Source organism: Psammomys obesus, unplaced genomic scaffold (genome assembly GCF_907164565.1).
Source record: "Psammomys obesus unplaced genomic scaffold, mPsaObe1.curated_primary_1811, whole genome shotgun sequence".
In the NCBI taxonomy this organism is placed as follows: Eukaryota; Metazoa; Chordata; class Mammalia; order Rodentia; family Muridae; genus Psammomys; species Psammomys obesus.
The window spans coordinates 1761577-1896258 of NW_026591560.1; the positions used below are offsets into that span (position 1 = coordinate 1761577).

General features: G+C 54.3%; 9 protein-coding genes across 35 annotated transcripts in view; 6 read left to right on the forward strand and 3 right to left on the reverse strand.

Annotated features, from left to right (window-relative positions):
- Positions 1-20150: 20150 nt before the first annotated feature.
- Scyl1 (SCY1 like pseudokinase 1) lies at positions 20151-34087 on the forward strand. 3 transcript variants are annotated; one of them, XM_055610392.1, is made up of 17 exons: positions 20151-20319; positions 20671-20811; positions 20982-21331; positions 21682-21772; positions 21870-22025; positions 25598-25756; positions 26461-26568; positions 27095-27208; positions 30780-30935; positions 31784-31972; positions 32090-32165; positions 32406-32570; positions 32755-32891; positions 33216-33287; positions 33382-33588; positions 33669-33729; positions 33816-34087. In XM_055610392.1, the coding sequence occupies exons 1-17, from the start codon at positions 20209-20211 to the stop codon at positions 33938-33940; spliced, it is 2418 nt and encodes an 805-aa protein (XP_055466367.1). In that variant the 5' UTR covers positions 20151-20208; the 3' UTR covers positions 33941-34087. The 3 variants fall into 3 exon arrangements, with proteins under 3 accessions (XP_055466367.1, XP_055466368.1, XP_055466371.1); XM_055610393.1 differs by having other exon boundaries at positions 33219-33287; XM_055610396.1 differs by lacking the exons at positions 20151-20319; positions 20671-20811 and having other exon boundaries at positions 21073-21331; positions 21857-22025.
- Positions 33989-48108, reverse strand: Ltbp3 (latent transforming growth factor beta binding protein 3). The gene is made up of 27 exons (XM_055610391.1): positions 47787-48108; positions 44958-45287; positions 44606-44808; positions 44318-44423; positions 44083-44175; positions 43792-43914; positions 43255-43413; positions 42974-43159; positions 42625-42641; positions 42477-42549; positions 42220-42318; positions 40376-40501; positions 40113-40244; positions 39889-40017; positions 39540-39662; positions 39314-39436; positions 38239-38361; positions 37983-38102; positions 36666-36794; positions 36332-36499; positions 36090-36173; positions 35717-35845; positions 35493-35630; positions 35054-35215; positions 34896-34976; positions 34682-34813; positions 33989-34577 (listed from the first exon to the last, which is right to left on the reverse strand). Exons 1-27 carry the CDS (start codon positions 48106-48108, stop codon positions 34426-34428), a joined length of 3762 nt encoding a protein of 1253 aa, XP_055466366.1. The 3' UTR covers positions 33989-34425.
- An 8743-nt stretch (positions 48109-56851) lies between these two features.
- Znrd2 (zinc ribbon domain containing 2) lies at positions 56852-58226 on the forward strand. The gene is made up of 4 exons (XM_055610612.1): positions 56852-56889; positions 56984-57135; positions 57236-57320; positions 57822-58226. The coding sequence occupies exons 1-4, from the start codon at positions 56871-56873 to the stop codon at positions 58163-58165; spliced, it is 600 nt and encodes a 199-aa protein (XP_055466587.1). The 5' UTR covers positions 56852-56870; the 3' UTR covers positions 58166-58226.
- Positions 58227-58902: 676 nt separating this feature from the next.
- Positions 58903-60445, forward strand: Fam89b (family with sequence similarity 89 member B). Its single transcript, XM_055610613.1, has 2 exons — positions 58903-59302; positions 59668-60445. The coding sequence occupies exons 1-2, from the start codon at positions 59012-59014 to the stop codon at positions 59944-59946; spliced, it is 570 nt and encodes a 189-aa protein (XP_055466588.1). The 5' UTR covers positions 58903-59011; the 3' UTR covers positions 59947-60445.
- A 1604-nt stretch (positions 60446-62049) lies between these two features.
- Ehbp1l1 (EH domain binding protein 1 like 1) lies at positions 62050-79784 on the forward strand. Of its 14 annotated transcripts, none has more exons than XM_055610443.1 (20): positions 62050-62396; positions 65119-65176; positions 65388-65483; positions 66132-66185; positions 66274-66452; positions 66549-66679; positions 67263-67331; positions 67414-67576; positions 67723-68707; positions 70280-70462; positions 70919-71076; positions 71153-71201; positions 71658-72356; positions 77515-77584; positions 77697-77752; positions 77965-78088; positions 78269-78368; positions 78957-79030; positions 79110-79224; positions 79368-79784. In XM_055610443.1, exons 1-20 carry the CDS (start codon positions 62293-62295, stop codon positions 79465-79467), a joined length of 3567 nt encoding a protein of 1188 aa, XP_055466418.1. In that variant the 5' UTR covers positions 62050-62292; the 3' UTR covers positions 79468-79784. The 14 variants fall into 14 exon arrangements, with proteins under 14 accessions (XP_055466418.1, XP_055466419.1, XP_055466421.1 ...); XM_055610444.1 differs by having other exon boundaries at positions 70286-70462; XM_055610446.1 differs by having other exon boundaries at positions 67723-68437.
- An 8274-nt stretch (positions 79785-88058) lies between these two features.
- Positions 88059-90568, reverse strand: Kcnk7 (potassium two pore domain channel subfamily K member 7). Its single transcript, XM_055610647.1, has 3 exons — positions 90250-90568; positions 88513-88911; positions 88059-88291 (listed from the first exon to the last, which is right to left on the reverse strand). Exons 1-3 carry the CDS (start codon positions 90566-90568, stop codon positions 88059-88061), a joined length of 951 nt encoding a protein of 316 aa, XP_055466622.1.
- Positions 90569-92393: 1825 nt separating this feature from the next.
- Positions 92394-105598, reverse strand: Map3k11 (mitogen-activated protein kinase kinase kinase 11). The gene is made up of 10 exons (XM_055610609.1): positions 103683-105598; positions 99701-99881; positions 99390-99538; positions 99127-99302; positions 98776-99019; positions 98204-98317; positions 97487-97622; positions 97304-97395; positions 94463-94840; positions 92394-93255 (listed from the first exon to the last, which is right to left on the reverse strand). The coding sequence occupies exons 1-10, from the start codon at positions 104422-104424 to the stop codon at positions 92918-92920; spliced, it is 2550 nt and encodes an 849-aa protein (XP_055466584.1). The 5' UTR covers positions 104425-105598; the 3' UTR covers positions 92394-92917.
- A 103-nt stretch (positions 105599-105701) lies between these two features.
- Positions 105702-128389, forward strand: Pcnx3 (pecanex 3). 9 transcript variants are annotated; one of them, XM_055610599.1, is made up of 35 exons: positions 105702-106726; positions 106992-107179; positions 107401-107500; positions 107617-107656; positions 107740-107855; positions 108057-109184; positions 109594-109717; positions 109795-109973; positions 110406-110496; positions 110878-111013; positions 112670-112830; positions 113912-114065; positions 114331-114363; positions 114591-114762; positions 114859-114969; positions 115297-115388; positions 115545-115654; positions 115810-115915; positions 116032-116124; positions 116247-116397; positions 118104-118248; positions 118565-118742; positions 120247-120355; positions 120480-120609; positions 120995-121053; positions 121150-121365; positions 122053-122306; positions 125156-125386; positions 125526-125629; positions 125851-125998; positions 126094-126324; positions 126410-126684; positions 127185-127318; positions 127399-127697; positions 127775-128389. In XM_055610599.1, the coding sequence occupies exons 1-35, from the start codon at positions 106531-106533 to the stop codon at positions 127967-127969; spliced, it is 6189 nt and encodes a 2062-aa protein (XP_055466574.1). In that variant the 5' UTR covers positions 105702-106530; the 3' UTR covers positions 127970-128389. The 9 variants fall into 9 exon arrangements, with proteins under 9 accessions (XP_055466574.1, XP_055466576.1, XP_055466579.1 ...); XM_055610601.1 differs by having other exon boundaries at positions 112688-112830; XM_055610604.1 differs by having other exon boundaries at positions 112709-112830.
- Positions 128390-129095: 706 nt separating this feature from the next.
- Sipa1 (signal-induced proliferation-associated 1) overlaps positions 129096-134682 on the forward strand; it is a 12136-nt gene continuing 6549 nt past the window's right edge. Inside the window, exons 1-5 of one of the 4 annotated variants that reach the window (XM_055610591.1) lie at positions 129096-129242; positions 131086-131148; positions 131612-132415; positions 132977-133104; positions 133190-133366. In XM_055610591.1, coding sequence (XP_055466566.1) covers positions 131743-132415; positions 132977-133104; positions 133190-133366 — 978 coding nt within the window. In that variant the 5' untranslated portion in view covers positions 129096-129242; positions 131086-131148; positions 131612-131742. The remainder of the gene's footprint in view (positions 129243-131085; positions 131149-131611; positions 132416-132976; positions 133105-133189; positions 133367-134682) is intronic. The other 3 variants (XM_055610594.1, XM_055610593.1, XM_055610592.1) reach the window with 3 other exon arrangements.

Sequence of the window (134682 nt, forward strand, 5' to 3'; positions counted from 1 at the left end):
ACCAGCTGCAGTCTCCTGCAAGTCAGCTCTGCTGCGTAGGGGAGGTAACTGGGCAAAGTGCTTCTGGGGGGGGCAAAATGTTTTGAGTTTCTTTTTCCTTAGGTCTGTCTAGAATCCTAAAAGCAGATGACTCAGGAAAGAAAATCCAGTATCAGGATAATCAGAACTCAACAGGTTTACAGTTCTGGCAACTAGAGGATGAATAATAGCTTAATTCCTAATCTTTTAAGCATTTCTACTTGAAATACTTGGGAATGGTCTTAACAGGGTGGGGGAAATGTTTTTTTTTTTTCCCTAAGATTTTCCACAGATGCTATAGTTCTATTGGCACACTGGGGTAGAGAAGGCGTGTACTGCTATGCTGTTGGCACGACACCTTCAGGGACTGGAGCTGCCTTTTATCCTTGGAAGAGTTTCCCCAGTTGCAGCTGAAGTGCAGCACAGTGCACCTTTGTTTCACAGTCCTTCAGGAGAACCTCAGCAGCTTGACTAGGCCAGATGTTGAAGTTAAGTTTTCAAGCACCATGACTTAAACTATTTCATTAAAAGGGGAGGGGCAAGACTTAGTTGGCCATGGCCTCTTGTGTGGGTGGGTGGGGGGGTAGGTAATTGTTTAGTTTATGATTTCAGATAATCATACCAGAGAACTTAAATATTTGGAAAAACTGAGGAAATCTCAGCTTTCAAGTTGGCAAGTAACTCCCAATCCTCCAGTTTTTGTTTCCAATTTTTGATTTGGAGAGCCGAGGAAGATTGCCCTGGGTTTACACCACCAGCCCATTAACTTGGGCAAGGAAAGTAAACAGTTGTCTGTTCCCTGGAAAAGTGTGTAGGGCTGGGGGTTGGTCTGGTCCACTGAAATGATAAGAAAGCTACAGTTTTGGGATTTTTTTAAGCTACTGGATGTAGATTGTAGTGTGGTTCTCTCTTGAAATTTTTTTCAGGTGACTTAATGTATCTTAATAACTACTGTAGGAACTTCAGAGCAAAGGAAGTGGCTTAATGACCCTGAAGGGATTTCTTCTGGTGATAGCTTTTATATTATCAAGTAAGAGACCTCATCTCAGTTGTGCATAAGCAAGTCTTTTTCCTAGCGTAGGAGAAATGCTTTTCCTTTGTGTGACTATCTAAACAAGCTGTAAAGGTAGGATTTTTTTTTGTGTGCATTGTATGCTTTGTATTTGTAATTCATAATCTAAGAATTGTGATAGTTAGCCTGAATGTCTTTAGAGGGTGGGCTTCTGTTGATGAGGGAGGGGAAACCTTTTTTTTCTGTAGACTTTTTTCAGATAACACCACTGAGTCATAACCAGCCTGGCAGTATGATGACCTAGATGCAGAGGGAACAGCTCCTTGGTGAATGATAAGTAAAGGCAGAAAAGATAATGTCATGTCTCCATTGGGGAATGAGCATGAGCCCGAGATTCTTACTGCTGATGAAAAGTGTCTGCACTATGCAAAAAATTAAGCAAATGAAATCAACCAGGATAAAGTTATGGAAATCTACCATTTAAAAAAAGTTAATGGTTTATCAAGCTTTATCCACAAAAGTAAAGAATTGATGAAAACAATGAAGATGAAATGTCCATCTCAACTGCTTTTACAAAAGCAGAATAAAAAATGAAATGAAAATACTACATTAATCCTGGAGTAAAAAGAAGCTGAAAATTTTGAAATGAGTGGGATCAAGTGGATTCAGAGGAGGCTGTGCAGTGTGCCAATCTTTCGTTTGCCTCAGACAGGTTTCTCTTCATAAGCAGAAGAGTTGCTTCATTCCATCTCGGAGCAGGAACAGCAGACTGCTGTTAACAGATAAGTTTTAACTTGATCTGCAGTGTTGCATGTTAGGGATAAATGGTTATTTTGTAAGGGTTGTTGGAGGTATTGGCTATGTCACCTACCTGGCCCCTTCCTTAGGGGATTTCAGGGTTGTAAGCAGGTTTCCCGTCTAGCCTTTAAAAATTCTAGGCCTTGTGCCAGTGCACTTTTATGACGGGATAGTAGGTGACAGGCTTTTGCATTGTAAATAATTTCATCACAAGCCTCATGATTAAGTGCCTGCTCTGATCACATTGCTAAGGAATCTATCATTTACATCTCTGAAAACCCTGTGAAAGGGACATAGCATTTCATCATACCATGTGCTGAAAGTTAGGTATGTTCATCTTGCAAAAATTTAAATGTGTTCACTGTACTTGTGCTTAAACCATTAAATCATACAAATTAATAATAAAGTACTTCAGTAGAGAATGTATGTATTTAGAAGGCTTGTCTCCTTATTTAAATAAAGTATTGTTTGTCTGTAGTTAGTGTTGGGCAATCTTGGGGGGGATGTTCTTCTCTAATCTTTCAGAAACTTTGTCTTCGAACACTATTAAATGGACAAGATCAGAACTTGAGCAGAAGACCGAATTTAACTTTAAGGCAGGAAAGACAAATTTTATTCTCCATACAGTGATGAGCATTTAATAATTCAAGGCGTGGCATAGAGGCCCTCTAAATAAGGAATAAGTACCTTAGACAGGTGGGAGATAATGGTCAGAGTAAAAGGTAACTACATATTTTGTTTCCAGAAAGTCAGGGGTCTTATTTGACAATGGCTAAACATCTAGGGTAAGATACCTTCCCACATTTCCAAATTTGCATGTTAAGTTTAAATGCTTATGACCATCTCATCCACTGTTAGCCTTTTCTCACCTCACTTGAGTTAGGCATTGGGGCGGGCATGTGGGTTTTTAAAGAATTTTCCTTTGCAGAGGCTTCATTTCATCCTTCATGAAGCTGCTCAGGATTTTGACTTGCATTTGAGTGCTTGGCTCTCTTCTGTTCTGCTATTGAGTGTGTGAGACACTGCAGTGAGTTTGTTTTTCCTGGTTTTGGAGGGAAGGGGGGAGGGGATGGGGCTTACTTGTTTTAGCTTTTTTTTACAGACTACACAGAATGCAGGTGTCTTTGACTTCAGGTCTTGTCTGTTCTTTGGCAAGTAATATGCAGTACTGTTCCGATCTGCTGCTATTAGAATGCATTGTGACGCGACTGGAGTATGATTAAAAGTTGTGTTTCCCCAAATGTTTGGAGTAGTGATTGTTGAAGGAAAACCCATGAGTGATACAGGCTGAGTGTTGAGGAAATGGCTCTGCAGCTTTAAGTAACACGTGTTTGTGATTGAAGCCAAATCCCTTTTGCTGTGCTGCTTTAGGTAAATGTTTTTTGTTCATTTCTGGTGAGGGGGGGGTTGGGGCACTGAAGCCTTTAGTCTTTTCCAGATTCAACCTAAAAGTCTGACAAGAAATAAATTCAGACAAGCAACATTCTTGAAGAAATTTTAACTGGCAAGTGGAAAAAAGTATTTTAACAGTTGAGTGGTCTTTAGTGTATTGTCTTGTGTAGGTGTCTCTCTCCCCTCCCTTGGTCTTAATTCTTACATGCAGGAACATTGAACAGCAGACACCTATTCGAGGGGCCAGAGAAGCCAGACCCAGTAAGGAAAAATAGCCCATTTACTTTAAATCAATTAAGAGAATCAAAAGTCCATTTTCAATGTGGGGATTGGGAAGCACTAGTTCTTTCAGATGTACTCTTCAGACTGTAGAAGGAGCTTCCAGTTGAATTCACCAGTGGACAAAATGAGGACAACAGGTGAACGAGTCTTTTCTTGTTTAAGATTAGTTATTGGTAATAAATAGTGTTAAATTTCTTCAGCTTCATGCTGGAGTAGCTAGCATGTGATACAAAGCGGTTTTGTTGGCCTTGGGGTGGAGGGGCGAGGTGGGCGCTAAGCCTTTTTTTAAGATTTTTCAGGTACCCCTCGCAAAAGGCACCGAAGGCTTACTGTAGGACAGCGGAGCCTTCCTGTGGCAAGAGACAAGCAAGCACTATTGTACCGAGGTCAAAAGTGGTGTCATGGTCCGGTTTTGGTTAGCAGTGAGGACTGCCTCGACATGTTGCTGGAGTGAAGCATCCAGAGAATGCTTGAGTGTCCCTGGGCTTGCTTTAACATCCAGAGAACGCTGTTTTTATAGCAGCTGTTTCCAGCCCAAACCTCAAGTTGTGCTCAAGGGGAGGGAAAGGGGGAAAGCGGGCAACCAGTTTTCCCTAGCTTTTCCAGAGCCTGTTACAAGGTCTCCCCACAAGTGACTTCTCTGCCACATCGTCACCCTGTGCCTTTGGCCTAATCACAGACCCTTCACCCCTCACCTTGATGCAGCCAGTAGCTGAAGCCTTGAGGGCATGATGCATAATCGGTTTCAAGGTAACCACGGTGCCAAGGTCCGGTGGGTTGCACTAGAAAAGGCCATTTTTTTTCTCTGCCTGTAAACAAAACATTAAAAGCACAGCTAAGTAGCTAAGATGTGTTATACATAGCACCTATTCAGTGACTAAATAAATTTAAAACTAGTCAAGGGTGTAGTAATGTCTTGAATGCTGGGTGGGACTGCAGGAAGTCAGGTGAACGAGGCAAGCCATTTTTAGGGAGCTGCTGGGTGGGATTGCAAAATTTCTCTGCTAAGACTTTTTCAGGTGGACATTACAGATTTGGCCAAGCTAGCATCTTAGCTGAAGCAGATTCTTCAGTAGGGCTATAAAGGTTTTTCTTTTCCTGGGAAAACAAACTTTTGTTTTCTCAGGTTTTGCTTTTTAGCCTTTCCCTAGCTTAAAAAAAAAAAAGCAAAAGATGCTGGTGGTTGGCACTCCTGGTTTCCAGGATGGGGTTCAAATCCCTACAGTGTCTTTGCTTGCTTGACTCTTAATATCATAAGGCCTTCACATTTTTCTTGGCGGGTTCAAGGATCAGGAGATAAGAGCTGACATCACAAACTGCCCAGCTTCAGTGTTGAACTTACGAGAATCACTGTCAACTGCTTTGTCTTTTTCAGGTTGTGCCCAGTTCTAGTATTAATAAGGCTCCATTATTGAATACTTTGATCTTGCAAAATAAAAAGTGAAAATCTCTCATTGGTGTGGTTCTTTGTGTGTGAGACACAGGCCTACTCTAAGCCTGGCTAGACTCATTTCTCATCTGCTTCAGCTTCCCATACTGAGTTACAAGGTCACCCTGCTTCCTTAGCCTGCATGGTTCTTTGATAGAGATTAATACTACCTGGCTGCTAAAAGGATGACGAGTCCTAGGTGGCCCATTATGAATGTAGTCATTCTTGGCCTTGTATCCCTGAGGTTTTCTTCCTGCTGTTCAGGCCCTATTTCCATAGAGTAAAACATCCTGGGTTGCCCCTGAGTAAATTAGGAAAAGATGAATTTTATAGAGTACTCTTTGTATACTCTGGAATAACAAAGGAGTGAATGTTGTAAGTGCTCGAAGATACAAAGAGTGTAAATCTTGGCTAAAGGCCTAGTAGCATTCCTAGAACTGTGAAGCTAAGCACAGTTACATGTGTTTGGAGATGGTTCCAAACACCAAATTAACCCTCAAGCCCTGGCTCAAGAATGGGAACATGTGCCCTATTTTGCTACTTTAAAGCTGTGGGAAGACTTCGATCCCTGGGTTCCTGGCCAGCCTAGTCTACAGAGTTCAGAACAGCTAGAAAACCTGACTCCAAAGCAAAACCAGCTTTGGTTTCTCAGGCTTTAAGGGCTGTGAGTAATGGCTGGTATAAGGACAGGCCTGAGTCCTAGGTGTTCTGTCCTGCATGTGCCCGGCCTGCTGCTCAGGCCTTACTCCCTGGGCGAAAACATCCTGAGTTTGAAGGTTATGGGCCCAGGGCTGGGAATCTGTGGTGACAGATGTATCTAGCCTAAAGGGCCTCGGATAACTAAGCCAAGTCCTCAGGTTAGCAAAACTTGTATACTCTTGGGAAAACGGTGGATGACTAATTTTCAAGTAGTTTAGGAAAATGCAGGGAATATAAATGGTCGTATTTAAAGGCCCAGTAGCCCCGGTCTCTGCCAAGGCAACCCTGCCTAGTCAGTCTCCCAGTGCTCCAGTTCTTCAGTGCAGGGCAGCTTCACAGCTGGAGTGACCCAGACAAATCTGCAGACCAAGCTAACTTGTGCTACCCTCTGGGTACGAGCTCTCCCTGCTAGGGGAAAAGCTAAACTTAGACTGCCACACACCTCAGTAAGGGCCCATTCTGAATTACCCACAGGTCTGTGTCTCAGGGACAAATTTGTTTGCAGAGGTGAGGCATGAAGATTTCCGTTGGAGAGCGCGTGATGTGAGCAGACATCAGTCCTCACGCTTCCTGATTTGGGGCCAGGATTGGGAGCAAAAAGAACAGAAAGCAGGCTTAGAAATTCCCCGTAAAGTTAGGTTCAAATCTAGAAGCTTCAGCATAGGTTTCACCGTGCAGCCCAGTGTGACTCTGAATTTGGGTCCTTGGGCCTCAACTTTTGGAGCACTAGGGTTCCAGGAATGAGTCACTGTGCTCTGTTCCCAGGAGTGCGTCCACATGCTCATATTTCATTGTCCTGATAATCCTGATTTTCATTCCCAAACCAATGCCCTTGACGTCTAGCCTCAGCCACAGGCCCAAAAGCTGGTTGATGCAGACCGAGTGTCGAAGTTAGGAAGGGAAGGGCTTGGGGAGGGAACTGGGAAGATGGGATTTTTATTTTTAGGTTAGGGTCATAACCAGGCAGGTTCTCCAGGTGGCCCAGGGCGACACATTGAAGTTGTGCCCCCGCCTCCTGAGTGGGGTTAAAGGATTACACAGTGCACCAGTATGCCTGGGCACCTGGATTGTTGACTCTGAAGCCCAGGTCTAGTTGACAAACGTGAGAATGGCTCTCAGCCTCTGCAATGCTGCTCCTATAAGCGGACGCCATGCTTCGTTGGCCACAAGGGCAGATAGGCAATTGAGTAGAAGTGACAGGATTTTGCTGCTACCTACTGTACAAGTGTGGCATTGCAGGTAATGTCCTTGAACTGCTTTGGAGTACTATATATATATATATAATTTTTATTAATTTTTAAATAGAGTCTCTCTGTAATTCTGGCTGTCTTGGAATTTGCTTTGTTGACTGTGCTGGCCTTGAACCCACAGAGATTCTCCTGCCTTCGCCTCTTTAGCAAATCTGGTCAGCCTACATCTCCATGGGAGGCTAAACATTTTTTAAAGGTTTATTTTTAGCTGAGTGTGGCAGCACATGCCTTTAAATCCCAGAATTTAGGAGACAGGCAGGTGGATCTCTGCCAGAGCTACATATTGAGACCCTGTCTCAGACCAACAATGTGTTGTTGTTTTTTTTTCCTGAGACAAACCAACAATGTTTTATTTTTTAGTTCTTTTTCGAGACAAGGTTTCTTTGTGTAGCTGTTGGCTGTCCTAGACTCACTTTGTAGACCAGGCTGGACTCAAACTCACAGAGCTCCACCTGCCTAAGCCTCCCCAAGTGTTGGGATCACAGGCATGTGTCACCGAGCCAGTTAAGCCAACAAATTTTTAAACAGGCTTATTTTATGTGTAGGAATGTTTGCCTTGCATGTATGTATGTATGTATGTATGTACAACACACACAGTGCCTGTGGAGGTCAGAAGAGGGCCTTGGATCCCCTAGAGCTGAAATTACAGACAGTTGTGAGTTGCCATGTGGGTGCTGGGACGCAAACCCTGGACCTCTGGAAGAGCAGCCAGTGCTCTTAACTTTTGAGCCATCTCTCCAGCCCCAACTTCTACTTTTTAAACACAGGATCTCACTGTGTGGACCAGGCTGGCCCTGAACTCACAGAGATCTGCTTGCCTCTGTGTAGTGAGATTTTTGGTTTCTTTAAAAAACAAAGAAAAAAAAAACTGTTTGTAGTCGTGGTGGCGATGACGATGACTTTTGGGGCTGCCCCGGCTTGCCCCAAACTCTCCATCCTCTTGCTTCCTCCATGTCAGACTCGGGATTACAGGCACATGCTGCCGTGCTTTGTTTATGCAAATGTTTGAGGCTCACTCTGCACGTGCTGGACAAACACCCTACCAAATGAGCCACGTCCCAGGCCTCTTGGTGTGTGTGTGTGTGTGTGTGTGTGTGTGTGTGTGTGTGTGTATGTGTGTGTCGTGCTGAAGTGTATGCATTCATGGAGGATGACCTTATTGTCCCTCAGCTATTTTCTGAGATGGGCCTGGACTGGTCTGGAGCTTACGGAGTATGCTTGGCTGGCTGGCTAGGGAGCCCCAAGGCTCTGCCTGTCTGGCCTAACCCCAACCCCAGCGTGGCGGCCGCACATGTGTGGACTCCAGGTCCTTCAGCTTGCAAGGCAAGCCATTTATCCACTGAGCCCCTCCTCTAAGGTCTGTCCTATTTATTTTTTAAGACTTGGGATCAATATGTTGCTTGGATTGGTCTGCAGTTCTTGGGCTCAAGGGAGCCTTGGGCCTCAGCTTCCTGAGTAGCTGGGTGCCACTATGCCTGGCTTAGAATGAATTGATTTGTTTCTTGTTTGTTTTGGGGCATGAGGCTGGTAGAACTCGCTCACTCAATGAATAGCTTAGTGTACTGGTTAGTTTGGTTGGTTTGTTTGCCCACTGGGCTCATGTTAGGGTCATCTGGGAAGAGGGAATGCCAATGGAGAAGATGCCCCCATCAGACTGGCTTGTAGGCCACTCTGTGAGGGCAGTTAGTTGATTTAATGATTGATGTGGGAAGTGTCTGCATGGTATATTAAAACAAACAAACAAACAAGCTGAGGGCTGGAGAGATGGCTCAGTGGTTAAGAGCACTGGCTGCTCTTCCAGAGGTCCTGAGTTCAATTCCCAGTAACTACATGGTGGCTCACAACCATCTGTAATAAGATCTGGTGCCCTCTTCTGGCGTGCAGGTGTACATGCAGACAGAACCTTGTGTATATATTAAATAAATCTAAAAAAACAAAACAAAACCAAAACAAAACAAAAACCAAGCTGAGCAAGACTTTGAACAAACCAGTGAGCATTCTCCATCTTCTCTGCTTCAGCTCCTGCCTCCAGGTTCCTGCCAGGTGTTCCTGGCCTAGACTTCTGTCCTCGAGGGACAGAGATGTGGAAATGTAGATAACACCCTCCTTCCCCAGATTGCTTTTGGTCCTTATGTTCATCACAGAGAAAGTAAACCAGAACACCAAGGCTAGCTGGGAATCATGGTCCTGCTGCTTTGAGCTCTCGGATTACAAACATGCCTGGCCAGGTAGTTGGGGTGCAGCTGGAGAAATAGCTCAGGGGTTAACAGCGCTTGTTGCCCTTGCCAGGGACTCACGTCTCCAGAGCCCAGCACGAGTTCGCTCAGAAGAATCCATAACTGGGCATCTGACACCCTCTTTTGGCCTTCCCAGGCACGGCTTGCTTGTGGCACACAGACAGGAAGGTAGGCCACACTCCCATACACATTAAAAAACAAAATAGCCAGGCGCTCGCCTGTAAATCCGGCACTCGGAAAGGCAGAGGCAGGCAGCTCTCCGTGAGTTCGAGGCCAACCTGGTCTACAAAGCGAGTCCAGGCCAGCCCAAGCTACACAGAGAAACCCTGTCTGAAGAACAAACAAGAACAAATAAACCAAGAACAAACATAAATGAAACAGTACAGGGGTGGCAGCTGCTGCGGCACTGAAGCGCTGGGGGTTGATCAAAAACTGCCGGCGTCCTCTGCGGGATCCTGTCAGGACTGACAAGGCTTCCAGAACCAAACCAGATCCTGGAGGAGCCACAGCTCGCCTGAGGGCACACAGGAGCCTGAGCCCCTCGCCCCTGAGTTGGGATACATTCTCAGAAAGAGGGTCATGAACCCCGTGAAAGCTGTGGGATTGGAGCCGGGCCACCAGCTTCCTCTGCGGTAACCATCCTGGTCCTCACCAAGCAGGAAGTGGACAAGGACCGTTTGAAACAGATGAAGGCTCAGCAGAACATGGGAGCGTCCAACACGGGCAAGTGTGAGAGTCAGGGGTTCAGGGCCTTCTCTCAACAAGCCGGGTTCCCTGAACTTGGGTCTGGAGGACAGACCTGAGGAGCATTGCAGCCTTGGGGAGGCTGGGACCCAAGTCCGGTGCGGCCAGCTGTGGTCATTGCCACTGAGGTCCACCAGAGGGCGCATGATGCCCAAGCTGCTGCCGTAAGCAGCCTCTTCACACAGTGGAACAAGCCAAACCAAAAAAGTTACTAAGTAGCGGGGGTGTGGCAGAAACCAAGCATAAATAAATAAATTTTCTTTTTCTTTTCTTTTGTTTTGAGACAGAGTTTCTCTGTGTAGCCTTAGCTGTGTCCTGAACGCTTTCGTAGACCAGGCTGGCCTCGAACTCACGGAGATCCTCCTGCCTCTGCTTCCCAGAGCGCTGGCATTACAAAATCTTTACAAACATTTTATTGATAAGCCAGGTGTGGTGGTGCACGCCTGTAATCTCAGCACTCTGAGAGGCAGAGGCAGGAGGATCTCCGTGAGTTCGAGGCCAGCCTGGTCTATAAAGCGAGTCCAGGACAGCCAGGGCTGCACGGAGAAACCCTGTCTTGAAAAAATAAAATAAAACTAATTAATTATGTATATAAGTCAGATCCCATGATAGATGGCTGTGAACCGTATGTGGTTGCTGGGACTTGAACTCAGGACCTCTGGAAGAGCAGCTAGTGCTCTTATCTGCTTAGCCATCTCTCTAGTGTCCCCCCCAAAAGAAATAGTTCGGCGTGCTATGTGCCTTTTTAGAAAACCAAGCAGCACACAGGGTGAATTTGCTGCTACAGATGATGTTTTGACATTGTTTTTAAGCAAAAGCACGTTGCTTATCGGGCACAACACAGTCTGGAACAAAGGGAACCGCAGGGCACGCCGAGCCGAAGCTAAGCTGCGCAGGCGGCCCTGCCAGGAAGGAGGTGTGGGGAAGGGGAGTCCCGGTGGGCTCCGGAGGAGGGACAAGGACTAGCTCTCCCCGATCCTGTCCCCATGGGTAGAGACGTGGGTAGAGACGGAGGCAGGGGGCTAGGCAAGGGCTCGGAGCGCGGGGTGGATGGGGTCGGGGATCTGGAGTGGTCATGTTGGTGACCCGGTGGAGCCCGTGAGGAAGTGCTGCTGAGCCGGGCATGTGGCTCTGACTGCTGCTGACTGACGGGACAGCAACCTGGCAGCCAACCCCCGCCCCCCCATTACCCGCCTTTGTTCTCCGGACCCCACTTTTTGCTCCTCAGACCCTGCAGTTTTCTTTCACCAGGAAAGAAAACCCCCCAGCACTCCCCGAAGATGGCATCAGAAAGGAATGGAGTGGGCACCCTGAGACCCAGTCTCCCTCCTGAGCCCGAGGGACAGCGGGGTTCTATGACTTTTCCCGCAGATCCATCCAACCCCGGAAAGAAAGAACAGCGACCAGAGCATCGATTCCACCCGAGTTGGAGACTGTGTTGTTGTTGTTTGGTGTATTTTCGTCTTTGGGGTTTTTGTTTTGCTTTGTTATCTTGTTTTTGTTTATTTCTGAGAGAAATAATGTGAAGCTGGATGGGTCGGGAGATAGAGAGGATGTGAGGGCTTGAAGAGAAGAAACATAATTAAAATACTGTATATGAAAAACTAAGCCAGACAGTGGTGGCGCACACCTTTGATCCCAGCACTCAGGAGGCAGAGGCAGGTGGATCTGAGCTTGAGGCCAGCCTGGTCTACAGAGTGAGTTTCAGGATAGCCATGGCTACACAGAGAAATGTTGTCTTGAAAAAAACAAAACAAAAAAACAAAAAACAAAAAAACCAAACAAACCAAAAACCCCAAAACCAACAACAAAAATTAAGACGCATTTAAATATAACTACATCATTTCCTGTTCACTGTCCTCCCTCAAATATTTCCCACACGTCAGCTTTACTCAAATTCATGGCCTCTATTTCTTCAATCATTGTTACATGTATATATGTTATGTAAGTGTGTGTGTGTATTCGTAGGTATTTACCAAGTAGGAACTGAATTGGGGTTCTCTACAGGAGTGCAGGATCTTACAGCGACCCCACCTTCCCTGGGCAGCTGTTAAGTGACCATTGGACCCTGGAGAGGGGCGGCCCCTTTGTGCTTACAGCCTTGTAGGCTGTCTCTCTGCACCCCTTCCCCCAGGGACTGTTGGCGGACCCAAGCTTGTGAGGGTCTTTCTCAGATACCCACAGGTTAGTGATGTATCCTGTGGGGCACAGGGAGCATGTAGCCAGGGTTCAAGTGTGGAGGTCAGGAGACATCCTGTGGGAACCGGCTTTCTCCTTCCATCGCCGGAGTCTGGGGATTAAACTCATGCTGGATGACAAGTGCGTTTACTGAGCCAGCATACTGGCCTAATCAGAGTTCTCTGATGCCCAGGAGACGAGAACCTCATGTTACCTGAGAAGAAAACACGGAGAGCCTGCTAGATGGCTCAGTGGATAAAAGGTGCTCGCTGCTAATCCTGATGACCTGAGGACCTGAGTTCAATCCCTGGGCCCCCGATGAGAGGAGGGACCAACTTCTGAAGAATTTCGTTGACCTACACACACAGTGGCACATGTGTCTACACACATACAAACACAGACACACAATTTAATGTGTGTATATGAAAATAGTTAGTGTGTATATAAAAATGTTTAATAAATATTATATAAAAAAGTAAATAAATTTAAAGGATGTGGAGACAGGGAACATGGGATAAGGGTGCCTCCTTTATCCATCCTGGCTGGATTAATCTCCCTCAGAAGAGATGCTGGAAGGTTTGGGAATCATTGGGTTTCCAGGCTAGCCCACCTTGAAGCTGAGGCAGGGAGTCTGACTCCCCGGTGTCCCGGGGTCGGGGAAATGAGAGGTGAACACACAGGGCTGGACCTGTTTCCGCCCGTGTGGATCCAGGCCGGAGAGAGACGGTTGTGGCCTCTGTCCGCACAAGGCCGGGCCCATTCTGCATGCTTACAGTTCTCAGCAGCTCTCTCTGAGCTACAGCAGGAGCCCAGATGCCCAGCACATTCCCCTCACCCTGGGCGCTATGTAGCTGGTAGCTGAGCCGTGACTGTCGGCAGTTAGATGTCAGCTAAGTGAGCTCATAAGACTTCCCAGAGAGGGGGGAGGGAGCCTCAGACACCTCAAGACCAAGTTCTCAGCAGAGGGACAAAGAAAGGGAAGGGAATAAAAGACAAAGAGACAGAGAAGGGGAAGAGGCAGTCCCTCTCCCTGGGGAGGGGTAAGGGGGGGGAGACAAATGTGGCCCATAGGAAAATGCAGTTTATAAGGGTAAAATGGAAAACACCATGTTAGGATGAGGTGTTTAATTTTTTTTCTTTTTTTCTTTTTTTTTTTTTTTCTTGAGACAGGGTTTCTCTGTGTAGCCTGAATGTCCTGGACTCACTTTGTAGACCAGGCTGACCTCAAAGTCACCTGCCTCTGCCTCCCTGAGTGCTGGGATTACAGACATGCACCACCTTGCCTGGCACCAAGGTGGTTAATTTTAACTGGGCATGTTAAGTAGGTGAGAAAAAAAATGGGGCTTTTGATTGCTGGACTTCAATATTTTGATAGCTGGACCTTGGTGGTCAGCCTCAGGAGGAGGAAGTGGCCAAATAGGGACTAGACCTTGGGGGCTAGCTTTAGGGACGTAATCTAATAGTTTTTAGAAAGGCAGAAAGAATGAGGAGAAGGGCAAGGCCAGCCAGAGCTGTGTTTGCTAGCTGGCTAGTGTCCCTTCAGAAGGCACCTCAGACAGACTCACACATGAGAAGATGGGCAAAATCGCCACAGTGAGAGGACAGGAGACACTCAGACAGGATCCTTAGGACCAGCTGTCCACCCAGCCTCACTTCCAAGTCCCTGCCTCCTTCTATTTTTTATTTGTTGAGACAGGGTCTCACTGTGTAGTTCTGGATAGCCAGAACGTGGTATGTAGACCAGGCTGGCCCTGAAAGCACAGATCTGTTTACCACCATCTTCCGAGCGTTGGGATCAGAGTTATGAGTATTTACCTACACCCGACTCACCATTGCTTGCTCGACTCTATTTACTTCATGTTTAATCAGTGTACCGGTTATATAAGGCTATATTATTCAGCAATGATCAAATGAAGGTAATTAACAGGCTCAGCAGTTCCAACGGTCATTTCCTTGTGATAACATTCAGATAGGCCCATTATAACTAGCCTTCTCTTCTCCTCTTTTTTTAATTTAAAATTTAAAAATGTATTTGTTTTGAGACAGAGCCTGACCCTATATGCCAGGCTGGCCTATGCAGATCAGGCAGGCCTTGAACTCACAGAGATCCAGCTGCTTCTGCCTCTGCCTCTTGACATACATCAACATACCTGCCTCTTTCTTCTTTTAAATTACAGATTTATGATTTATGTTCCTGTGTCTGTAAGTTTACGCCCTGTGTGAATGTAGTGCCAGGGGAGGCCAGAAGAGGGCGTTGGAACCCTGGGAGCAGGAGTTTCAGTGGTTTGTGAACCGTTTGCTGAACAACACGCCCCTATGTCAACTAGCACATACATACGTGCAATGGTTTTGTGGCCGTTATACATGAGGTAAATAAAGTCAAGCAAGCAATGATGAGGAATCACACTCTGTTCCTCTGGAAGAGCAGACAATGCCCCGAACTACGGCGCCATCTCTCCAGGCCCACCTCACACCTTTGCTGGCCTTGGCTCTGGAAGCCTGTCACCTCTGCCCAGGCCTAGCCACAGGCCACGTAGCCATTCCCGACTGCTCTCCGGACTCCAGTGTTCCCGTTTCTGCCCCTTCCCAGGCCGCAGCTGACAGATGTTTAGAACTTTCCGGTCTCCTCACAGCACAGGATTTGATGGCTCTTCATCTTCTCAATGATCAGCCGGATCCTGAGGTGACACAACACTGTCCTTCCCCGCCTCCAGCTGAAGCGTCCTTCCACCTCTCCTCACAAAAACCACCGCCAGGAAAGACTTTCTATGTGCAAACAAGTACCATTGGCTAGTCCCCTCCAAAAGAGACGTTGGCATACCATCTGCTGTGGGTAGGTATAAGACTCTTCGGGGACCCGTGGGGCACGCTGAAAATGAGTGCCTTGGAAAAATTCTGCTTTGGGCTTTCTCCCTTTGCATTAAAAGGAGTGTGCCGTTTTGTTTTAGTTTGAGAAGTCCTGGGAGGCCTAGAACTTGACGTATGGACCCTGGCAGGTCTGTGCGGTGTGTGTGCAGGTGAGCACCGCTGCCCACAGAGGCCAGAGGTGTCCAGTGTCCTAGTGCGGGAGTGGATGAAGTCCTGAGTGAATGTGCATTGTTGGCATTGACATGAGCGTGGCCATGTCAAGGACTCCGGTGCCTCAGCCCCATGGAATTGCAAGACCTTTCCTGGGTCAGGCTCAGAGGAATGGCAAGGCCTTCCCCTGGTCTGAGGGTGAATACTGGTGAATGGTGCGCCTTCGGCGAGCGCATGGCAGAGGGTATCACCTGCTGCTTCCTCAGTCCAGATGTTGACACTGAATGCAAAATTGTCCACCATGGCTCTCTCCTTCTAGACGAGTGCAGCCTGAGCCCCTGCAGAGACTTCCTGGAGAGGCTGGAGAGAGACCGCCCCCCCCCACCCCATTCGTGCCCTGTACAGCAGGCACACTGAGTTTCTCAGCTGCCCTCTGTGCGTCTCTATCAGAGAATTTGGCCTGGGCTACATCCAGGCACTAAATAGCGGCTGAGGGAAAGTTGCCCCTAACGATAAGAGATGAAGAAACGCCAACTTCTTTCTGTTATTGATTTGTGTGTTTGTGGTGTGCGCATGCATATGGAGGCCAGAGGTCATCGGATATCTTCTTAAATGGCTGTCTAGCTTTTTGTTTGGCTGGAGCTGGCTTGCTGGTAAGTCCCAGGGATCCTCCTGTCTCTGCCTCTCTAGAGTTGGGATTCCATGTGAGTCCCTAGGCCCCTATGATTGATTTCTTATTTTTAATGATTTATTTTTTTAAGGTTTATTTATTTTATGTATATGGGTGCTCTATCTGTATGCTCACCTGCACACCAGAAGAGGGCACCAGATCTCATTAGAGATGGTTGTGATCCACCATGTGGTTGCTGGGAATTGAACTCGGGACCTCTGGAAGAGCAGCCAGTGCTATTATTAATTTCAACTCTCCTGCATTTGGAGATTTCACCCAGCATTAGTTCTACAATAGTTCCTTCCTTCCTTCTTCCTTCCTTCCTTCCTTCCTTCCTTCCTTCCTTCCTTCCTTCCTTCCTTCCTTCCTTATTTGGTGTTTTGAGACCAGGTCTCCCACAGCTCAGCCCAAGTGAACTCACTCTGTAGCCGGGAAAGACCTTGAATTTCCGACCCTTCTGCCTCCACCTCCTACCATACCCAGCTCTCTTATTTCTGTGCTTGGTTTACAAATTATTCTCAGGATTGTTCCATATGCATATGAAAAGGATATTTTCCCATGTTGATCTTTTTTTTTTTTAAGGCTTTTTGTTTGTTTTCTTTTTCAAGTCAGCAACCCTGGCTGTCCTGGAACTCGCTCTGTAGACCAGGCTGTCCTCAAACTCAGTTCCCTTTGCCTCTGCCTCCCAAGTGCTGGGACTAAAGGGTGTTCAGCACCACCGATGGCCTGGCACTCATCTTTTAGTTGTTAGACGTCTGTGGGCTGGGGATGTGCCACAGACGGTAGAGGACTTACAAGAAGACCCGGGCTTACGCCCCAGGGTCAAATAAGGTCATGGTGGTGCATGCCTGTAACCCCAGCATCTCAAGACTCCTAATAGGACCAGAAGATTGGGCAGGCAAGATGGCTCAGCCAAAAAGGGCACTTGCTGCCAGCTCTGATGACCATACTTTGATCCCCGGGACCCTCCTGTGGAAGGAGAGAACCCGCTCCTGCAAGTTGTTCTGATCTCTACAGAAATGCTGTGGAGTACATGAACCCACACACATGCCTAAAACACACATGTGCAGAACTAAATTAATAAAAAATCTTAAAGAAGTTCAAAGCCATCCTCAGGTATGTGTTGAGTTTGAGGTCAGCTTGAGCTACCTGAGACTGTCTCAAAAGCCACGTTTTTCCTTCATCACAGGATGGAATGTTAAGTTTTGCCACCAGAGGGTCATGAGAAACATTTCTAGAAGAAGTGGTTGGGTCTCTGGCTTTGCCGTGTTCCTCCTGCTTAGTTCAGTGACCGGGTCATCTTCCAGCTCCAATTCTCCTGCAGGAGGGCACTGTGGCCAGCACCCATGCTCAGCTTGGGGATTTGGGGGGCTTCTAGAGATGCTTCCTGTCTTAGGGTTACTATTGTGGTTAAACACCATGACCAAAAGCATCTGGAGGAGCAAAGATTTATTTGGCTCACACATCCTGAGTCACAGTCATTGAGTGAAGCCAAGGCAGGAGCTCAAACCAGGTAGGAACTGGAGTGGAAGGTTTGGTGTCTTTGAAAACTCAGTTACGTTGTGTAAACATGTTTTTGTTTTAATCCCAGGTGTGGGATATGAGGCTGCTTTAACTTGTCCACAGCAGCAGACTATTTGCCTTGTGCAGACTCTGAGAAGGGCGAGATCTTTGCCAGCTGCAGAGAGTTTAATTCCGAGAACTCTGGAGAGGGAAAAAAAAATGCCAGATTCAGGAGAGGGGAGGGGGTGTGGGATGGGGGCAGAAGGCTCTGAGAAAGAAGGCGGCTGCGGATGTTTCCCCCTGCTGCTCCTGGTTGCTGTTGATGCCGTTTGATGAGAAGCTGGAGATATCCTGAAACAAAGATTTGCCCCAAGGAACCCAAAGACCCTAATCAGTAGGAAACAGCTAAAGAGAACTACACCCCCTCTCCCTACTAACCTTCTTTCTTTCCTACCTAGTTTGGGGTGTTGGAAGAGATTGGGGTAAAGAAGGGAGGTAGAGGCATAAGGAAACCAAATAAAATAACAACAACAACAACAACAAAAAAAATACAGTCCAGGTAAGCTGATGCAGAGGGCTGTGGAGGGGTGCTGCTCACTGGCATTCTCCTCAGGCCTTGCTCAGGCTTGCTCAGCCTGTTTCCTTATAGAACCCAGAACCACCAGCCCCGGGATGGCAGTACCCACAGTGGGCTGGGCCTCCTCCATCAATCACTAATTAAGAAAATGCCTTATGGGCTCATTTGCAGCCTTTTCTTTTTAAGATTTATTTATTTATTATTTTTTAGGCTTTTTTTTTTTTTTTTTTTTTGAGAGGTTTCTTTGTGTAATAGCCCTTCTAAACTCACTTTTTAGAGTGGGCTGGTCTCGAACTCACAAAGATCCAACTACCTCTGCCTCCTGAGTGCTGGAATTAAAAGCATGCACCACCATGCCCAGCAGATTTATTTCTTTTTTTGTGCATTGATGTTTTGCCTGCGTGAGGACCGGATCATCTGGAACTGAAGTTACAGACAGCTGTGAGCTGCTGTGTGGGTGGTGGGAATTGAACCTGGGTCCTCTGGAAGAGCAGCCAGTGCTCTTAACCCCTGAGTCATCTCTCCAGCTCCTACGGGATTTTTCTTATGAAGGCAATTTCTCAATTGAGGCTCTCTCCTCTCGGATAATTCTAACTTGTGTTAAGCTGACATAAAACTAGCCAGCATGCTTCCCTCACAGTTTCCCAAGAAACAAAGATCATTTTCCAGCATGTTCTCCTGGGGCCAGCACAGCACACAACCAGCCATTTTGTCTCTACCAGGATCTGAATTTCTGACTTGAGGGTTGGGAGAGGTTTTATGTCTGTTTCAACCTAGAGGCTACTCCCTCTGCTCTTCAGGTATTTATTATTTATCTGAAGAGAGGTATTGTCTAACACAGGCTGGCCTCAGTGAGAGTGTTCAGGTGAGAGCTTGACACACGGGCACTTGGAAAGTATCACCACCATCGTCACTAACACCAGTACCAACCATAGCTACCTTTACCACTGTCATTGTCATTATCCTCATCATCACGACAGTGTGATTAAAGCAGGCCTATGGGTGCTCCAGAAGAATCTGTGTATCTTGCATATGTTTAATCCCATTGACACAGGTGCCCTATTCATAGGTTACAGGTGTTAGGATGAGAATATCCTATCCTAAAAAATGAGGCATTTTTTAGCCTATTAATCTTATGGGATAGGTAGTACTCTTCTACCCATTTTAAAGCAGAGAAAACACACATAGAATAAATTACATCAAGTTTTATTTGCTTATTTTTAAAGATTCATTTTATTATGAATGTAGTGTTCTGCCTGCAGGCCAGAAGAGGGCAGCAGATCTCATCATAGGTGGTTATGAGCCACCATGTGGTTGCTGGGAATTGAACTCAGGACTTCTGGAAAAGCAGCCAGTGCTCTTAACCTCTGAGCCATCTCTCCAGTCCCCTGGTGTCAAGTTTTAACAACGAGACAACCTGGTAATAACCCTCCACCCCATGCTCTATTTTATGTGCTTTGAAGAAGAATATTTGACATGGTATAAGTGCAAATATTTGACTGTGTGAAAGAAGAGCTGAGGCTTCTGGCTGTCTGTATGTCTGCCTTGGGTGTGCAGATGCCCACAGAGGCCAGACGGGGGTGTTGGATCCCTAAAACTGGAGTGACAGGCAGCTGTGAGCCCGCAGAGGGAGATGAGAGACATTTCTGGAAGAAGAGGTTTTGTCCCTGGCGTTGCCATGTTCCCTCTGCCAACTCATTTCCAGCTCCAAGCTCCCGCAGGGCACTGTGGCCGGCACCCATGCCCACCTCGGAGATACGGAGTGCCTCTAGGCATACTGCCCTAACAACAGCTTCCCAGGGGTCCCAGGCCTGTCAGGACGTTTGCAGCATCCCTTGCCTACCTCAGCCTCAACCCCACACTCAAGGTCACCTTGTACCTTTGCTGTAGTAACTGCTCAAGTCACACTCGTCACCCTGAGCCCGGAATCTGCCTGCTGGCTGGCGGAGGAGCTTCTGGCTTAGACACAATCATTCCCCTCGCAGCTTCTACTTTCCCATCTTACTGTTACTTTCTTTCCTATCTCTCTATCTCTCGACCCCCTGCCCCACCCCGTGCTTAGATAGGCTCCGCTGCCACCCTCCCGTTGTGATTCAGCCCCTTCCAACTGTTTCACTCCATTTTTCTATCTCTACAAGGCCACAAGCTTGGAGAGTTCAGGCGACCAGCCACAGGGTTGAGCCCACGGCGGGTCAAGGCTCTGACGCCCGTTCCCCGACGCCCATCCCACTACGCCCCGCCCACTACGCCCCGCCCGGGAAGACCTGCCTTCAGCCCCGCCTTCATCCCGCGAGGCCCCCGCCCACAGGCCAGAGTGGCTCCGCCCTCGCCCCGCCCCGCCCCGGCTCGGGCGGCCGGAGGACCCGGAGTGGAGGCTCCCGAGCCCGTGGCGGCGGCGACGATGTGGTTCTTTGCCCGGGACCCTGTCCGGGACTTCCCGTTCGAGCTGATCCCTGAGCCTCCCGAAGGCAGCCCGCCTGGACTCTGGGCTCTGCACCGAGGCCGCAAAAAGGTGAGGTACGGTGCTGCTCCGCAGGCCGCGGCCGACCTCGGTCTTTCCTAGTCTGTGTGCCGGCCCCGCTGCGTCGCGCCGGGCCTGACGTGGCGACGACTAAGGCTCCCGGCAACGGGCTGGGGAGCGGGGCGACCAGTGACGACGTGGCGGGCGGAAGGACCGAGGGACGGACAAGCAAACTGGACGGGGTCACGTGGGCCTAGCCCGATCCATAAGGGCTGTCCTGGGGCGAGACCGGCTGGAGTCCCTTCCCTTCTGCTCTGGAGACGGACTCGGAGCTGGTGAAGCCCAGGAAGGCTGGAGTGGTCACCTGGTCCGTGCCTCTCAGGTTGCTGTGTTCTCCATCAGGCCACAGGCAGCGCCGTGTCCATCTTCGTGTATGATGTGAAACCCGGAGCTGAAGAGCAGACCCAGGTGGCCAGAGCTGCCTTTAAACGCCTCAAAACTCTCCGGCACCCCAACATCCTGGCCTATATCGATGGGTTGGAGGTACCTGTTGCCTGATCTGCCCATCTTACTCTCCTCTGGCCCTCACTTTGTACCCAAGTGCTTCAGCACCCTCAGATTTGGTATCTTCTCCACTACCTCTTTCTCTATCATGCCCCTCATCTTCCCTCCCTTGTCTGGAGCTGTACCCTGATACCTTTTTCCTTACCCAGACAGAAAAGTGCCTCTACATCGTGACCGAGGCTGTGACCCCACTGGGAACATACCTCAAGGCAAGAGCAGAAGCAGGTGGCCTGAAGGAGCAGGAGCTGTCGTGGGGGTTGCACCAGATCGTGAAAGCCCTCAGCTTCCTAGTCAACGACTGCAACCTCATCCACAATAATGTCTGCATGGCCGCCGTGTTTGTGGACAGGGCTGGCGAGTGGAAACTTGGGGGTCTGGACTACATGTACTCTGCACAGGGCAACGGCGGGGGACCACCCAGCAAGGGGATCCCTGAGCTCGAGCAGTACGATCCCCCGGAGCTGGCTGATAACAGTAGCAGAGCTGTCAAAGAGAAGTGGTGGGTGCCTGAGGTTATGTGCCTTGATCTTCCCTGCGCTGGAGGCCCCCTGCAGCCCTAGGACCCCTAGACTAGACGGGAAACCCTTGGCCTTTGCTGCCTGCCTGGGAAGGGAACCAGGGTCTCAGGAGGACATAGTCTAGGGGTTCTGTGCCTCTGAATTTGTGTGTTGGAAGCAGATGTCCGTTCTTCTCTGAGCTTTGCCTTTTGTTGTTGTTGTTCAGTGGGGCCGAGGGGTCGGTGGGGGGCACAGCCAGGGCCTGTGACTCAGTGGGTACCAGGCAGCTCAAGCAGTTTGGAGGTGGCACTAATGTCGGGGATCCCTGAACAGCTCTGGGTTACCGCCACAGGTCAGCAGACATGTGGCGGTTGGGCTGCCTCATCTGGGAGGTCTTCAACGGGCCCCTTCCTCGGGCGGCCGCCCTGCGCAACCCTGGCAAGGTAAGTGTCCAGCCCCTGCCTGCCTCTTCTGTGCCAGGCCCTTCTTCCTTGCCACATGCCCACCACCCTTTCTTTGACATGGAGCTGTCTCCCACAGATCCCCAAATCCCTGGTGACCCATTACTGCGAGCTGGTGGGAGCTAACCCCAAAGTACGTCCCAACCCGGCCCGCTTCCTGCAGAACTGCCGGGCACCCGGTGGCTTCATGAGCCACCGCTTTGTGGAGACCAACCTCTTTCTGGAAGAGATTCAGGTGAGCTCCCAGCTGCCGTGGCCTCTCACCTGTGTTCTGGCATCTCCCACGCCTGGATCGTGTGGAGTCAAGCAAGGACAGCAGAGTTACGCCCTTTGGGTGCAAACGCTGGCTGTGGCCTCTTGTCACCTTGTGACTTTTCGTGCCTGAAGTGATCATAATGCCTCCTTCACAGGAGCCTGGCCAGGCAGAGTCTGTGCGTTCAAAGCACACAGCACAGTCAGTCCTCCTTGGCATCTGTGGGTGTTCTAGTTTGCTTTCTGTTGCTGTGCTAAAACCCCCTGGCCAAAAGCAATTTGGTGAGGGCTTACACAGTCACAGTCCATAATGAAGGGCAGTCAGGGCAGGGACTCGAGCCAGAGAGGCCAAGGAAGGATGCTGTTGACTGGCTTGCTTCAGTTTGCTGTCTTATCCAACCCCAGGGCCACTGGCCCAAGAGTGGCACTGCCCACAGGGGACCGGGCCCTCCCACATCAGTCGTGAATCATGAAAATGTCCCCTACAGGCATTTTCTGATGGAGGCATTTTCTCAGTTGAGGTTCCCTCTTCCCAGAGGTCAAAAATCTAACCAGCACAGTGGGGAATTGGCTCTCGGACTCCTGAGAATTGGCAGGTGTTCCAGTCCTCGATAAGAAATGGCACAGTATTTGCATATAATTTATATCCTTTCATAGTCTTATGTGTGTGTGTGTGTATGCATGTGTGTGTGTTGTGTATACACGTGTGTAAGGAGGTGGACATGCCTGTGTGCAAATGTTCCGAGGCCAGAGGATGATATCAGGTGTCCTGCTCTGTCCTTGTTGCCTGGGCCCCATTACTCAGGGTCTCGCTCAGGCTGGAGCCAGGATTTTCCAGTGATCCTTCTGTTTCCACCTCCGTAGCACTGGAGTTAAAGGTGTATGTGGCTTTTTACATGGGTGCTAGGGTTTTGAAACCAGGTCCTCAACGTTTGCACAGCAAGTACTTTTACCCACTGAACCATTACCCTCCCCGCCCCCCCGTATTCTTTAAATTATCTGTAGCACCTTATATGCTTCTTGTGCTGTGTAAATAGTTACTGTACTATGATGTTTGGCATATTGTGGAGAAAAGTGTCGTGTAGTGTGTGGCACAGACAGTGCTTTCTTTCCTGATGTTTTTGATCTCTGGTTGTTGAATCAGCTCATGGCGGAGGCAGATAGGGAGGGCTGCTGCATAGAGTTGGGCACACAGCAGGTGCTTAATGACTACCCAGTCACCTCAGCGGCTCCCCGCCTACCAGGAACTCCATACCTGCACTGTTGCTCTGTTCCTCTGTTCCTCCTGGGTGCCCCACAAAGTGCTGGAGAGGAAGGAGAGTCAGACCTCCCCTCAAGGACCCAGCAGGGAGTAAACAAACAGGTCCCCATCTCTCTCTATATATAGGAAACGTAACGAAACGTTAATCCATGCTCCCCGAGTAAGTGCTGAGGGTAGTGACCAGGTGCTCGGAGCGTCCCCTCAGAGAAGTGTGCTAGGACCTGAGAGACTTGGCTAGGAGCCATGTGGGGAAGATGGTCCTGGGAGAGAAGACCACATGGGAAAGGGGGCGCCCTCTGCTTCACCTCTGAATCTCTGTTCATGCAAGGGAGAGAGAGCATCCAGCAGCTCTTATGGCACCATAGTGACAAAGGACTGAGGCTGTCCTCTGAGTCAGGAGCTGGGCAGGGGGGTGGCAGACCTGCCCAGGAGCAGGAGCAGAGTGCAGAGTTGGGGGTGCAGCAACAAAGGAGGCTGGTACCTTTTCTTGTTTTCAGGCAGGGTGTCACTGTGTAGCCCTGACTGTCCTGGAGCTTACTGTGTAGACCAGCCTGGCCTCAAACTCACAGAGATCCTCCTGCTTCTGTATCCCTGAGTGTTGGGATTTAAGACCTGGTTCACCATGTCTGGTACCAAAAGTTTTGTATCTCGAAGAAGCAGCTGCGCTTGCTGTGCCCTGCTGTCCCCTGGCCAGCGTGGGGGCAGCGGAAATGTTACACGTAGTCCTCCTCACATGGCTGGCTCTGCCAGGCCACCTGTCCCCTGAAAACGTGCCACAGAGAAAACGGGCTGTTTCTGGCCAACCCCCAGGAGAGTGTGGGAATTTGGTGCCAGGGTAGACTATGAAGAGAACCCTCTGTGACTCTCTGGAAGCGTGGCCTTGGCTGTGATTCGGTCTCTTCAAACCATACTTGTTACCTCCCCTGGGAGTATGCTGGGTGGGAAGAGCTTGCCTCCCACACTGGACTAAGCAGCTCTAAGCTGCCATGGCATTCCTCACCTCAGGGTCATGCCTCTGGGCCAGGCTGTTCCTGAGGGTGGTAGTAAAACAGAGGGCACAGGGGGTTTGGGATAATGGCCACCCACCCACACACTTGTTTTCCTTCTCCCTGAGGCAGGGCCTCATTGTGTATCCCCGGGTGTCCTTGAAGCCTTAAGCCTGCCTTGGTCTCCCCAGTGCAGGGAAGACACGTGCTCTACGCCCAGCTTCTGGCTATGGTACCCTCAACCCTCATCATCTTCTTTTGTAAATGGGGGATGATAGCGTCTTTCTGAAGGATGCAAGGTTACAGAGGTGTGCTGGTCATTCTAAGCTGTGTGTCTTTAAACAAGCTTCCTTTCTGTCTGTGCTGCAGTGTGCTTGTTGGTAAAATGTTTACCGACATTTTCCTTTCCTTCCTCATAAAGCTGTGGGGAGAGTTATTTGAGATACTGTGTATGAAGATTTTAGTTTTCAATCTGTGCTAGGAAATTTGCATGGTAGGTATTACAGCCTCAGGGTGAGGGTACCCGAGAGTAACGGGCTGTTGAGCCTGGCTTGGCCCAGGTCTGGTGGTGGGCTGAGCCTGTTCCCTGGCTTTTTCTATGGCTCTCCAGAAACTCCACCCCCTGCGCACAGCCAGGCCAGGGAGCCAAGTAAGACCCTTCCCGACTTGAGCTTCAGTTTCCTCGCATGGGTTGCTGTGAACAGCAGAGGACAAGCAGATGAAGGGTTTAATTTCCCTAGTGATGGATTACCTTACAGGTTACCCGACAGGGACAGCAGAGATGCTCACTAGAAGACTGGCTGTGCGTCAGGCCCTGGGTTTAACGCTATAGCCCAGGCTGCCGTGAACTCACTGTGTTGCCTGTGGTGGCCTCCAGCTCTAAATACCCCTCCTCCCCTTTTGGTGTTTTGAGACCTATTTCTCTATGTATACTTGGCCGTCCTGGACTGCTCTGTGGACCAGGCTGGCCTTGAACTCACAGCGATCGACCTGCCCCTGCATCTCTGAGTGCTGGGATCAAAGGCGTGTGCCCCCATACCCTGTTCTAGATACTCCTTAGCACTGGCGTCGTGGTGTGGTTGGTCAGACCTGGCTTGCTGGCAGCTCTTATGAACATTTTCAGAGTGGTAGTAGAGCTGTTAGGCCATTTTACAGCTGAGGAGGCCGCCCATGATCACCCCCTATGAGGAGAGCTGGGCTCCGTAGCGTTGCTCCCGTCCCTTCAGGCTGGGGTGAGCCCTGCCCTCACCCAAATGTGGAGTGTGCGTGGTGTGGCTGTCCCCGTCAGCCCTGCCCGTGCTCCCCCAGATTAAAGAGCCCACTGAGAAGCAGAGGTTCTTCCAAGAGCTGAGCAAGAGTCTGGACTCATTTCCCGAGGATTTCTGTCGGCACAAGGTGCTGCCGCAGCTGCTGACCGCCTTCGAGTTTGGCAATGCTGGGGCCGTGGTCCTCACACCTCTCTTCAAGGTAAAGGGGGCCAGGCGCTGTGGGATCCAAAGACCTGGGGGGGTACAGCCCCGGGTGAGAAGCATACTCAGGGTAGACTCAAACCCAGTGCCCTCAGGACAAGCCCAGGGCACCTGGCCAGCGGCAGGGAGGCTAGCGGACTTCTTGCCTTAGGAAAGGACAGCCCCTGGGCTTCCAGATTCGTTTGCTTACAGACCCTTTTCTTCAGAGCTGTCGCTCCATGTCTGCAAGCCCCAGTAAACTCTTTGCACTCCACCCTACTCTCCTCACGGCACTCAGCTCTGACTTTAGGGGCTAGATTGTCTCTTCTGCCTCAAGCTCCAGCTAGCCAGTGCACATAGCTCCTCCCCATCCCAGGAGACTCTTTACCCTCGACAGGACTTGCTGGAAGAGTCTAAAAGGCAGCCATCAAATTCTGTTTAATTGGAACCCTCAAAAATTGTGGGCAGAATTCTGTGTGCATATGGCGAATAGGCGGCACTTTATGGGGGGGGGCACCGAGTTTCCAACAGCTGCCTAAAACATGGAAGACGGTTAAAATGAGAGTTGCCCGACGCAGAGTGTGGGCCAAGGGCCTGCTGAGGAAATGCTTCCTCTACCATCAACTCATCCCTATCCTGGGAAGCCAGCAGTGAGGCCAAGCAAGTTGAGGGAAGTTGCCCTAGCCCAGTGGGTGTGAAGCCCCTTTTCTGCTCCTTCCTCAGGTGGGAAAATTCCTCAGTGCTGAAGAGTACCAACAGAAGATCATCCCCGTGGTGGTGAAGATGTTCTCCTCCACTGACCGTGCCATGCGCATCCGCCTCCTCCAGCAGGTACACGCCTCAGCCAGCTTCTCTGCAGAGGTCCCCTTCCCAGACCCCATCCTGGCTCCCATCACCCCAGCCTTAGGCAGGTGGTCGGAGCCTGTGCTTTGGCTGCACAGGGACATTAGAAACCCCTACCATGAGCATCACACAGGTGAAGGGCCAGGAAAGCTCCCAGGAGATGGAGCTGGGCCCAGGGTTTCTTGCAGCCTTGGGACAGTCCAGACGCAGTCACTTAGGTCCTCTAGAGTAGGACACAGTTTCTTTTGTCAGTCCCAAGACAGCTGGAGCAACAGATTGTTGGCCTCTAGGTTAGAGAGTCCTTATGAACCAGAAAGAACTGGTGACTCCCAGGGGCCAGGGACCAGTTCCTGTCCAACTGTCAAATGCACTTCCCTTCTGAGGACACATACATGAGCTGGGCTCAGGAAGCTGCCTGGTGGCCAGTGTCTGTACTGGAACACCCAAAGCCAGAGTGGCCCTGAGACTTTGGTGAGGGTACAGCTATCTTCTCCTGCCCCACTCGGGGCCACAGATGGAACAGTTCATCCAATACCTCGACGAGCCAACAGTCAACACCCAGATCTTCCCCCATGTCATTCATGGCTTCCTGGACACCAACCCCGCCATCCGGGAGCAGACAGTCAAGGTGGGTGTAATTAAGCCCAGAGTGGCTACCCCTTGTCTCCCAAGACAGGAGAGTGGTTCTCTCTGGAACACACACAGGCCTTGGTTTGAACCTAAGGGTGTGGTGGGTGGGTCCATATGTATGCATGCTGCCAATCTAGTCCCTGGGGACAGCCCTGAAAGCAGGAAGGATTCGGGGTACTCAGTCTGCAGTCCTCTCAGCCGACACCCAGCAGCTCCCAGGACCTGGCTGGCCCCATACTGGGACACAGAGCACACTGGCAGTTAGTTCTGTCCTTGAAGGGGACAGACAAGGGGCCTGGCAGACAATATACAGATGTGTGTTTCATTAGAAAGTGAAAGGGATGAAAGACTACCCATCAGGGCATCGAAGGAGATACTGAGACCCATAGCCAAACTTTGGACAGAGTGCAGAAAACCTTATGGAAGAAGAGGGAGACAGAAGGACCTGGAGGGGACAGGAGACCAACAGAGCCAAAAAACCTGGGCCTAGGGAACCTGCAGAGACTGATACTCCAACCAAGGACCATGTATGGATAGGACCTAGAGCCCCTGCTCAGAGGAAGTCCATAGGCTGCTCATTTTCCAAATGGGTTCCCTAGTAAGGGGAGCAGAGGCTGTCTCTGACATGGACTCAGTGGCTGGCTCTTTGATCACCTCCCCCTGTGTGTGTGTGGGGTCCGTACAGTCTTGCCAGGTCACAGAGGAAGAAGGTGATGCAGCCAGCCTTGATGAGACCTGATAGGCTAGGGTCAGATAGAAGGAGAGGAGGTCCTCCCCTATCAGCGAACTAGGGTGGGAGCAGAGGGGGAGAAGAGGGAGGGTAGGTGGGACCAGGAGGAGAGGAGGGAGGGGGCTGCAGCAGGGATGCAAAGTGAGTACATTGCAATAAATAAATAAGTAAATAAACTTTTAAAAAAAGAAAGTGAAGAGTGTAAAAGGAGAATTTGTAACTTTAAATATGGGAGTAACTGCAACATGGAGGCACATACCTGTAATGTCAGCACTCAGGAGGCAGAGGCAGGAGGATGGCTGTGAGTTCTAGGCCAGCCTGATCTACATAGGGTGTTTAAGGCCAGCCGCACACACACTTATGTATATCAAGACCTTGTCTCAGAAAGACTTTTTTAACCCAGTGTTGAAGCTCATGTTTGTAATCCAGTGGTAGGGAGTCAGTCAGGAGAATCATAAGCTCAAGGCCAGCCTGGGCTACATGAAGAGACTACCTCAACAAAGGGGAGAGGGGGGCTGGAGAGACGGCTCAGAGGTTAAGAGCACTGGCTATTCTTCCAAAGGTCCTGAGTTCAATTCCTGGCAACCACATGGTGGCTCACAACCATCTAGAGTGAGATCTGGTGCCCTCATGCAGACACACATGCAGACAGAATATGTATAAATAATAAATAAATCTTTAAATAAGGGGGGGGAGAGAGGATGTAGTGGAGAAACTGCTTTGATCCAGTCTGCCAGGTGACATGGAAGAAGCACGCTCCTTGTGGAAGGCTCAGCACTTCTGGCTCCGAGGCTGGAAGTTTCTAGCAGTGTAGCAAAGGGGGCTTCAACATGCAGAAGGGGCGTGGCCATGAAAGGGGGAGCCGGTCAGACAATAGTCGTTGGAGCTGGGCCTTGTTGGCACGCGGGGCACCTGGCACACTCACCGGAAGTGAGGCTGGGCATTGGCAGGTTCTTTGTAGTCTTTGTGGAGCCCTGACTGCCAGGCAGGGTGGGAGCTGGGGTGACGGTGGCAAACGTGGGGAATAAGCCATTCTGAAGCTGGGCTGACAGTAGTTTCTGAGAGTTAAGGGCGACTTTGAGGCTTCTAATGGAAGTTCCTGGAAGGGTCTGAAGGTGAAGCGTTCTGAGAAGACTGAGGCGCGGGTCTGTGGGAGGAGCTGGGCTGCAGCTGGTTTGCTCTCGGGAGGAGGCGTTGAGCTGGCTGGAGTTTGTGCTTGGGTAAGGTACAGGGAAGGAGTCTAGGTCAGGATGGATACCAGGGGGCTGTGCTCAGGTTCTCCTGCTGCTGTGACAGAGGACCTGAAAGGACCCAGGGAGGAAAGGTGTAGCATTTTGGTCAGTGTCAGGTCTTCCAGTCCATGGCCACATAGCTGTTCCATCTGGGCTCATGGGGATAGGACATTCTGGCAGGGGCCATGAAGGGAAGCCTCATCACAGACGGACAGAAAGACAGAGGGGAGGGGGCTGGGGCAAGTGATACCTTCCCAGGCTATGGCCCCAAGGATCAGCTGCCGTGAGCTAGGTTCACTTCCGTAGCTCCCATCACCTCCCAGCATAACCGTGGGCGAGGCCAGAGCGCTCTGGGTCAGTCCTGAAGCCTCTCCTGAGCACTGCTGCTCTGGGGCACGGACCTAGCCTTCCCTGTGTGAGAGAGCCCTGCGGAGCCAACTGTCATTGGGTGTGTAAGCCGTGCAGGGGGAACACTGAGAAGGGCAGGGCTGTTAGATCCAAAAGGAGCCGAAGAACGAACTTTGAGGTTTCTGACCGCGCATAGCTTGGTGAAAAGAGTAGTCAGCCAGGCTTGGGCAGAACCAGACAAGCGTAAAAGTGGCGGAAGAACTTGGGGGTGTCAAAACTCCTTAGGGTCAGGGGTAGTGGCAAGAGAAAACCTTGTTCTGGTTCATTTTATTGTCACAGTCTAGAGTAACCTAGGAAGAGGGAAGCTCACGATGAGGAATTCCCTAGGTCAGATTGGCTGTAGGCATGTCTCTGGGTCTTTTTTCTAATTTATGTAAGAGGCCCCAGTCATCCCTGAGTGGGTGGTCCTGGTCTGTACAAGAAAGCATGATCTGGTGAAAAAAGAGCAGCTTTCTCCTGCTTCCTGCCTCTGTGTTGTCGCCGTCACACCCTGCTCCCCCCCATACACATCTGCCACTGTGGCTGCCCTGGCACTCATTGTGTAGACCAGGTTGGACTTGAACTCAGAAAAGTAAACCTGCCTCTGTTTCCTGAGTGCTGGGAATACAGACATAACTACCGTGCCTGGCTCTCCCTTAGGTTCTTGCCTTGTGTCCCTGCCCTGACTTGTGTTAGTTAGTGGTGGACCGTGACCCGGGAGCTGTGGCATGAGACATACCCTTTCCTTCCCAAGTTGCTTTTGGTTAAAGGGTTTGTCACAGCAACAGAAAGGAAACCAGAAAAGCCATTACATTTAGCAATTTGAAAAACAAGTAAATAAATTTTACTGCTAAGTCCTGGCGTGATGTACGCCTCTGCTCCTAGCACTGAGAATGTCAAAGCAGAAGGGTGCCAAGTTCAAGGACAGCTTAAGCTACAAAACATAGTTAAGGTGAAAATCAAATTAAGCAAATTGGAGGTCATCGGTTATCAGTTTGGTAGAGTGGGTGTCAGAGTGTACTGATATGTAAGTCTGAATGGAGCAGAATCAAGCTAACCTCTGGGGTCTTGCTGTGAAGGGTAGCAGAAATAGGGGACTTCCTTTCTTAATATGCTAGTTGGGACAGGATGGGGCTGGATGGGCCTGACAGCCTGTGTACGCTCCCAGGAGTCCTTTGTTGCCCCTGCTCACAGTACCCTCTGTCCCCTCTACTCTACAGTCTATGCTGCTTTTGGCCCCAAAGCTGAATGAGGCCAACCTCAATGTGGAGCTGATGAAGCACTTTGCAAGGCTGCAAGCCAAGGATGACCAGGGTCCCATTCGCTGCAACACCACAGTCTGCTTGGGCAAAATCGGCTCCTACCTCAGTGCTAATGTGAGTATGCGCAGAGCTGCAGAAGGATGGCAGCCTCCGTTTGGGCTACAAAGGCTATGTGGTTGGGTCCTTGTGCCATAGACTCTGCCCCTGCATCATTAGGCCTAATGCCTGGGCTGTCTGGTAGATTCAGCTGTAGATCATGCAACTAGGAAGGGAGTAGATCTGGGTTCTGAACCCGGGCCTGCTTGACTCCAAGTCTTCACACATCAGACTCCTGCCAGGCCTAGACCATTAACAAGAATGAGTGAAAGTTGGGCATGGTGGTGCACACTTTTAGTCCCAGCACTCAGGAGACAGAGGCAGGTGGATCTCTGTGAGTTCGAGGCCAGCCTGGTCTACATAGCAAGTTCCAGACAGTCAGGGCTACACAGGAAGACCCTGTCTCGAAAACAAAAAAAATCCATAGGTTTTTTGTTGCATAGGATCAGCAGATAGGGAAGAAGAGAGGTACACACCCCGCTTCAGGGTGACTGCTCCGGCCCTACACCTCGAGGCAGTGTGGAACCCAGTTGTCCAGGAGAAGCCTTGGTCCATGTTTGTGAACTCTCTTCCTTTTTTGTCTTCCAAGGCAAGGTTTCTCTGTGTAGAAGCCCTGGCTGTCCTGGAATTCAAGGCTGGCCTTGAACTCACAGACATCTGCCTGCCTCTGCCTTTGAACGCTGGGATTAAAGGCATGTGCCACCACTGCTCAGTATAGTCTCTTTAACTTGTGAATGATAGGTTGACATTTTTAGACTAGAGTCCAGTGCTGGCCCCTGTCCCTGGGAAGCGAGTTCTGGTAGTTTGGGGCCCCTTGTTGGTTCTGTACATTCAAGCATCCTTCCCCTATCCATCTGGGCTCCCAGACTAGACACAGGGTCCTCACCTCCGCCTTCAGCCGGGCCACTAAGGACCCATTTGCACCATCCCGGGTTGCTGGTGTCCTGGGCTTTGCTGCCACACACAATCTCTACTCGATGGATGACTGTGCCCACAAGATCTTGCCTGTGCTCTGCGGCCTTACTGTGGACCCTGAGAAATCTGTGCGAGACCAGGTAAGGCACACCCAGGGCAGACCCGGGAGCTGGGCTCAGGGGTATTCATTCTCTCAGAGGCCTGGCAATCCCTCGGGAACGCTGGAGCACCCAGCTTGGCCTCTTGCTGCTCCACAGGCCTTTAAGACCATTCGAAGCTTCCTATCCAAATTGGAGTCTGTGTCAGAGGACCCTACCCAGTTGGCAGAAGTAGGTGAGTGGCCACACTTGTGTTCGCTTCCCCTTTGCTATGTCCTTTACTGTCCCTTGATATGTCCCATCCCATGGAAGCATCTGAAAGCTGGAAAAACCTTAGCCAGTAGCCATAGATGTTCTACAGAGGAGAGGACTGGATTTGGGGAAGGGAGGCTTGGCTGTGGATCAGTGTGTTGCAGAGCTGGCCCTTCTGTCATCTCTCCACGAAGCCTCTCTCTGCCTGTCTCTCACTGTCCAGAGAAGGATGTCCACGCAGCATCCAGCCCTGGCACGGGAGGAGCCGCAGCCAGCTGGGCAGGCTGGGCTGTGACTGGGGTGTCCTCACTCACCTCCAAGCTGATCCGTGCACACCCCACACCTATGCCGTCCGAGACTTCTGTGCCCCAGAGAGCAGTGCCAGAGGGTGAGTACCCCAGGCCCACTGCATCAGGACTGAGGGCTGTTCTGTCAGGTTCCCCTGATGTAGCAACAGGGGCATGAGGCATAGGCCCAGGTCACTCTTGGGGCCTCGCTGGTACTCCTTCTCCGTTCACCCTTTTCCTCTTTAGCCACATCTACCCTGAGAACCCAGACTCTATGTTCCCTAGGAAATCCTGCTCCAGTCCCTGCCCCTCCCCCCCTGGCAACCTCAGGCCACTGGGAGACCCAGGAAGAAGACAAGGACACAGCAGAAGACAGCACTGCTGCTGACAGATGGGATGATGAGGACTGGGGCAGCTTGGAGGTGAGCAGGGCTGGGAGGCCTCACCAGGGAACCCCAGATCAAGGTCACAGGCCATTCTTCAGAGGAGTACAGACTAGAGTTGGGCCTGCCCTCATCTGCATGGCATCTTAGGAGGTGAGCTTCATGGATTAGTCATGATTGGTCAGCAACAGCCACTAAGCTGTTCAACTCCAGGATCCCCGAGAGCTGGATCAGAAAGGAGAGGGCTGGTAGGCCTCAAAACAACAACAACAAAAAAACCCAACGGCTAGGAGGACACACTGTACTTGCCCGCTTGGGGGTGAGAATATTGCTGGTTATGTCTTTCTCCTTCTTACCCGGCAGCAGGAAGCTGAATCTGTGTTGGCACAGCAGGATGACTGGAGTGCCAAGAGCCAAGGGAGCCGCGCTGGCCAGGTGGGCCGGGTCAAACAGCAGGTATATATGGAGCATCTTGTGGCACATCTGTCTTTCTACTAGCCTACCCCTCTCTCCCATTGCTCACTCACAGGTCAGCCACCCAGACCGCAAGTCTCTGGAGTCAGACTGGAGCAGCTGGGAAGCTGAGGGCTCCTGGGACCAGGGCTGGCAGGAGCCCAGCTCTGTGGAGCCACCCCCAGAAGGCACCCGGCTAGCCAGCGAGTATAACTGGGGTGGCACAGAGCCCAGCGACAAGGGTGACCCCTTTGCTGCCCTGTCTGCTCGGCCCAGCACTCAGGTAGTAGCCTGTGGAGAGCATGGCTCTGGGTGGACTGCAGCTGGGGGTTGACCCACTCTAGCTTGCATTTCCCTTTTCAGCCCAGGCCAGACCCAGATTCCTGGAGTGAAGACAACTGGGAAGGCCTGGAGGCTGAGAGCAGTGAGTATTTCTACTGACAGAGGGGCCTGGGTAGGGCAGAGAGCTGAGACCGGGCAACTCAGTCACCCTTTCCTTCATGATCCCAGGACAGGTGAAAGCAGAGCTGGCACGGAAAAAGCGTGAGGAACGGAGAAGAGAAATGGAAGCCAAGCGGGCGGAGAAAAAGGCCACCAAGGGGCCCATGAAGTTGGGGGCCCGGAAGCTGGACTGACAGCCCCACCCCCAAACCTCTGGGCATTTCCATGCGATGGAGAACAGCCCCAGTGGATGTATTTATTGTACAAACCATGTGAGCCTGGTCAGCAGGCCAAGCACATCTAGTGTACATAATCAGAGCCACAATAAATTCTATTTCACATCCTGGGTTCCAGCTCGGCCTAGCCCACCCAGGCAGTAGGTCTTGCTGCTGCCGTCCCAACCAGCTTTGGATGTTAATATCTGTTTGCTTTGAAAGCCAAGAGTAAATTAAAGGGGCAGATCTGACTTGCATTTTCTAGGAGTCCTCCTCAGGGAGGAAAGCAGACAGGACTCTGCAGACAGCAGCACCCTTGGGTATTGGGGTGCAAGAAGGAGATCTGTGGGCCCCAGAAGATCCTTGGGTCCATGCTCTCATTTGGACAGGAGCAAGGATGTACTTGTCTCCGTTATCAGTGGAAAACTCCCTCGATGATCACCGATGTGCGGGCCGAGGCGGCATCAGCGGCGGCGCTGAGGCACGCAAGCCCCGTGGGGGCGGCTGCGCGTGAAGCCAGCTTTGCAGACGCAGCGGAAGGAGCCGCTGGTGTTCACGCACCTCTCGCTCTTGCACAGCAGGCCGCGCTGGTTCAGCTCCCGGCACTCATCGATGTCTGCGGGGAGGGGCGACAGATGCGGCCTTTGGGTCAAGTGCCACTGCGGCGCCACCCACTTCCTGCCGACTCGGCCGCCCCTGTGCTCCTAAGGTCTTGCTCACCCACGCAGCGGGCACGGGAGGCATCCAGCTGAAAGCCACCAGGACATTCGCACACCGCCCCGCCCGGCCTTGGCACACAGCGGCCGCTCACACAGCGGCACTCATCTGAGTCCTCCTCGGAGCTGTCCTCGTCTACACAGCCGGGAGAATACAGACGTGAGCGCGCGCCCCCGCCGCTGGGCTCCGACCCGCACCACCGCCCCCTCGGCCTCACCTCGCGGAGACTTCCCCAGCAGCAGGGGGCTCGTGTCCCAGAAGGAATTGCTCTCGCTCTGCGAGGTAGGGCACTGGGACCCTGGAAGTGGGCGCAGGCTCAGTAACACTGCGGTGGTCCAGTGCCCGCCCTCAGCCCCCCCACCCCCGGTGGCTCACCAGCGCCGCGTGGCGGGCACGGTCGGCACTGGGTGCCCCAGCCGCGGCCCTGGCGGCAGCAGCAGTCCTCGAAGGTGAGGGCCGGCCCGGTCAGGGGCGTCACACACATGCCGTCCTCCCCTCGCTGGCTCCAGCACACCTCCCGTCGCTCCGGGGAGTGCTCTGGGGGACAGGCCCGCGGCCGCGGGAGGGAGTCAGGGACCGCCCCTCCCACCTGCCGCCCGGGGCCCAGGGGCTCCACCCCGACAGCACCCAGGGTAGGCGACACTCGCGGCGGTAGGAGCCCTGGAGGTCGACACGGAGGCCGGGGCGGCGCCCAGCCGGATCCTGGCCCTCACCCACGTCTACGGGGCACCGCGGGGGTGGGCAGGGGCGCTAATCACGGCTCAGTCGAGGCTCCGCCCACCCCCCCGCCGCCCTCCCCCTCCCCGGGCCTCACCCATCTCCTCGGGGCTCAGACACTGGCGCTGCGCGGGGCTGTACTCGGCCGGCGGCGTGCAGGCGCAGCGGTAGCCTCCCCGGGTGTTCTCGCACACCCCGTTCCTGCAGTTGGACTCGTCCAAGCACTCGTCCACGTCTATGGAGAGAGAGCACGGCCGCTGCCGGGCGCGGGCCTGGACGGGGCGGCCGCCTCCCCGGGCCACCTCCGGCGGCGGCGCTCACCCACGCACTCCAGCAGGTTGCCGTCGTAGTAGAAGCCCTGCTTGCAGTAGCACTCGTAGCCGGGCTGCGTGTTCACGCACTTGCCCTCCTTGCAGATCTCCGCCCCGAACAATATGCATTCGTCGATGTCTGCGAGACCGAGGGGGATGTGACTCCCCGACGGCCTCTTCCTCCCCGAGGCCCGGGCCCCTGAGACTCGTGGGCGGGGCTTACTGGGAAAGTTGAACCCAAGGCAGATGATTGGCAGGGGTTATGGGGGGGGGGGGGCGAGCTGGCGTAAGGGGTGGGGCTTACGCAAGGAGTAGCAGATCCCACCTTAAACTGAGCCGAACCGTGACGGGGAGGGGCAGGGAGGTGCCAGATCAGAGCTTACCCCGGTGGGCGGGAATGCCGTAGTTCAGGACGGTGTTGTCCTGCGTGTAGCCCTTTCCGTCAGGACAGAGGCTGTGGAACTCGGCTGCAGGTTGAGAGGAGCCGCGGGGGAGAAAGGCAGGATTGAGCGCGAGCCTGCCAGACGTCCGCTCTCCCCTCCCTTCCCGCCCGCCCAGAGGGGAGGCCCTTTGGTTTCCCCGGGAACGGGCGGGAGCGCCGGGAAAGGGTGGGGTTCCCTCCGACCTGAGCTGTAGACCGGGCAGGGGTAGATTTCACAGTGGTCTCCCCAGCCAGCCCCCAGCGAGCAGCAGCACTCCTGCTGCGTGACGTTGGTGGCCAACACGCTGTCGCAGAACACTGTGTCGTCGAAGTTAAGGTAGCACTCCTTCTTGTGGTGGGGCTGCTCCACCTCTGGGGGGGGGGATTAAGCAGCGTTGGCCCTGGCTGCGGTACCCCAAACGGCGTCCACTCTCTCCACCACTTGCCCTGGCTCTCCTTGTCACGTGGTGAGAGGCCTAGCTCCGCCCACTGTTCCAGGAATTCAGAATCCCAGTGTGAGATAAACCAAGGTGCTCACCCTCGCACCCATGCTGGTCCTGGGTGGGTGCGAAGCCCTCATCGCAGACGCAGACATAGGAGCCCTGGAGGTTCTCGCAGGCCCCGTGGGGCAGGCACACGCCTGGGTCCTGGCTGCACTCATCTATGTCTAGGAGGTGCAGGGAGAGCAGGAAGCAAGAGCAAGCTCAGCTCTGGAGAGACCTGGCCCCTCTCTCCCTGGGGTGTGCCCAAAGGCCTCACACGAGCCCAGAACCTGGATTTCTGCTTTGGTTTCAAAGTGCACACAACAGAAGTCCCCTTGGATCTGTCTGTGCGGGAAGGTTTGTGGCACTGTTGTCAGCCCTTACAAACCCTCGGTCCTCCCGGCAACGGAATGAGCTCCTGACCCTCGGCTGACATTTGGAGACCTCCCTTCTGATCTCATCAGTTTTGCTATTCCTGGAAGCAACCTCTGTTTCCTAAGCTAGTCTTGAACTTGATACCCTGCCTCAGGCTCCTGTGTACCTGGGATGACAGATACGTGTCAATAAACTCAACTCATCACTCTTCCACCTTTCCCAACATTTTGCTCAGGGTAGAGCTGTCCCCTCTCCTCCAAAAGACACAATGAGAACTTTGCTACGGCTGTTTTTAGGGTAGAATCCTACCCAGAGAGACCCCTTCCCACCCAAAACCCCTGCTGAGAGACCCCCTTAGGCTTAAGTCCCAGTTCCACAGTCATCTCCTTTTAATTAACTTCCAGGCACCTTCACCCTGAACCTCAGACTCATTTTAATGCCCCCCCCCCAAATCTAGGAGCCCCAGATCATTGCTGAAATACCTAAAACAGCACTTGGCAAATAGGGGTGTCAGGTATGGTACATACGTACATAGTTGAGGGGTTAGACTACTGTATCTGTAAGGAGCCGAGCAGAGGGGCTGGAGAGGTGGCTCCGCCCTGCCCTTAGGAGTGCCAGCTGCTCTCCGGATGACCCAGGACCCACATGTCCACTCACAACCATCCGCAGCTCCGCCCCCCTCTTCTGGCCTCCACAGCCACGCGTGTCTATGGCGCAGGGACCTAACTCCGGCAAAGCCGCATACACAAAGTAAAAATAACTAAAATCTCAAAAAAATCTTTACAAAGCTGACAGAGCTCCAAGGTAGCAAGCAACGCAAAAACACCGCCACCAGCTCGGTGATCCTCGCTGGAGAACAGATGCAAGCGTGAATGAGAGTTAGATGGAGCTGATGAAGGAGCGGATGAACAGAAGGGCTACAGAGAGGCTGCGGCCTGTCAGACAGATTACTCTGCCCTGCCACTCCCGTCCGGGAGCCCTCAGCCAACTCCTCCTACCTTGGCACTTCCTGCCGCCCACGAGCCGATGGCCCTGGGGACAAAGACATCTGTAGGAACCATTGACATTGACACAGTCGCCCCCGATGCAGGCCGCCGGGAAGTCACACTCATCGATGTCTGTAGGAGATCGGGGTTTGGAGACTTGTGGGCTGACCCCCCCCCACAGCCTGGGGTTATCAGGGTTCTCTACTCCCACACCCCCAGACAAACCGCAGCTGCGGTCTAGCTGGGGACAGGCTCTGGGAGCTCTCACCCTCACAGTGGCTCCGGTCCCTTGACAGATGGTAGCCGGACAGGCACTGGCACTGGAAGGAGCCCGCTGTGTTGGTGCAGATGCCATTGCTGCACATGTCCCCGGCTGCGCACTCATCCACGTCTGCAGGCATGGGGGAGGGGGTGTCAGGGCCTGGCTGGGGGCGGCCTCAGGCCTACTGTTACTGTTTTCCCACTGCCCCCATTTGTCTGGAGCACGGAGCTGGGGCCTAGGGGCCTTGTCCATAAAAACCGTACATGGGCGTGTCCAACCCAGTGCTCCCAGGAGACCTTAGCCGTGTCTGGTGTTAAACACCCCTTTTCTTCACCCATACTCACCAAACAGGAGGTACCGTCTCTTCTTCTTCTGTTTGTTTGTTTTTTCAAGATAGGGTTTCTCTGTGTAGCCCTGGCTGTCCTGGACTCTCTTTGTAGACCAGGCTGGCCTCGAACTCAGAGAGATCTGCCTGCCTCTGCCTCCCCTAGTGCTGGGGTCCACGATGCTCTGCTAGACGCTCTAGCCAACTCTCCTTGCATGGGTGAGCAGGCTCACCTCAACTTTCCATGACCCCCATAGTCCGCAACTGACAGCTCCACCTGGACGTGTCTGGTCCAAGCCTCCCAACCTACACTGTTCTACTGGCACCTCTGACAGAGAGACCCAAAGAGACCACCCTGCTGAGCTTACCTAACACGGATAGGCTTAGCATCTTCCCCTTTAAAGGGGCACAATCCCAGGAACCCTATGTACAGCCCCTGGAGTCATAAGGGCTCATACACATGACTGGGGTTCCATTTTCGGCACCCACTCTGGAGTTCACAGAGGCCAGTAACTCCAGTTCCCCCGTAACTCCTGTCCCGGTTTTTGGCTTCTGAGGGCACCAGGTATGTTTGTGGATACATACATGCATACAGGCGAAACACCCACACACACAAAAAATCCACCCTCCAAGGTCCAGCTGCCTCACTGAAAACATGAGCCTCGGTGAGCCAACAACCCTCCCAAGCTCCGGTTTCACAGGTCTCACAAGAGAACAAGAGCCCCTGGCCCGCCGAGCGAGCGCGCTGGAGCTCACCCACGCAACTGCGGCCATCCGGTGCGGGCTCGTACCCCTGGGCGCAAGTGCAGCGGAAGGAACCAGGAAGGTTCTCGCACCATCCAGGAGAGCAGGGGCTGCCCTCGGAGCACTCGTTGATATCTGCAGGGAGGAACCGTGCCCTGCTCGCGAACTGCCCGGGGCTGGAGGCGGGGCGCTACTCCCAGGAAACCCGCCCCCCACGTGGCGCCAGATCCGCCCTCACCACGGCAGGCTCCGCCCCCCTGGCTACGGTAGCCAGGCTGGCAGGCGATGCACTTGAAACTGCCAGGTTTGTTTTCACACTTGCCGTCCGGGCAGGTGCTGGGGTCGCGGCACTCGTCAATGTCTGCACGGAAGGAAAAAGGAAGGGGACAGTTGTGGGGACAACAGGGCTGGTCCCGGCCCACAGCCCGGGACAGGGCCTCCCTCCGTCACAAATCAAGCCGAAGGAGACCGGTTTGGGCTCCCCCGACCCCAGCCTGAGAGGGTCAGTGATGGGTGCTGGCCTCTCGCTCCCACCCTACGTCGGGAAACGGCAGGGAGGCTCGCTTGGGTCTGGAGGGGTGACCCACCTTCGCACACGGGCGGTCGGGACGCTTTGAGCCGGTAGCCAGGGTAGCAGTTGCATTTGTAGTGACCGGGGAAGTTGATGCAGAAGCCACCGTCGCCGCACAGGTGAGGCTTGGCACACTCGTTGAGGTCTACGCGAAGCGGGGGCGTGTGACGGGCCTGGGCGGGGCCCTGGGAGCCGGTCCCGCCCAGGATACCCACGGCACCCCTGGATGGCGGCGCTCACCCACGCAAGAGCGTCCCCCTGCACCCACGTGAAGGCGGTAGCCCCTGTTGCAGTGACAGTTATAGGAGCCTCCGGTGTTCATGCAAATGCCTCTCCCGGGGCCGCAGGGCTCCGCCTCGCACTCGTTCACGTCTGGAGGGCAAGGCAGGCCAGCAGACGTCAAAGGCAAGTCCTAAGCCCCGGGCCTGCTCGCGGGCTCTCCCCACCCCCTTCGCCCAGCGCTCCTCCCCTACCCCACCCCTGACCCCGCCTGCTCAGCCTACCGACGCAGTAGCGGTGCTGCGGATGTGACCGGTAGCCAGGGTTGCAGTGACAGGAGTAATCCGAGGGGCCGGGCACACACTGTCCGTGGCCGCAGATATTCTGGTTCAGTCGGCACTCATCCGTCTCTGGGGCATGGGGGGGGGGGGTTGGGGTCAAGGGGAACGATCAGGGAATACCTGCTTCCTGCCACAACCAAGGGGCAGATGTTGACAATCCAGCCCCACTGATTGGGAGAGCTTGGTCACACAGTGACCTCTTGCTTCCGCACATGAGCATCTGAGTCCTAAGACATTATCTCAAGTAATGCTAATGTCCTTGTTCCAGAAGGTCTCCTGGGTCCCTGCCACCTTTGTTACTTCCATCCCTACCCAGCATTCCAAGAGCCTGACCCCTGTCACCTCACATCAAACCTCATCAGCTAAGTGCCCTAATGTTTTTAATACCCCTTTCCCAAGAGTTTCTGAGACAACATTCTCCTCAGGTTTGTTCATGTCGTCTAGCCAGTGACTTTAACACCCCTTGCTCCAAAGACCTGGCTCCTCCATTTTCCAGTGGTTGATTATCTCCCTTCTGACTGACAGATACCAGTCAGTTCCTAGGAACCCAAACTTGTGCCAGAATTGTGTCCACATGGTCAGATGGACGGCTCCTCTCATTCTCTTGTTCACTAAGCTCCAATTCCTCCTTTCCCCTTTTGTTCCTCATCTTTTCCATGAAGGCCCAAGGTGATCCTAAACTCAGCTCTGCCAAAATACACCCGAGCAGTGCGTGGGCTTTTGTAGGCTGCTCTCTGCCTGGTGTAGCTCTCCACAGGCTTCCTTGCCTCGCTCCCTGGCATCTTGACCAACTCCACATTCCCACAATCCCCAGGGAAGTCACCCTTCACCTGACCCCTCGTCTAGACTCAGTCAAGTTCAATGACTGTGGCTTTGGAGGCCCCTCGACTTAGGCTTGATCTGGTGCCACTGGGACCAATTGTTAAACCTCTCTGAACCTGAGCTTTTTTTTTTTTTTTCATCTGGAAAATGAGGCAAGCATTTTTCCCCATGGAGTATGAGAAAGCGAAACAATATTCAGTTTGAGACACTCTTGACATATAGCCTGGCAGAGAGAGGCTTGGTCTGCATTGGCAGTTATTCCGATGCCCGAGTCCTTGCAGACGCTTCTCATAGCTTTTGGCATCAAACTCAAGCCTGTTATGGCGGCTTCATGAACTGGCTTTCCCCTGGTTCTCTGTGGTTTCTCCCTCCTCCACCAATGATTCATACTTCTCTGCACCTTCGCCCAGACTTAGCTTCCCTGGAATGTTCTCTTTCTGAATCTGCGTGCCCCTCCCTCCCTTCCCCACTTCTCCTGAACGTCTAGCAATCTTCAAAATGCTACACACACACACCCACACACCCTCTCATGGTGTGTACCTACTATCACAACCTGCAGACCTCCTGTCTTTTCTGACTTTTCTCAGCATTTATGAGACACTCAGGACTTTCATTACTTATCTACTTTGTGAGTGTCATACCATAGCCCAGGATGACCTTGAACTCTAGACAATCCTTCTGCCTTCACTTCCAGAGTATTGAGATTACAGGTGTGAGCCACGACACCTGGCTTGATCTGTTTGCTTTGGTTGGGTTTATGTGGGAGGCACATAGTAGGTGCTCAGTAAATCTAAACTGAACAATGAATGCTCTCAGATGGAGCCGATCATACCAGCAGGCCCACTGGAAGGCAAAGCAAGCGAGGCCTCTGCTGCTTCCCAGCTCTGGGCAAGCGCTAGCCTGTTATCCTAGTGAGTGATGGATGTGTAGCTGACCCAGGAAGAGGCCCTGCTGGCAGGCCTTACCTGTGACCTGAGTGGGGGCGATCTCCACCGCGCTCCGGGATGGGGGCAAGTCCGGCAGGAACCGGTGAAAGGTGGGTGGGGAGGGGCGAGAGATCAACTCTGCGGGCAGAAGCGGGGGTATTCTCAGAGAGCCTCCTACCCCTGTAGGCCACACCCAAGCTTCCACACTTAGTGCTCACTGTAGCGAGCCCCCCTCCCCCCACCTCTGGGACGTAGCCCCTGAGGGCTGCTCCCCCTCCCAGAAGTGCTTAGCTCACCTGGGTAAGGTTGGGCAGGGGCGGTGGTGGCCGTGGGTTGACTCTGCTGCAGGGACCGCTCCTCGCTCACTGGCTGCGGTTGATAGAAACATAAGCCCTCCTGAGCTTCCTCGGCTCCCTACCCCTCCACCCGGGCTCCCGTACTCACTGGGTCCATGGTGGCTCCTAAAGGAAAGATGAAGGGTTAAATGTCAGGGTGGGAGGTCAAGGTCAAGGATCCACAGCTAGGGCTGCGTGGCTGGGGCTGGTCACACAGCGGTCAAAAGTCATGCCTTTGGGTCAAGGGTCAAAGCTTCGATAATGGGGTTAGGGTATGTTTGCTATTTTGTAGCTGTGATTTTGCTACAGCCTCGAATCCTAATATAAATATCTGCTCTACAGGACATCTGACATGTGACCCCAGAGGGGTCACGGCCCACAGGTTGAGAACCACTGCCCAAGAGAAACTCCGCCTACGAGTCTGATCTGTGGCTCTGGAGTCATTCATTAAGCCAGACCTCTCTCTTCCTCTGTGTCCTCGGGTGGTGGTGCCCGGCTGGGGCTCTCAGGAGGCTGCTGGGGTTTGGGCGGCCCGTCAGGGTGCAGGAAGAGGGAGAAGTCGCTTTCTCCCTGGATGGTGAGCGTCTGGTGGGAGGTGAGGATATGATACCCCTTCCCAGCCGGGCAGATCTCCTTGAAGGCCGCTGTGGTCGAGATGTGGACATGGCAAGTGAATTCCTGGACAGATCCTGGGCTTGTCTCCCCGCCCCCGCCTCACCCCTACCCACCTCTGGCTCACCTGTACCATCTGCCGGGCAGCGCTGGCACCGGGCGCCCCAGGCTTTACCCACGCTGCAGCAGCAGAGCTGGCGGGTGAGGCGGGTGGTCAGAGGGTGCTGGCACTGGTGTTCGGTGCTCACCATGCGGAAACACAGGCTCTTCTCCTCCGGCTTGTCAGCTGCAGGGGTGGTAGCGCAGGACAGTACCTCAACCCTGCCCGGGTCCCTCTGTCCGGTTGCCCCAGCCCCTTCTTCTCTGGTTCTGTCAACTCTAGATTCAGATGTGGCCCTGTGCTCATGTGACCCCACTGGCTCCTGATTCCAGGTGCTCTGAACTTCATTTGTCCTTCTCACCAAACCAGTGATGTACAGGGCCCTGATTTCATCTGACCTCGGGTGATCTCTAACCTCGGCTTCCGCTGATCGCATCTGCTCCGAGTCTTTCTGCTATCAACCCTTAACCGGCCCTGACTTCTGTGACCTCTGACTCTGCTTGGAGCTCTGCCCCTCCCATCCACGCCTCGGGAATACCGGGACCAGGACTCTCCAAGTCTCACCAATGCACTGTGTGCGTGAGGGGCCCAGGCTATGACCCGGTGGGCAGACACAGCGATAGGAGCCAGGGTTGTTGAGGCAGTCACCATGGCGACACATGCCGGGCATCGCACACTCGTTGATGTCTGTGATGAGCGATTTGATCCTTGTAGCTGCGGCCCGTGAGGTCCCAGCAAACTGCTCCACACACTTCAGGGTTCTGTCTTCGTCAGATTCCTTTCTCTCCCACCTTGGGGCGCCGACCCCACCCCCATGACCACCGGCCCACCCTACAGTCCACAGGCCGGCCATACCCTGACAGTGGGTGCTGTTGAGTCTTTTGTAGCCCTGGGGGCAGTCAGCACCCACTTCCCCACGCACGGGTCCCGGTTTCTGCACCCCTGTATCTGTAGAGAAAGGACAGGCACAGCGCAGGGGTGGGGGGGTGCTCTGGGGAGAAGAGGGAGGGTTTGCTGGGCACCCCGTTTGGAGGCTCCTATGGCAGAGAAGCTGGGTGACCCTTCACCCCACACCGAGCCAGGCACTCACACTGGAGCTGTGGGCACTTGTGGCACTTGCTTTGTCCCCAGGCGGTACCGATGCTCCCGCAGCAATCTTCCTGCTTGGTGAGGCCAGGCAAGGGGTTGCTACCGCACTAGAGAGAAGGATGTGGAGAGGAATCAGAGGGCCCCGCCCCCTCCCGGGGCCTCTCTCCTGAGGCTCCTTCCCCCCCCCCCCCAGCCCCAGCCTGTGCCCCTCAGCCGCGCGCAGTCCGGATGAGTTAGCAGGGGTGACCCTGAGGTAAGAGGGTTCTTTCCGAGTTGTGGTTTCACTCACGGGCTGCTTGGGCAGCGTGTCCTGGAAGCAGCGGCCTAGTGGCTTCTGGGTGGGTGGCCTCGGGTGCGGGGGCTTGGGGTGCGGCAGCAGGTGCTGGGAGGAGGCGGGGCCCTCTGCGTTCGGGCCCTCGATGCGGTGCACCTGAACGGAAGCTTCAGGAGGGTGATGGACGCGCACGTTCACCACGGGGGGCGGAGCCTGCACTGGGGGGCGGGGCGCGGTGGCCTCAGGGCTGTCCCGCTCCCGGAGGGTCGCGGCCGCTGAGCTCCTCCAGGGCCCGGCCCGTGCCCGGATCCGGCCACCCTTACTGCCCGCCCGTTTCAGCACCCCTGGGTGGCCCGTCTCCTAGTACCTTCCGCTGAGATTTGTCCTGGCCCCAGGGGCACCAGGAAGGCCGCGTGCTGTGCAGGGGGTCCTTCCCCAGGCCCGGGAGGATCCGCGATCACCTGAACCGCGTAAATGGCGTGTTTGCTCGCCACAGACTCGCTTTCCGGAGCGAGGGGCGGCAGCGGGCCTGTGGACATGGCCCCGGTCCGGGCCAGTCCGGGGCCTGAGCTGCCGGTACCGGCTCCAGCTCCTGCGGCAGGCACCTGGCAGAAGCGCCCCGTGAAATCCGGGGGGCACAGGCACTGGTTTCGGGACGAGCACTGGCCACCGTTCATGCAGGGTAGAGGGCACACCACTGCGGAGGAGACAGAGGTCAGGGCCTGGTTACTCTTCGGGACATCATCACCCACATCCTGGCTTGCTGTTCCGACTTCCTAGCCATCCACTGCCTCTGCCCTAGCTGGGAAGCTGACTTTGATAACGGGTCACGCACATGGTAACGGCCTTCTGTCGGTCCCCAACACCTTTCTTTCCATGACGGATGGGTTGTGGAATCTTAAATTCCAGGCTTAAATTCTGGCCACATGCCCTTGGGTCTCTGAGCAACTTGCTTTCCCTGCCCATGCTTCTGGGCTTCATCCATGGCGGTAAGGTTCCCTTGAAAGAGCAGTGTCTACACAGATTCACGGCCCAGTGTGGTAAAAGTGTGGAGAGGTGACCGCTAAAGCCCTCCCCTCAGGTCGGCTCTCAAGTTTCTCCTCTAGCTCACCCTTGCCCCACTCCCTCCATCTTGCTACCTACCCCGGCTCCTACAGCTGTCCGTGACACGCCATGTCTAAGCTCACCAGGATTTAGCCCAGGGACCTGATGGAACCTCAGGACCCCTATCCACCCGGCCTCACCCCTGGGAATTCTTGTCTGATGAGCCACATGAAAGACTCCAGCACCCCCGTTACAGCCTCCCTGAAGCCATCTTTTTTTTATCTTCCCAGGACGCTCGCCTCTCTCCCACCCTTCCACAATCCAAGCCTGACTGGAGAAACCCACCTTGGGCAAAGTTCTAGCAAAAGGAACCCCACCCTTTCGCTCAGCATGCTGTTCTACTCCCCGCCTGAACGTGTGAGGCCGCGCTCCGGAACCTTCTTTCAGTCCACTTCCCTCTGTTCTGACCCTGTGCGTCCCTGGCCCAGGACCCACCTCCTTCTTACTGGTGTCCCAGCATTCTTATGGCTTTATCTCTACTCTTTCCTATATCCCAGGGTCCTTGTCGGTGGTTGCCCATCCAGATCTGATCCTTCTGGGCCCAGCTTCTCTTCCAGAAAGGGGTTTCCCTGTCTGACCTCCTCCCCCCTCCCCAGGCTTGGCTGGCACCTCCCCTCAGTTGTGGTCCTGTCTGCGTCTCCCACTATAAAAAGGCATGTTTGGAGGTCCTCAGCCCTGTGTCCCAGAGCAGGCACAGGGGAACAACGACAGGACACATACATCCAGCTCTTCTGCCTGTTCCAAGGCTGCTGTACTTTCTGGGGAGGGAAGGTGGCCGTGTGCTGTTTTCCTGGACACTCACAGGGGGCAGCCCTAGCTCATCTCTCACCATGGTGCGGGAGGGGGGATGCTAAGACCACCCCAGACTAGCCCTTCTCCTCCTGCCTAGTCTCTGGAGACCAGGCCTCAAGGGCACTAGAGGTGTGTCCTGGGCCAGGGGAGGCAGAATCCTCTCCTTCCTGCCTCCCAGTGAGTCACCCATAGTGGTGAGAATGACCTCTCAGTGACACCCTCCCACTGTGGCCCGGGCACCGAGCCTGGGGGATGTGGGCAGCGTGGATAGCGAGAGCAGGTCATCCCAAGCAGGGGGCCTGGGAGGCTAGGCACATACACACTCACATGCACAGTCCCCCCGTCACACACACAGACTCACTCTCACACAAACACGGCCTCACTGTGTAAACAGTCCCAGACGGTGACTGGAGACACACACCCGAGATACACAGAACTCGAACTAATCACAGCGTGCCATGCACACACACACACACACACACACACGAGAACTAGTGAGTGGGACTCCTTTGGTCTGCAGCCCTGAGTGAACATAAGGATGTGTGAGAGGGGCTGTTTTCCTGGCACCATCCTGGGCACGGCCTAATTACCCTGTCCAGGAGGGTAATTACCACTGGGACACCTCCCCCTGCCTGGCCCACAGGGCCCCACGGGAGGAGTCTTGAGCCCCCGGCCTTCTCTTTAAAGGGGTGGGCTCTAGGCTGACCAGGAGGCCCTCAGAGGCCTGGCGTGGGGAAGGCTCTGAGGGCCTTTCGGATGTTTGGAACTTATGAGTTATATAGAAAACAGACGAGCTAATTGAGGACCCAAAATGCCCCCCCCCAGCAGGCCCGTACCACTACTTCTTAGGCCTCAAAGCCTCAGATTTTGCTGAGAACTAACTCCCCCACTTCAGTCCCAAGCTTGCCTCCTGCTTGGGAACACAGGTGTCTCCTTCCACCAGACCAAGCTTCAGACAGCTTAAAAAGACTTCTGTTTCTTGGGGAAACATTTACCCCCTTCTCCACATCTTCCTACCCTGCCCTCATCTCTCCAAGCCCCTGTCTGCTCCCTGCCTTGTAGCTGAGCATCTCCCAGGAAGCCTGTGTCTTTTCCGGGACCCTAGCCCAAGCCTCAACCCTTATCCAGTGCTTAAAAGTCCAGGCTTCCACGCAGCCCGTCAACTCTGGCTTCCCAGGACCACAAGCCCCTGGTCCCCAGCTGTACCCCATCTCTTATGCCCGAGGCTCCACTCTGTTTCCCGCCTGGTGCTGCCGCCCGCCCTTCCCTATGCCCGCAGCCGGAGCCCCCCGGCCCTCACCCACGCGGAAGCCAGAGCCGGTGAGCGTGTCCGTGCTGTGGCCGTTCTCTCCGATGAGCGTCATGTTGGAGCCCTGCTGACAGCTGTCCCGACACTGGCCCTTCAAGCAGGTCCGCTTGCAGATCACCGGCGCAAAGACCACCTTGAAGCGCTCGCGGGCCAGCGCCCCGCCCCCGCCCGCGCCCCGCTCGCCGGCCGGCCCCCCCTCGGCCCCGCCGCCCGGGCCCAGCAGCGCCAGCAGCAGCAGCGCCAGCAGCCCCGACGCCCCGGCCCGGCGCATCGCAGGGGCCAGGCCGCGGGCAGCCCCTCGGGGCCCGGGCATCCGGGGCCGCACGACCCTCGGAGGTCGGGGGGGGGGGGAGCCCGGGCGGGGGGGGGTCGGGGGGCGGGAGCCCCGGGAGAGGGCTGCAGAGGGCAGAGTGGGGGCGAGAAGCCGAGGCCGAGGGCAGGGAGGGGGCGGCGGGAGCGGCGGGGGAGGGAGGGCGCCGAAAGCTGCTCTGCGGGGGAGAGCGAAGAAACTTCCCTGGCCGGGAGAAACCCAGCCAGGCCCCGCACTGAGGCCGGAGCGAGGAGGCCGGAGCAAGTGGAGGCGGAGAGGAGGAGCGAGGGGAGAGGAAGGCCGGGCGGCCAGCCCGCTCCGCGCCTCCCCCTGGCCGGGCTCCTCTCCTCCCGCGGCCGCCGGGAAGCAGGGAGCGCGCGGGGAGGACGCAGGGAGAAGTGAGCAGTTGTTTTCCCTGGCTGGAGCGCGCCGGCGGCGAGGGGGGCTGGGGCGCTGGCCCCGGGCCAGGGAGGCAGTTTTTTTTTTTTCCCCTCCCCTCTATCTTTCCCCCCTGGCTCAAGCGCTGTCGTTCCTGCCCGGAGGAGCGAAGGTGTGCAGCAGGGAGGGCACCCCGCTGGAGTGGGGGTTGTCCCCCAGGTGCCCGCCCCGCGCAGGAACCGAGCTGGTTGCTTTCCAGAGAGTCCTCACCTGGGACTCCCCGGCCCGTCCCGCCAGATTCCTCCGGGCGGGGTGCAGAGGCCTGCGCGTGCCTCCCTGCCTAGCTATGGGGAAACCGAGGCAGGTGGACCTTACTTTAGAGGACCAGAGGCCTGTTAACGTTTGCCCATTGGCCTTTGTACATGTAGGGGTTCTTTAAGCCCCCGAAGCCCCTTAATCCTGACCCTGTCTTCTCTCGAAGGATTTAAGCAGGAGCACCTTCCAGCCAGGGTTCACCGAGGTCCCAGGAAGAAGCCTGTAGAGTCCGGAAGAACAGCAGAAAGAACAAAGCTAGAGACCTAGCTTCCCTCCCAACCCCCCTTTTAGAGGGCTTCCTGGTGCCCACCCTGCCACCTCCCCCCTTCCCCTCGTCTGGCCTGGCTGGCGGCGCTGGCTCTGGGCCTCAGACACTCTGGAATCGCCAAGGTCTGAGCTCAGGGCCTGGCCCCCTTCCCAGGCTAACAGCCGGAGAAGGGGAGTGCTCAGGGGCTGGGGAGGAGCACCGCAGGGCCCCGGGGCAGGGGTTGGCAGGGGCTGGGGAAGGGTCTCGGATTTGCTCAAGTCTGGAGAGGAGCTAGGCTTCCTCACTAGTCTGAAAGGGAGGCTGTGGTGTCCTGGATCTGGACTGGAGGGGCGAGGGCATGCAGGAGGCCTCAAGATCCAGGGTCGGACTCAAAGAACTTTGGTCTAGGGGTGACCAGGGTCAGGACCGTGCCATGTTGGGTTCATGCCTAACCCTCTCCTGGGGAGACCCCGGGATGGTAATCTGATGGGAAGAAGGGCTTGGGTTTAGCTTTGGGCACACCTCTGCAAAGAGCTAACGGTTTTCACTTTAAGACTGGGTTTATTTGGGTAGGTTCAGAGGGGCCCAGGAAGGCCATTTGATGAGCTCTGCTTGAATCGCTCAGTAGCTCAGGCCCTGTTCAGTACAGCCTACTGCTGCAAGGCTGGGAGGGGGTGGCCTCCTGTCCGCAGGAGGGTTCCTTGACGCTGGAATCCAGGAGGACTTGGGAGGGGAACCTCCTGGACCTACTCCAGTCAAAGTCTTTGGCAGCAGGAATGCTGAATACCCCCCACCTGGAAGGAGTGGGGCTGAGCATTTTACATTCATTTTTTCCTTCACACTCATGTAAGCCTGGCCCTCCCCTGCCCAGAGCAGGCGGAGGCTCACCTTGGAAAACAGCGCAGTCAAACAGTTCAGGCTTGGAATCTTGATCTCTCCAAGCCTAGGATTTCTTGCCCACGAAATAAGACTTAGTCACCCAACTGAGAAATGGAGCAAAAAGCGGTGATGGGTGAGGGGGCCCAGGGTTTTTCCACCAGACACTGAAGGATGGTACTGAAGGAAGCCTTGGGGAGCTGCTGGGAAGCTGAGGAGGGTGAAAAGGAGACTGCAAAGAGTCATGCAGAGGGAAGAGTGGAGAAAAAGTCTTCTTTATCCTTCCCGGAAAGGTCAGGGGAACAACAGGGTGGGAGGGGGAGAAGGCAACGCAGCTGGGAGTCCAGGTCACAGTGGGAAAGCTGGGATCATGGGGCACTGTATATGGGCATATGAGGGGCTGCCCCCTTCACCTCTGAGAGGGATGTGGCTGCTTGGATTCCGGCTGTGTAATGTAGCAACATTGTGAAATGGACAAAGCTGGAGAGGCAGGTGATAGAAATGGGTCTCCAGATTTGGCCTCATCCACTGGCTGGGTGGGAGAAAAGGGAGTCACTGGGGAGGTTCACTTCAAGTCTCCCAAGCAGAGCCACCAGGACCCACGACAGTCTGGGGACATAGGCTCAGTTCTCAACACACAGGGAACAGTCACAGTGTGGGAAAGGGTGACTCGGTGCCAGGGGGGCTGGAGGTTGGGGAGAAGAGCCCAGAGAGATATAGGGGAGTCGCCATTCCTATGCACCAGGGAGGACAGGGAGGGTCATCAGAAGACCCGGAAGGGGCAGCAGAAGGACATAACAGGAGTTTGGTGAGGAAACGCCAAAATGAATGTTCGAGAAGGAGTGTATAATGTTTCCCTGCAGGCTGACAACAGAGGGAGACTTCCCAGGCACTGAGGATGCCACGAGAAGTCTGACAACCCCAGGCTACCTGAGAAGAACCCTGGAGCTGAAGCTCTGTGGCAGACAACCCTCAGACAACTGTGGGTCCTCAACAGACACCTAAGGCCCTGAGCCCCTGTGGTTTGCCATAGAGGAGACCAAGAAATGAATGCTGTCTCCAGGCTCCTTCCAGCTAACCAACCAACCAAACACATTCTTCTATCAGCCAAAGGAGAGCATGGCCATTCCAGACCGTTAAGGCTGCTAGCACATCTTCCCAAAGCTACTACGCCTCGCCTGTTTTTTTCTCCCCAAGTGGCGTCAGAGCCATCTTTTATTTATTATGTGTGTGTACTTCTGCATTTGGGAGGGGGATTGTGGGGGTGGCGGTTATATGTGTGTTCCCTTGCCAGTGGAGACCAGAGGTCAGCTTTGGCTGTCATTCCTTAGGATGGCTGTCCACTTGCGTTGTCTTTTTGGTTTTGTTTTTTTGTTTTTAAGAAATGCTTCAGGGACTGGAGACATGGCTCAGAAGTTAAGAGCATTTGTTACACTTTTGAAGACTTGGCTTTGATTCTCAGCACCCACATGGCAGCTCACAACCGTCAGTAACTCCAGTTCCGGGGAATCAGATGCCCTCTTTTGACCTTTTCAGGCATCGGGCACAAATATGGTATACACATATATGTGTAGGCAAAGCACCCATATGCATAAAGTAAAACAAACATGAAAAATTTTAAAACAGCTGGAGAGATCCAATTCAGCAGCTAAGATCAATGGCTGCTTTTCCAGAGAACTCAAGTTCAATTCCCAGCACCCACGCTGCAGCACACAACTGTCTTTAATTAATCCCAGGGAATGATACCCTCTTTTGGCCTCTGTGGGAACTGCGCGCATGTGGTGCACAGAGAGACTTGAAAATAAAACAATAACACATGTAATTTTTGTTGTTGTTGTTGTTTGAGGCAGGGTTTCTCTGTGTGTGGCTTTGGCTGTCCTAGAACTCACTCTGTAGACCAGGCTGGCCTCGAACTTGCAGAGATCAGCCTGACTCTGCCTCCTGAGTGCTGGAACTAAAGGCGTGCGCCACGACTGCTCTGCTAAAATATTTTTTAATTAAATAATTTATAAAATATGTTTCGAGAGCTGGATATGATAGTGCATGTTTTTAGTCCCAGCATTCAGGAGGCAGAGGCAGGGGAGGGCAGCCTGGTCTACAGAGCCAGTTCCAGCACTGCCAAGGCAAGTACACCAGGAACCCTGTCTTGAAATAAACGAACAAAAGTATATTTATGAGCTGGACACTCAAAAAACAAACAAAAACAAAAAAACAAAAAAAAAGTGTTTTGTTTTGTCTTGTTGTTTTTGAGACAGATGTCCTTATGTAGTCCTGGCTGGTCTTGAACTCAGAGAAATCCACCTGCTTCTGCCTCCCAAGTGCTGGAGTTAAAGGCGTGTACCACCACACTTTGCTATATTTGCTTATTTTAATTTTATGTGTGTTCATGTTGTGTGTGTCTGTATTTTTGTGTACTGTCTTTAATTCCATACCTGGTGCTTTCAGAGGCCAAAAAAGGACATTGGATCTCCTGAACCCCTGCTACCGCAGACGGCTGTAGGTTGCTACATGGGTGCTGGAAATCGAACCTGGGTCCTCGGCAACAGAAGCAGGGTGGTTTCTGTTATTGATGTTTGTGTTTCTTTCTTCTTTCTATTTTTCTCATCATCTTTTTTTTTAAAGATATTTATTTTTTATAGTGTTCTGCCTGCATGTGTGCTCACAGGCCAGAAGAGGGCACCAGATCACATTATAGACGGTTGCGAGCCACCATGTGGTTCCCGGGAATTGAACCCAGGACCTTTGGAAGAACCAGGCAGTGCTCTTAACCTCTGAGCCATCTCTCCAGCTGCTCTCATCATCTTAGGAGTAAGTATATGTCTGAGCTGACCCTGTTTGCATGCATGTGTAACCACAGCAGTCAGAACACTAAGGCAGGAGGATTGCTTTGAGTTCAAAGCCGGTCGGATACACTGTGAAACTCTGGCTCAGAATATAAAAATTGGCTGGGAATATGGCTCAGTGGTAGCTTGTTTGACGATTATTTTCAAGGTCCTGGGTTAGACCCCTAGTACTACCAAAACTCATCACCAACAGAGTGGCAGGCCCCTTCAGTGCAGTATCTTTTGAGAGAAGAACTCAGGAGATAGTTTTCTCCCCCCAGGCCTCGTAATGCCATCCCTTCTCTTTATACTTGATAAGCAGACAGGAGCGAAGTCACATGCCCTTAATCCCAGCATTTGGAAGGCAGAGGTAGAGAGATCAGCCTGGTCCACACAGTGAGTTCCGGGAAACAGTGAGCTCCTGTCTCAGTTTTTTTTTTTTTTTTTGACCCAGTGAGTAGTCCCCTTTTCTGTCACCCCCATACCATCTCAAGAACCATGTCTTTCCTCAGAGTCTAGAAGCTTCCCAGAGACAGGCATAAGTCAGTCCTATTGAATGAAGGGTCCATGTAGCACCCAGCTCACTGTAGCTCCTGACTCAGATAAAAATGCAAAGAGTTAGCACATGCCCAGCTCTAGCCATAAATATTAACAGAGGACTTTGCAAATGTTCACTCTTTGATCCCAGTTGAAAACAGAGGAAAAGCCAAGTCCTGGTGACACAGGCCTTTAGTCCCACCACTCAGGAGGCAGAAACAGGCAGATCTTTGAGTTCAAGGCCAGCCTGGTCTACAGAGTGAGTTCCAGGACATCCAGGGCTGCACAGAGAAACCTTGTCTAAAAAAAAAAAAAACTGAGGGGCTGAAGAGATAGCTCAGAGGTTAAGAGCACTGTCTGCTCTTCCTGAGTTCAATTCCCAGCAACCACATGGTGGCTCAGAACCATCTACGAGATCTGGGTGCCCTCAGATGTACATACAAACAGAACATTGTATACATAATAAAAATGTTTAAAAAAATACAACTGAGGAAGCAGAGGCATACAAAAGCTGAAGGATTTCTCTGATTTACATACCTGGACCACGGTGCAGCCAGGAATGCAGCAACCGCTGTGCGTTGCTTTCTCCCTTCACTTACCTGCCATCACCCCTCTCCAGCCAGTTCCTTATCAGGAGCTTACACGCCAAGGGTTTCAGTGACTACTCAGTCTCTACCATTGGTGGGCTGTGCGACCTTAGCCAAGACCCTGGCCTTCGCTGAGCCTCAGGAAGTTCTCTGAACTCGGATCCTGTGGTTCTTTCCTGTCCTGTTGACCTATCTTCAGAATGTTTGTGGGGTTTCCAACCTCCTTCCTCATCCTAGGAGCACGGGTAGCCTTAAAATCAGGCCAGCTTCTTTTTAGTCACTGCAGCTAACTAACTGGTGACCTGAGTCAGGTTGTTTCACCTGTCAGAGCTGCGATGTTCCTCCCACTCTTCACATACAGGAAAAGTCGTACTCAGGCCCGGAAGAACATCCGTTATCCACATGGAGTGACCACCTTAGCTGGATAACCATGAAAATGTCTCTTCCCTGTCCCAAGCCTCGCTTTCCTTATTTAAAATTGGAATGGTGGGCTGGAGGGATGGCTCAGAGGTTAAGAGCACTGACTGCTCTTCCAGTGGACCCAGGTTCAATTCCCAGCACCCGTGTAGCAGCTCACAACTGTCTGTAACTCCTGTCCCTGAGGGTGTGAGGACACCCTCACACAGACATACATGCTGTCAAACACCAGTACACACAAAATAAAAATAAATAAATCTTAAAAAATGTTGGAGTGATATGACCTTAGTGTGAATTAACCAAGATAAACCAGGTGTGGTGGAGCACACCTGTAATCTCAGCACTTGAGAGGTAGAGGCAGGAGAGCCCTGAGTTTAAAGTCATCCTTCATGCCACAGTGAGTTCCAGCTGAGCCTGGGAAATACAAGACCCTATTTTTTTTAATATTTATTTTTATTTTATGTACATTGGTGTTTTGTCTGCATGTGTGAGGGGGTTGGATCTCCTGGAACAGGAATTATAGACAGTTGTAGTGCTATGTGGGTGTTGGGAATTGAACTCAGGTCCTTTAGGAAAAGCAGACAGTGCTCTTAACCGCTGAGCCATCTCTCCAGCCCAAGATTTAAAAAAAAAATTAACTGGGCTGGAGAGATGACTTGGCAGTTAGGAACACTGGTTTCTTTTCCAGAGGTCCTGAGTTCAATTCCCAGCAACCACATGGTGGCTTGCAACCATCTGAAGCCCACTTCTGGTATGCAGGCACATATGCAGATAGAGCACTCATAGACAAAGATTTATGATGTATACAGTGTTCTGCCTGCATGTACACCTGATCACCAGAAGAGGGCACCAGATCTCATTTTAGATGGTTGTGAGCCATCTTTCCAGCCCCAAATAAATAAATCTTAAAAAAAAAAAAAAATTTTTTTTTTTTTTTTTTTAACTGAGATACTTTCCTGAGATGCTCTTAGCTCAGTGACTGCTCTAAACAAAACAAAAAACTGTGATGTAGCTTAGTGGTAGAATCCTTCGCACATTCGAGGTTTTGGGTTCCAGCCAAAATACTTCAACACACACACACACACATACTCCAAAAGCTGATGATTCTTTTTATTTCACTCTCATCCAGTCCTGTCCTGTTTGGCACAATTGTCAGGAGAATTCATGTTGCAGGGAACAAGAAGAAGTAGGGCGGGTGTGGTGGTACACATCTTTAATCCAAGCACTCAGGAGGTAGAGGCAGGGGATCTCTGAGTTTGAGGCCAGCCTGGTCTACATATCAAGCTCTACACGAGCCAGAGTTACGTAGTAAGTCCCTGACAATAAATAAGGAGCTGAAGAGATGGCTCATCAGTTAAGAGCATGTGCTGTTTTGCCAGAGGACCTTTGTTCTGTTTCCAGAACCCACATGATGGCTCTTAAACATCTGTAGCTCCAGTGCCAGGGGATCTGATACCCTCTTCTGGCCTGCATGGGGCACTCATGCACTCAAAACCGGACTGACCAGGGGCCACTGTGAGGTGAAAGAACTGTCACGTCCAGGAATGGTGAATGTGAAATCTGGAATTTTCTAAATTATTCCAGAAAAAAAAAAATCTACATTTTTCTCATGATCATTACAAAGTGTGTGGCACTTTTCACTATGACAAAACACTCCAGGGAGGCCAAGTGTGTTGACTAGATTTGCAACAACTCGACACAAACTAGTCATCTGCGAGGAAGAAACTTGGAGAAAATGCCTCTGTAAGATCCGGTGGATCAGTCTGTAAAACAATTTCTGAATCAGTGGTTCATGGGAGATAGCCCAGTCTACTTTGGATGGGGTCATCCTTGGGCTGGTGGTCTTGGGTTCTGTAAACAAACAAACAAACAAACAAAACAGGCTGGGCGAGCCAGTAAGCAGCACTCCTCCATGGCCTCTGCGTCAGCTCCTGCCTGCAGGTTCCTGCCCAGCTTGAGTTCCTGCCCTCACTGCTTTTGCTGATGACCTGTTATACGGAACTGTGAGTGAAATAAACACTTTCCTTCCCAAGTTGTTTCTGGTCACGGTGCTTAATCCCAGCAATAGCAGCCCTAACTAAGACATCAGTTCTAGGCATTGGTAGGTGGGCTGACAAAGGACAGAAACAGGCCGAAAACGGGTAGCCAGTCTCCCGGGTAGCCAGCCTATTCCAAGAGTCCTAAGGGGGCTCTGCGCCGTCGCAGAGGACCTTTTATTGCGGCGATTTGTAGAGCCAAGGTCCCGCCTGCCTCCTGCTCCAGCTGTGCGGAAAGACAACTCCGAGGGAATCGGGATCTTCTCAGACCACACTGTCCGCGGCGGCAAGAGAAAGCCACATCCGAGTCCTAAAGCGTTCCCGGGGAGACGGCGAGGCCTAGCGACAGTTCCGGCTGAGAGCCGAGCCTCCCGGTCAGGGTCCGACGTGCAGCCACGCGCCCCTCGGTGAGCAGAGACGAGCCCCAAGCCCTCTACGGGAGCGTCACTTCCGCCCTCGGCCTGCCACACGGGAGCCGCAAAGCCGCGGGGAGGGGGGGGCGCGTCTTATTTGCGTCACTTCCTGTGAGCCCAGCGGCGACCGCGGCAACATGGCCTTGAACGGCGCGGGTGAGGACTTGGGTTGCCCGGGCTGTGGCCGTTGGGTGCGGGAGGGAGTGCTCTCGGCCCTGACTCCATCTCCTCGTGCCGCTTTCCCCCCCAGAGGCCGAGGATTTCTCCTGGGAGCCTCCGACCGAAGCTGAGACGAAGGTGCTGCAGGCGCGACGGGAGCGGCAGGATCGCATCTCCCGGCTCATGGGCGACTACCTGCTCCGTGGTTACCGCATGCTGGGCGACACGTGCGCGGACTGCGGGGTGAGGCCTCGGACCCGGCCGGACGCCCTTTCCTCAGCTCTGGCTTCTGTGGGTCCTGTCGCTCAGGCTCACCAGTGTCCGTGTACTTTCTGGTTCCCAGACGATCCTCCTCCAAGATAAACAGCGGAAAATCTACTGCGTGGCTTGTCAGGAGCTCGACTCAGACGTGGATAAAGACAACCCGGGTGAGGGGATGAGTGGGCGCGGTGGGGCTGGTTGACGGGAACAGTAAGCCCGAAAGGTGACGGCCGAAGTTGGTGCGCGCGCGCGCGGCGGGATTACGGCGTCTTCTCCTTTCAGCCCCAGAGAGGAGGAGATTCATTGCAGAAAAACACTAAACCTTGGCTCCCGACCCTGTGGGAAGAATCCGAGCCAACTTAGCCATCCCCACGTGTAGAGTAGAGGTGCGACGCTGGGCCTGGAGCATGCCGGGCAAGCGCCTTACCACCGAGGTACACAGCCCAGCCTCCAGGCGCAGACTTGATGGCTAAGTGAGGCCGGGACAACCGTCAGGCCACTTGGTACTCAAGTGTAAACTCGGCGCTGCAGCCCCTGCCCAGCGTGTGTAAGGAGAAAGATAGGGCCTCGATGGTGTTCCTTACCCAGAAAGCACCAGGAGCACAGGACGGGCACAGACTAGAGGTGGATGTGGCACCCTGACCGCCCCACCTCTTCTTTTATTTTAGCTCTGAACGCGCAGGCGGCCCTCTCTCAAGCTCGGGAACACCAGCTGGCCACGGCTACAGAGGCTGCCACGGCCTCTCGGCCCACGTCCCAGCCCCCAGTACCCCGCCCAGAGCACTGTGAGGGGGCTGCAGCGGGCCTCAAGGCATCCCAGGGGCCTCCCCTTCCTGCTGCACCTCCAAATGCAGATGTAGTGGCGTCCACACAGTCAGCCCTCCTGCAGAAGCTAACCTGGGCTTCCGTTGAGCTGGGCTCTAGCAGCTCCTTGGAGACTAGTATCCAGCTGTGTGGCCTCATCCGGGCTTGTGCGGATGCGCTAGGCAGCCTGAAGCAGCTGGAGCACTGAGACCTATCCCCCCCACCCCCACCCCGTTCCCCTGAGAAGAACCCTCTAGAAAAACAGCCGATCTCTGTGTGGTTTGTTCCTTTCTTGGTTCTGAGTGTGCATGCAAGCCCCCGGTCTGCTCGTCTTTTTTTCTTTTGACATCTCACCCCTCCGTGGTCTTTCCTACCTGAGGTTTTGCATTCCGGACAAGGGTAAACAGTAGAGGGCTCGGTCAGCAACACCTTATTCCCAGGAGTGGCATCAGCCTCCTCGAAGACCGGTCCACCAGCATTGTCTGTGACCCAACCCCCCCCCCCCCCACACACACACACCTCCTGGACTTGAGTGCCTCCAAAGTTCCAGTCCCCTTGGTGGCTTCCCTTTCCTCCTTTGAGCATCTTGGTTCCATCATTCCATCTTATACCCCCTGGGGTGTTGACACATGTGGGGTCCCAGCGATGCCCTTTAAGAGCCGGGCACAGTCTTACCCCAGACTCCAGCACCCACATCCCCAGGCTTTTAGCATCCTTCCCTTGGGAGAGGAATCATGTAGAACCTGTGGTGTGGGAATAAGGCATTAAAAAGCTGCCCAAGAATCCTTCCTGACCTTTTGTGCCTCGCCTCTCCCAGTGCTTTGGTGGGTTGCCGGGTCCCACAGTCGTCGCCCCCTTAAGGGAAGCCCCGCCTAATGCAGCGGGGTGGAGCATAGGCGGAGTCGGAGGAGCCTAGGAAGGAACAAAGCGCGGCCTGCGGGCGGCGGCTGGCTCCCTCCGGAGGCTGGGCCACCGGGAGCGGGGCCTGTGGGCCGCGGCCGCAGCGAAGCATTGGAGGGCTTCGGGTGGCATCGCGGGCCGCGCGGACCCGGGTATGAACGGGCTCCCCTCAGCCGAGGCGCCGGGCGGCGCGGGCTGCGCTCTAGCCGGCCTCCCGCCGCTGCCGCGCGGCCTCAGCGGCCTCCTCAACGCCAGCGGGGGCTCGTGGAGGGAGCTGGAGCGCGTCTACAGTCAGCGGAGCCGCATCCACGACGAGCTGAGCCGTGCCGCCCGCGCCCCGGACGGCCCCCGCCAAGCCGTGGGGGGCAGCAGCTCGGGCCCTGCAGCTGGCCCCCGCCGCCCGGTCAACCTGGACTCCGCGCTAGCGGCTCTGCGCAAGGAGATGGTGAGTAGGTGGGCGCCCTGCCAGGGGTTCCGAGGAGAGGGCAGAGACATCTGGAATCAGTGTCCCCATCGCAGGTCCAGCGGGAGGCGTCTGGTCACGGGGCGCTAGGACAGCTGTAATAGTAACAATGTGTAACATTAAAAAAAACAAACTTGCCCGATTTTGCGGGACAATGTTATCCCATTGTATAAATAAGGGCAAAGGACTGGCTTAAAGGCTTCACAGTTGACAAGTGCCATCTGTTCTCAGAACTTTCCCTCAGGAAGGTGCGGGAGGATCGGACGGGGTTGTTGACCGCGGTGGGGGATCTGGGGCCCGGGGGCGGCCTGGACCCCCAACTCCAGCCCACTGTCAGTTGTCTGCAGGTGGGGCTGCGACAGCTGGACATGTCCCTGCTGTGCCAGCTGTGGGGCCTGTATGAGTCGATCCAGGACTACAAGCATCTGTGTCAAGACCTGAGCTTGTGCCAGGACCTGTCGTCCTCCCTGCACTCGGACAGCTCCTACCCACCCGACGCCGGCCTGTCCGACGACGACGAGCCTCCCGACGCCAGCCTTCCCCCAGACCCTCCGCCGCTCACCGTGCCCCAGACCCACAACGCCCGTGACCAGTGGCTGCAGGACGCCTTCCAGATCAGCCTCTGAGAAGCCGAGGTGGCTAGCAATGCGCCCGCACAAAAGGCTCAAAACTTGCCCCTCCGCAGGTCCTTAGTGCCTGCTCCTCACCGGACCGCCTCACCTCACTCCAGGAGGGCAAGGCATCTTACCCATCAGGCAAAGCGGCCGAGACACAGCCTCGGCCCGGTGCCCTGGGCTTCCGCCTCTCCAACATGTGTGCACCCTAGCTTGGCCAGCCCTTAGTCTGACCGTGGAGCTCAAAGTATCTTGCACTCCCGCTGGCATCTCTGGGACCGGGATGAGTGCTTAGCTTCCATCTCTTTTTACGTCTTTTGCTGCTACTTGCAGCTGCTGGCTCAGGGGCGTCCCTACCTACGGCCCCAGGGTTTCACTACCTGGGACAAGGGCTCCAGGACCCATCTCTGCAGCCATTCAGGGCCAGAGAGGCTGAGGTCTCTATGCTGGATATGTAAGTTTAGAGGCCAGTTCCTGGATGGGAAAATAAATAAATACTTTGAACATTGTATTCGAAACGTGTGGCTAATTGTTACTGGGTTGGATGGTGTTTTCTGGCAAGTGTGGTTGCGTTCCGCCGGCAGGTGGCGCCCAAGTCCCTCCCTCGTGAAAGGCTTAGCGGGCGCGGGATGCGAATCTTCCCGGGGTGTTGGGGGCCGAGGGTGGAAGTGTTCCAGGCTGCCGGAGCCTGGCCCTGCAGCAGAGTGACGGCGACGAAGACCCTTCTCTTTACGATCTAAGTGTTAGAGCCCAGCTTTGCCCTTCCTCCCGGCTCTGAGCCTTCCAGGAAGGAAGGAGCCGCCCATCTTGAGGAGAGAAACTTTCCACCTCCAGTGCTGGGCGGAGTTGTGGCACAGGAAATGGGTGGGCCGGAGCTGGCTGACCCAGGGGCCCGTGTGTGGGGAAAGCTCCGTGTGCCCGGGGGCTGTAGGGCCGGTGGGAGGGAGAGATGCAGACGTCGAAGGGAGGGAACAAACCCTGGAAGGGAAATGGCCTCAGGGCTCAGAGCATCGTTTCTGGAGGTTCAGGGCCCTAGGCACCTCCGTGGCGCTCTCAGACCGCGCAGCCGCCCCCGGACCTCAGCACGGAGGACTGTGGTATTGGACATACAGGGGCCTCCTTACAGAGGAAGCCCAGGACCACACCGATAGGATAGAGACCAAACCGGGCGTCCAGCCCACCCCCCCACCCCCCACCGCGCCCCTACCCCCTCTCGCCATCACTTGCCTGCTGGAGACGGCTAGCGTTCCTGGAAGCCCGGACGTCCCGTCTAGGCGGGGAGACAGTGCACTGACGCCCCAGGGCACCTCTCTAACTGGGGATAAAGCACCTTGCAGAGGCTCATTACCATTCGCGTCGGATGGGTGAGTGATAAGGAGTCTAATCAGGCGTCAACACCACGGCAAACGCCCCAGGGACTTCCCAGGGGAGGAGGACAAACACACACCTTTTCTCTAGTTCCGATAACGGAGCGCATTTAACGAGACTCCGCAACACCAGCCCGGCCCTAACCGCTGGCCCCGGTTTCAACCTTCTAGGACCAGAAAAGACAGGACCACAGTTGGCCCCATTTAACAGGCTTCAAAGCTGAGGCTCGGGGTGTTGGCACTTTGGCCAAGGCGGCACTCTCGAGTGGAACCCAGTATTTGAACCCTTCACCGCGAAATGAGGATGGTTTTCCCGCGTGGCAGCTGAGCAGTCAGGCTCTGAGCCACCAGACTCCGCGATTTTCTTCCCTGGTTAAGACACGAGTGTTCACAAGGCTCTCCCACCCCGGAGCTAAGGCCCCCTCCAGGTCTCTGCCTTCCAGACTTGGGAAGTAGGGGACCAGCCAGTACCACAAAAGGCTGCGCGCAGAAAGGGAGGCGCTGGGGCAGCTCTTCGGAGGGCGGCACCCAGCTGAGGGCTGTCGTCGCCTGGAGCCCACACGTCCCTCCAACCCCATCCGGCCCGCGGGCGCCCACCGAGGCGACTTTGCGGTGGGGACTCCTCCATCCCCAAGCCGGGGACCCGGGCGTCCGGGTCGCCACGCCGGGTCCCGGAAGCGGGGTCGCCCCGCCCCACGCCGCGGCCCCGCCCACCTCGGACGGGGGTGCGGCTCCAGGAAACGGTGCGCTCGCCGCTCGGAGCTCCGACCGCCCCGCGGGCTCAGCCAGTCCACCCGGCGGACCCCGGCGGCCAGCCTAGCAAGCATCTCCCGAGGTCCAAACCTCAGACGCATCTACGCGGACGGGGCGGACGGGACGGGCAACGCGGAAAGGGGCCCCAGAGACCATGGGGACCCCGGCTGGGCTAGCAGTGGCGGGCAAGCGCGAGCCCCGAGCCTGAGGAGAGCCTGAGGCGGGATCCGCTAGGGCCATGACTTCGGTGTGGAAGCGCCTGCAGCGAGTGGGCAAGCGGGCCGCCAAGTTCCAGTTTGTGGCCTGTTACCATGAGCTGGTGTTGGAGTGTAGCAAGAAATGGTGAGTAGAAGCGAGGCCCGAGGGGGTACCCCAGACTTAAGTGGGACTCCGTTTAGCTTGGCCGGTTGGAGACTGAGAAAAATCCCCTCAAGTCTGATGGCTAAGGGGGTTCCTGTCCTAGGTGTTCCAGGCACTGAAGTGCCTTGCAGCTTGGGGGACCCCAGGAGTTGTGATGTGTGGACAGGGTTGGGTGCGGGGAAGAGGGCAGGGCTCACAGGCAGGTGGAGAGTCCTTATACACCTACATTTAAATCAGCTGGGGTCAGGCCTGAGGGAGGGAGGAGGCTTCGTCCCTCAAGCCCAGAGCTGTGGCTCAGGGTGGCAGTGGAAAACGAACAAGTTTAGAGGTCTTCCAGGTGGCCGAGGCTGGGGAAGGCTAACCGGGTCTTGGTCCAGTTCGCAGTGAAGATGTGGCCTTCTCCTTTCCTGCCCTTCCTTCCCCCTTCAGCCGGAGTGGGCCCCAGAGGCTGGAGATGTCTCCACAATGTCCTTAAAAGGGGAAACTGAGCTTGGAGGGATGGAGAGGGAGGCGGGGAGAGACTTAAAGGGCCCCGAGGTCTTTGGAGGTGGTGGGTGAAGGAGGTGAGGGTCTGTGGAGGGAAAGATAGCTGGGTTAGAGGACATCACGCTGGAGAGTAACAGGCCTTGGACTGTCCAAGGGCCCCCCTGGGGCGTCTGGCTTACATGCCCCCCACTGGGCAGCTGCCCGGGCCCCTGCGTCACACCCTAAATATATGTGCTCACTGGTGTCAGCTTCCCTTGGCTGGATTAGGGCACAGCTGTAGGGGCCCTCACAGGCCAGGCGGGGCTAAATATAGACTCCCAAGGGGGAAGAGCTGGGGTAGGCCGGAACCATGGGGTCTAAAGGGAGAGGAATGAGCAGAGGCCGGGGTCCCTGGAGCGGTCACCATTAATCTCTGCCCTTGAACATGCTGGGCCTCTTGGGAGGCCCTTTCTGCAGTAAAGGCTGAGGGAGAAGGGGAGCCAGCTGGAGTAGCACAGCAGAGCTGGCACTTGAACTCTGGCCTCTGGCTCCTGCCCCAGCATTCTGGGTGAGGCCAAAGGGACGCTGGGCACGGTCCTGGTGAGCAGACAGAGGGGACAGACAGGGTCAGTGGGCTGAGTCACAGGCAGCATGGATAAGGCCCGCTGGGCTTCTTAGCCAGGAGCCCAGGACAGGAAGCTGCCCCAGCCTAGGTCCCAGAAAGGCGTGCCTGCCTGAGTCAGGCTGCCCAACCAGGCCACACCCTCCCTGGGCACCCCTGCTGTTTCCCTTTTCTGGGAAGGCTTTGCTGGGCCATTGCCTGCGGTTTGGGGCTGGGAATGGTTGCTTACTTCTGGGTCAGAGGACTCTCGACTCAGCTGTGTGACCTTATCTGGCCTATTTCTTTGTGTCTCAGGAACCTCAAGGGTTAACGACAACCCTCTTGTCCTGCCTCAGCCTCCAGAGAGGCTGTGAGTTGTGTGACCTGAGTATCCAGGTGTGGGGCTGGAAATAGACAGGGAAGGCCCTCATGCTTCACCTGATCCTTTCCTTGACCAACCCCACCCTCCTGGGCAGAGGTTAGACACTAGCCTAAAGAGGCCCAGTCCTCAGGGCCCAGCCACGTGCCAGCCCAGCTCTCTCCTTGCTTGTCTCTGCCTTTCCGGAGTCTGTGCAACACATGCTTGCTGTTCAGCATAGCTGTCACTGCCTGGGAGTCTCCTCAAACTTTGCTTGGCTCCATTGCCATCACCCCTTTAGAGCAGTGGTCAGTGTGCCTGGGTTTGAGGAAGTAGGAGTTCTGCCTGGCTCTGCTCAGGGCTGATGAAGGCAGCAGACATCTGTGTATGTCCTGGAGGTGGGGGTGGGGTGGGGAGTGGCAAGCCAACCCTGAGCTTCTGGGGCCTCACTCCTCCCATTCACCCTCACTCTGCCTCTGCCACTCTCTCCTGGCCTCAGATCCTTGGCCAGTTCCTCCACCTGGAGCCCTCTCTGAAGATCTGCACATAAAGCCACCTCCTCCACTCCTGCCTCTGCTCAGATCCTCAGTCTCAAAGAGACTCCAGGCAGGCTCTTTCATAGCCCCCTAAAAGTCACTTAATGATTTATTTTCTTTTGCACACCTGCACACACACCCCACCCCCACCCCCACCACCACCACCATACTTGTTTGCTCTTGAGACAGGGTCTCACCATATAGCCCTGGCTGGCCTAGAACTTGCTATATAGACCAGGCTGCCCTTGAACTCACAGACCTGCCTCCATCTGCCTCCCAAGTGCTGGCATTAAAGATCTGCACCGTCCAGCCAGGCTTATTTTCCTTCTTGGCTATACTTTTCCTCTACCTTCCTTGCCCTCAAGGGTCTTGCCTCAGCTCCCTAGACCTTCTTCTCCTTTGCTTTGTCCTCAGAACAAGACTGACCTTCCAGAGGCACACAAGTATTTCTGAACAAATAGACTTCTTCACCACTGAGACTTTGTCTCCCCGTGCTTCTGTGTGCGCACACGTGTGTGCATCTGGCCCTCCCTGGCTGTCCCTGTTCCAATCTTCACTGTCCAGCCCTTTGCCCTTCAGTCCCTACCCTGCCCCACCTACACCCTGTGGCCCTAGATAAGAAGCTACCGGTGTCCTTTCCTTGGGAAGCGAGCCGGGGAGACCCCGGAGGAGCGAGGAAGAGGAGGAGAGAAGATGGGGAAGCGGGTTGGCCTGGCTAAGCAGCTCTTCTTCCCTTTCTTTCAGGCAGCCTGACAAGCTGGTGGTGGTATGGACCCGGCGGAACCGGCGGATCTGCTCCAAGGTGAGGAAGCTTGGCAACTGGGGTCCAGGTTGGGATGCAGTCAGGGGTAGGGCCAAGGCGAAGGCAGATGGGAATTGACGGGGGAGTGCAGTCAGGTTCAAGTCATAGTGGTGTCTCTAGAGAGAAAGGGAGATGGAGGGGAGAAGATAAGGGTGTGGTGGTGAGAAGGGGAGAGTTCAGTCTCGGGGAGGACTCCTGCTTTCCCTTGCAGGCCCACAGCTGGCAGCCTGGCATCCAGAACCCATACCGTGGCACCGTGGTGTGGATGGTCCCTGAGAACGTGGACATCTCTGTGACTTTGTACAGGGTGAGTGTCTAGAGCGCAGGCGTAGGCAGAGACTAGTGATGTCGGGGCATTCTTGGCGGGTTGTTCACCCATAAGCAAGGACCAAATGGTGGGACCAAAAATGTTGTGGGTTTATTGCCAGTGGCTGTGAAAGGGCTTTTTGGAGGGGGCAGCATTTACCCAACCTGTACTGAGAAAGTTACTTGGGATCAGAAGCCAGGGTACAAGAACTGAAGAGATGGCTCAGCAGTTAAGGGCACCGGCTGCTCCTCCCTAGAACCCGTGTTCCATTCCCAGCATGCACATGGCAGCTAACAACCCTCCGTAACTCCAGCTCTGGGGGTCCCAGCACCCTCTCCTGTCCTATAGGGGCGATGCACAAATGTGGCGCAGAGACATGCGTGCAGGCAAAATAAAAACATAAAATAAAAACAAATAGATATCTTAAAAAGGAATCGGAGTACATGGCTGGCTGCGTATGAGCTCGGTGGTAGAGCAGTCGTGAGGCTTTGGGTTCAATCTAATACCACATATACACACTCAGAGAAGCCAAAGTGCATTCCAGGAGGAACAGCAGGTATGATGACCCCCACCCCACCCACAGCAGTACAGACTGTTTTTCTGTCCTCCTCGAAAGAAATCCCGTGTTCATCAGTGCTCCCCCCGCAGGACCCTCACGTGGACCAGTATGAAGCCAAAGAATGGACGTTTATTATTGAAAACGTGAGTGTTTGGGTATATTGGGCCTGTGATCTCAGGGACCTCAGGACAGCAACCGATGCTTCTGTTTCCCCACTTCTCCCACCCACAGGAGTCCAAGGGACAGCGGAAGGTACTGGCCACAGTTGATGTGGACCTGGCCCGCCATGCAGGGCCTGTGCCAGCTCAGGTTCCACTTCGACTGCGGCTGAAGCCCAAGTCTGTGAAGGTGGTGCACGCCGAGCTGAGCCTCACCCTCTCAGGGGTGCTGCTGCGTGAAGGCCGTGCCACGTAAGCTCTCGCCTGTCCCTCGGGTTGGGGACTGTCTCCTTGGCCCTGGCCCGTGACCTCTGACCCCAACCCTCACTCCTGTTCGCAAACCCACAGGGATGATGACATGCAGAGTCTGGCCAGCCTCATGAGTGTGAAGCCCAGCGACGTGGGGAACCTGGACGACTTTGCTGAGAGTGATGAGGATGAAGCTAATGGCCATGGCGCTCCTCGAGGGCCCCAGTCAGGTGGGCTCACAGTCATCTGTGGGTTGAGACTGCCAGGACCTAAGATGGATGTAGCATTCCTGTGTCCCAAGTACCGGCTGCTCTGGGGCAGGGCTGGCCTGTGCATGCCCAGCGACAGGTGCTTCAGCACTGCCCAGTGGCTCTGATTGCCCCAGTTTGCTCCTGGTCCTGTGGGTGTACTAGTCTTGAGCAGAGTCCTGTAGAATGGGTCCCCGGTATCTCCCCATGTTCCTGGCCATTTCATCTCTAGTTGGATGGATGCTCATTTAGTCCTACCAGGTCTGAGAAGCTGGGTCACAGGAAGTGTGGGCTACTCCCCCGCAACCCCACCCAATCTGCCTTCCTCCCTTCTGGTCTCTCTCCCCTCTCCTTCTTAAAGCCTTTTGTCCTTCATTTTGGTGGTTCTATCTCACTCTTCTCTTTCTGCATCTGTGGGCCTGCCTCTTCGCCAAGGCCGGGGCTGTGCCCTGAGACTGGGGCGTTTCCCAGGTAGGCCCTGAACTCTGGCTGGGGTCAGGTTGGGGCCCAAGCTGTAGAGTCCTGCCTTGGCCTGACTATCCCCCTCCAATGGGTCCCCTATTAGATCTCTCTCGTGGGCTAAAGACACTCTGTGAGGAAGACGATGAAGGCCACCTACGGCCCCAGCAGGCAGGTGAGGCTTGGCCTGGGCTTGGGGCTGGGGACTGGACCTATGTCACAATGCAGTCCTCAGCGTCCACTCCCTTTCCCCCTAGCTGCCAAACCCTCTAGTGCTGAAGATACCAGCCCTGCCCCTGTGAGTGTCCCTGAGCCCCCGGCCAGGGCCTCCCGGGGCCAGGGGTCAGAACCAGCTGCTTCAGCCGGGGGCCAGGTGGGGCCTGAAACCCCAAGGCCCCCACAATCCCCACCAGAGACAAGGTAAGGAACCAGCTCCATTGCTGTTAGAAGCAGCTACCCCGCCCCCAGTCTCCACCCTCCTCTCAAGTGCTATAACATTTACAGATGCTGCACAGCTGAGAGTAGCTCCCAAAAGGAGACAACACTTGTTTCTGCTCTTTCCTCAGGTCCACCAGGCAGCCAGGCCCAGACATGGTCCCCACCCCAGCCCCTCGGCTCCGGAAAGGCTCTGATGTACCCCAGTCCCCACTGCCCTATAGGGGGGATGAGGTCCCCAATACCTCAAAGGATCCTCCAACAGGAGTCAGTTCTTCTGGGGAGACCCAGACCCAGATAAGCTTTCAGGAAGGGACAGAGGCCCTTGGAGCCAGGCCAGAACCAGAAATTGAGGTCAGAGGCTCCAAAGATGCTTTGCGAGGAGAAAGATCCAAAGCTGAAGAGGGGGACACTGGGGACAGGCCAGGGGCTAGTGGGGCAGGAAACAGAGAGAAGAACACTAGGAAGCCATGTACCACAGCTGAAGAAGCTGAAGAGAGCTCAAAACCTCACCAAGTAGCTGCTGAGCAGAAGTCAAAGGTACAGCATATAGCCACGGAGGGAACAGAAGCTGCAGGCCTGAGGCCTAAGGCAGGACTTGGGGAAACTCCTGAGGCTCCTCCTAGGGGTGTTCAGAGGAGGATGGGGGCAGGGACCCTGGAAGAGGCTGCCAGTGACCTGACCCCATCTCCAGCTGAGCCTGAAATGCCTCTAGGGCACCTCAGGGGTGCCAGGCCTGCAGGCCAGGAGAGAGAAAACACAGAGGTTGGGAGTGGAGCCCCTGCAATCGGGAGGACAGGCCTGGAGAAGGGCTCTGCTGTGGGAGCAGCAAGTGCTGGGCCCCAGGTGAGCTGCTTTCGGGGAGTCCCATCAGTTGGCCCCAGGGCAATATCCAGAGATCTGAGGGCCCAGGAGGCAGAAGTTGGGGAGCTGAGGGTTCTGGAAACAGAGGCTGAGTGTGTGCCTCAGGAAGCTATAGGGACACCAAAGACAGATGTTGGGAGAACAGAGTGTCCAGATGCTGAGACTGGAACAGCAGAAACTGAAATATTGGAGTCAGAAGCAGCAAGATCAGAGGTCCTGGAGTCAGAGGCTACTGAACCAGCAGAGTCTGAGGTATTGAGGACCCAGGATAAAGAGATTGGGGTTCTGGGGATGCTGAGGACAGGGGCTGAGATAAGGGAGTATAGGGAATTTGGTATCCAGAAAACAGAAGTTTGGGGTGCTATAGTTCCAGGTACCAAGACAGTGAAAGCAGAAACTAAGATATGGGAAGCCCAGGAGATAGCAAATGGGGGTAATGGTGACCTGAAGATAAAGGCTGAGATACTGGGAACCCAGAAGACAGAGGCTGGAGAGGCAGAAGCTAGAATACTGGAGACCCAGCAGGTAGCAGCTGAAGGTTTGGAGGCTCCAGCAGCGGAGGCAGAAATGTCAGGGTGTGATGTATCAGAAATGCAGGAGACAGAGGTGGGGACTTGTAGGACTCCAAGAATAGAGACTGAAACAGCAGTAAGTGAGATATTGGGGACCCATAAAAAAGCATTTGAGGGTTCAGGGCCCCCACAGATGCAATCTAGAATAGAAGGGGCCCAGGAAACAGATGTTTCAGTGGTAGAGACAGCAGAAGTTGGTATACTGGGGACCCAGGAGACATCTGCAGGTCGTGGAGTAACTTCGGTAGAAGCTGAGACACCAGAATCCAAGACTGACGGGTCCCTGGAGAGAGAGGAAGGAGACTTAGGTGTTCTGGAGGTAGACACCGGGACAGCAGAAGCCAAGATCTTTGGGACTCCAGGGAGAACATCAGGGGTTTGGGAGGTGCTGGGCACTGGAACAATGGAAGCAGAGGCTGCCTCTTCAGAAGTCTCAGAGACATATGCTGGAGAGGCTGAGCTGTTGGAGGCCAAGGAGCTATGTGGGGGTTCTGTGGCTGGGATAACAGAATCTAAAACATCAGGGGCCCTGAAGACAGAGGGGGGAGGCACTGGGCTATCACAGACAGAGGTTGGAGGGGCAGAGGCTGAGCTGCTGGTGACCCAGGAAATAGCATCTGAGGATTCAGGAGTTCCAGGGATGGAAGATAAGATGGAAGAGTCTGAGATAGTGGGGGCCCAGGAGACAGAAAAGGAGATGTGGGACATCTTAGAGGTAGAGACAGAAGCAGTAGATGCTGAATTATTTGGGATCCAGAAGGCAGAAATAGGGGGTTCAAAGATTCCGAAGTTAGATGCTGAGACAGTAAAATCTGAGATTCTGGAGGCTCAGGAGACAGAAGTAAGGAAGTCAGCACTTCTGGGAGTAGAAACAGAGAAAGCAGAAGCTGAGATAGCCAGGGCCCAAGAAATAGAACCAGGGGATTCTGCGGCTTCCAGCCCAGGAGCCGAGGTACTGAGGGCCCAGTGGACAGAAACTATGGTTTTGGAGTCTGAGGAGGCAAAGACTGACATTTTGGGGGTCCAGGAATCTGGAGTTTGGGGAGCTCTTAAATGTGAGGTCTCAAGCATCCCAGGGACTAAGCAAAGAGTTTCTGAGGCTGAGGAAGCAGGGCCAGTGGTACCCAGAGTACAAGAAACAGAAGCTGAAGTTTTGGGGATAGTAGAGGCCAAATCTTGGACTTTGGGGCCCAAGGAAGCAGAGAGGTTTAAGGGGTTTGAGTCTCTAGAGAATAAATCTAATATTTTTGAGGCCCAGGAAGCAGAATCTGGGGTCTTGGGAACCGTGAAGGGAAAAGAAGCTGATGAAAGCCTTGAAGAGGCCAGCCTGAGTAAGGCACAGGTGGCCAGTGGGGCAGGGGCTGGGGTGCCCAGGCCCTCGGGGGCCTCTTCCCCAGAGGAGTCTGAAGAGGACAGGAGGCTGCCGGGCAGCCAGGTAGGCCACTGAGGACCAGTCTGCTTCTTCCACTAACCTGGGGCTGATTGAACAGTGGCTCTGCATGGACCCACCTGGTGGACCAAGATGTGGTTTATTTGGGGGGAAGAGGGGGCTGGATTCAGCTTCAAGAAGGTCTCTCATCCCTCCTCTCCCAGAATGCCCTGGCCCTCCCACCCTGCTAGGCTGCATGGAGCTGTACACCCCTAAGCTGATTTCTGAGCTGACTCTTGAGGTGTGGCTGCTGGTGACCTCTGACCTTGCCTAGGTGCCACTGACCTTTTAGGTGACCTTGGCAGATAACTCCCCTGCCCTGCCTGGCGGTAATGCTCTGGTCAGTGGTCTCTGGTGACCTCTAAGACCTGGGGTGGTTTTATGGCAGGCCTGAGCTTACCCCAAAGGGCAGAGGACACTAATCATTAAGGTACATCCTCTAACCCGCCCCTGTGTCCCCAGGCACCACCTGCCCTGGTCAGGTCCAGCCAGACCCTGTTGGAGTGGTGCCAAGAGGTCACACGTGGCTACCGTGGTGTGTGCATCACCAATTTCACCACATCCTGGCGCAACGGCCTGGCCTTCTGTGCTATTTTACATCGATTCTACCCAGACAAGATGTGAGCTGCCAGGGACTTGGGATGGACGGGGACGTGGGTGCCATTCATTTCTGACCAGCACTCTCTCTCTCTGCAGCGACTATTTCTCCCTTGACCCGCTCAACATCAAACAGAACAACAAGCAGGTGAGTTGAGGAGGGAGCCATGCCTGGAGAGAGGGTCTAAGGAGAGATTCAAGCCGCTGGCCTGGCTTTTAGAAACTTTAAAATCTCTTTGGTTATTAAATTGTTTGTTTGCTTTAGTTTTGTATTGGTGTTTTTAATTTTAAAAGCATGTTTCCCCTAGATCTTTAATTCTCTCTCTCTCTCTCTCTCTCTCTCTCTCTCTCTTCTCTCTCTCTCTCTCTCTCTCTCTCTCTCTTTTATTTTTTGGCCCAAATCATCCTTTGATAACTGGGTGGGCGATGTACGGTTGCTAGGTAACAGTGAGGGCGGGCCTTGATGCCAGTGTTCCTCCTGCGGGAGGGTGAGGGCGGTACTAAGCAAATCCTGGCTCAAGAGTAGGGGACCCGGCTGGGCGGGCTTGGGGTCTGGAGTGTTGCGGGGATCCTGCCGAGCCTGACCAGAGTGCCCCGTTTCTAGGCTTTTGATGGCTTCGCTGCCCTGGGTGTGTCTCGACTGCTGGAGCCAGCGGACATGGTGCTCCTGTCCGTACCTGACAAGCTCATCGTCATGACGTACCTGTGCCAGATCCGTGCCTTCTGTACTGGCCAGGAGCTGCAGCTGGTGCAGCTGGAGGGCGGCGGTGGCTCTGGCACTTACCGCGTGGGCAACGCCCAGCCGAGCATGCCCGACGGCCTGGACGCGGGCGACCTGGCGCAGCGGCTTCGCGAGCACGGGGCTGAAGCGCCCACAGAGCCCAAGGAGGCCGTGAACCGTGGGGCTGGGGCGGTACCCAAGGCGGACTCCAGGGACACGGACCTGGGCGGTGTCCCTAAGGATGGAGAGGCCAAGGTTGCCCAGGAAGCAACCCCCCCGGAAGCGCCCTCGGAAGGCCCCAGAGCCCGGTCGTCCACATCCCCCGTTGCCCCCACAGAGGGGCTGGTGAACGGAGTGGGGGCGCCAGGTGGCGTGGGTGGCGTGAGGCTGAGACGGTCCTCTGTCAGTGGAGAGGCTGGACCGGTACCTCCACCGCGAGCACATGGCTCTTTCTCCCACGTGCGTGACGCTGATCTGCTAAAGAAGAGGCGATCCAGGATGCGGAACAGCAACTCCTTCTCTGTGGATGAGCCGGACACTGGAGCTGCAGTCGGAACAGGGCCTGCAGGACCTGGGGCTGTGGTGAGTACCCACAGCGTAGGACTGTGGGGAGCGCTCAGAGAAGAGGCCTCAGTGGCCCCAGGGTCAAAGCTAGTGCAGGAGAGAAGCGGCTTAGCTGGATGCTGGGATGCCCTTAGATCAGATGGACCCTGAGGCCGTGGGAGGATCCTTCCTCAGGAGTCAAAGCCAACACCTAGCTGGTGATGCCGGTTTTGTATATTCGAGCAGTTTCTAACATTTGATACCCAGTTTATAGAAACATGGGCTGTACGGCAAAATTCCCAGAAGGCTCCAGCTTCGGCACCGGCTACTTGGGCCTTTTCTTTCTCTGTGTGTGGCCTTGGGTGTCACCTAGCAACAACAGTTGCCTCACTCAGAGCGAGGGGCAGGATACTGTCCTCTAGTGGCCCGGTAGCTCCTCCCAGCCTCCAGATTCTCCGGCTTGAATATTTAACCCCTGAGGCTTAATGTGAGTTAGGAGGTGGGACTTCTTGCCTGGAAGAATGGCTCCACCCCTGTTTCCTCAGGTCTCAGACCCCCCCCCACACACACACACACTGGCCAGAGACTTTCAGTCTGAGGGTGACAGCAGAAAGGGGTACTGCACACCTGCAGCTGCCCGGCTCTGGTCCCAGGGTTTGGAGGGAATCAGCTGAGAAAGGCTGACAAGATGGACAATCTTCCCTGGTGAAAAATAGAGGACTGCTGGGTGCCGTGGAACACGCATATAATCCCAGTGCTCAGGGAGGCAGAAGCAGGCTGATGTCTGTGAGTTTGGGGCCAGCCTGGTCTACAAAGCGAGTCCAGGGCAGCCAAGGCTACAAGGAGAAACCCTGTCTCAAAAATGGATAGATCAATAGATAGGTAGATAAAGATTTAAAAATAGAGAACTAAGGGAATAGCTCAGGGGTAGAGGTTTGCCTAAAAGGTTCCGGTTTCAAATCCCAGTGTCACCATAACAGTGAAATGCTGGATGTGGAGACTGATGCCTGCAGATCCCAGCACTTGTGGGGCAGAAGCAGAAAGATCAGGAGTTCAAGCCATTCCAAAACAAAGCAAACATGCCGGGGCTGGGGGTGTGGTGGTGGGGTTAGTGGGTGAAGTGTTTCAGCACAGGCAGGAGGACCTCACCGTGAAAAAAGCCTGCACCAGTGCAGGCGTGACAGCATGGGCCTGCAATCTCAGCTCTGGGAGGAGGAGACGGGGTTCCCTAGTCAGCTAATTAGTCAGCTCCAGGCTCAGGGAGAGATGCCGATGCCGCCTCAAAAAATCGGGTAGGGGGCTGACGGCTTTTCAGGTAAAGATTCTTGTCACCAAGCATGATGACCAGAGCTCTATCCCTGGTATCCATGTGGAAGGAAAGAACCAACTCCCAAGCTGTCCTCTGACTGCCACACATATGTTGTGGTGCATAACCTGTTCCCCCAACACATGCTCACAAACATACAGCACACAAGCATACAACACACACAGATATGCTATACACACACATATAACTAACAATCGAAATAACAAGAGGGGGGGGAAAGAAAATGGGAAGGCGTGGTTCTCAAACGAGTCCTACACAACCAAAAAGGTGGCATCAAGGAGTTCAGGTCTCATCGAGGGACCTGACGGTCATCTCCATGAAGACGCAAGGTGACAGTGAGGCCAGCCTGAGGCTTGGAGGCCCGAGGGAAGGTCCAAACACGAGGGAACCTAGGAATGAGAAGTAGAAAGGCATTTCCTGCAGGAGGAGATGGAGGTGTGACTTCCAGCCCATACGGCTAATGTTGTAGGTCAGTGGCTCTTTAAATCACAAAGGGGAGGCCCGACATCCACCCTTCCCGGGGCAGAGTCCCGCCTCTGATCTTTCCAAACCCGGCCCTCCTCCTGCCTTGGCCGAACTAGAGATATTTGACCCATGGGATGAGGAGGCTCTCTCATTGGCTGACTTAGCTCCTACTGTTTGGGGGAGGCTGTTCAGCCTCACTCCACCCTTGGGAGCTGCCCAAGGTCTGGAGTAGGAGGAGGTCAGGCACCTTGAAGCTGAGGTAGGGCAGACGCAGCAGCTGCTTGGGAGGCATGGGCGCTTCTAGGGCAGCCCGGCCAGAAGTATAGAAAGAGGAAATTTGGGTCAGACACGAGGAAGCAGCTCTGGAATTCCCACCAGGGCTGGTGTGAGTAAGCACAAATGCTGTCGCTGTTTGCGTCCTCAACCTCCTACTCCGCCTGCTCCGCCTGGTGGGCCAGCTCCATGATCCCTCGGCTCCCCACAGTGCCCCTGTGGGAGCCATGCTTCACGCCTGTTAAGGTGGGAATAGTGAAGTCGAGAGAGAGGAAGAAAGAGTAACCGGCAGTTACTGCCGCTGCTGTCCTGAACCTGGGTTCTGAGCCTGCGGTACTGACAGGCGCCCCCTGCTGGGCCCACACAGTTGACAGGCTGTGTCCCATCCCCCCCCCCCCGCCCCCAGGAAGCCCACCCCCTCGTTGCTCCACCCCACAACACCCCCACCCCCACCCCAGGAAAAGGCCCAAAATCGTGAAAACCCTTTGCAAAGCGGCGTGGCCACCACTGCATGAGGTCAAAAATGGGAGCTTAAATGTTTCACTAGATGCCTGTCTGGAGTCAGGGCGGGGATCTGTCCCCATTTTACACACAGAGACAGTCAAGTTCAGTGAGGGCAGGGCACCAGGGCGTGGGAGCAAGTTGTTTTTTTGTTTCTTTGGTTGGTTGGCTGGTTTTTGTTTTGGTCTTTTTCCCCTGAGACAAGATTTCTTCTCCTTCTCTTCCTTTTTCTCCCTTCTTCCTTTTTCTTCTTCCTTCTTCTTCTAACTTCTGTTCTTTCTAATGTGTATTGATGTTTTGCCTACATAAGTGAGGGAGTCAGATCCCCTAGAACAGGAGTTACAGACAGTTGTGAGCTGCCATGTGGGTGCTGGGAATTGAACCCTGGTTCTCTGGAAGAGCAGCCAGTGCTCTTAACCACTGAGCCATCTCTCCAGCCCTGAGAGGATTTCTTTGCGTGGCCTTGGCTGTCCTGGAACTCACTCTGTAGACCAGGCTGGCTTCAAACTCACAGAGATCCTCCTGCCACTGTCTTCGGAATGAATGCTAGGACTAAAGGCATGGGCTACCGCCATCCTGCTGGGAACAAGTTTTGAGTTCGACAACCCTGGGCCATAGGTCAAGCTCGGCGGCAAGCATCATTTTCTGGCTTCCTGTTTCCTTGTCTGTGGAGTGTGAATAACCCAGGCCTCGTGTGGTCCTCGGGAGACATCGGGGCTCAGGAGTTCTTGCCTTTACTCCGTGTACCTCATGCGCTGGACCTGGGCCTATCTAAAGGGTCAGAGTCTCAGAGAGACGGCTTAGGGCCTAAAAACTCAAGCTGCTCTTACAAAGGACTGAGTTTGCCTCCCAGCACCCATGTCCAGTGGCTCCAGTTCCAGAGAGTCTGACAGCCCCTTCTGGCTTCCAAGGACACCTGCGCTCCTATGCACATTTCCACATACGTGTGATTTTAAAAATAAACCAGGGCCTGAGGGATGGCTCAGTGGTTAAGAGTGAGTACTGGTCTCCAGAGGACCCAAGTTCAGTTCCAAGCACATCAGACAGGCACTTCACAGCAGCCAGTCACTCTAGTTGCAGGTTGTCCAAGGCCTCTGGTCTCTGAGGATGCCTACACTCGAGGCACACACACACACAATTAAAAATAAATATTTTCAGTGTTCCAGGTGGTAGTGGCACACAGCACACATCTTTAATCCCAGCACTTGGGAGGCAGAGGCAGGTGATCTCTGTGAGTCTGAGGCCCGCCTGGTCTACACAGTGAGACCCTGTCCCAAATAAATGGGCCACCTCTCGTGAGTTTGAGGAGCTGCAGCTGCAGTAGCCAGCAGCCTGAGGAGGGTGTGGGGTCAGAGCCACCAGGAGTAAGCCTTTCGGTGACTTCTGTCTCAGTGGGGGAGCAGACACCAGAAGGCCAGGAGGGGAGGCAGAGGGTGTGGAAGGAAGCCTTAACTGGCCCCTTGTGGGAGGGGTCCAAGCTGGGCCAGAACAACCCAACCTGGAGGGTGGATTTCAGACCCAGGAAGCTTTTCAGGGAACTGAAAGTCCACTGCTGTGAGAGGAGGGTGTTGGCCTGGGGAGACTCCAGGGGTAAGGGAACTGAGGCCCTGGTCAGCGAGACTGGGGGCTGGGGCACGCCATGACTGAATGTGCTGGAGGCCTCTCAGCTTGAGAGTGGCGTTAGTGGCAGGGCACAGAGGTGGCATGGTGGTAGCCAGTGACAGCACTGCTAATCCAATCCGGACAGGGTAGCGTCTGAGCTAGGAAGGCTTGTCTGAGGGGGACACATTGGGGTGAGCAGGAAGCGACTCCTTTAGGCGCCATACCTCTGACCTGCCGGCGGGGCTGACAGTATTGTCCAAGGAGCCTACTGGTAGGTGAGTGAGAAGTTAGGTTCTCCAGGTCTGGAGACATGGCTCAGTGGTTAGGAGCGCTGACTGCCCTTCCAGAGGTCCTGAGTTCAATTCCCAGCAACCACATGGTGGCTCATAATTCCAGTTCCTTCACGCCTTCTGACCCCCTCCTCTGGGCCCCAATATGCTGCAAAAACACATATACCATAGAACAAATAAATATAAAATGTTTTTTTTTTAAACAATTGGACTCTAGAAACAGGGAATGGGGTACAATTGAGGATGAGGACCAGGTTAAATTCTTCAGTCTCTACGAAGAGCCTTGCGGGCTCTAGGTATCGGATCCTATCAGGTAGGAGGGCGCCCCCTTCTGGCCAGAGGGTAGAGCTGATTCAGGATAGTCTAGATCCCGATTAGGCTCTGTCCCTTCAGGGTTAGTGATAGAAGTGCCAGCACTAAATGACAAGGTCCAGGTGACCCGAGGGGCTCCTTGAAGGAATGGGAAAGAAGGGAAGAAAGAGTCCCTGCCGTCTTTCCCAACCTTTTGCCACTGACTCCCCCTAAAACAACTATCGACCCGACGCCCCCAAAGGAGAATCTGGAGGCAAGGAAGTGTGTGGGCCCAGGCTCGGGGATGGGAGGCGAAGGCATGGCTTTCCCTGAGGAGCTTGTAGGGCTGGAGAGGCTGACTAAGATCCCTCCTCCGCTGTGTGGGTGCGCAGCTGTGGTGACCGGCAGTGACCGTTGGGAACCAGCTCTCATCAGACTGTCTCCACAGGAAGGCCCCAACCCTGACTCCAGCCTTGACTCTGGCCCACTCACAGCCACGGCCCCACAGCAGCCTCCCGGTGAGTGGTGGGGGTGGTGGCTCGGCTCAGCTCACGATGTTCGTGAATCCTCCTGGGAACCTCCCGGGGCCTTCTGCCTGTTGGAGGGAGCGAGCCTCATTTCTATCTGCAGGTGGGAACCCTCCTTCAGAGGAGCCGACCCCTGCTCCAGCCGAAGAGACTGGACTGGTAAGGAGGCCGGGTGGGCGGGGCTGTCGCGGTAAGGAGGGCCGAGTGGGCGGGGCTGTCGCGGTAAGGAGCGCTAGGTGGGCGGGGCTGTCGCGGTAAGGAGGGTGGGTGGGCGGGGCTGTCGCGGTAACGAGGCCGGGTGGGCGGAGCTAGCGTACTTTCTGAGCGGGTCCTATGCGGAGCCAACCTGCCTTTCCCCCTTCTACTCCCAGCAACGGTTCCAGGACACAAGTCAGTACGTGTGCGCAGAGCTGCAGGCCCTGGAACAGGAGCAGAGACAGATAGATGGGAGAGCCGCCGAGGTGGAGAAACAGCTGAGGAGCCTCATGGAGTCAGGTGGGACTGTCATTCGGGGCCCACTCCTCAGCAACCTCCCTAGAAGCTTGGTGGAGGCACGCAGCTAGGACCTTTGAGAAGCCACGGGGAAACAAGCCCCCCCCCCCCCCCGCCTTCCCCATCCTCAGCTGCTCTGCCCTGACAGGAGGCAGCTGTGGTGACTGTCCTGGCCTAATTCAGGTGCCAACAGGCTGCAGGAGGAGGTGCTGATCCAGGAGTGGTTCACCCTGGTCAACAAGAAGAACGCGCTCATCCGGAGGCAGGACCAGCTGCAGCTGCTGTGAGTCTGGGCCTTTAAGCCCCCCGCTGCGGCCCCCGCCAGCCCACCCACCCAGCTGGCTCAGGACTGCCTAGAACTGAGCCTAGTTCATACTGTGGTTACAGTTAGCAAGTCACTTCTCTCTGCAGAGATCTTCTGGGAAAGCTTTTGCCCAACCGTCTCATTAATGCTTTGTCTTATCTGAATTAGCGTTCGCCTCCTAACTTGGTACTCTTTAGTGAAAAAACAATTTGCCTCCGGCTTTACAGTGAGGAAAAGGGGCCGAGAGGAATTTGAGCAGGTTCAGAAGCGGGGGTGGGGTGGGGGACAGGCCGCTCTCCCCATCATTGCCTTTACACAGCTTTGCATTTTGAATCGTTTTCCCAGAAGAATGTTAGCTTACTTTTTTTTTTTTTTCATTCGAATAATCCTCCCCGCGTGTTTGTGTGTAAAAGAGAGGTTGTGGGGAGGGAGCCACCTACACGTCCGGAGTGTAACGGAAGGGCGGCTGGAACGTCAGGGGACCCCATGGAACCTGACGGAGGTGCAGCGGTCACAGCCCCGCACACTCGCGTCCCCCTTTGTCTAACTTGGCCCCCCTCCCGTCAGCATCGAGGAGCAGGACCTGGAGCGGAGGTTCGAGCTGCTGAGCCGGGAGCTGCGCGCCATGCTGGCCATCGAAGGTGGGAAACGGCACAGCAGAGGCTTGGAGGTAGGATGGGGCCGGCTAGGCATCCTCCTGACTCACGCTTCTGCTCTTAGAGTGGCAGAAAACCGTTCCCCAGCAGCACCGGGAGCAGCTCCTGCTGGAGGAGCTGGTGTCCCTGGTGAACCAGAGGGATGAATTGGTCCGAGACCTAGACCAGAAGGAACGCATGTGAGTGGGGGACCTGGGTGGTTCTGGAGATTGGAGAGGCCCCGGGGCGCACTCCTGCCGAGCCCGGAATCCCAGGGCTTGCAGACAGGGCGGACTTTGAGACTGACTTGCACCCCCCCGCCCCCCACCCCGTCGGTCCCCAGCGCTCTGGAGGAAGATGAGCGCCTGGAACGCGGCCTGGAGCAGCGACGGCGCAAGGTGAGCCGGCAGCTGAGCAGGCGGGAGCGCTGCACGCTGAGCTGAGCCTCCTCCAGCCCGGTTCGCCCTTTCTCTGGTCACGGACCCTCCTCGCCATAAACCCGGCCTGCACAGCAGAGGACGGGCCCCGACTTCTTCAGAGGGTAGAAGCCGGGCCGACCCAGGCCTGCGGACTGGAGCAGCGGAGCCTGCCAGACAGTATTTATTTTGCTGAGTGTGTGTGAATGTTTTGGCCGTGGCCAGGATCCCAGGCGGGCTGCGCAGCCCTCTTCCCCTCTGTCTACAAAGGGATGGGGCTAGGACCGCCGCCCACGGCCTCCTTCCCCTCTGTGTCTGGAGCAATAAAGTTGGACGAGGACAAACCAGCGCCTGCCCTTTCTTTCTCAGGCTTCAACGGAAAGAAGAGGGTGGGGCTTAGGCTAACAACGCTGTGTGTGTTCTAACCGGGAGCCAGCTGAGCCCGGCGGTCCACAGACTCGGCCTTCCAAGGATGAGGGCCAGAGGGAAAAGCCTAAAACACAGGCATGGTGGTGTACCCCTATAAATCCAGTATTTGGGGTGATGGTGGAGGTAGAGAGACCAGGAGTTCAAGGCCAGCCTCAACTATGTTGGTGGTGGCACATGTTTTTAAATCTAGCACTGGGGAGGCAGACTTCTGTGAGTTTAAGGCCAGCCTGGCTTACACTGTGACTTTTTTTTTTGAGACAGGTTTTCTCTGTGTAGCCTTGGCTGTCCTGGAACTCACTCTGTAAACCAGGCTGGCCTCGAACTCAGTGACATTGTTCTATTGAAATGCCTCATTAGGCTAGCTCAGCAGCTAAAAGCATTTGTTGGGAAAGCTTGAGGATTCGCGTTCAGTCCCTGGAACCACATAAAGGTGAAAGGAGTGATCCTGGAAGCACAAAGTTTTCAAATGTTACTTTGTTTGGGGATTCCTTCAAGCTTATGCCTCCCTTCCACCCCAGGTGTAGGATAGGGGAAAAGAAGGTTGTAAGGGAAAGAGGATGTAGCCCTCTTAGTTCTTCCCAGGGCAAGAGGCCTGGGATTCTTTTGGGGGCAATTCCAATGTCTGTCGTCCCAAACTCCAGAAGTCCAGAGAACCAGCAGCAAGCAGTTCTCCTCCCAGCTGCCAGGCCTTCTTCCTCTGGACTGCCAGTTTATGCCTCTCAAAGTCCTCAGACATCAACTAAGTCCAGCTGGCAAAGGCCATTGGCCACAGGTGACAATTAACAGGTGCTGACAAACTAACCCCCCCCACACACTTGGGATTATAACAAAAGCATGTTTACATATCATAAACCAAAACATCCACATTTCCCCCTTTCTGTTTTAAAAAAAAATTGGCTTTTTCTCTAACATTAATAAACTATATACAATAAGAATTATGAGAATTATCAGGTAAGAATTACAATGTCCAGTCCATTTGTATTTGGCAGTCTTGGAAAAAGTAAAAAGTATTCCACTTTCTATTCTATCCTGGTGAGTCCTAAACCACATATATTTTGTAACCTAAAAACATCTATATACCGTAAAACGGCTTTTTTAGACATAAGCCATTGTCTTAAGCTTAATGGTAGCAAAACTATGACTATTTAGTCTTCAACCCCATCAGAGAACTTGGAAGGAAATAATACTACCTAAGTATATAGGAGACATAGAGCAAACAGCTTCCTGAACTGTAGAAATGACAGAGACAGCTGACCACCTGGACAGTCACCAGAGGTTTCTCTGTGTCGTTGGTGCAGCCTCTCTTCAGCCTACTGCCCAGAATATCTGACAGGCTTTCTTGTGACACGCAGGGATTGAAGGACTGACCACTTGGTCTCTCCAATGTTAGTCAATTTTCCAGTGTCCTGCTTGTTCAGTTTGCTCAGACAGCCTACTATCAACAGTTGAAGGACACCCCCACCCCCACCCCCGTGGCTATCTTGCCACACTTTTTCTTTGATGCCCATCATCATCTTAGATTGAAGGTGCTGCCAGGAGCAGATGTGTTTCTCTGTCAGAAAAGCCTTTTATTATTAAAATATCTTTAAATGCCATATTCTGTAGATCTTTGAAGTATTTGAAGGCTATCTATCTATCTGTAGAGCAGCATTGCTTGTTTCTAGCTATGTACTATTTACTAAACCTTGAAAACATATACAAGAGACTAAATAAAGCTTATTTCTGTAGTTAACTAAACTAGTATCTAACAAGACTATAAGTATAGGTGCTAACTACTAACTTGCATCTCCAATCACCTTAAACAATTTAGTTAGCTTTCATAGGATTAGAATTTTGCCCCACATTTTCAAATGAGTTGCATGTGTACAATACGTTAAGCAAAAGTTGATCAAACTAGCCTTAAATTTCTGTCCATATGGACTGGAGAGATGGCTCAGTGGTTAAGAGCACTGGCTGCTCTCCCAGAGGTGCTGGGTCCAGTTCCCAGCAACCACATGGCAGCTCACAACTGTCTGTAGTTCCAATTCCAGGGGATCTGGCACATTCACAGACATACATGCAAGCAAGACACCAATGAAAGTAAAAAAAAAAAAAATAAAAATAAAATCTACCAATATGCAATAAATGAGTTGCATTTATACAATACTTGAACAAAACAATCCTAAATTGCTATTAATATACAATAATCTATACCAATACATATTTGACACAAGTAGATTTGATAATCTACCTTTTATTCTATAATCCTATATCTCCCCACCCTTAGAGAAAGATAAGAGAAAAAGAAAGGGAGCTAGAGAGATGACTAAGAGTTAAGAGCACTGTCTGCTTTTCCAGAGGTCCTGAGTTCAATTCCCAGCAACCACATGGTGGCTCACAACCATCTATAGTGAAATCTGGCGCCCTCTTCTGGTGTGAAGGCACACATGCAGATATTGTACACATAATAAATAAATAAAATTAAAAAGAGAGAGAAAGGGGGGGAGAGATCCCTGATTGTAACCTTTACTTTGTTTTCTTCCTTACCATGTCCAATCCATAACCCATCAAATGACCTACAACACCCAGCCCACCTCTTGGGAATGGAAGCGTCATGTTCTTAAAATTATTTTTTGTTTTCTGGGGGAAAACATCTTTTGAGTACCCTTAAAAAATTAGGATATTGGATAATGGCTGGAAAAACTAGCATTATCTTTTCCTGTCCAGTCTCTGTTTTTGTCCAGTCTCTGATTTTTCTGTGTAGTTTGTGTGTCTTCTGTCCACTCTCTGTGGTGTTGATCATTTGGGCCCTTTTGAGGTTGACCTGGGTGTAGATTCTTGAGGAAACAGTAACTGAGGCAGTCTGTGAGGCTGGATCACCTGGGCTACTTCTTTATCTTCATTGTTATCTGGTCTTTTGCTCTAAAAAAAAAAGCTTTTAAAGGTATATTTTTTTGCATCATGAGAACCAGGTAGCCAACAAGATTCATTTACTATGTGAAATATTCAAGTCTCAGCTAGCAGGAGGTCTTTCCTGGTTAAGTCTAATCTTTATAAGTTTCATTAGTAACCATATTTTTTCATTTCCTGTAGATATATAAGCATAAACACGTCCCCATCTCAAACTATTGCAGATTTCCATTCTTCTGTCAACATGTCCTTACAGTACATTGGTTGCCCAGTGGCTCTCAGCTGCTGCTGTCCCTTTTTCACCAATAAGAAAATGTAGAGTTAACAAAGCATTATTTAGCCTGTCCCTGGGGGTCATTACTCTCTCTTTTTGTTTAATAAGATATTCATTATTATTATTATTATTATTATTATTATTATTATTATTATTATTTGTACAATGTTCTGTGTGCCTGCATGCCAGAAGAGGGCACCAGATCTCATTATAGATGGTTTTGAGCCACCATGTGGTTGCTGGGAATTGAACTCAGGACCTTTGGAAGACTTAACCTCTGAGCCATCTCTCCACCCCCAATAAGCGTCTCTTTTAAAGTACAATTAGCTCTTTCTCCAGCTGCCCGTTCTCTAGGATTGTGCAGTATAGCCCTATGTGCTTTACAGTATAACATGCAAAGAACTGCTTCATCTTACTGACACATATGCCGGGGTATTATCAGCCTTGACTTGTGCAGGTATCCCCATAATGGCCATGATTTCCCACAAATGTGTGATTACACAATCAGCCTTTTCAGAATGCAAAGCAGCTGCCCACTGAAACCCTGAATATGCATCTATGGTATGGTTATTCTGCAAGATGAAACACATCCATCTGCCAGATTTCATTTCTTTTCGTACCCCTAGGGTTACTTCCAGCAGGTAATGGACTTTGGTTATACAGAGAACAAGTAGGACATTTTAAAAATTATTTCTTTGGCTTGTTGCTAAGTGATAGAGAAATTTTCCTTTACCGTTAACATGGTGTTTTTCATGACATTTCGAGGCCTCTGTCACAATTCCTATTAGTAATTAATCAATTTCCTCATTCCCTTGTGCCAATGGACCTGGCAAACCTGTATGAGACTGAATATGAGTAATATATAATGGATAGTTTCTGCTTCTGATGGCCTGTTGCAACTGTATAAATTACAAAGTCGATTCTGAATTATCAGGAATAAATTCAACAGTTTTTATTTTCTATATGCAAAACAACTCTTTCTGCATCTTGAGAGTCAGTAATTATGTTAAGAGATTCAGGAAAATCTAATAACCCTCTAAGGATAGCGTATAATTCTGATTTTTGAACTGAGGCATATGGGCTTTGATCACCCTGCTTATCTTGTCTGATTTATAACCTGCCATTCCCATCTTGTTTGCATTGGTATAGAATGTTGGTGCCTCTGGGACTGGTGTTTCCTTTACAATACATGGATGAATCCAACTAGCTCTTTTTATGAGAATCCAATTAGCTCTTTTTTGCTTTTAGAATATTTGTTATTAATTTCTCCCAAATAGTTACTGCATGCTTTTTGCCAATCTTCATTGATTACCCATAATGCCATAATCTCAGCATTAGTAAGAGGCTCTACAATTTCAGTAGGATCTATTTCTGACAATTGACTTAGTCTTATTCTACCTTTTGTAATTAATTCAGAATTTTTTAATGTATGTCTTTAATTTTTATTTTGTTTATGTGCTAAGAAAATCCATTCCATAATACTGTCTTCCCTTTGCATAATGAGCCCAGTAGGAGAATGAGTTTGAAGGCAAAATGACCAAAATACAATCAAGTTTAGGATCAATTTGATCCACATACGCATCTTGCAGTCTTTGTTCTACCAGAGCTAATGTCTTCTCTGCTTCAGCGGTTAGACATCTTGGGCTGTTTAAATCTGAATCTCCTTGTAATGTTTGAAACAAATTACTTGACTCATATGTACTTAATCGAACTGTAGGCCTCACCCAGTTAATATCTCCCATTACTTTTTGAAAATTGTTTGCAATTGGTCCCTATGAATCTGAACCTTTTGTGGTCAAATTTTTGTTGACTTATTTTATAACCCAAATAGCTAAGTGAATCGCCCCTTTGTATTTTTTTTCTGGAGCAATCTCTAACCCCCCACCTTGGCAGAATTCTTTGTTTACTTAAACATTTTTTTTAAAGTATCTGTGTCAGAATCAGCAAATGAAATAGCATCCATATAATGATAAATGATAGATTGAGGGAATTGCTTACGAATTATTTCTACTGATTGTCGTTCAAAAAACTGACATGAAGTTGGACTATTTAACATTCCCTGTGGCCTCCAGTGGTATCTCTTTATTGGATCACTGTTGTTCAGAGTAGGTACTGAAAAAGCAAACCTTTCCCTATCCTGCTCATGCAACGGTATTGTGAAAAAGCAATCCTTTAAATCAATTATTTTTTAAAAAATTTATTTATTTATTATTTACACAGTATTCTGCCTGCATGTACACCTGAACGCCAGAAGAGGGCACCAGATCGTGAGATAGATGGTTGTGAGCCACCATGTGGTTGCTGGGCGTTGCTCAGGACCTTTGGAAGAGCTGAGCCATCTCTCCAGCCCCCCTAAATCAATTATTATTATAGGCCAAGCTCTAGGTAACAAAGAAGGTAAAGGAATTTCAGATTGTAAAGGACCAGATTGTAAAGTAATTGGCTGAATTACTCTATTCTTTGCCATTAAATCTGTTATCTTCCTTTTTGCCTGATTACTTTTTTACAACAAACACAGGGCAATTCCATGGGCTGGGAGACTCTTCTCTATGTTGAGCTTCCAGCTGCTCTTATACCGGTTGTTCAAGCGCCTGCAGTTCTTCTTCTGTTATGGCCATTGTTCTTGCCACACAGGTCTATTTGATGTCCATTTTAGGGGCAAGGCTGCTGGTGTTTCAGCAGCGGCCCCTCTTATACATTTGGAAACTCAATCCTGTGATGTCCTGTGCTGGGGCAGTGGGCACAGCTTGTGATTTTTCTTGATCACACATATCAATACCTTCCCCAAGAGCACCTACCATTTCACCCCTAACTTCATTATTTGCTGCCTCTGGGATTGCAGAAATAGTGAGTACCCCGTCGTTGTAGAAGATCCCTGCCCCATAAATACATGGATGTGAGCTACAGGGGGCCTCAACTTTTCTGTTTGCCCTTCTGCTTCCTCACATTTATTCCACCATGCACTTGCGTTACTTGAGATAATTTACCAGTCCCTATAAACTGTGCATAAACCTTCTGAGGTTGCCATTTTGGATTGCAAACCTTGTATTTCAACACCATTCAGCTGTACCATTAATTGGGGTCTCTGATTGTAAACCATTGTTTGCCGGAACGCATTGTTTTCCAGTACTCCCAAAAGCCCCTTTCTACTGGAGCAGCTTTACCTTTGAGGTAGGGAAGCAGTAACAGCTGAGCAATTCTACCCCCTGCATTCATTTGCATCTCCTTTTTAAACATATGCCATGATTTCAATTTCTTCCTTGCAATCCCCATCTACAGTACCTGAATGCACAATAAATCCTGAGAAGCCAATCCACTTCTTCCCAAGCTCATCCCTACTGTCCCTGAAGGCAAAGGACCATAAACATGAATGTTAATTTGTAACTTCCAACTCTTGGGGGTAGGGTAAGAGGTTTACCTGTAGCCAAATCCAAAGCTGTGATACCTTCAGTAGCATGTATCAAACCCAAGATTCTTAGTTCTGGTTTTCCTGCCTGCCTGTTAGCTGCTGGGTGTCTAACAGAAGACTGCTCATGTAGCAGAAAGCCACCTGCAGTGTTCTTTATAAAAACTGTTTTATTTGAGGTGTTTAGGCCTCTACCTCCTTTCTACCACCCCCCCGCAACACACACCTTATGGAAGACAGAGAAAAGGTTAGTGGGGAGAGGGGGCCAGACCTCTTTACTTCTCTCTCTAGTTAGGGTCAAGGGGTTCTTTTAGGGCTCTAGACCAATCAGCAGCAGCAGCCTCAGCCAGCAGTCTCCTCCATGCCACTGAGCCCCAAAGCGTTTCTCTCCATCTGCTCCAAACCGCCGCAGCGTTTTTGTCTTTGGTCTCTCCAAAATGCTATGTGCCACACACGCCAACACCGAATGCCACCACACACACCTCCTCTCCTCTCTCTCGGCTCTCACATCCATACTCTCAGAATCCTAGACCACGGCCCTCTCTCGCCGCATGTGGAAGCCGTTACCAGCTGGTAAAGATCACGCCCCGCACGTGACAATTCGCAGGTGTGAACAAACTATAGCCCAACTCAAATGCCACCCTTGGGATCAAAACAGAAACATATTTACGTAACATAACTGAGCTTACACAGAAACCAAGACTTCCATTACACAGCTCGCATCGTTTGCTGTGGAGCCTCCAGCCGACAGGCCCCTCCATTCGTTTTCCGATGGCATGAGGTTACCTTGCAGGACCCTCTTGTAACAGCAATCCCTAGACCAATGCTTACCCTTGCCACAGCCGCAACTAAACGCTGGGAGCCCTTGTGCTCCGCGGCAGCCAGAATCTACTGGCTCCCCTTCTAAGAGTAAGTATACCGTATTCCTCAGAGTTAAATCACCTCCTCTTTTGAACTCTAAAGCATTTAACCTTACAGGTTTTTCTTGTAAATGGCCAAATTGACCTCAAGTAAAGCACTGGGCATTTTGATTTCTGAAACTTCTAGCTACGGCTTGTCCTAGGATATTGGCATGATGCTCCTGAGAGTCGATATCGGTTGTTTTTCTTATCCACTCATCCATCGGGGCTGCTCATGCTTTCAGTGGTCTAAGTGCTCTCTTCTCTTCAGTATTTGCATTCTCATACGCCAGGAGTGGTACAATCACTTTTCTGGTCTCAGGGTCTGGGATGGCTCTATTTACAGCTGAACCCAATCTTTCTAAGAATTCAACGAAGGCTTCTGCAGGGCCCGTACCACCTTAGTAAATGAGGTGAGTGCTTTCCCAGCTCTACCACTTCGACATGAATGAGTGCATCACCGCCCACTAGTTTTTTTTTTTTTTTTGCGTTGATGTACATATACTCACACAATTGAATTAGTTTTCTCTGGTGCTGGTGCTGGAAGATTAACCCAGAACCTCCTGGCACATGCTAAGCAGCCTATTTAATTGTAAAAATTAACATTATTCCTCACATCCTCATTCCCACGATCCCTTCCTGCTGAGCTCCCCGAGCCCTCTTTGGGGGCTCCCGAGGTCCTCCTACATGCCTGAGCTGAAGTCCTGTCATCTGACTTGCGTCAGCAAGTTGGGGCCTGCTCTGATGCTGGTGCTGGGATGGTCTGTTCCAAGGCTGGGCTGTCAGACGGCACGACGCTCAGAGCCAGCTCATCTTGGCCTAGGATGCCATCTTGGTCTTCATCGATTCTGGAGCCACTGGGCCCAAAGAATTTCACCATGGCATGGACCTGTGGCAGCTCTGAGAAGGTCTCCACTGCTAAAAGCATGGCCAGGAGCCCCAGGAACAAGTAACCTGGGGGAAGAGGCAGTTAGTGCTCACGATGCTCCCTACCCACTTCCCCGTGTGCTCACCCACCCTGGCACTACTTGCAACTCTCAACATGGCCCCCACTGTCCTTCGGACTAAGCACCCATTTTGTGCCTTAGGGTAGGATCTCTCTGTGAGTTGTAGTCTCCCGTGGTCTATGGGAGTCGAAGTCCAGGCCCCTGAACCCTTCACTTTTCTGCACTCACCGAGAAGGGCGAACTGCCCAAGGCGGTAAATGGCTGGGTGCAGGCCACGTCCCTGGCCAGGCAGCAAGTCCCCTAGGCCGATAGTGCTGAGTGAGCCGAAGCAGAAGTAGACAGCTTCTAGCAGGCCGCAGTCGCCCTGTGCAGCCCACAGCACCAGCGCTGGCAAAAACACGAAGACGCAGGCCACCAGGAGGCCCAGTCCTGCTGCCTGGAGCAGAGCAGCCTGGGCTGGTGCCAGCCGCCAGCGGATGGCCACCCAGGCACCTGGGCAACTGAACACAGGCAGCAGGCGCCCTCGCAGGACAGCCACAAGGGCTAGAGAGGCAGGCAGCCCGAGGGCCGAGTAGACCACGCAGAAGGCCTTGCCGCCGGCAGATAGTGGGGCCATATGGCCATAACCTGCAAGAGAGAGCGGCGGGCAGCAAGCCCTGGAGTGGGAAGCCCTGGGGGGTCACCTTCTCTCCATCACCTCCCACAGAAGGCTTCCCACACGAATGCTTCAGGCTGGGATCCTCTTCTCCTGGGTGGTGGATGGACTGGTCCCTTAACCTCATCGGGTTACTGTTGAGTTTTCTGGCTAATTCATCCTGAAGACATTCCCCTAGGCCTTTCGTAGCTGGCACGACCCAGAGCTTACAGTCTGTCTTTCTGAGATCCTTCCCCCCAACCCCCTTTTCCTGGACTTCAGATGGAACCTAGGGAGCCTCCTGCAGTCTAGCCAAGTGCTCTACAGCTAATGCACCCTGGCCTGACACCGGCTTCCTGGGGTTTATTGGCTCTTTTCTTAACCCGAATTTCCAAATCCACAGGCAGTAGTGTGCCATAGGCTTTCTTTCCCCAAACGTTCATCCTGTCTTTCTGTGCACCGTATCTTGTGCTGGACTGAATCCAAATCTGCCCAGTTTTAGATTTAGGCCCAGATTTAGATTTAGATGTAGATTTAGGCCCTGGTTGACAGTGAGGGAGGCAGGCGAGAAAACAAGGCGTTCTGAAGAGAGGCAGCAAGCGAGAGAGATGGAGTTTAGAGCTGAAGGATCAGGAGCAAGCAAGGGAGAGGAGGAAGAGTGAGGCGTGCTGGGAGAACAGGACCAGCGGGGTCCACAGGTTGCAAACTCCAAAGCTCCCAGGAGTCAGATACGAGGACCGTGTGTGCCGGCAGGCATGCGTGCTCCAGGCAGGCCCCATTCTGCCCCAGACGATTGGGAAAGAAGTTAGAAGTACGTATTTCACTTCAAAAAGTATCTAGGCTACGTGCGGGGTGCGGGACGACAACGCAAAAGCTCCCAGGACTTTGTTTCTCTGTGCCTGAGCACATCTGGTCTCTTCGGTTAACCCTACCCATTTCTGCTCCCTGTTGGCCGGGCTCCAGCACATCACTAGTTACTTCCTCCCCTCCGCCCCCGCCCCTCAGAGGGAGGCTCTAAGCTGTGTTCCCTAGAGCGTCTCAGCGTCTCTCATCCCTGGAGTGTCTCTCCAGGCCCTGTTGGGTTCTCTGCCTGGCTTCACACCTACGTGTTGATCTGGGCTTCTCTTCTGGATGCCGAGGGCGGGGCCTGGGGAGGCCACGCCTCTCCTGGCAGCTTAAGTGGAGGCACCAGTTGGGGTGTGTCGCGCGTGGGGAGCCCTAGCTGTGAGGTCAGGCCTTGGCTGGGCCTGGAGCTTTGGGGTGGGGGAAGGGCTGCCCTCTGGAGCTCTAGGGTCCTCCTCCTGGATGGCCTGGTGGCGATGGCGGCCTACCGGTGGTGGTGAGCATGCTGGCAGTGAATAGCAGAGCTGAGGGCAGATCCCAGTTGCTTGCCTCTGAGCCGTTGCCCAGGCTGGAGACTCCGTGGGCCTGCGCTCTCAGGACGGCACCTAGCAGCTCCTCCAGTGCCTCAGGTGCCAAGCAGGCCCTGTGCTCGGCCTGGAAGGTAGCCAGCTCAGCCCGGAGTTGGGCCTGGAGCTGGAGTGCTGGAGGGCCCTCCAGGGCTTGAAGCACCACAGCCCCAAGGCCCATGGCCAGCAGGTGGGCCACAACCAGGAGCAGGTATCGGGCCCAGGGCTTCAGACCCAGCATGGTACTGCGTGTGGGACCAGTGAGAGAGCAGGCTAAGCCACTACCGACACCAGGGAGGGGCCCCGAAGGGCGTGGCTGGGAGGAGGTGCGGCGTGGGTAGGTGGCTGAGAGGACCGGGGTGAGTGTGAATGGAGGGAGGGGAGCTGGAGCACTCCCACTGTCTGGGGCGAGACATGGCAGCTGGGGCTCTGGGGGTGGGTGGCGAGAAGCCTCGGCGGGAAACCCCAGGCCTGGAGAGGACCTCACGCTTACACGGCGGCGTGTTTCCTCAGTCACGTATATACCTCATTCTACTCATTCAGACACCAGGGAAGACACAAAGGTTTCTCCCTTCCTGGTGCTCACACAGCCAATCTGCTGAGGAACTCGAAGGAGCAGTCCGTGGAGGACAAGCATCCCAGGAAAACTCTGAAGGAAGTAATGTTTCAGCCAGAGAACAAGATCCTCCTTACGGCGCTGGAAACAAGGTTCCGCTGTAAAGAGCACTTGCTGCTCTTCCAGAGGACCTGGGTTTGAATCCTGGCACCTACATGGCGGCTCACAGCTGCCTGTAACTCCACCCAGGAGATCTGATACCTTCCTTTGGTTCTTCTAGTACCAGGCTCACTTGTGGTGAAGGCAAAACAATCATCTGTATAAAAAGGAAACAGGGCCAAGTGTGGTGGTTTATGCTTTCAGTCCCTGCAGAGGCAGAGGGACGGATTTCTGTTGAGTCTGCATAGTGAGGTCCAAGTCAGAGCAGCAGGGTAAAACTGTCTCAAACCAAATAAAATTAGTCAGGCACTGGTGGCACACTCCTTTAATCCCTGCACCGGTGAGGCAGAGGCAGGTGGATTTCTGTGAGCTCAAGGCCAGGCCAGTCTACAGAGTGAGTTCCAGGACAGTCATGGCTATACAGAGAAACTCTGTCTCAAAAAAAAAAAAAAAAACCCAAATAAATAAATAAATAAAATTATGTAAGACTTTAAAGATAACACGTTAGAAAAAAGTCAGTTATAGCAGTCAAGAGGCTAATCATGAGCCGGGTACAGAGGCACACACTTATAATCCCAGCACTCGGGGAGGCAGAGGCAGGTGGATCTCTGTGAGTTCAAGGCTAGTCTGGTCTACAAAGCCCAGCACAGCCAAGGCTACACAGAGACCTGTTTTGAAAAACCAAGGGAGGGAAAGACAGACTAACCATGAAGAAGGGGTTGAGGACACAGGCCTTTGAGGTAAAGTGGGCCAAAGGACCATCTAGAGGATTCTGTGGCATTCTGGGCAGGACAGTTGTAGTCTAAGCAGAGGGTGGGAGAGGGACTGTGGGATTCAGAGGGGAGTAGTTGGGAAGAGAACGAGGTAAGAGCACTATGGACAGGTGATGGTCAGGCTTCCTGCCCCAGCTCTTGCCGAGGACCTGCTGCTCTTGCCCCGGAATGGCTGCCTTGTGTAAATAGGAGGTCACTCATAAACCACAGAAGGATGTTGGTCTAAGGCATTGGTCTTGTTTTTTTTCCAGGCAGGGTTTCTCCAGATGTTTCCCAGAGGGCTGTGGGCGTGAGATCCCACCTGTGGTGGGGACAGCACGGTAACCGGATTACCGAAGACCTTGCAGCTGGGCCCAGCAGAGGGGCAGGGACACCCAGCAGCAGGGGGCCTCAGGGCAAGCCATCACTGGAATGGTAGAAATGGTTCAAGTGAAAATGTGGAGCAGGGGACTAAGAGATCAGCGCTTAAGAGCACTGGCCGCTCTTCCAGTAGGCCGAGTTCAATTCCCAGCAGCCATTGTTTTAGGGGCACAGAGACAAGGACGCTAGATTACCTCCAAAAAAGGTGACAGACTACATGTGGGGAGACAGCTTAAGAGTTTATTTGGCTTCATTGGCTCCCCAGGCCAAGGCCCAACCTTGGCCGGGGCAGTAGAAAGGCACCCAGAGAGCCCCAGCTCCAATAACCTCCAAGGTAGGGGGTCCAGGAACTAGGCCTCGGAGACAGAGGCCACAGTAACAAGACGTGGTCAAAAGTGCTGGTGATGCCTGAGGTCGGCCCCTCGCCCCTGGACCTCCCCCCCTCCCTGCACCGCTCCTGGGGGCAATTCCCTGAGACAGGCTCTGGTCCTCCTAACCAGTTAGGTACAGTGTCAGGCCCCAGCGGGGCAGGTAAGTCAGGGCACCTACGGGTTGTAGGCGTGTGGGGTGTAGCCCCCATCCAGTGTGAAGGCTTTCTGTGCAGTGTAGTGTTCCTGGCCCCCAAGGGCGTGGGTTCCCTGGGGGAAACCAAGGCCGCCCCAGAGGCCTGCCTGGCTCCTCTTCCAGTGTATGCTATGCCTTCTCTAAGGCAGCTGGAGCATGGGGGTGTGGCTGGGCCCACTCAGGGCCCTGCTTCTGGTGCCCATGGGGCCTGAGCACCCATGTCTTTGGTCTGCGTCCTGCAGTCCTGGGAGCCTCCCCGGAAGGGGTTGGCAGGCGGGGAGTCCCAGAAGGGATCTGAGTCTGGGAACAAGGTCCAAGGTGCCCGTCGGGGCACAGGCTGTGGAGAGGGCAGGGGTGAAGGCCGTGGCCCAGCTGACACGAAGCTCCACGGGTCAATACGGCTACGGAGTGGTGAGGGCCGAGGTCTGCTGATGAGGCCCAAGGGGGGTGAGCGAGGGGTTCCAGGGGTGCCAGGAGCAGAGCGTGATATTCCTGGTGGGGGCGAAACAGTTCTTCCTGTTGGGTATAAAAGGGGTACATGGTTAGGCAGCTACTAATTCCCAGGTGTCCCCTGGAGGAACTGCCCTGCTCTGGCCTAAGCTCCTAGCAACACAGTGAGCTATGTGAGTGAGTGACTAAGGCCTCTTTCTTTCTTTCTTTCTTTCTTTCTTTCTTTCTTTCTTTCTTTCTCTCTTTCTTTTTATTGTTGTTTTGTTTTTTTTTGAGACAGGGTTTCCCTGTGTAGTCAGCTGTCTTGGACTCACTTTGTAGACCAGGCTGGCCTTGAACTCACAGAGATCTGCCTGCCTCTGCCTGCCTGAGTGCTGGGATCACAGGTGTGTGCCACCATGTCCAGCTTGGTTCTGAGGTTCTTTATGCTCCATCATGTGTCTATTTCAGCTGTCCTAGATCCATCTGGGCTTGGCGACTTACTGGCTGTGGGAACCCTGAACCTGTGCATCTGTATTTCCTACATTTTCTCATCTAAGCTGGCGAGACAGCCTAGCAGTCAAGGGTGCTTGCTGCCAAGACTAACCTTGGCTTACACCCTGGGGCCCTGGTGGTAGAAGGGGGGGAACCGGCCCCTGAAAGCTGTCCATATTTGGACTGTGGCATGCGTGCCTCCCCAATAAGTAAATAAATATAAAAATAAATTAACTTCCTCATCTAGCCTGGCATGGTGGAACATGCTTGGCATCTCAGAACTTGGGAGGCTGAGACAGGAGGACCAGGAGTTGAGGCCAACCTAGGCTACACAGGGAGACCTTGCTTCAAACAATCGAACAAAAATACTTCATCTAAAAATGGGGGCATTAGCTTGGTGGTGGTAATCCCAGAACTTAGGAGGCAGAGGTAGGTGGATCACTGTGAGTTTGAGGCCAGCCTGGTCTACAGAGCAAGTTCAGGACAGCCAAGGCTACACAGGAAAACCGTCTCCAAAATAAAACAAAACAAAATAAAAACTGGGCATAAGAATGCTTCATACACAGATTGTAATTTTATGCAATAGCCTCTCTACAGAATGGCTATAGTACTTGGCCCAACCAATCAGTAGGAGTCTGTCACCATTAGGTGATTTCTATTACTTTCTCTGAAGCTCGGGCTCTAGCAGTGGCCCCGAGTCTAAGGACTGGGGTACCCAGATTAGCAGCTGTCTGTGGTCCGCTAAGTTCCCAGCCATTCCTCCCTTCTCTACCTTCTCCTCAGTCTTAGGGCCACTCACCACGTGTCTCATCCCGACGAGGGCTCTTGGCTGAGGGCTGGCCAGATGGAACACCTAGGTCTAGCAATAAGGGTGCAGGGGCGTGTGGGCCGCGGGCATCCGATGTGGGTGAGAGGCGAATGAGAGGGGTGGAGGGCAGCTCAGCCGGGCAGGGTGCGGGCATCTGTGCAGGGGGTGCTGCTGGCGGGGGCTCCCCGCGCTCGCGGCTCAGGCCTCCTGGAGGCTGCAGGTCTCGGCCGAGGCCTAGGGAAGCCAGCAGCGCAGTGCCCCGCAGCAGTGCGCGCTGGATCAGTTTGGGCGTCCCGGAGCTGCTGCCCCGCTCTGTGGGCCCGGACCGCCGTGGCTCCTCTGGCTCAGGGCTAGGCCGCGGAGGGTTACCTGTGGGCAGTGGTGGCACAGGTTAGACTGGGGCTGGAACAAGAGCCGAGCGCTACTCTCCACGGCCGTCCTCCTCAGCTCTCTCTGCAGTGCAGCTCTTCCGGGTCACACACATTCCGCCAAAGGGAAGGGTCTGGGGACAACTACAGGAGCAAAGCCTGGAAGCAGGCGTTGTGGAAAGCTTCTCCAAGCGGAACAGCCCACTTCATCAGAGTAGCTGTAGCTTCTTGCAAGAGACCCCCAATCAGGCTTGTGGTCCTCAAGACCACAGGAGGGGTCTGGGAGGGTGGCTGGGCCTTCACCTGACAGTCTTAGGTGTTTCTCCTGTACCTTCCAGCAGTCAGTCTTGACATTCCTTCACTCTGCATTATCATCAAGCCCCTTCCTGGTCTAATCCCTTCTGCCTTTCCCACCCTGTGCTAGGCGCCTAGCTGACCCGCCAGGAGACCTAGGTTGGCTGGAGAAAGACAAGGCTGAGGTGAGCTTCAGGACTTAGCTCCGAACTCTGCTGGTCCTGGAGGTTTGTTTTTTTAGTAATTTATGTGTATGAATATTTTTTGCCTGCATGCTTGGTACTTGCAGAGGCCAGAAGAGGGCAATGGATCTCCTAGAACAAATTAATAAAAATGTAAAAATATTCAGAAGGAAGTAAGAGCGGAGACTGCAGCCCAGGAGAGTGAGTGAGTGGAAGCTCCTCAAGTCAGATCTGAGGTCCCTGAAGTTAAGTGACTTATCCAAGGTAACGCCTAGAATTTAAGTTCCCTCTAAGCTCCTTGAATGTCAGAGTTAGCAACCCTGCTACTTAGGAGAATGCAGCAGGATAGGCCTGACCTAGGGATGAAGGTGAACTTGCTTCTACAAGGCTTTGGGTTGGTGAGAGGCTCCTGGCAATACCCTCTAGGCTGTTTTCTGTCAGTGTAGCTGACTGTAGGCTGCCAAAGAACAACTCACTGTGGCCAGGTTCCCCGGGGCCAGAGCCTCCGTCCAGGGATAGAGTGAGTGGTGCCTAGTGCCTAAGCATGAGATGCCCCGAGTGTGAGTTCTTGATCCTCGGCCAGCTTCCCGCCTGTAGGTGCCTAGGTCGAGCTCATCTACCGTGCACGAAGGCCTGGCCGGCAGCAAGCGAACATGCTTGGGCTAGGGAATCACATGCTTGGTCACACTAGACTGGGTTGTGGCACCTCAAGCAGATGGAGCGGCTGCAGAGGCGTGGGATCTAGGTCTCGTGTACCTTCTTCTGAGACATCAGGGAAGGCCTGGCCAGGGCCCGGCAGGACATGGCCAAAGGACTGATCTGATCTACACTTGGTTCACAGGCCAGCGAGTTCTCCTTTGGTCCTTCTGGCCTAGTCCATTCTAGAGCATGGTCTTCCAGTGTTCAGCTCGACCCTCATACAACAGCCAACTGCAACTGGTGGAGCAAAAGGCAGGGGGGCTGGAGAGATGGCTCAGTTCCCAGCACTGGCATGGTGGCTCACAGGGTATCTGATGCCCTCTTCAGGTATCACAGGCAATACATGCACAGTGTGTAAACACACATTCAGGCAAAACATACATTCATATAAAATAATAAAACGGTAATTTAAAAAAAATTCTTAGCAGAGGGAAGCTCAAGGGGTTGCCTCTGGAGTCAGATCAAGGGACTACACCCCCATTCTGCCGGTGCCCTACAGTAAACCACAACTCCTCTGTACCCGTTTTCTCCTCTGTAAAAGACAGCCAATGATGTTATCTACCCAGCAAATAGGAGAAAGACAACAAATACTGCTGTTATTATTACAGAAACAGGTAGACGGAGGTGATGGCTATGTGTGTGGGTGCTGAGTGGACACAGCTAAGCAGTTCGGTGAATGGGGCTCTGGCCTGAAAGCCATTAAAGTAGGGTCTAGGGCAGTGGACCTCAACCTTCCTAATGCTGACACTCTTACTACATACAGTTCCTCGTGTTGTGGTGCCCCCAACCATGTGATTATTTTCATTGCTACTCCGTAACTGTAACTTTGCTACTGTCATGAATCACAATGTAAATATCTGTGTTTTTTGACGGTCTAAGGCAATCCCTGAGAAAGGTTGTTCGTTCCCAAAGGGGTTGTGACCCACAGGCTGATAATTGCTAGTTCAGGGTCTAAGTTCTGCAGTGTGCAGCAGGTAGGGCTGGGACCCCTGAGGTTGGTATAAGGTCCCACAGACGAATCACAACTTTCTTGGCTCTGCGGAGTCTGGGCAGTGTAAGGCTCCACCTCTTCTTCTGGGTACCAAATGGAAGAAACCACTCCCTGCTTGTCCTTTCCAGGCCAGACCTGGTGACCTGGGCTCTAGGCCTGCTTCTGTGCTGCCCCAGCTTTAGCTTCCAAGTCTTGAGATTTCAAGGCAGGAGTCCATCTCTGCCCGCTGGCTTCTCAAAGTCTACCCTAGTGCCCACAGGAAGAATTCAGCAAGGTCAGAGGGGAGACAATTACTGACCGTTGAGTGTTGGGGGAGTAGAAGGAGATCCTAAGGGGGATGAGTCATCTGAATCCAGGTACCACGTGGCTTCATCCATGCGGGACCTTCTCCTGGAGAGGGAGGGGCGGAGAGGGCACTCTGTGAGCCTTAGGGCTCTAAGGAAGAGTAAACACTAGGCTTGGGGGACACTGGGCCACTTACCTCCCGTTCTGGGCCTCCCCAGGTTTGGGGGAACTGGGACCCCAGGCCCAGCAGGCACGCCTCTCTCCATTGCTTGAATCTTCCAGACGTCTGGGTGACTGGCGCCCCCAAGTCTGTCCTGATTCAGCAGGTTCCACTGTAAGGGAAAACCATGGGTCTGAGTCCACCCCTATCCTGCTGTGCCACACCAGCCAGGATGGGTGGAGTGGGGTGGGCGCTGGTGGGCTCGGTGGGACTAGATCCTGGGCCTGCATGAGGTTGAGTTTGAACATTTGCTCTACCACTTATTAGCTGTGTGGCAAATTACCCTTTTCACTAGTCTCACCTACACTTAGTAATCCACTGGAATTACTGAGTTAATATTTGCAAAGCACTCAGGAAAATAAAGACTATAGGAACCAAGTGTGGTGGCACAGGCCTTTAATCCTGGCACTCTGAGTTTCAACTAAAGCTGGCCAAGGCTACAAAGCTGAGACCCCGTCTCAAAAACAAAACAAAACAAAACAAAAAAACCCAAACCATGACATTATATAATTACTCGATTGGGTAAAAAAGGAAAGTGTTTTTGGAGGGAACTTAAAGGTAAAAGTCTAGATGAAGAGAAGGGAAGCCTGGGGTCAGAGGAACAGGGTACAGCGAGGGGAGGCAGATACATTTCCAGACATCAGAGAAAGTTTTAGGAACTGTGGGGAAGGCAGGGCAGACCAAGGCTCTTACACTGGATGGCTCGGAAGCGAGGGAAGGTGGGCGAGTCCCCAGCCCCAACCTCGAAGACGTTTCTCCTCCGGTCAAGGCCAGGAGAGGCCTGCACGGTGATGCGGTGTTTAAAATCTGGGGTTTGGGAAGGGAAAGGGCAGGTGAAGAGGAAGCACTCAAAACCGCAGGGCTCCTGGGAGGCGCCCAGGCCTCTCTGGCAGTGGCCACAGCGGCTACGTGCTTGGGTATGCTTCACTGCATTCCAACCTCGAGGAATGCTAGGAAGTGAAGAGTGCCCAGCGGGTTGGGCCCCATCACCAGGACAAGCTGGTAGAGAAATGTTTACCGTGCTGGCCCCACCCTCTAGTCCTCAGAACTTTCAGAAGCACCGCTTAGCTGGACATGCAAATATTCCCGTCAGGATCCGCCCATAGACAGAAAAAAAAAATATAACAGAAACCCCCCCAAATAAACCCCTCCCTATTCCAGCGGGTCAAGGCACCAAATCCCCAAACAGCCGTCCGACCCGCCTGGCACACCCCCTGGCGCCCACAGCCAATGGCAGAGCGGCGCCCCGGAGCCCCGCCCCTTACCCAGGGGCATGCTGATGCGCTCTCCGCCGTCGCGGGCCCGGAGCTTGCTCCGCTTGAAGGTGCCGCGGCGGCGGCGCACGTGCGGCCGCTCTCGGTCCACCTGCTGCAGCAGCAGCGTCAGCTCGCGCTCGAACACCTCCAGCTCCCACTGCGCCAGCAGGTGCTCGCGCCTTCGCAGCTGCTCTGCCTGGGACCGCTGCTCGCGGGCCGCGCGCGTCAGCTCCTCCTCGCGGCTCAGTAGTTCCTACGCTCGGGACGTTGAAGGAGGTAGAGTCAGCCAGGCACTGACGGCCCAAACCATCCGCCGCGGTTCTCCGCCCCATCTTGCGCCCCCCCCCCCATTCTTCCCACCTTTTCCTTAGCCCTCAGTTCGTCAAAGAGGCCCTGAATCTCGCGTTTCCAGCCCTCCTGCATGGAATGGAAGGAGTCCCGCGGCATCTCCCGTAGGACCTGCGCCTCCAGCGCTTCCAACTGCTGCAGGATGGAGGCGAAGTCGGGCCTGCGGTGGGGGTCCTGTGCCCAGCAGTCTAGCGGGGCAGGATAAGAAGAGTGTGGGTATATGTGTCTGGGGTCAGGGAGTTCGGCCCCCCCACCTGCCCAGCCTGTCCTCTTACCGGCCATGAGTTGTGCGAAGGGCTCAGGGCAGGTGGATGGGATGGGCAATGTTAGCTTGTTGACAGCCACACCATAGGCTACGGCAAGACAGTCGATACCACGGTAGGGCACCTCCCCGGTCAGCAGCTCCCACAGCAGCACCCCAAAGCTGTGGGGGAGACGGGATTTGTGTTTTCTTCACTCCAAAGCTAGGAGTAATTAATTGTATGGTTTGGGGTCCTGGCTTCAGCTGGCCTGGCCACCCCTGGCCTTAAGCACCCGTTCTCACCCTCTGCAGCCCCAGACGGTCCAGTCCCAACCCAGGCTGTACCTCCAGACGTCACTGCCCTTTGAGAAGGTGGAGGCCTTGATAACCTCAGGAGCCATCCAAGCATAGGTCCCTGCAGCACTCATTTGTGTGGTTTTGTGCCACTCGCGAGCGAGGCCAAAGTCAGTAATCTTTAGGGTCTTATGCTCCATGTCATCACCCTCAATGGGCTGCAGCAGCAGAACTGGGGAAGAAATGAAGCAGGATTGTGGGAGTGGAGAATAGGGCTAGAGGAAGAGCACGGAGCAGATGCAGCTGACAGACATCCTGGCCAGGTGCTGAGTATGCAGAGGTGGCTGGTGAGGATCTTGCCTTGAAAATCCACAGCTGGGGTAAGGCCTAACTCAACAACTGTGGGACAAACTTACTGGCAAGAAGATTCCAAAGTTGCTACCTTTCCTCCTCTGAGTACTGAAGTCAAACTGTTACACTTTCTTCTAACTAAAACAAACAAACCAAACTAAACCAAATGACACAAACAAAACCAAGAATTACTGTCACTGTACAGATGAGAAAATAGGGAAATGACCAAGTAGAGATCCCGTTCAGCCTACGGCTCTTAGACCAATGCTCCAGCTTTCTGCTAACACTGAATGAAATAAAACTTCAGTGTAGTAGGTTCTCAGCGTTGATGGCTCTGCTTTCAAGAGCAATCAGTGCCCCGCATGGTGGCACATGCCTTTAATCCCAATACTCGGGGAGGCAGGTGGATCTGAGCTTGAGACCATCCTAGTCTACAGAGTGAGTTCCAGGACAGCCAGGGCTACCCAGAGAAACCCTGTCTTGAAAAACAGCACGTGAGAGAAACAGAGACAGAGAGACACACAGAGAGAGACATTGAAAGCTGTGTCTTGCCACCTTGCTGAGGCAGGACTGTGAATCAGAACTTAGGCTGGGGAATGGGAGGGATGCCGTTCATGAGCATGGAAGGCCTACAGCACTGTGACTATCACAGCTTCTCACAGCAGAAGACTCCAGAAGATGTCTACAAAGGGAGCTGGGTTTTGAACACGTGGCAGGCACAGCCTCCAGCCCTCCTGCACAGGATGGCAGTCAGGGCTGCAATGGGGCAGGATAGGGACTGAGACTGAGTGGGGGGGGGGGGCGTTCTTGGAGGTGTCAGACCAGATTTTCGTCTTTGAAGGCCTTTAGTCAGAATTCCTGTTTCTGTTGCAGGCAAAGCCCTGAAGTTTCATGGTGATTTGACATAACTGCCAACCCCTCCCCATATTGTCCATTCCCAGGGCCCCTTCTGCTTGACTGTTTCCTTGAGGTCCCCTCCCACTCTCAGCTGCTTCGATTCTGGCTCTCTTCAGAGCTCAGACTCTCAATCACCCCTGGGCTGCCTCCATCTCTTCCGGGTGCCAGCCCCCATTCCAGATGGCACCTTTTAAACTCAGAACCCTGGGCAGGACAGCAGCAAGATGCTCTACTTAGTATCCATATGCCCTGCATGGCTTTTATGCCCCCATGCCTGGCAGACTTTCAGTTTCTCCTAGTTCACAGAACAGTCCTGAAGTCTACCTGCTCCTCCCTTCTGGACCAATGAAGCTGAGGAAGATGATGAATGCACCTTACAGGGTTGTCAAGGAGTCGTAGGTCAGTTCAGACGTTTAAAAGCCTTTAACCTGGGGCCTGACTGTGGCAGAACTGCCGAGGGTGTCACTGCTTAGAGATCCTGTGCCACGACTGTCACAGCCCACTGTTCCTCTCCACCCTCACTCCTTCTGTCCTCCAGCCCCAGGTCAGGCTGCTGAAGGTAGCGGGGACCCGGTGTTATGCCTGTGCAAGCTCATCTCAGGAGGAACCACAACAGGCTGGGGTAGGATGGAGAGACGGCACAGGCTCGCTCTGGAGCCAGGACCCCTCCACTGAAGACCTCCTCCTGCCTCTGACCTGGTCTGTAGCCACCTGTGTGGGTGCCCACAGACAGATGATGCACTCTGCACCATTTTCTCAGGCCCTGAATTCCTCACAACCTGAGTTAGGATGCTTGGTGGGAACCTTGGGCATAGGAGGTCAGGGGCCACCCCGGGAGGCTAGAAAGCCCAAGCCTTGGGGCAAGCCCCTCATGGTCACCTCCTTACCGTCCCCCCCCCCCCGCCTTTGTCAGGCTAGGGAGTAGCCTGGCCAGCTCACACATCTTCCGCTTCCCTCTCACGGTCCCTACTTCTCCTTTCTAGGAGGCCTGGGCCAACTGGGGGGGGTTCTTTGGGGGCGAATTGGGGGAGGTCAGGTCCAGGCCGGCTGGCTGGTCAGTCCTGTGACTCGTGGGCCTGGAGAATTCCCCCTTCTCTCCCAGCCAGGCTTCCTCACAAGGCCCCCATTGTCCAGGAAAATCATGCCATTGTTTCGTGCCTGAGCCCCCCCCCAAGCCCAGGGACTCCCCCCACCCCAATCCCACAGACAGCAACTTGGGCCTAGGAGCGGGTCTGTGAAGTTGGATGCCAGGCTCAGAGGCTGAGCACACCTTGCTTGCCCTTCATTACCACCCAGACTCTGAGAGGAAAGCAGGGAAACTAGGGCGAGGGTGGGGGTGGGGGGCAATCCCTGGCTCCTTCCTCTCCCCAAACCCCTCCACCCCCAGCTCTTTCCTTCCCTGCAGGCAGCTGGGCTAGGGAGGGAACAGGGGCTGGAGCTGGGGCAGGAAGCCAGCCCAGGGGCAGCAGGAAACACAGGAAGCGGTGTGGAGGGTGGGGAGCAGGGGCCTGGACTATTGTTCCATTTTTTTCTGGAAAGAGAACGGAGGAAAAACAGAAGACAGGGGCTCCCACCCCCTGAGCCTTCGGGGAATCCCCCCTCAGGCTACTGCAGGGAGTGAGGGGGGGGTCCCTAGAGGGCTAGGGCCCACTCATCTCTATGGATGATGGGAGGCGATCAACTCTGGCAAGAAACTGGATCTCACTGTTTCTGCTGCTGTTTGTCTCTAGCCCCTGCTTTACAGTAAGCTCCAAATGTCTGTACTGATCCCCTCTAAGGCTCTCCATGCTATCTTTCTCCAGTCATCCCACCAAGCACAGCTCCCACTGTTTCCTATTATTCCTCTGCCTGTGGGCCCTGCTCCAGCAGACCCAGGTCCTGGTGCCCCCACATTGCTGGATTCTGCCCTTGAGCCTGCACTGTGGTCAGGCCCTGCCCAGACACCCAACCAAGTACCTCACTAAATGCTGGCTGTTTTGGACTGGCTTGAAACCTGCCCACTTAAGGAAGCCGTCTGAACCTGTCACTAACTTGTCTTTGGCCTATGATAGGCAGTGGATGGGAGTCTGAGACAGAGATGGAATCTCTCTTCGCTAGGCACTGTCAGCCCTACCGCCTGATACCCTCTTGGCCATCCTGCCAGAAAACATCACTGGCTGAGGACCCATGGCCTGCTGGGTATCCTGGGTCAGGGCTTTTGAAGGTCCTTATGCTGCCTTGGCCTCCTCCTCACTCCAGTTGTAGGGAGGCTGAAATTGAGGTCCTGTGCTGAAGTGTAATAAGCTGGTGACCATGTAGTGAGGGAAGAGTACGATGAACCAGCCTTGATCTCAAGCAGGGAGGAGGGCCTTCCCTTCCGAGATCTGTCCTGAAGGAGCTGCCGAAGGGAGGGAAAGCAGCAACACCATGTTTATGAATTTCAGGGAAGGGGCAGGCTGGCAGCAGCAACCTCCCGGGGTGACCGTGAGGGGTGACCATGGTTAGGATGCTGATGGTCGACCTGAGAGAACCCAGTTGTTTTTTTTTTTTTTTTTTAAATTTGTCCAAACTGTGGACAAGTTTGCAGGCTGGGAGCAAGGGCTTCTAGGGCAGGGTTCTGGGGTTCCTGTTTTGGGGTCACTGAGAGGCCACGGGTATCCCCTGGATAGTTAACACTCCTCTCAGGAAGGAGCTCATGACTCCTGCATTTCTGCAGTGAGGCAGCTGAGTTAGATGTGTGCACCCGGGCCACCCGAGCAAGGCCTCCGACCACCCCACCTCCCCGCTCAGGCCCCTGGAAACTCACTGTTGTTGGACTTGAGGTCTCGGTGGATCACAGGCACGAGGGCCTCGCAGTGCAGGTAGTGCATCCCGCGGGCAATCTGCACAGCCCAGTTGACCAGCACGTGGGGAGGCACCCGCCGGCCAGCCAGGGCCCGGCTGAGAGGCCCGCCAGCTGCGTACTCCATCACCAGACACAGGTTTGGCTCCTCCAGGCACACAGCTTTGAGGGCAATGATGTTGGGATGTGCCAGCATGGCAAAAAGGCGGGCCTCCTGCCGAACACTCTCAGCTGTTACGCTGATGTCTTCATCGGGGTCCTGGCGAGCTGCCTTCACGGCCACCAGCTCCCCTCGCCAGCTGCCACGGTAGACCTTGCCGAAGCCGCCGATGCCGATCACCTCCTCCAGTCGCAGCTCCTGGAAGCTGGCCACCTCACAGGGTGGTGGGCCTCCACCCCGAGACACATAGTTGGATGGAAAGATGCCCACCTGGCCACCCACCTGGCCCGCCCACCAGCCCTCATCTCCTGAGATGGCTGCATCCCGGGACAGCACTTCCACTCGGTCGCCCTTCCTCAGGGCCAGCTCGTCCTGCCCATTGGGCTCATAGTCGAACAGGGCTGTCCAAACAGGATTGGCATAAGCTGCTGCTGCCTTCGGGGACCCCTCCGGCCGGACTCCACCACTACCCCCGCCGCCCCCGCTGCCACTGCCGTTCCATGACCCCAGCGGGCTCTTGAGGAAGAGGTTCTTCAAGGGCTCCATGGCTGTGGGCCAGCGTTGGAATGTGTGGGGGACCTTCTTCGGGTGCCCGTGGTCTCCACCCCCGCCGGCTTCTGAGGCCCTAGCGCCGGAACCTGGGCATCCGGGCCTTGGCCGTCAGCCCCAGACCCACGCCTCTCTGGGGAGCCAGGAGTGTCGCCTCCCGGCCCCCCGCATCTCCGGTTTCTGGAGGAGGGCACCGAGGGCAGTGTGGTCAGGCTGGAGGGGTGGGGCCCCCTGGCCTCCGGCGCCTCACCATGGCTGAAGTGGAGCGGCAGAGTCCCTCGGTCCCTAAGTAGTCCTGGGAACCTGGTTCCAGCGCCCGCCTACCGTAAGGTGGGGCCTGCCAGGGTCAGCGCCAGGACTCCGGGTGCGTCTTCAGGCACAAGAAGTGAAGAGAAGGTCCTCGGTTGAGACGAAGCTACCTTTCATCGGGGTAGTGCCTTTAGCCCCGACAGCTCCGACCCGTTCCCTTCTTCCTCCTCCCTTTGTACTTTGGCCCCGGGGGCGGGAGGCAGAGGTGGAGGGTGGAGTTTCACTTTTTTCCGCTCTTCTCCCTCCTGCAGGAAACAGCATCAGATGACGCGGGCGGGTTGCACCGCTCCCCTCCCGGAGGCTCCCGGCGGCTGGGCCCGGGAGTTCCCGGGGAGGTTGGCCAAGAGAGGTAGAAGGCGGGCAAGGTAGTCCCAAGCGCCCTCCCCCACCCCCATCACAGCTCTCAGAAGAAAAGCCTTTAAGTTAGGTGCTCCGCTGCTCAGGGTCGGGGTGGATCTCTGCAAAGACAGACAAGAATCCTTGTGTCTGAATGATCATCGGCAAAGTCGCCCTTGGGATTGGCCCCAAATCCAAGCCTGGTCCTTGGCTACGAAGTTGCAAAATTCTTTTAAGCTTCATTCTTTTCATCTATTAACAAGATACTCTGCTTTTAGGGGCGGGCGGATAGGGAAGATTGGAACTTCAGAATTGGCTTACATCTCAAGCTCTTGGAACCATTTACAGTCCTCTTCCTCTCATCTGAGAGGCAGTCCACCTTTTCGTGTCCTTTCCCCGAGAGGCAGGAACCTGAAACTGGTGTCCAGAACTCAGCCCCAGGACTGGATTCAGAATAGAAGAGCCTTCAACAACCTCTTCATCGGTTGGGTTCCCTTGCCTTGCATCTGTCACTTTAAGAACGACGATGCCATCCTGTTGGACTACTCAGGCCTGATCAGCATCCTGCTCGGCTTCGCCTGCGCTCTGACCCGGAAGCAGAGGAGGCCCAACCCCAGCGACCGCCATGACTTACGGGCTAGCCCAGAGAGGCGGCCCGAGCTGGGGGTGTGACCCGGTAACGCAAACTGGAAGTCGCCGTGAGGAGGCTCCAGCCCCTCCCCCGCCTCCTGTAACGCCTTAGAAAGGCTTTGCGCCAACCATTAAGCCGTTGCCCAATAACGACGCGTCCGGGCGTGCGCATGCGCCCTAATCGCTTCCCTTTTTTTTTTTTTTTTTGGACTCTCTAGAATTTGACTGCGCGCACGCCTAAGACACCTCTGGATCCCGTCCCTCCGCTACTGCTCTGCGCTTGCGCACTTTTGCCACCAGGTTTTTCCTTTTCCGGGTCCCGATAGGTTCTAACGGGCGCATGCGCCAGTGCAGGCTGGCAGCTCGCGGCTCCTTCTTCCGGCCTCCCCTTTGCGCCGGCACCGGTAGAAGCGGGGCGAACGCCGACCCCCAAGCGAGTGACCTGCGACCCCGGAAGTGGACCTCAGGGTCCCAAGGCTTTCCCGGTCCGGAGCCAAGGGACCTATCACCGGCACTCGGAGAGCACCCATTCCACGCCCACCTCTGGATGCCGCCGACGGGTGCCCAGCCCGTGCCCTGCGCCTACCTTCAGGCTCGGCCCCTTAGAACTGTCCCGGGCCTCCGGAGGGGTCCCAGGCCCGGCCTCTGATGCAGTCCCATCCTTGTGTCCCGGCCTGATCCGGCTGCCTGCCTGGGCCGGCCCCGCCCCCTGCCCGTGCCCTCGCCCCACCAATCCCCTCCCCCGCTGGGGGAGGCCATGGCGTGAGATCGAAGTCGGACCCCGGGACCCTCGGGCGCCAAGCGGGGCATGGGCCGGGGGCCGCCCCCATGAGGGTCCCGGGAGGAGGGCGTGCGCAGCAGCGGCTGGGCCATGGGGTCTCAGGTGTTGCAGATCCTGCGCCAGGGGGTGTGGGCCTCGCTCACTGGCGGTTGGTTCTTCGATCCGCATCAGAGCACCTTCTCCAACTGCTTCCACCTCTATGTCTGGATCTTCTTGCTCGTCTTTCCCTTCTTGCTGTACATGGTGAGAAGCTGCCACCACCTGTGACCACTGGGAGAGGGAGGGCAGCCGGGCAGGGCTGAGCACTGTAGAGTTTGGATGCGTATAGAGGGAAGACCAAGCCTTTTCTACACGGGGTGACCTTGAGTACCTGTTTGATGTGTTTCCTCGGTTAAATATGGGACTGCTTCTAATGGGGGTCTGTATACCGCTGCACGAAGTTTTGTGAACTGATGACTCCTAGTCATGACAGTGGTAGCGGGTACACCCTCGTAACTGTCATCTCCAGGTCCTGCCCCCCAGCTTGATGGTGGCTGGAGTGTACTGCCTGGTAGTAGCTGTCATCTTCGCTACCATCAAGACTGTGAACTATCGCCTGCACGCCATGTTCGACCAAGGCGAGATTGTGGAGAAGCGCAACTCTACCATGGGGGAGCAGGAAGAGGAGGCTGGCCAGGGGGACAGCAGTCTCCCCAGGTGAGTAGGGCACTGGCCACTTTCAGAGATTGTTGTTTCTCTGCGCTTATGCCTGTGCCCTGGAAGATAGAGAGGGCTGAGGGAACCTCGGCCCCAAGCACTTCCTGCAGTCAGTCTTAGAGCTGTGAAAAAAGGGAAGGATCCACAAGGATGGTGAGAAGCAGTAAAGAGAGGAAGGAGATTAGCTGAGAGCTTCTGCTGAACTGTTGTTTCTGTTTCAGGGACCCTGGCGTGGAGATGACAGTGTTCCGCAAAGTCAGTTCCACGCCCCCTGTACGCTGCAGTTCCCAGCATTCTGTGTTTGGCTTCAACCAGGTTTCGGTGAGTATGCTCAGCCTTGGGCTTCTCACTGCTGTCCTGGGAAGGACCGTGTCGTGGACCTGTTTCAGACCTGCTTCTCGCTCTGTTTAGTTGTGTTCTCTCCTCTGCTTTACCAGGAATTGCTGCCCCGGATGGAGGATTCTGGGCCCCTCAGAGGTAGGTGGCTGCTGTTCTGGGCTAGGTGGCAGTGGTGTGGTGTAAGAGGCTGCTAGAAGAGGACCCCAGGGTTCTTGTGACAGCTCTGGTGCTGTGGTTGCAGACATCAAGGAGCTGGTACGGGAGCAGGGCAGCAACAATGTGATTGTGACCTCTGCCGACCGAGAGATGCTGAAGCTCAGCTCTCAGGAGAAACTGAGTGAGTCGCAGGGTTCCGGCAGGAAGACCAGATGGCTTGTGGTTACATCCCCCAAGTCTGGTCGCGTTGTTGTACTCCTGGATGGGATCGCCTTGGTGTTCCTCTCCTGGCCATACCCTGGGGTTGGGGTTGGGGAATAGAGATTGTGAGATCCCCTTAAACACGTACCTTCTCTCATCTCATCTTCCTTTCTTCTAACAGTTGGAGACCTTCCCCAGACACCCCCAGGGGTTGTCCCAGACCCCTCTCTCCCCAGTACGGATTCTTCCGAGCGTTCTCCCCTGGCTGGAGATGGTGTGCCCTGGGGTGGGAGCAGTGTGGCTGATACTCCCATGAGCCCCTTACTGAAAGGGAGCCTCAGCCAGGAGCTAAGCAAGAGCTTCCTGACCCTGACCCGGCCTGACCGGGCCCTAGTGAGGACCAGTAGTCGACGGGAACAATGTCGGGGAACTGGAGGCTACCAGCCCCTGGACCGGAGGGGTTCAGGTGACCCTACACCCCAGAAAGCTGGCTCTTCAGATTCTTGCTTCAGTGGCACTGACAGGGAGACCCTGAGCAGCTTCAAGAGTGAGAAGACCAACTCTACACACCTGGATAGCCCCCCTGGTGGACATGCCCCTGAGGGCAGCGACACAGACCCTCCATCGGAGGCTGAGCTGCCTGCCTCCCCAGATGCTGGGGTTCCCTCGGATGATACACTTCGTTCCTTTGACACAGTCATCGGAGCAGGGACGCCACCCGGCCAAGCTGAGCCGCTCCTGGTTGTGCGGCCCAAGGACTTGGCCCTGCTTCGGCCTAACAAACGGCGGCCTCCCATGCGCGGAAACTCCCCACCTGGTCGTGCCCCAAGACGGCCCTTGCTAGAGGGTTCTGGCTTTTTTGAAGATGAAGATAGCAGCGAAGGTAGTGAGCTGAGTCCAGCGTCCAGCCTCCGGTCTCAGCGCCGTTATAGTACCGACAGCTCCTCATGCACTTCTTGCTACTCCCCTGAGAGCTCCCAGGGTGCAGCAGGGGGCCCTCGGAAGCGGCGGGCCCCTCATGGGGCTGAAGAAGGAGCTGCTGTGCCCCCTAAGCGGCCCTATGGGACTCAGCGGACACCCAGTACCGCCAGTGCCAAAACTCACGCACGTGTGCTGAGCATGGATGGGGCAGGGGGTGATGTCTTACGGGCTCCCCTGGCTGGCTCCAAGGCCGAGCTGGAGGCCCAGCCAGGGGTGGAGCTGGCTGCTGGTGAGCCTGTTGTGCTGCCTGCCGAAGCCCATAGGGGACCTGCTGCCAACCAGCCTGGTTGGCGGGGCGAGCTGCAGGAGGAAGGTGCCGTGGGGGGAGGTGAGTGTTGGCCCCAGGGATGAGGCTGGGGGAGGGGGCCTGGGAGGTTTGGGTAAAGGGCAGGCTGCAAGAGACCTAGTCGGCGGCAGTTTAGCCTCCGTCTGCGGAGGCAGATGGACATGTACTCAGTGGTTAAAAACTGTGGGCCTCACCTCTGGGTCGGCAGGCCCAGCACCCGAGCTTCTGTTCCGCAAGGACATCATCTGCCCACCAGTGGGGTAGGGCAGATTATTGTCATACTTCTTTCCAGATGAGGAACCTGAGGCACAAATGGCATAGATCACCTGGCAGGGCTCCGAGGACCAAGATGGCTGTATTAAGTCTAACCTTTCCTTCCGCTCTGGAGTACCTGTCCCAATGCCTTCCCTTCCAACCTTGTCACTTACGCCTTCGGCTTCTTTCTGGACAGCTCCTGAGGAAACAGGTCAGCGGGAATGCACAAGCAATGTGAGGCGCGCTCAAGCCATCCGGAGACGACACAATGCAGGCAGCAACCCTACCCCTCCAGCCTCCGTCATGGGCTCACCACCTAGGTGAGCATCCCCTCCTGGCTGCAGGGCAGAGGGCCAGCTAGCTCTTCCCGGTGCTAACTTAGGCTTACCCTGTCCAGCAGCCTGCAGGAGACTCAGCGGGGCCGGGCTGCTTCCCACTCCCGGGCACTCACTCTGCCCTCCGCTCTGCACTTTGCCTCTTCTCTGCTGCTCACCCGAGCTGGCCCCAACGTGCATGAAGCCAGCAACTTCGACGACACCTCTGAGGGTGCTGTGCACTATTTCTACGATGAGAGCGGTGAGCCCTTCCCAGGCAGCCTAGCACCTCTTCCATACTTCCCACAGGCGTCTGTGGCTACCTACCCAGCCAGCAGCACTGTTGGTCGATGATTGCTCTGTTGGCTGTGTGGCAAGTGCTTTACCTGTGCTGCCTGATGTCATCCTTGCAGCGTCTCTAAGGTGTGGGTGTCATCATCCCTGCCCTGCTAATGAGGAAACCCAAGGCACACCTGAAGCCACAGGCTGAGCTAGTGGTAGAACAGAGCCGTGCCCCAGGCAGGCTGACCATCGGGCCCAGGCTTCTGATTGTTAGGCCCCTTCCCATCTGACTCTTGGTCCCTAGGGGCTGGGCTGTCATGGTGGGGGACATACTGCAGGGCTCCTTCTTGTTTGTTGGCCCTGCTGCCCAGTGAGACCAGTCCTTGACAGTGCTGCTGTACCTCTGTCCCAGGTGTGCGGCGGTCGTATACCTTTGGCCTAGCTGGAGGTGGCTACGAGAACCCTGTGGGGCAGCCAGGGGAGCAGGCAGCCAATGGAGCCTGGTGAGTCTCCAGGCTGGGCTTCCTGTGGGCCTGCCGGGCTGCACTGCCTGAACGTAGTGCCCCTGCTGGGGTGGGGCAGCACAGGGCTGGGGGGGGAGACCGAAAGGAGACTGGGATATTCCGTCATGCTAGTCTTTTAGGAAGCATAGTATTGGCTTCCTGAGGAGGAGGGCAGGGAAGCGCAGCCTCTGGGTGGAGTCCAGGGCCTGCAAAGCAGACACTTGTGCTGTCTACCTGCTCCTGACTCCTCTGCTCCTGACCCTTGGGCATCCCAGCCTTGGAGCAGGTAGCCCTACCTGTCGCGCCTTAGCTCCCACTCCTGTCTCACCAAGATCCAGGGTTTGTGCATGGCCTTCCCCCTCATCGCTGCTGTCCCCACAGGGACCGTCACTCGCATTCCTCCAGCTTCCACTCAGCTGATGTGCCTGAAGCCACAGGAGGCCTGAACCTGCTGCAGCCGAGGCCAGTGGTTCTTCAGGGCATGCAGGTGCGCAGGGTGCCCCTGGAAATCCCAGAGGTGAGGAGCAGCTTTGAAAGGGTTGTGCAGAGGGAAGGGGACAAGGTGCACGTAAGCAGATGGCTAAGGCTGGCCTGCCTGGCCACCACAGGAGGGATGGATGACCCTGAGGAGGAGCTTGGGGATGCCACTGTTTAATGGCTTGGTGGAGGTTACACAGACTTGGAGCTGAATGCTTCTGAGGTCATATATTTACTCTGTAAATGTGTCTGGTGTGCACCTCTCTGATCCCAGAGCGGGAGCAGCTAGCAGGATAATGGGTGTTTCACAGCGGTACCTGCAGAAGTGGCAGTTCGGTTTGTCCTGTGGCTGGCCGTTTACGGGTGTGATTGCCTGAGGCGTTATCTGTTAACACAGCTTGTCGAACGTGGTTATTGATGGTGTCCTTCTTACTCCTAATAGATTATCACTTCTGCAATCATTCCAGTACACAAAACATGGCCCCAGCTCTTATCCCAGCTCTCCCAGAGCTAAGATCGGGATACTACATGAGGCAGGAGCTGAAGGCCAGCCCTGGCAACATAGTGGGATCCTGCCTCTACTAAAATACTGTACACACACCCAGACCTCAAAACAGAACCACCACCCCAAACGCTCAGAGTCCAGAGGATGGTCCTGAAATAGGCCCAACCCGAAATAACTAACACTTTAGATCACAGATGGACCTTGAACACTTCTAGAATCCACCATGGGCTAGTTTGTGTATGTGTTTATGTGTGAGACAATAGGGATTGAACACTAGGCAGGTGTACCCTGTCACCAGAATGCACCTTATCTTGAGACAAACTAAGTTTACTTAGGCAGGCACTAACCTCACTCTGTCTGGCTTGAATTTGGGATCCTCCTGTCTCAAACTCCTAAGAACACGCTGCCAGGCCTGGCCACCCTTTCCTGACTCATTTGTTTTAGGTAACCGTTATGAGGGATTGACAGTATCGCTGCCCATCTAATAGTGATTTACAGGGCAGAGTTGTGTGTCTTTGGGCTCTTCATTGCACCTTGCAGGCGTTGTATGTAAACATGCATGTGCGCATGCATGTGTGTGTGTGTCCGTGTGTGCATACATGTATATGCCTGTGTGTACATACAGGCATATCACAGTATGCTTGTGGAGGAGGCGTTTCTCTCTTTCCATTGTGCAGTCCAGATACTGAACTCAGGCTGTCAGGCTTGTGTGACAGGTGCTTTTATCCTCTGAGCCATCTCTACAACCATGCTTGTTGAATGAGGGTGCACCCAGCCTAAAGAAGCAAAGGACTTTTCTTGGGGACACACAGCCCTAGTCTGCCCTCACAGCCAGCTGTTCTGTGCTCCTCAGTGTTGTCACAGTGGTGGCTCCATCATGGAGGAGATACCATTTGTACCAGATCCTGAGGGACAAAGTAGATATCATTGATGATTCTGCCTGGGTGGGGAAGATAAATGTAAGATCTGGGGACTCTGGCACCTGGCAGCCTGTAGCAATAATCCACCTGTGTCCTGGGAACCTAGAGCTTGGAGCAAGCCCTTGGGGAGTCAGGGCAGGCCATAGGGCCACTAGACGGGGCCTTGGTGGACTGTAGCACATGTTCCGTCATCAGATTAGTGTGTTGGGAGAGGGGTGATGTTAGGTCATGGGGGTGGCGGGGCTGATGGCCGCGGCTGTGGGGACTGCAGTTTGACCTGCTGGACCAGGACTCCCTGCACGAATCCCAGGAGCAGACCTTGATGGAGGAAGCACCGCCCCGGGCTCAGCACAGCTACAAGTACTGGTTTCTTCCTGGCCGTTGGACCTCTGTGCGCTATGAGCGGCTGGCCCTGTTGGCCCTGTTGGACCGGTGAGTACTTACAATTATTGGTTTCCAATCCCCAGAAATTGCTGGTACTCTGGTCGTCCAAACTTGTGGTCATCTAGACTGAGGTCATGCCCTTGGAGAGCCTGAGTGCCTCAGCGGCTGGAGACCATACTGGCTTTCTAGGTTGTTGTTTGGGGTTTTTGAAAAACGGTATCATAGACCGTTTTTAACCGCTGGGTTAAGATTTGCTGTGTAGCTGAGGCTAGCCTTGACTCCTGGTCATCTGGTTTCCACCTCTTATGTGCTGAGGTTACAGGTGTGCCTGGCTTGGTTTCTGTTTGTTGTTTTTGAGACAAAGTCTCATTTGTATCCTAGACTGGCCTGAAATTCACTCTGTAACTCAGGGTGGTCTAGATTTCCAGTGATCCTCCTGCCTCAACTTTGAAAGTTCTAGAACTAGAAGTGTGAACCAACTCCTTGCTACAGTGGGTTTCTTTAGGCTGCAGTGGGGTACAGAGGGGTGGGCTGGAGTGTTACCCTCCTCTCCAAGCCTTTCTTGAAACGAGCGATTCCTTACTGCTCTCCCATTCCAGAATCACAGTTTTCTTTCCTTCCATTCCATTTGCTGTAACCTAAATACACCCATAAACTTGGTCGTCTCAAATCCTTTCCCATTTCCAGAGAGGATACAGAGGCCAGAGAGTCAGATTTAAAGAAGCCAGATGACTTTTGTTTGCCATCAAGGGCTTGGGCCTACACCCACGCGCCGGCTGCCTGCCCATCAGCCTTGGTTCCCTCCTGGGACTGGGGACTGGTCGGGCACTGCCCATGCCCACAGGATGGCACCCTCAGTGTGCACATTGTAACGCATGTCAGCATGGGTGGGAATGCCAGGACTAACAGTGCCTTGAACTCTTGGTGTCTCAATGGCCAAAGATTGGGGCTCAGGGCAGCAACAAGATGGTTTTTCAGAGCAAGTGCAGCCTGCTCTCTTCCCTGTGAGGTCAGAGGTCCGGTTCGGCTTTTCAGAGGCCCAGAGGTGGGTCTTTAGGGCAGAGTCCTGTTCCCCAACTCTCCTTAGAAATGGGTGGGAAGCCGAGCCCTGACTCACGTGGCTTTGTAGGACGCGGGGGATAATGGAGAACATTTTCGGCGTTGGATTGAGCAGCCTGGTTGCCTTCCTGGGATACCTGTTGCTGCTCAAGGGCTTCTTCACTGACATCTGGGTCTTCCAGTTCTGCCTGGTCATCGCCTCCTGTCAGTACTCCTTGCTCAAGGTCAGGCCTGGCTCCCCAAATCCACAACTTTCCTGGGCGATCCACTTTTCCTTGTTCCAGGTGTGAGGGGAAGTATAGATAATCGGATTAAAGTCCTCTGTAGCCAGCTACCCATGTGATAAGTATAGACACTGAGGCTCAGGACCGTACAGGGTCCTGCCTTGGTCACTTGCTGCTGCCCAGTGCTGGAGCTGGGCGGGTCTCGGTGCTCTCGCTCCTCTGTGGGCACCAGTTCTTGTTGCCAACATATCTCCATCTCTTCCAGAGCGTGCAGCCTGATGCAGCATCTCCCATGCATGTGAGTACCGTGGGGCAGTGCTCCGGCCGGAAGGCCCTGGGAGGGTCTAAGACCAAAAGTGAGGCCATGGTGGGTGAGGGCCAGAGTTCCCTCACCACCCGCTTTGCTCCCACGTTCCCCAGTTTTCCAGCTTGGATGTGGCCAAGCCTGGAGCTTGTCGAATGTGTGCACATGCCAGCAGGGTGGTCCGTGGGGAAGGCCCCCTTCCTCACTGGCCCATTCCCTAGGGCCACAACTGGGTGATTGCATACAGCCGGCCCGTCTACTTCTGCATCTGCTGTCTACTCATCTGGATGTTGGACGCCCTGGGTACCGCTCAGCCCTTCCCACCTGTCTCTCTCTACGGCCTCACACTCTTCTCTGCCTCTTTCTTCTTCTGCGCCCGAGACGTGGCCACTGGTGAGGCAGGGTAGTATTAACCCAAGGGAGTGAGTGTGGAGGGTGAGCCCAGGGGAGGCTGGCAGGCTAATGGTCCTTCACTTCCCTCCCGGGCAGTGTTCACCCTGTGCTTCCCATTCGTCTTCCTGCTGGGCCTCCTGCCCCAGGTCAACACCTGCCTTATGTACCTCCTGGAGCAGATAGATATGCACGGCTTCGGGGGCACAGGTATGGTGCACACAGGTATGGTGGCAAGGGACAGTGTGGGACCAGGTAGGCCCACCCACAGGTTGAGTCTACAATGCTGCTTCTTATAGAGCCTTTTCCTGTATCTATAGTCTGCCTTCAAGGGCCCTGTCCTGCTTGTCCTTTTCTTTCCTCTCCCTTCCCCAGGCAAGTGGTTTCATCCCAGAACACTCAATTCGAGGAAGGCCGTGTGGAGGAGGGTGGTGTCCTGGGAGGTGTTCTTGTGGGAATTGAGGAGCAGTGGGACAAGTTGAGATGGCGACACCCGTAGGTCAGAGCTAGGCTTTACCTACTTTTTCCTGCTCACAGCTGCCACCAGTCCGCTCACGGCGGTCTTCAGCCTCACCCGGAGCCTGCTGGCTGCTGCCCTGCTTTATGGCTTCTGCCTTGGGGCCATCAAGGTAGGGGTGCCTCCAGGAACTAGGCATGCTGAGCCCCATGGGGTTGTTGGGACAGGGCTGTGAATTGGGTTCAGCAGTGGCTTTCACATGGGACACTCCTTGTTTCTCCAGCATTTCTCCTCACCACCCCTGACCAGCGTGGGTTCTTTCTTGTAGACACCTTGGCCGGAGCAGCACGTCCCTGTCCTCTTCTCGGTCTTCTGTGGCCTCCTGGTGGCACTGTCCTACCATCTGAGCCGGCAGAGCAGTGACCCCACTGTGCTCTGGTGGGTGATGTGCCTGTCTGTATGCACGCACGTGTGCTCTCTGAGAATGTGTGTGTGCCTGCCTGGAACTCGGGCAGTCAGTGCATGTTTCTGGGACCATCTGTGTGGGGAAGGGGGCTTTAGTGCTTGCCTTGGCCCCTGACTCTTCCCACCAGGTCTCTAGTGCGGAGTAAGCTTTTCCCTGAGCTGGAGGAGCGGAGCCTAGAGACAGCCCGTGCAGAGCCCCCAGACCCACTGCCAGAGAAGATGCGTCAGTCAGTGGTGAGGAACGGGAGCTGATGAGGGTGTAGGAGTGCCGGATTCTGGCGGGTCTGAGCCTGGGAAGGACATGTGACCTCATGCAGCAGGCAGTCAAGCTGTTTCTCCTGGCTCTGCAGCGTGAAGTCCTGCACTCCGACCTGGTGATGTGTGTGGTGATTGCAGTGCTCACCTTTGCCATCAGCGCCAGCACCGTCTTCATTGCCCTGAAGGTTTGTGTGGTGTAGTTCATCCCTCTAGCACCTGCTGGACCGGAGGACCCTCTGTAGCCTGCACCTAGCCTGCTGGGCTGAGCCCCAGGCTGAACTGAGCCTCTGGCCTGTCCCTTCTGCAGTCTGTGCTGGGCTTCGTGTTGTACGCAGTGGCGGGAGCTGTGGGCTTCTTCACACACTACTTGCTGCCGCAGCTCCGCAAACAGCTGCCCTGGTTCTGCCTCTCACAGCCTGTGCTGAAGCCGATGGAATACAGCCAGTACGAAGTGCGAGGTGAGTAGCACCTGCTCACTTCTTCCCCGCTGCCTGTGCCGGCAGATTCAGGGTGGAGCACATCCTGATGAGAAGTGTGCTGTCCTGGATAAGGGTGTCAGCAGAGAGCACGCTGCCCATCCTGCCCCCTGCCCTCACGGTGCCTCCTCCGTTGACTGCCCTGGCAGTCTCTGCTGTATTCATACCCTGTGCACTGCCCTTGTTCGACCCCCCTGCTGTCTCTAATGGAAGAGGAATCCAACATGTTTAAAAGGGTTTTTATATCCTGAATTCCCACCAGTGGGTGAGAGCCAGCTAGTGCTTGTTGCTAGCAATATTAAAAAAAAAAAAAAAAAAATCTTTCAGGCGATATTTAAAAATATTCTCCTGTAGACACCTTTAATTCCAGTACTTGGGAGGCAAAGGCAAGTGGATCTCTGTGAGTTTAAGACCAGCCTGGTCTACAGAGTGAGTTCCAGGCCTTTCAAAGTTACATTGTGAGATCCCATCTCAGAACAAACAAAAAGCTCCTCTAGCCTCTTTTTTGTTTGTTTGTAGACCAGGCTGGCCTCAAACTCAAAGAGCTCTGTCTGCCTCTGCCTCCCTGAGTGCTGGGATTAAAGACATGTGCCACCTCATCCGGCCCTCTAGCCTCTATTTAAACGTGTTGGTTGGTGGGGTTAGAGAGATGGCTCAGCAGTGAGAGCACTGGCTGCTCTTTCGGAGGACCTGGGTTCAATTCCCAAACCCAGGTGTTGTCTCACAGCCCGCTGTCACTCCAGTTTCAGGAGCTCAGACGCCCTCTTCTGCCCTCCACAGGCACTGCACACACATGGCGCACAGACACTCAAGCAGGCAAAACACCCACACACATAAGTGTCTAAGGCTCCTGAGTGGTGGCGGAGAGACCTCATTGCGTGCCGCTTGTTCTGTGAACAGACCGCACACACGTGGAGTCAGGAGGACCTCTGGGAGCCGTCTCTTCCCACCATGTGCTCCTGGGAGCCGCACTCCCAGGCTGCTGGCTGAGCTATTTTGCCACCCCTTGTGTTCCTTTTTAAACAGCTTTTAAAAGTGATTTTTTTATTTTTGAGATTATATCATTTTTCCCTTTTCCCCTGCCTCCTTGCAGCTCCTCTCGTGCCATCCTCTTGCCCATCTCTCTCAAACTCATGGCCCCTTTTTCTTTAATTGTTACACATACAGCCTGCTCATTCTGTGTAATGTTGCTTGTCTGTAGCCCTTGTTTTCCTCAAACAAAGGGAACTTTTACTCCCTGGGCCAGGATCCCTGTCTGTCTTCCTCTCATTAGCTTAACTCGAGAGCTTGCTCCTCAGAAGGGCCTGCAGCTTAGGGTCATCCTGACCCCCTCAGCCTATTCTACATGACCTTTGCCTAACTCTGGTAGGTGTGTTAAGAGGTTTTTTTCAGCTTTGTTTCCACAGACAGCCAAAACCGTAACCTCCTGGCCCCCATCCCCGACCCCAAGCCCGTGACTTGCTAAGTGCCGTGGAGCCCTTGTGCTGCTGGGCTCTTCGTTCTCATTTGGACCTGTCAGCAGTATTTCTTCCTCCCTAGCCTAAGTCTCCAGGAACCCAGGACAGTACAGCAGGCTGGCCTACCTTCCTGGATGCTTTCTGGCCCTGTGGTGCCTAGTCCTCTGGGCTCCAGAGAGATGCCATATGGAGGGCCAGGTACTAGCTGACGACCCTGCCTTCCCGTTGCAGGCGCTGCCCAGGTGATGTGGTTTGAGAAGCTCTATGCTGGCCTGCAGTGTGTTGAGAAGTACCTCATCTACCCTGCTGTGGTTCTCAACGCTCTCACTGTGGACGCCCACACAGTCGTCAGCCACCCAGACAGATTCTGCCTCTAGTGAGGACCCTCACTCCCCTCTCGGCCATTCTCCTACATCCTCATTTGATTCCCACTGAGGAATGGGTAGTGCCCAAGACTGGCAGCAAGCCAAAGTAGGATCCCAGCTCTTAACGAGCTATCGGTTGAAGCAGATGTGTCCCCGTTTGCCTCCTTCAGAGGTTCTGAACCTAAGCGTCACTGGCCCCCACACGAGGGCTGTTGTATTAAACAGCAGGTAGTTAGGGTTGCATTCAGACCCGTTGGTGAGAGGTGTGTGTCTGTGCCCGCTCCTCCCTGAGGCCCTGCCATGTCTGAATGCCTGCCCCACCCACAGCTGCCGGGCATTGCTGATGACTGTGGCGGGGCTGAAGCTGCTACGCTCAGCCTTCTGTTGCCCACCCCAGCAGTACCTGACCTTGGCCTTCACCGTCCTGCTCTTCCACTTTGACTACCCGAGGCTCTCGCAGGGCTTTCTGCTCGACTACTTCCTTATGTCTCTGCTCTGCAGCAAGGTGAGCTGGTGGCTTTGACTCAGACCCCAGGCTGACCAACAGACCAAACAGACCTGTTCTGTCAGAGCAGGAAAGAGCAGCCCTGCAGCCCTGTTACCTTCTATCCTGTATGGCTTTAACTGTGGGCCTTTGCAGTGGCCTGGGGAAGGGATTCCTCCACTTCTCCCTGCAGAGAATGGGTTTGCAGCTTCTCGGGGGAGCTTATGTCAGGCCCTACTGGGAACTGGCGTCCAGTCTGATCTTACAACCACTTTTCTCAGGATCAGCCATATCAAGGCCTGACTTTGTCCCTCGGATGCTGTAAAGCCCCTCAGTTCTAATCCTCTACCAGCCAGTGTGCTGGGGCCAGGTTCAGAGCCGAGAGTGTGTACCCTAGAGTCCGGGTGGCTAGCTGTTTCTCTTAGGCTGTGGGGTCCCCTCATCAGCCTGAAGGCCTACCACCTACCATGCATGGCACTGGGACCCACATTGGCCTCTAAAGGGCTTTTTTCATATTTGACTTTTGTTTGCTGGCAAGCTTTCGTACTCGGTGCCTTTCTGCTTTATTTATTTATTTACTTATTTATTTACTTACTAGAATTTGAGTCCAGAGCCTTGGTTGTACTGGGCAAGCATTTCACCATTAGCTGGTTCAGCAGCCCTCTCGTGACTTCCTATTTTGAGACAGTTTTACTAAGTTATGTAGGCTCACCTGAACTTACTCTACAGCCCAGGCTGCCTTGAAACTTGTGATCCTCTTCAATGGCTGGAATTAGTAGACACCTGGCCCTCCAGGCTTGCCTTAGGCCTTCTGAGGGCAAGGCCTGGGGTCATCTCTTGAAATTCTCAGTAATGATTGGGCAACATGACCAGAGAAAGTCACTTACCTTCTCTCCCTTTATGTGAAATGGACCTTTCCCGTCTGTGAACTGGGGAGAGCAGTAGGAAGCTCCCACTGTCATCATGGGGATTAACTAGCTAACAATCCAGTTAGAAGTTCCCATGATGTCTTAGGGTTTCCATTGCTGTGAAGAGACACCATGATGAAGGCAACTCTTACAAAGGCCAACATTTAATTGGGCCTGGCTTACAGTTTTTAGAGGTTTAGTCCATTATCATCATGGCAGGAAGCATGGCACCATGCAGGCAGACATGGTGCTGGAGGACCCAAGAGTTCTACATCTTGATCCACAGGCAGCAGCGGGAGGCTGTATGTCACATATCTTAGCTTGAACACATATGACCTCAAAGCCCGCCTCCAGTGAGATACTTCCTCCAACAAGGCCACACCTCCTAATAGTGCCACTCCCTATGGGCCAAGCATTCAAACACATGAGTTTATGGGGACCATACCTTTTCAAACCATCACACATGGCTTTAGGTGTTGTAAGCCTTTCTAGAAAGAAAGGGATGGGAGTGGTTTTGCAGTTGACCACGTGGGGCTGGTGTCTGGAGCTTGTCAGATCTCAGTACCATGTGTGACCGTGTGTGTGTTTTATCACCTCCACCCTGATGACCCCTGCAGCTATGGGACCTGCTGTACAAGCTGCGTTTTGTGCTGACCTACATCGCACCCTGGCAGATCACCTGGGGCTCAGCCTTCCATGCCTTTGCCCAGCCCTTCGCTGTACCACGTATCCAGCTTCTAACTATCTCTTTGTGGGTGGGATGTGATGGAGAGCAGCAGCCTTGGGTTGCAGAGGGGGAGAGGGGAGCAGAAGGTCCCATGTGTCCGTCACCTCCTTGACTTGTGCCCAGACTCAGCCATGCTGTTCCTCCAGGCCCTGCTCTCAGGGCTTTTCTCCACACCACTCAACCCTCTGCTGGGCAGTGCTGTCTTCATCATGTCCTATGCGAGGCCCCTCAAGTTCTGGGAGAGGGACTACAAGTAAGTCTCATGAGAGATCGGAGCTGGTGACCAGCAGGGAAGTGAGGCCTTGGAGTCCTGGCCAGACATCAAGGGTGTGAGTGCTTGGCTTTGGTGGGGACACTTGAGGTAGTGAGTCTGGTAAAGGCCGAACATCGAGCAGGCCGAGGCCTCATGGAGGCAGTCTGGCCTCTGTGAGAACGCATTCTCCTCCAGGTTTCTCCCTCCTATGTGAGTCTCTTCATGTCCATGAGATTTAGCTTCCTTATCTGTCAACTGCTATGGGCATCTCAAGTCTCACAGCTCAGAGATGTGGGTTCAGAGACGACCAGGGTGGAGCCTGGGCAGAGGATATGCTGACGGGCTGCCTGGCCCTGGCTGAAGCGTTGATACTCTCTCTGAACAGCACTAAACGTGTGGATCATTCCAACACCCGCCTAGTGACACAGCTGGACCGGAACCCAGGTGGGTAGCTGCTTGTCCAGGAGCTTACAGGCAGGGTGTCCACCAGAGTGTGCCCTCTTTACTTGACACCTTGCCCGTTTATGTTTTGGGTCCCAGGCGCTGATGACAACAACCTCAACTCCATCTTCTACGAGCACTTGACACGCTCACTGCAGCACACCCTCTGTGGGGACCTGGTGCTGGGCCGCTGGGGCAACTATGGCCCTGGTGACTGCTTTGTCCTGGCCTCTGACTACCTCAACGCGCTGGTGCACCTCATTGAGGTTGGCAATGGCCTCATCACCTTCCAGCTGCGTGGCCTTGAGTTCCGGGGTGAGCCACAGGACCAAGCTGGGGCGGGTAGTAGAGGCCAGAGTAGAGGCAGGGCCTAAGTTGGGATACAACATTTAGTATTGTGCTGAGACTGGATTCTAGTTCAGCTCTGACTGCTTGCTGATCTCAGGCAAGGTTAGGTTCTCCCTCCCTAAGCCTGAGTTTCCTAGCCTGGTCACTGTGTCTCCAGTGACACTCACACATGCACACACCACCTTTGACCTCATAGGGAGTCCAAGGATCACTGCTGAAAACTGAGGCCCTGATGCCAGCTTCCAGCCTGCTCTGGGTCTTAACTGGGCCACTGACAAGCACCATGCTAGCACTGTGGGTAGCTGGCTTCTTGCTCTCAGGAGCTCGTATGTGTTATGTGCCAGTTTGAGACAAGTCCCTTAGGGGCAACAAGGGAGGCTCCAAGCGCATGAGCACCATGACCTTGAGAAAGTCACTTCTTTACAAGTTTCGGTCTTTGCCTTGATAAATGGGGAACTGGGCCCGTTTCTCTCTGACACCCTCTGGCAATGGGAATGATGAGGAGAAAGGGTCTCATGACAATCCATTCAGTAGCCTTTACTCAGTGTCTTAGGGTAGAAGCTGAGTGGCAGTGGGCCTACTGCCGTTTTGGGTACTTGCTGAGGCAAGTAGGGATTATCCTAGTGGCTCTGACTGGGCAACCGTGACCCACAGGCACATACTGCCAGCAGCGTGAGGTGGAGGCCATCACTGAAGGTGTGGAGGAAGATGAGGGCTGCTGCTGCTGTGAGCCTGGCCACCTTCCCCGGGTCCTGTCCTTCAATGCTGCCTTTGGGCAGCGCTGGCTGGCCTGGGAGGTGACAGCCAGCAAGTATGTGCTGGAAGGCTACAGCATTAGTGACAACAACGCTGCCTCCATGCTGCAGGTGTTTGACCTCCGCAAGATCCTCATCACTTACTATGTCAAGGTAGGGGGGAGGGTGCTGGTACTGCCTGTTGTTTGGAATGTTGGGAGGCTGTTTGGTCAAGGGAAACATAGGACTCAGTTTAAGTTCCTCACAGTGCTACATCAGACAGCAGGCCATAGAGGCCTTGGTGAACAGGTGCCCGGAGAAGGTGCTCCCTCTTGCCATTCTAGGCAAGAGTGTCTCAGGTCCTGAGTGTGGCGTGTGGGTGGGCAGCACAATCATGGATCCCCTCCCAGGCTGCTGGGTCCACCAGCAGGTGCAGTTGGCTGAGGTATGTCTTCAGGACCACCAGCCCATGGCTAGGAGTGTGGTAGAATGCATGCCTACTATGCCTGAGATCCTAGATTCAACTCAGTACCAAAACAAAACCCACCAGCCTTACCCAGCTTCACAGTGACAGTACTTGCTGACAGTGGCTCTGTGGGGAACCACAGGAGCCAGGCAGTGCTGCAGACTGAGGGTGGTGGGTGCTGCTGGGCACTCGACTAAGCTGCACAGACTGCCACACACAGGAGGAGAAGCACGGCAGCTGGCTTCTGCTGTAATCCAAGCAATTGGTAGGTGGAGGCAAGAGATTAGGAGTTCAAAGGCAGCCTGGACCATGTGAAGGACTCTCAGAAAAACGGGGTGGAGGCGGGGGTGGTAGTTGTTTGTACGATTGCCATACAAACGAACAATAGGACCTGAGCTTAGATCCTGTGAAAGCTGGATGTACTGGCATGACCTCTAACGCCAGAGCTGAGGGGAGGATCTCTGGGGCTGGCTGCCACTTAGCTTAGCCAAATTTGTGAGCTCCGGGTTTAGTGAGAGACCCGACTCACAAATAAGGTGGAGAACGAGTGAGGAAGACACCTGATGTCAATTTTTGGTCTCTACTTGCACACACAGACACAAACGGTTTGCAGAGGTAAAATGATTGGTTGGGTTTGGCATTAGAATGTGGCAAGGCCAGGCTCTAGGCTCAGGCCTGGCCTCAATCACTAGATTTTCTGCCTTGTCGTCGGGGACTCCAAGTCAGGCCAGAGGGTCTTGAGACTTGTTGAGAGTGATGAGACACAGTGATGTTTAGAAGCTCTGGGCAGGAAAGTTCACAGTTTTCAGGCGACCTAGAATGTTGCCTCCCTTGTCCTAGCTCAGTTTACCCCTTGAGAAACACAGGCTTGCAGGCTGGTGGGCTAGAAGGAACAATAAGGTTCTGTGACACTAAGAAGAGGGGCACTATGGGAGCGTTATCGTTACTGTTGTGTTGCTGGGAAGAGGCACCATGACCAAGCAGCTTATGAAAAGAGCATTTAGTTTGGGGTCTTGCTTACAGTTTCAGAGTGTCAGTGACGGCATCACCAATGCAGGGAGCATATTAGAAGGCAGGCATGCAGTATCTGAGAGCTTAGGTCTTACCCACATGACCAGAGTTCTGAAATCTCAAAGTCTACCCCAGTGACACACCTCCAACAAGGATACTCTTTTTTTTTTTTTTTAGATTTTTTTTTTTAACCTTTAATTTTTTTTTTTTTTTTCCAAGATAGGGTTTCTCTGTGTTGCCTTGGCTGTCCTGGATTTGCTCTGTATACCAGGCTGGCCTCAAACTCACAGAGATCCACCTGATCCAAAAGCAATGCTTTTTGGGTTATCTTAAAGGCTATGGTGGTACCTGGACTTTAGAGATGCTCTCTAGGCAGGAAGTCCATCTGAAAACCATAGCTCATTCATTCAACTCTGTTTTATTCTGTTAGTAAAACAAGTCAGCAGCCAGCCCTTGCCATAATTCTTTCTCACCAACTTCTGCCAAGGCCACATCGGTGTAGGGAACTGGTGGACACCTCCTCCCTCACGTGCTGCCGTGTAGTCATTGATTCTGTGTGCTCCACCTGGGCAGCTGTTTGAGCTTTAGCTCTTCCTAGCTTGTACCCTGACCATTTTGTCCAGGCTCTTAGCTTCCCACTGTCCCACCATGGTCACCCTGCTGCATTCCCTATTGCTTGGGCACTCTGTCCATGGACAGCTGCACCGCCCTCCTCAGCCTGGGCTTCCCCACCACTTAACCAGGCCCATCAGCTTCAGCTCAGGATAGTAGATTACCTTGCTGTCTGCCAGCTGCTGTTCAGCTGTCTTGGCTACCCCCCTTCCCAAAGCTGCCCTCCACATGCTCAGCCCCTTTTAAACATCAACAAGGTCCCATTAAGAACAGCCAGACACTAATCCCAGCACTTGGGAGGCAGGGGCAGGTGGATCTCTGAGTTCAAGGCCAGCCTGGTCTACAAAGTGAGTTCGGGACAGCCAGGGCTACATTGAGAAACCCTGTCTCAAAAAAAAACAAAAAAAAAAAAAAAAAAAAAGAAGAAGAAGAAAAACACTAGCGAGACACATTGATACAAAGTGTGTGCCTCTGGGTTTTTTCAGAGAAGCTCTTAGGTCTGTCAGTGGTTTGCCTGAAGGGACCTGTGGCCCAGGTCACGTGGGCTCCCTGGGCTGTAGGCAACACATTATCTCAGCCTGACCTTTCTGGCCCTGATATGTAGATATTGCACCCTGTCTTCACATTCCAGCCCAGTTCTCCCTGTTACCTGTCTGATCCTCTGTTCCCCTTACAAATGGGCTGGGTTCTTGGGATGGCAAGAAGAGGACAGCAGGCAGATCCTGCTGCCGTGGGCAGGACTGCTCTAGGTGGCATGCTTCCTGCTGGTTCTCACACTTTGTCCACGAGACCAGTCACTCGCCTGCTTAAGCTGCTGCGCTGGAGTGCAGAAGCTGCATCGCAGGAAGCATTGCACTCGGGCTGGAGTGCTTTCTCCCCATTGTTGGGGTTTGGGGTGGAGCTGCACCCCTGACCCCTGCTCCTCCTCTCCCAGAGCATCATCTACTATGTGAGCCGCTCTCCAAAGCTCGAGACCTGGCTGAGCCACGAGGGCATCACGGCTGCCCTACGGCCTGTGCGAGCCCTTGGTTACGCTGACTCAGACCCTACCTTCTCACTGAGTGTTGATGAGGACTATGACCTTCGCCTGTCCGGCCTCTCCCTGCCATCCTTCTGTGCTGTTCACCTTGAGTGGATCCAGTACTGTGCCTCTCGGCGCAGCCAGGTCAGGCTATCCTTCCTTTAGATCCACCCCGCCCCAGACTCTAGGGACTTCCTGGTCCCTCCCTTCACACTTGCTGACCCTCACAGTCTGGACCCCAGGCCCACACTGAGCTGTGCTGACTGGGGTCTTTGTGCCGTAGCCCGTGGACCAGGATTGGAACTCACCGTTGGTCACACTATGCTTTGGCCTGTGTGTGCTGGGTCGCAGGGCCCTGGGGACAGCCTCACACAGCATGTCTGCCAGGTGAGTGCTCACAGCCAGCTGGCCTGCTGCTTTCCCTTCTGCCCTTCCCTGAAGAGCTCCACACTCCTGTTGCTGAGTCCCTCTCACATAGACAAGACTCTCAGCACTCCCAGCTTTGCCTGCTCTTCATGGCTCTCTGAGGAGAGATTGGCTTCCTTGGCAAGACGGGGAACAGCCCCTTCTGGCTCTCTCCCTGTTGCTGATATCTTCTCCCCACCCAGCCTGGAGCCCTTCCTCTATGGCCTGCATGCCCTGTTCAAGGGTGACTTTCGAATCACCTCCCCTCGTGATGAGTGGGTCTTTGCTGACATGGACCTGCTTCACCGAGTGGTGGCACCTGGGGTTCGCATGGCCCTCAAGCTCCACCAGGTAGGAGGGGTGTGCCCAGGCAGAGTGAGAGGCAGAAGGAAGATGAAGCCTTTCCCTAGGCCAGCATCTCCTGACTTCCGACCTCTCCCAACCAGGACCATTTCACATCTCCTGATGAGTATGAGGAACCAGCAGCCCTGTATGATGCCATTGCGGCCAATGAGGAGCGGCTAGTCATCTCCCATGAGGGCGACCCTGCCTGGCGCAGTGCCATCCTCAGCAACACTCCCTCCCTGCTGGCACTGCGCCACGTCATGGACGATGCTTCCGATGAGTACAAGATCATCATGCTCAACCGGCGCCACCTCAGCTTCCGGGTCATCAAGGTGGGGCAGATGGTCTTACCCCAGCCTGCAGCCCAGGCCCCTCCTCGGGGTCACTGCCCTGACCGTTGGTGTGGCCCCCCCACAGGTAAACCGAGAGTGCGTGCGTGGGCTGTGGGCTGGGCAGCAACAGGAGCTGGTGTTCCTGCGAAACCGCAACCCTGAGCGTGGCAGCATCCAGAATGCCAAGCAGGCCCTCCGCAACATGATCAACTCCTCCTGCGACCAGCCTCTGGGCTACCCCATCTATGTGTCACCTCTGACCACATCTCTGGCTGGTAGCCACCCCCAGCTGCGGGCGCTGTGGGGTGGCCCTGTCAGCCTGGGTGCCATTGCCCGATGGCTCCTGCGCAGCTGGGAGAGGTGAGCCTTGGCTGCCACCCAGCCTGGGATGCTTCATGAGGGCCTGATGCTCTGGGATTCCAGAGGTGTCGGGGCACAGGGATGAAGCAACCCGCTCCAAGGTCACAGAAATGAAATACTGGAGTCAGTGAGCTCGGACCTTGAGAGGTGACCCTCTACCTAGAGAGGCTCCCTTTCCCCTAGAGCTGACTTTAGTGTTTAAAAGACTATAAACAAGCCAGGTGTGGTAGTGTATGCCTGTAATCCAGGACTCAAGGAGGCAGAGGCAGGTGGACCTCTGTGAGTTCGAGGCCAGCCTGGTCTGCAAAGCGAGTCCAGGACAGCCAAGGGTGCACAGAGAAACCCCATCTTGAAAAATAAAAAAATTAAAAAAGGCTTTATAAACTAGACAGCAGATTAAGAGATGAGGATCCTGGGGCTTAGACATTACATGACCTATCTTAGGGCTTAGAAGGCCTGTGGCCCTGGGCCCCTTTCTAGTTCTGCTATTTCTCCACCAGACTTCATAAGGGCTGTGGCGCTGGCTGCAATAGTGGTGGAAATGTGGATGACTCAGACTGTGGTGGGGGTGGCGGCCTGACCTCCCTCAGCAATAATCCCCCCTTGGCACACCCCACGCCTGAAAACACGGCAGGTGAGTAGACAAAGCTGGGCTGAACCCATGGGTGAGACTGTTGCCCAGCTGAGGTCTTTGCTCTTATCTGTTTCCTACAGGCGGCAGTGAGCAGCCCCTCCCACCAGGTCCTAGCTGGGGGCCACGGCCTTCCCTCAGTGGCTCTGGAGATGGGCGGCCCCCTCCTCTGCTGCAGTGGCCTCCCCCTCGGCTCCCTGGACCACCTCCTGCTTCACCTGCGCCCACTGAGGGTCCCCGGCCATCTAGACCTCCTGGCCCTGGTCTTCTCAGTTCTGAGGGGCCAAGTGGGAAGTGGAGTCTGGGGGGTCGGAAGGGACTAGGAGGACCTGATGGGGAGCCAGCCTCAGGGAGCCCCAAAGGAGGCACCCCCAAATCTCAGGTAAGGGGCCTGTGGGAGGATGAGATCCCAGGAGATCTCTGGTGTGCTTGTCAGCTCATCCGTCTTCCCTTCCACAGGTCCCTCTAGACCTCAGCCTCAGTCCTGATGTCAGCTCTGAGGCCTCACCTGCCAGAACAACCCAGGACATTCCTTGCTTGGACAGCAGTGCCCCTGAGAGTGGCACACCCTCCGGCGCCCCAGGTGACTGGCCTGTCCCTGTTGAGGAACGGGAGAGCCCGGCTGCCCAGCCCTTACTGGAGCATCAGTACTGAACAGCCTGGCCTCTGCTGGACCGCATCCCAGGACTCAGTAACTGAGACTGCTGGACCACAGAACTGGCTGGCTTTGGCTCTGGTGTCTGCACCCTGATCTCTGGCTACTTCAGACAGAGTGTCAGAACTGAGTGAGCCAGACTCCTCTCCCTGATCCATGGCCTGGATGCCCGAGATTGAGGCAGCAGCCTCCTAGACAGGCCCTAAGAGCCAAATGCATGGGCTGGTCCCTCTTTGAGCCCATGGCCAGGACTGACTTTGCCCCTGGGCCCACACTGCCTACAAGGCTGGTCTCCTTAGCTTGGACCTGGGACCGGACATGTGGCAAGGGTGGTTTCATTCGTTCTTTTGTCATTTTCCTTTCCTTTTTTTTTTCTGTGCTTCAGAGACACCAAATTAATAACACTATTTTTGATTTTGGTTGGCAGTTTCTTTTATGTGGGACTAGCGAGGTTGGTAGAGGTGGCTAAGGTAGGGAGAATGAACACGGAAGAGGGTGAAGGATATGGGGTTAGACCCTGCTGGGTCTCCAAAGTTGGGATCAGATGGAATGCTTGCCTTCCTCATCAGCCTATGTGCTTTTCAGGCCGTCCTGGATGTGGAAAGGCTCCCAGCCCTAGTGGCTCGTGAGCCCTGATCTTGACCAAAGCCTTATTCATTCCAAGCATAAAGATTACACCTGCATAGAAAGGGTTCTTTTGTATTTGACACAGGGTCTCACTGTGCACCCCCTGTGTAAACCAGGCTGGCCTCAGATCCACCTGCTCTACCTCCAGAGTGCTGGGATTAATGGTGCCACCACTACACCAACAATGAGAAGTTTTCAGAACTAAAGAGCGCCTGTGTAGAACAGTTAACTAGGCTCGGCCCTTAAAGAGTGAAATAATTTCAGGCCCTCAACACCTGCTGTCTGCTGGGCCACAGCGGGACGCTAGGTGGCCTCCTCTAGCATTAAATGGTCTGGAAGGCAGGTGCATTTGTTCCCATTTCTCGGTGAGGTCACCAGTGACTGGGCTAGGGCAGGGAAGTTAGATGGGCGGCCGGAGGCAGGGGCCGCAGATTTCAGGCTGTCCAGGGCTGCCTAAGGCCCTGCCGGAGGTCCCCACCCGCAGGGCTTCCCGCCTTAGACAGCTCCCGGGTAGTCCCGCCCCTGCGCCATGCACCGCCTCCATCCTGGCCCCGCCCCCAGGCGGAGCGGAGGCGCCGGAGCGGTGAGAGAGAGGCAACGGGACCTTGGTGCGGAAGGCAGCGGTGGCCCGCGAGAGCCCGAGAGGTACTGGGGGCATCAGGGAACGGGAGGTACCAGGTTCGGGCCGGATACCCAACAGAGTGGCCTGGACTGGACGTGGATTCGTGTAGTGTGGGGAGGAACGGGACTGTTCGCCGCTTTCACTACCCGCATCCCCCCAACACCCAACCTCCTGCTCTAGTCCAGCCACGAGTCAGTCAGCATGTCCAGGGTTCTGACTCCTGCTGGCAGCTCCCACTCCCTCCCCTGCATAAGCCACTGAGTGGATCCGTTGGCTCTAGACTGCTCGCAGCAGTGCTGGCAACTGCTCCTGCTGCCAAGTGTGAGGGGGCTCCCCTCATTCTGGGGCTCCCCTTCCCCCAGTATGACCTCTTTCCCAGCCTTTGCAGTCTTGGGTCTGGCCTGGGAGGAAACATCTGTAGCACTCCCTGGCAACAGAAATAGGGTCATGACCTCCAGATGTGCTGGGAAGCATCCAGCGACTCCTCCTGGGGCAGCCAGGCCTTCCGGATCTGTGGGGGCGGGGCACTCCCCCCCCATCCCCCCTAGTGACACAGGCTGCGAGGAATGTCCTGGCCTCAATGGACCTTGTGTAAAGCTGTCGGATGGGGGGCAGAGCCCAAGTACACCCCTTAAGGCAGGGCCAGAACAAGAGGCAGCTCCTGGGCTAGGCTGCACACATTCACAGAGCTCAGCTCTTGGAGAGGGGCCCTCCCAGACCCCTCCCTCAAGTTCCTCTCACTCTACTCCCTACAATGTGGCCTAAGTCCAAGCCTGCATGTGTGCACAGCTTGGTCCATGGAACTGGGGCCTGCATAGTTCACACACAGACGTAGCTGGCGTCACCCTTTCGGTTTCCTAAGTCTTCAAAGAAAACAAGAAGTCCAGCTTCGGAGCTTGTCCTAGGAGAAACCAAGTCAGGAAGACCCGGAGGAGGCCTGCTCTTGTTTGGTTCTGGAGACTCAGCTGAGGCAGACCTTGGAGCTGCTCCCTGTCCCTTTCTGGCCCAGCCCCACTTGGTGTCACTGGATGGTGCATAAAAACGTACGAAGGGGCCTGCACCTGCAGTGAGGGCTCCCACGCCCCTGCCCTGGCTGTTGCCTTCATCCGTAGTTCACCCGGAGGCGGGCCTCTGCGTTCTCACACCTTTTGCACCTGCCTAGTCTAGCCTCACCACATTTCCGTACTCACTAGGTCCCTGGGGCCTTGGGTGTCTCAGCCTTACATCCTGTGAGACCTTGATCCTGAGATGTCACCTCCTCTCACAAACTTGCCTTCCTCCTACGCAGACAGGGACAGAGTAGGCAGGTGCAGTAGGCCCTGCCAAGCCTTAGAGCAGTGGCTCTCAACCTGTGTGCCCAGGTCGAATGACCCTTTCCCAGGGGTTGCCTATCAGGTAATTGACATCACAATTCCTGATAGTCGCAGCATGACAGCTATGAAGTAGCAATGAGAATAACTTCATGGTTGGGGTCACCGCAACATGAGGAACTGTATTAGAGGGTCACGGCGTTAGGAAGGCTGAGAACCACTGCCTTAGAGACTCACAGGCCAGATTCAAATTCTAGTTTGAACATGGAACTAATTGAGGCAAGCTCATCTCCTTGACTGGGCCTCATTTTGACCTCCTGTCCCACTGGGTTCTGACCTCCCTATCCAAGTGAGGTCAGGTGATCCTGTCAGGCTTATTCTCCCCTGCCCCCCCCCCCCGGAGCGGGCAGGCTAACCTGTAAGAGGTTAGCGTTAATCCTTGAGACCTGGGTGTCTTGGATCCCATGACTGAGCTATTGTGACCCCAGCACCTTCCTCAGGATACAGGGGCCAAGCAGGGGGCTGGGCTGAGTTGGGGCCACTTCCTGTGTTGCAGGAAGTCCTCTCGCCACTGTTTCTGTCCTACGGCAGCTGCCCCAGGAACCCCTGTGTCCTTGAGGTACTGAGACTTTGGGAACCAGGGCATTGAGAGTAGGCCGTGGGTGCTCAGCTCCTTGGGGGACCCTGGAGGAAGTGGGAGGTACCAGGGAGGAAGGTCTCTGGGGACAGGACGTCCTCCCTTTGTCAAGTGGGCAAGACCCAGACACCGGTGGCTGCATTGATTTCCGTCCCAGTGGAAACTCTCCAGAATTTAGTGGTAACCCTTACTGTGGTCCTAGTTCCACAGCCAACGCAGGAACCGAGAGGCCCTGGTGGCCCCCTGTTGTCCAGGCACCAGGACCCTAGAAGCAAAACATTGCAGCTCACCCCCGAGCCTTGTCCAGTTAAGCCTGAAAGTGGGCTGCAAACCTCAGCCCAAGGCAGACAAGGAAGTGGCCAGGAAAGCGGAAGCAGCTTTGATGGTCCCGGAAGGGACCGGAAGCCGAGTGGGCTGGGGGCCTGAGTTCCTGTTTTCTCTCCAGGCCCATCTGAGCAGCCCCCTCCTCCTTCAGGGCAGGAACCACTGAAACCTCAGCCTTCTGGCTGGGCACCAGGGACCTGTGTCCACCAATGCTGCCCGGCCCCCAGAGAGTGAGGCCCACAGAGCACGCCCATGTGGGCCGGCGGTGTGGGGAGCCCTCGGCGGGGCATGGCCCCTGCACCTACCGATGACCTCTTTGCCCGTAAGCTGCGTCAACCTGCTCGACCCCCACTGACACCACTTACCTTTGAGCCAAGGCCAGCCCGGGGTCCGCTCCTGCGCAGTGGCAGCGATGCTGGCGAAGTTAGACCCCCTACACCAGCCAGTCCCCGTGCCCGTGCCCACAGCCACGAGGATGCCAGCCGCCCTGCTGCAACCCCTACTCGGCTCTTCACGGACCCACTGGCACTTCTGGGGTTGCCAGCTGAGGAGCCAGAGCCGACCTTCCCGCCGGTGCTGGAGCCCAGGTGGTTTGCTCACTATGATGTGCAGAGTCTGCTCTTTGACTGGGCTCCACGACCTCGGGGGACGGGGAGCCACACAGAGGCCAGCTCTGCAACCCTGGCCTTACCCGAGAACCAGACCACCACCTCAGATCTACTGCTTGGGGCACCCGGCTTTGTGAGCGAGCTTGGCGGTGAGGGCGAGCTAGGTCTGGGTGGACCAGTGTCCCCACCGGTGCCCCCTGCACTGCCTAATGCGGCTGTGTCGGTCCTGGAGGAGCCACAGACCCGAACCACAGCTTACAGCCTGGAGCACGCAGATCTGGGTGCAGGCTACTACCGCAAGTACTTCTATGGCAAAGGTAAGGGGCGGGCGAGCCTGGGAGAAACAGAAGAGGGTCTGGGGCAGAGATCTGTGGTCTACAGTGTATACAGTAGGAGGCTCATGGGCTAGCCTCTCCCTGTAAAAAGGAGCAGGAGCTGAATTGGGCTCCGTCGGCTCCACTTTAACCACCTCGTTAGGGCGGCGTCACACTGAAGTCAGGGAGTCCCGCTTGCTTCTGTTCATCTCCATAACCCTCCAGGCCAGTGAGCGATTGCCTGTTTCCATGCCCGTGTAACGAAACCCTTTTCTCTCACCATCATCATTGGAAGTAGCAGCTTCGTTGTCTTGAAAGGGAGGACATGAGCTTTGGAGCCAGGGCGGTCTTTCACCTAGGACCGCTTAAGCATTGGTTTTCAGGGGCTGGGACAAGGTGTGATGTGGGTGGGACTGCAAAAAAGGGGGATGGGAATCAGCCTCTCCCAAGTTCAGCGCTCGGTGAGGCGGAGTCTAGGGCAGGACCTCGTGGTGGGCGTGGTCGAGAAGGGACAGGGCTGTCTGTGGGTTTGACCGGTCGGCCGCCGCCCAACCCCCACCCCAGAACACCAGAACTTCTTTGGGCTGGATGAGGCGCTGGGTCCGGTGGCCGTGAGCCTGCGACGGGAGGAGAAAGAGGGCAGCGGAGGGGGCACCCTCCACAGCTACCGGGTCATCGTGCGGACCACGCAGGTGGGCTGGGGTCCCAGGCTCAGGAGGTGGGTTTCCTCCCCCGCAGCCCGCACCGAAAGTTGAATGCCCTACTTCCCATCCTCAGCTCCGGACCCTCCGCGGCACCATCTCGGAAGACGCACTGCCCCCCGGGCCCCCGAGGGGCCTATCCCCGAAGAAGCTTCTGGAACACGTGGCTCCACGGCTGAGCCCAGCGTGCCTACGCCTGGGTTCTGCCTCCCCCAAGGTGCCCCGCACGCTGCTTACTCTAGATGAGCAAGTGGTGAGTGGAGGAAAGAGGGCTCAGCTTCCCGGGAGGTGGGTCTGAACTCAGCCTGACTAGCTCCCAGCTCCCTGACTTGATTTGGGCACCTGACCTCAGAAGAGCCGAACTACCTCTAGCATTTTCAGAGAGGAGGGTCCACGTCCGAGGTCATCCGAGACTGGCTTGACCAAGGAGGCCTTGCAAAGCAGCCACCCACCGCTTGTTAGGAATGGAGACTCTGGGGCTGCAGCCCAGAGCTACTCAGGCTGTGCATTAAAAAAAGACCTAGGTGACCTTACACACTTTACAATTTTGGAAGGGCCCACGTGACCGACCCAGTTGCTCTGCGGGTCCCTCATCATTAGCGGCTTTTTTCCCCCCAGTGCCTGCTTGGTTCACTCTCCTTATGGGAAGCTTCCCGGAGCTTCCTGTTCCTTTTAGGCCACTCGAGCTAGTTGGAAGTCCTCTACCCTGTGCTGAAGGCTGCCCACTGGCCTGGAGTCTCCTAGTTCAATGGTCATTGAACAGATACACTTCACATCTTCATGGTCAGGCCCTAGACCAGATGCTCAAACAGGTCCGCATGAGGTGCTGTCCTGAGTGTGTGCAGGAGAGCCCCTGCTGAGATACAGGAGCAGCAGGGGTCAGTGAAAGGAGGGCCTGGGGGACCCGAGAGGGCCCACCAACGGTGCTGACAGCAGCCAGTTTCACACTGAAAGACATAAGCACTCAGACCAGCATGCGCAGGCTTTCTGCGAGGTGGGACTGACAAGGTTTTCTGAGCAGAAGGATCTAGATTGATGGTTTAGAGGCTTCATGCATCTCCTGTTTCTTGGTGCAGGTGGAGGGCCTGGAACTGGAATGGGGAGGGGACTTTTTTTTCTTCTTGAAGACATTGGGAGCCACCGAAAGATTCGGAGCAGATCCGAGAGGCACAGTGGCCTTCTGGCTGCAACATGGGATGCAGGCTGGAGGGAGAACAGGCCCCAGACTGCAGCTGTTGTTCAGATTAGACATGGTGTTTGTGGTGGCAAATGTGATAAGGGGGTTACTAGTGCTTTGTGGCCAACTGAAAGGTGGACAAGGTTGAGATCCCTAGCTGCACGGCCCCTGGGAGCTGTGGGTTTTGTGGGCCCTGGAAGGGGGAAAGAATGTGGGCAGAGGAGTCATAGTTCAGGGGTCAAGATATTGGAAGGGCCAGGTGTGGTGCCACACAGGCCTTTAGGCCTAGCACCCGGGGGACAGCGGCAGGAGGATCTCCTTGAGTTCCAGGACGGCCTGGTCTGCATAGTGAGTTTCAGAACGGCCAGGACTAGGTAGAGAGGCTGCCTCAG

Bases quoted from the DNA above. Each gene is read 5' to 3' on its own strand.
- Scyl1 (XM_055610392.1), top strand. From the start codon at position 20,209: ATGTGGTTCTTTGCCCGGGACCCTGTCCGGGACTTCCCGTTCGAGCTG. The intron at 20,320-20,670 runs GTGAGGTACGGT...GTTCTCCATCAG, and splicing joins TGCACCGAGGCCGCAAAAAG to GCCACAGGCAGCGCCGTGTC. The intron at 33,589-33,668 runs GTAGTAGCCTGT...TTCCCTTTTCAG, and splicing joins CTGCTCGGCCCAGCACTCAG to CCCAGGCCAGACCCAGATTC.
- Ltbp3 (XM_055610391.1), bottom strand. From the start codon at position 48,108: ATGCCCGGGCCCCGAGGGGCTGCCCGCGGCCTGGCCCCTGCGATGCGC. The intron at 45,288-47,786 runs GTGAGGGCCGGG...TCTCCTCCGCAG, and splicing joins CGGCTCTGGCTTCCGCGTGG to TGGTGTGCCCTCTACCCTGC. The intron at 38,103-38,238 runs GTGAGAGCTCCC...GATCTCCTACAG, and splicing joins GGACCGGAGCCACTGTGAGG to ACATCGATGAGTGTGACTTC.
- Znrd2 (XM_055610612.1), top strand. The intron at 57,136-57,235 runs GTGAGGCCTCGG...TCTGGTTCCCAG, and splicing joins ACACGTGCGCGGACTGCGGG to ACGATCCTCCTCCAAGATAA. The intron at 57,321-57,821 runs GTGAGGGGATGA...CTTTTATTTTAG, and splicing joins CGTGGATAAAGACAACCCGG to CTCTGAACGCGCAGGCGGCC.
- Fam89b (XM_055610613.1), top strand. From the start codon at position 59,012: ATGAACGGGCTCCCCTCAGCCGAGGCGCCGGGCGGCGCGGGCTGCGCT. The intron at 59,303-59,667 runs GTGAGTAGGTGG...AGTTGTCTGCAG, and splicing joins CGGCTCTGCGCAAGGAGATG to GTGGGGCTGCGACAGCTGGA.
- Ehbp1l1 (XM_055610440.1), top strand. From the start codon at position 62,293: ATGACTTCGGTGTGGAAGCGCCTGCAGCGAGTGGGCAAGCGGGCCGCC. The intron at 65,177-65,387 runs GTGAGGAAGCTT...TTTCCCTTGCAG, and splicing joins ACCGGCGGATCTGCTCCAAG to GCCCACAGCTGGCAGCCTGG. The intron at 66,453-66,548 runs GTAAGCTCTCGC...GCAAACCCACAG, and splicing joins CTGCGTGAAGGCCGTGCCAC to GGATGATGACATGCAGAGTC.
- Kcnk7 (XM_055610647.1), bottom strand. From the start codon at position 90,568: ATGCTGGGTCTGAAGCCCTGGGCCCGATACCTGCTCCTGGTTGTGGCC. The intron at 88,912-90,249 runs GTAGGCCGCCAT...TCTCTCTTGCAG, and splicing joins CAGCATGCTCACCACCACCG to GTTATGGCCATATGGCCCCA. The intron at 88,292-88,512 runs GTGAGTGCAGAA...CTCTTCCCCCAG, and splicing joins TGGGCAGTTCGCCCTTCTCG to GTTACTTGTTCCTGGGGCTC.
- Map3k11 (XM_055610609.1), bottom strand. From the start codon at position 104,424: ATGGAGCCCTTGAAGAACCTCTTCCTCAAGAGCCCGCTGGGGTCATGG. The intron at 97,623-98,203 runs GTAAGAGCCTTG...TTTCCCTTACAG, and splicing joins TCGCTTCCGAGCCATCCAGT to TGGAACCTGCTGAATCAGGA. The intron at 97,396-97,486 runs GTAAGTGGCCCA...CTCCCTCTCCAG, and splicing joins GGGGAGGCCCAGAACGGGAG to GAGAAGGTCCCGCATGGATG.
- Pcnx3 (XM_055610599.1), top strand. From the start codon at position 106,531: ATGAGGGTCCCGGGAGGAGGGCGTGCGCAGCAGCGGCTGGGCCATGGG. The intron at 115,916-116,031 runs GTGAGGAACGGG...CTGGCTCTGCAG, and splicing joins AGAAGATGCGTCAGTCAGTG to CGTGAAGTCCTGCACTCCGA. The intron at 125,630-125,850 runs GTGAGTGCTCAC...CTCCCCACCCAG, and splicing joins TCACACAGCATGTCTGCCAG to CCTGGAGCCCTTCCTCTATG.